The 121,896-nt window shown below is 41.8% G+C and overlaps 2 protein-coding genes across 2 annotated transcripts; both read right to left on the bottom strand.

Annotated features, from left to right (window-relative positions):
* Positions 1–1,555: 1,555 nt before the first annotated feature.
* ptgfrnb (prostaglandin F2 receptor inhibitor b) lies at positions 1,556–76,515 on the bottom strand. Its single transcript, XM_085397863.1, has 15 exons — positions 76,125–76,515; positions 69,614–69,726; positions 68,942–69,200; positions 59,483–59,890; positions 54,241–54,651; positions 39,807–39,953; positions 39,568–39,728; positions 39,251–39,371; positions 38,065–38,284; positions 37,789–37,976; positions 29,752–29,859; positions 6,339–6,525; positions 6,114–6,232; positions 5,937–5,987; positions 1,556–3,870 (listed from the first exon to the last, which is right to left on the bottom strand). The coding sequence occupies exons 1-15, from the start codon at positions 76,168–76,170 to the stop codon at positions 3,758–3,760; spliced, it is 2,652 nt and encodes an 883-aa protein (XP_085253989.1). The 5' UTR covers positions 76,171–76,515; the 3' UTR covers positions 1,556–3,757.
* An 8,777-nt stretch (positions 76,516–85,292) lies between these two features.
* On the bottom strand, positions 85,293–97,078 carry LOC146642703 (immunoglobulin superfamily member 8-like). Its single transcript, XM_085398883.1, has 8 exons — positions 96,964–97,078; positions 94,241–94,353; positions 93,544–93,802; positions 91,624–92,031; positions 91,210–91,263; positions 87,820–87,917; positions 87,164–87,205; positions 85,293–86,997 (listed from the first exon to the last, which is right to left on the bottom strand). The coding sequence occupies exons 1-8, from the start codon at positions 97,007–97,009 to the stop codon at positions 86,947–86,949; spliced, it is 1,071 nt and encodes a 356-aa protein (XP_085255009.1). The 5' UTR covers positions 97,010–97,078; the 3' UTR covers positions 85,293–86,946.
* Positions 97,079–121,896: the final 24,818 nt, after the last annotated feature.

The following is a 121,896-nucleotide window of genomic DNA, read 5'->3' as shown; positions in this document are numbered from 1 at the left end:
GAAGGGCACAAACCTTTTGCACAGTACCATATTTATGAATTAATAGCTTGTAATGGCAAACTCACTTCTTAGATGAATATTTAATTGAATGGTGGGAAACGGGGGACTGTAACTGACAACATGGTCGATTTTCCATTTGACAGACTGTGAGTCACTGTAGTGTCGTTTACAGGTGAGCCGCTCATGCTCTGCTTTTGTCTGAGTTTCAGACACACAGAAACAACCACATTTTGCCAGTATACACCCAACACTGCATCTGATTGGCAGTGACCCAGACTTTTTCTTTTTTTGTCTAGCCAGTGACAGAAAATGTATCCAATGCCGATGTGCCAAAATCGTAGGTTTAATGGCCACTTAAGACTGCTTCCAACAAATAGCTGATCGTCCAGACTCCCAGGTTAAAATGCCATTTTTCCAGCATTAAAAACCGTTTTGGCTCCAATGGATAGTTCCCCCCCTTCGTAAACAACTTTAGTTGGGGTTAAACCTTAAAATAGTCATGATAGTCATGTCTGTGCTCATAAAGAGCTGGAGTGAAGACAAGGGTAACCTAGGTGACAGATGGAACTGACCAATACCGAAATCATCCTCATGAAGCACCACACAATAAAATGAGACGATACAGAAACAACTGTCAGAATGAATACATCTTACAAATCTGTTTATTAAAAAACATCATGAGTCATCATACTAATTGCAATAAAATGACAAAATAAAAAGACACTGGGGAGGTCTTGCAGTGATGTAATCACATGATCAGGGATGTGTACTGATGCTACTTTTCTTGTTTAGGTCTTGTTCACTGGCACAGAGTGATATTGTTTACCTGTGAATGTGTAGGTGTGTGTATGTTAATGATAGTGGAAGAAATTGTTCTGAATACTGCACCAGTATAATCATGGAGAGGATTTAAGGAACCACACTGGAAGTTTCTGAAATAACCAGCCTCCTTAAGCCAAGCCAAAACACTCACCAGTGTTTTTCTAATTCCGGGAAGATGCATGTGGAAATGATGCAGACCACTGGTTTCGGTTTCAGTTAAAAGAAAAAATGTGATATGAAAACATTAACTCAGAAACACGGTGATGGGCATCTGTTTATTGTGACTGGATAATGGCTCCGCACTGGCTGCCTGAGTTAACAGTGTTTTAGTTCTGATTAAGAGTGAATAATAGAAGTTTAGCTTTCTGGGAGCTGTGACCCGACTACAGCCTCATATTGCTCGTAAAGTTGCTTAAAACTCTCTTTAAAACACATCAAACAAAGCCTGATTCAACCCCAGCCAGTTCAGGAGAAAACCGGCTGGCACATCATGCTAAAAACCCAACAGGCCCACTTGGATCCTGCTGAGTTTGGACACAAACTTCCTCATTTTCTGTGTGTGTGGTTGCTTCAAGTATGTGTGTGTTCCCACAGCAGTCGGCACGACACACCCGTCATTGCAAGTTCATTCACTTGCGATAAAAACTCCACAGAGACTAAACAGATGTCAGCTGATGCGAGTTGGACACAGCTAACTTTGCCAGTTGGCTGATTATTGCAGATTATTGCAGGTTTCTTTTTGTTGTTGTTTATAGAAATACATTTTAGAGTTTTATCAAGCAGGTGCAAGGAAAACAGCAGGACTGTTGAAAAATCAGAACCTAAACATATCAAAGGGAAAATAATGCACGCGTTGGTTGTTGACACGTCTTGAACAACTGGAAGTTTACTGGTCTGTTTTTTAGCTACACTGTAGCTTCTTCATGGTGTGTAAAGGAACCACAAACAGCATAAAACATGGATGTAGCTGTTAGCTGTCTGTTTGGAAAAAGTGCCTTAAACCGGCATTCTATCTGAAGGCCACCAGATGGCGATAGATGTAGCTGCAAAATTGATTAATTAAAATTTAAAAATTATATTTTGTAACTTCTGGTCATGCTGTGTTTCATGGAACATTATCTGTGGAATGAACCACACGTCTCTTAGCTAATAAGTTGCCACTCCCAAGTTGTTAGCCAATAACGGTACAGGTTCACAGTTGGCCCCACCCTTCTTTGTCTCAACTATTTCTTCTTTTTTTTTTTTTTGCAATGAACACAGCAACAGTAGAAATGCTCATCTCAAGGCTTCAAAATGGGATTCCAGAAACCAGTGGATGACATCATAGTAGCTACGTCCATATTTTATATTGTTTGTGAGGAGAACTGCTATCCTAGCTAAACCAAAAGTGACATAAAATGCTTAGCAACAATATCAGAGTCTCATTTATGTTGGTTATGCAAAATGGTTGGAAATGTTAAATATAGAGGGAAGAGTAAGTTCTTTCAGAGCAAACTGCTTCACTTCTGAACAAGCTAGGCTAGCATTTCCCCTCCTTTAGCCTTTATGCTAAGCTAACCAAGCTAAGCACGTTTCCCAAGTTATTCGACTATTCCTTTTATACCCAAAGCTAAGAAACATGCACCACTTTATTGAAAACTTCAAACCACGGAAGAAACCAAGTTCCTTACGTCACCCAAACTATTTTTGTCATTTTGTTCACAGTACGAACAAACTTGAGTCTGCCATAGCGAGGTGACAGCTAGCTTTTCAAATCTAGATGTAGGAAGCTTTGATGTGATCAAAATGTAACCGTGGGGGAGAAAAAAACCAAAAAAAACAAACAAACAAACGCCTTGTGTTGCTCATGAATGACATCATACTGTTATTACAAAACAGTACATGCAACTCTTTGTCTCACATACTGTAGCACAGCACTCACACAGTGTACGAAACACACACAAGACCCGGGCAAAAATAACAGCTGGATACATTTTTGAATATTTATAAAAGAAGAGTGCTTGCTGTTGCCGCTCTGAGCAGCAGTTCAAGTGTTGATGTGGCAATACGAACCAAGCACGCCTCCATTAGTTCAAAATATTGGCACCATGTACAGTATATCTCACACACAAACACACTGCATATCTCTGTGTAAAGCTTAAAAATGTCTCATTTCTTTTAAATCTCTGAATTTTCAAAAAACTAGAGTTGAGAATAAAGGTAAATATAGTCCAGGTGTTAAGGTGGGAATACTTTGGGGTGGTAGCGCAATGCCAGAACACCTTCAGCAGATGTTTCCCATGTGACTTAAGTAGGGATATATTATGTCTTTTAACCTTGTGCAGATTCATATTAAGTAATGGCACTCCCATGAATTTTACGTGCTTCCCCAAAAAGAGATTATAGTGGGATTCACTGGTACGTTGCTTACTGGTTGCCTTGGCATCAGGATAAGTAAAAAAAAAGAAAACCTAAAAAAGCATTTAGTCAGGCCTGAGCACTTCATTTGTTATCCCTAGTGGTTATAGAGGCAGCAGATCTGTTTACTGATCCCTTATTCCCAAGTGGCAGTGATGTCTCAGAAGTCTCCTGTTCCTCGGATATTAAGCTCTGGATCCCTCAGAGCTTCTTGTACGGCGGTGGTGTCGGCAGGGCACAAATTTATCTGCATAAAATTCTCTAGAAGTGCCACAAGATTTCTTCATAGAAACAGAAGTCTGAAAGGCTATTTTTTCCCCATTGGTGAGCGTGAAAGTCCCCTGCTCCTACACTGCAGAGTTGAAAAAAACAACAGTCCTGAGCACCTTTTAAAGCACTGCGAAAATGCGTTTTAATCCCAACGCCCGTCGCCCGGGAACAACTGGGTGTCCCAGAAATCGTCTATGGGCGTGTGTCTGTTATGCGTGTGGTGCTTCCTGTGAGCGCTGCAGTGTGAGGGCGCGGGGGAAAGTGTTTGTCAGTCCATCTCCAGGTCCATGAGTTTGTTGCGTGAGCGTGGAAGGTGTGCGGTGTTGCGGCAGCAGCACTGGGCGCAAACCAGACCCAGGACCAGAGAGAAGAGGCCGACACCTGGAAAAACCAGAACAGGCACCATGTTACCGACACCAATAAAACCATTCCAATCCAACGATTCTTAATGCTACCATTTCTATCGATGCATTTATTCATGAGTACCATTTTAACTAGTAATACAATAAAAGCGAATAACTTTAGCAACCTTCTAAAAACAGTGTCTTTAATGTTTTGGCCCTGTTCAGTGGCTAATATTAGTCTTCACACACTTCAAATTTACAGAAGAATAAGGTACTTTTGGTTGCTCCTTTATTTCACAAGGTACTGACTGATTTGCTACACATTTTATACCCTTTGTAAGTCCTTCCAGACACAGACTTCCCATTTTATCCAGGATTGAGTTTGGCCATTGAACAGGGACCTTTTGCATGCAAGCTGAATGCGTTAACCACTAAACCACAGCCCTGTACAAATCTGACAAAAGAATTTCTTGGCCAGTGCTGGGAAAAGGGACCGACTTCCGGAGGTAGAGAGCACATGACAGATAGCTTTAACTCTGATTAAGGTCTCATTACTCCAATCTTCTCTTGTCTGTTTAAGGCACTGGTTCAAGCGCCTAAAAGTTGACATGCAGGGATTCCCTCGTCTCCAGCTCATGTGGCACCGAGAAGACTACGGCTACGTCAGGACTATAATCACTTCTGTGGCAAAGCTGCTGCTAGCATTGCTGCAACAATCACTAATAAAAACACAGATTTTTATGTGAAGAGCAAACACAAAAGCCCATCCTTGCTTTCCAAAATCCCCATCAGTGCTAATTAAGGCAAATTAAATTGTACTCTACTGACTATTTTGATTAAACTCTTGTCCGCAGTGCACGGACAGCGCCAGCTATCTGAAATGTGTCCTAAATAGAGACGAACACCGTCAGCAAGCGAAGTGCAGTGCAGCACAAAAGAAAACACAAAAGAGTCTGTCGGCCAGCACTTTTAGCAAGGACGCCCTCGCTGACAGCAAGCATCAGTGAGCCGAGCTTTTCTCACTTTCCAGAGACATTTTTCTGCTGCGCTTGGCTACATTTAACATTTTCTTCATGCTAAGTCAACATTTTAGTTAGCCCTCTTTCAGAATCAGACAACAACAGCTTGTCATTCAGCACTGCAACAGCAACACAACACACTTTCATAAATGTCTACACACAATCCTATACACATAACACAAGAGGACGCTTTATAGAACAGTACAGGAGAACAAGGAAACCAGAAAGCTGTGATGTACTGTTTAGGTGCACAGCTAGTCAGCTGTCAAAGTCGAAGAAATACCGAATTGCACTCAGGAGTTGGTGATTTCTGCGTTTTTCCTCGTTTTCTGGCATAAACATACAGTCACAACAGTGGTTACTCATACTCAACACAAGCAAAGTGTAGAAGTAATTCCCATGGGCTAAAAGGCCAGGCTTTAGACTGGTCTAAACATTTTTTTCTACTTTTGGCTCTCAATGATATCATAGAGAGTGGCCTTCTGTTTGCAAAGGGTAGCCAATCAGAAGAAGGTTATCTTAAAAGAAGGCCAAATGTCACTAAAACACCTTGCTTTAGAGAGGATAGATTGAGGCGCTGCACCAGGGCTCGGTATAAAATACATAAGGATTATTTTCTACTGTGAATCAAAGCTTCTCTGCTTGAGTCACAAATTAAAAAAAAAAGTTTCCAGTGCTACCCCTCAGCTTTCTAGAAGATTTAGTGACCTCCCAGGTCTTGAGATCATCTTGAGGTCAAGGTCACTGGGACTCAAACTCGTCCGAGCCTTTTAAGAGATGCATCTATGGTATCAATTTGAATATCCTACGTCGCCTCATTATCGAATCGCAAAAACTTGGGTGTCCGCGTTGCCTGTGACCTGACAACAATACCCCATCAGCCTTTTGCGGCCGAGCGGTAAAAAGTACAAGTTCACTTAGAGGACTTGGAGATAATCAGGCATTACTGTGGAAAAATGAATCCATAATTAAATCTTAAATCCCTAAAAATATGTCATCTAGATGAAAGAAAAGGATATAGACAATTAAAGATTGCCTAAAGCAAAGTCTCTGAAGTACAACAAACATATAATGACTATATTACCCAGTGAGGCTGATGCACCATATAAGAGAGGTAACTTTAGGGAGTCCCAAACTGCAGAAGGAGAGAGGAAACAAGAGAATTGGTGTTACGTATAACAAAATAACGCACATATATCATAGACTTTTATGTTTCAATGTGTTCATGTTATAACGTAACTGCGTGTCTTTTGCACCACACCTGCAAATTTGACAGCGAGGAAGACTTTGGATGATGTCAGCTCTTGAGCTTCTGTCCAGGCTCCCGTTGAGGCCGACAGGTACCAGGGAGTGACGGAGCAGAAATACTCCCCACTGTCACTGGAAACCACAGAGGACACAGGCTGTTGTGATGACGGTCATGGTGCTGTGCAAGTCTCTCAGCCAAAAAGGGATTAAACAGACAAATCATTCGTTTGCACCTCACCTGTCCTGAGTGCCAAATATGTTGAGCAGGTAGGTGTGTGTGTCTTTGCGCTCTATTGTAACGTCGCTGGATGAATTACGGTTGATTTTTCTCACAACGCCAAAGCGGTCAACGCTGGCCACCTGGACCGACGCGGGTCCGCCGCGCAGCCGGGTGAAAAACCATTTCACCTCGTACGCCAGGTCGTCTGAGAGACACACAGAAACAAATTTAAGTGAAGCTGTGATGGACTTTTAAGATGTTTAGAGTGGTGATGATTTTAACTAATAGACATCAATATATACGTTTTTTAGTATCTAAATAGTCTTGATGCATTCTCAATCATCCAAGTAAATCCCAAAAGGTTGATTCTGTTCATCTGGACGCAGCGTTTTCAGAAAAAGCCGCGTCCAGATGAACAGAATCAACCTTTTGGGATTTTAAATAGTTGAAGATACAAAATACGAACTTAAGGATAAAACCAGGTTCAAAGATCTTCATTTTCTGGCATATTAGATCCAAAAGTTCTGTGCATTAGATTCAACCCCCCCGCCTGTGTGTAAATATATTCAAAATACAGACAGAAGAAAATATACAAATTAGATATTAACTAATCATTCATACATATATTAGGAATGTGCAGTGCAGTGTAGTTTCTGACATTCAGTAACTGCACTATTAGCTAAGTGTTGAACCTCTGAACACCTTTAAAACCATTTTTTTAAACCTATGCTGAAATTTGTGTAACTCGTTTGGTCTGTTTAGATGGGACACAGCTGGACTGCCAAACAAGGCTAAACCCACTATGGACACACTTTGTACAACCTGAACACAGATCAGTATTATACAGGTTTTCTTTGGTGGTAATGTTTCAGTGAGTACTTCCATTCAATACAAAACTGAGCGTTTATTTAACAATATCCGCACGTCGTGTTAACGTGCTTATACCAACCAATCCCATCGTCTCTCAAATACCTTCAACCTGAACCTTACAAACTACAAAAGAAAGCTCAAAGGCAAAATACTGTATGTGTCAGTTAATAAAGAACATTAGAAGTGCCATTAAAAGATAGCGTTACTGCAGCGATGTGACATATTTGAAGCCAGTAAGAGATCAAGCGCAAACCAACGAGCTGTTTAGGAGAACAAAGTCGCTTTATTTGACAGAAGAGTCAGAGAAGGCACGGCAGCTGAAGTGTGTGTTACTGCCGCTGATCATGACACCCCAGCTCAGTTTTAAGTATTTCTTTAAGCCTTTAAGTCACTAACACTGGCTAACATAGACCTTAACCAGCCTAACACTTACAGAGAAGCGCTACTGTACCGACTTCATTGTAGAAACTGAGTGTTTTCTGAGGTCCAGCACAGCCCTAATTTCACTACGATAACAAACAGAAGAGAGGAGGAAATCTAGAAAGCAGAATAAATCCATTATCACCACATTATAAACGCCGGCGTTCCTTTTCCCACATTAAGATAAAAAGACAGGGAGACGGACACGCATCATAAAAGGGCGACAGCGATGACAAAAGAAATAAAAACGGGGACGAGAGTTTGATAGAATTCGTGATAATAGATGCAATCTTTGGAAAAGGGGGCGAGCGAGCTAATTATTTCAGAGAGAGCGAGAGAGAGAGGGAGAGGGGGAGAGAAGGGGAGAGAGAGCGAGCGTGAGAGACAGAAGCACAAACTAGTCATTAGTCTGTCAGAGAGAGAGAGAGAGCGAGCGAGACTATTAGCACTCTACCTCCCACACACACACACACACACACACACACACACACACACACACACACTGAAGCACAATAAAAACCCCATGGAGTCTTAGTCATCCTCTGTCATTTAGGAGACAAATAGAGGATACAGATGAAAAAATAAAAGGAACATTTGCAGGGTAAAAAAAGAAAAAAGAAAGAATAAGATAAATGATGATGAAAAACAATTATGAAAAAAGAGTGAAAGAAACAGACATGGGGAGGAAGAAAGAGGTGGGGAGAATGGATGCAGCGAATATAATGAAGAGAAGGAAAAAAACTGAGAAGAGGAGTGAACTCAGCCAGAGCAGAGAAATGAATCACATCTCAATTTCTCTCTCCCTCTCTTCCCTAATGGCTTTAATATTCAAGTGCTACATCATTAAAAATCAGTAGTAGCGTGAGCAGCAGCGGCGATAGTAATAACACCGACCTTGGTATCAAGTTTAGCACCCCCAGGTCTCAATATTGGTCATCACCTGAAAACTGTTTGCCCTCCTGTGTGTGACACTAGGCTGAAATTTCATTAAGTTTTGCTGTAGATAGTCAAGGTTTTGTGTGACTGAACGCCACACCAGAAGATGACCAGAGGGCCCCCCAAAAAGTACAGTATGTACAGTACAGCAAGACCAGAACATTTCAAAAATAATCTCGATTTAGCAGGAAATCTCATCACCCCTTCCAATATCACACCATAAACCACTTTTTGAAATTAACCTCCTATTTTGGGTTATTTAGACCAAAATACTCAATTTGGTCTGATATCCACTTACGAGGACATTATACTGCTACTGTTCTATCAAAATTTTAAACGGATATCCTCATATGTGGCTCTGATTTTTCATAAAAACAAAAATAAGGTTAAAAAAAAATCTGGTAATTCTTTGTTTTTACATTTATCGGGCCCCAATGTGCCTAAATATCAAAGAGAAATTAAAAATGCATGCCGTGGAAGAGTTCGGGTCTTAGGAGGTTAAAGCAGCATTCAAAGACGAGCCCTAAAGCGTGTACCTTTTTCTTTTGAAGTTTTAGCTCCACTGACGGCAAAATGTCACCTTATCCCACACGTAGTCAGACTGATGTAAAGTTTTTGAGGCAAATGCTGCCGTTTATATTTTCATTAAAACATTTCTGACCATGTTCTGAAGAGTGGTCTGTGCGGAAGAGACTAAAACCTGGATTCTTACTAATAACCATCATCCCAGGAGCGGATGTCCTGCAAACTCCCATCAAGGTCAGACAGGGCAATGCACAGGGAAACATCTCAGACTCTCAGTATGTTAAATGGCAAAGTTGTTGACGATACAATTAGAAGAAAGCTGAAAAAGTATGTGTTTGCTAAAATGTAACAAAGCGTAGCAACCTACGGAAACCATTCTTTAGATAGAAAAGTGGAGATGCTTGGACATAATTCACAAACACCTCATACCAACTGCCGGGCACGGTGGTGGAGGCGCGATGGTTTGAGCTTGTTCTGCAGCCACAGGGCCTGCACGCCCTGCAGTCATTGTGTCGACCATGATTTCCTCTATATATCAAAGTAGTCTACAATCAAATGTGAGGCCACCTGTCTGACAACTAAAGCTTGGCTTAAACTGATCGTGCAGCAGGTAAATGATCCCAAGTCCAGCAACAAATCTACAACAGAATGGCTGAAAAAGTGCAGATCTGAACCCGATTACATGCTGTAATCTTTTAAAGCGGAGTGGATCAAAACTCCTTCACCATGATGTGACTGACAAAGTCACACAGGAAATAAACACTTCATGCTATTGCTGCTAAAGGTGGTTCTACAAACTACTGAATAATGAGGGGCTGGTTCTGTATTAAGGCTTAATTCTTATTAAATAAATAATAAAGTATAATATGTCATATGTTGTTGTTCATCTGAAGGTGAATTAACCTCATTTCACAGTCCGATTTATAAAACCTTAAAACCTGACAATGTGTACTTTCTTTTTAGCATGATTGTATCCGATCGTCCGATGGTCCAATTTAGAAATATTTTTAAGTGTAAGCTGCTTTTATTTGTCAAAACTATATTGATTTATCAACATAAACCCAATAAAAATTACCATTTGTAAGCGCGTGTTTTTACGCACCGCTGTACAGCTTGATGAGTATCATCATTTTTCTGCCTCCATATTCTCTGGATTTATTCTGCTTTTATGAACTTACAAATTCTACTTTAAACCTTCTTGAATGGTAACGCAACCACACTAAACATGCAGATTTTATTCATGAGAATTTAAATTTAATGCTGAAATAACAACAGCAGAACTTCAGCAAACTGCACTTTTATTCTGAGGTGCTGCTTTTCCAAGAGCACAAGATTAGAAGTCGCAGCGCGCTTCCTCCCCGGCCGTCCTCTCTCCAAAGTCTAAATCAATCACTTCCTGTTAGTGGAGAAGTGGACACACTGGACACTAGGATGTAATTTTGGCAAATCAACTCTACTGCTTCTCATTTAGAGGAGAGGAGCCGCTTTTGTCGTGTGCAGAGCCTGATTTCAGTGGAGTTAGCCACATTTGTACTGGTTAAATTATCGTTATTGTGTAATATGCAGTTGTTTTATGTAAACAATGTACAATAATGTGCAAATCATTTCTTTTCAACTTTCAATTATCAGAAGAATCTTTGATATCAAGGTAAAGAAATCAGTTAAGATTTGGTCATTTTTAAAGAGTTAATGCGACGCTCACATAAAGTCATAAAGCTTCCCTTCACACTGTTAAATCTGACTCAATTGATGGCGGTGATGATGAAGATGCACTGAGACAGCCTAGAGGGAGGGCACTGATATTTTTGCACAAAGACAAGTAGCCGAGCGCTCCATCCAACCAAAGAGGAGGAAACAGGAGGTGACACCGCGGGTCGACTGACCTCACACACATCAGACACACACACACACACACACACACACACACACACACCCTCCAGACTCACTGACCAGAATCGACCGAAGACTTCAAAGTTCTGACATGGAGACAGGGCCGAGTTACCCTGTAACATCCTCAAGAAAGCTACGTCTCCTCAAAGCTGCTACAGCGCAGATAAAAAATGCCAAAATTAAGGCTAAAATTATAATGTGACAATCTGGTCTGCTTGACTGTGAGAACTGGCTGCTGGTCCGTGTGTTTGTGATCTAGGATGGAGAAAAAAAAAAATTGTGCTGGTGTTTAACAGGATAAATGATTAATCAAGAAAATAATCAAGTCCTTCCTCACTTCTGCCTCTCCTAGTAAAAAAAGTTAATGACAAAGAGTTACAGCTAATCAAACTTTAAAGACAAGATCACATTTCTTCAAGTTTATTCCAGGACACTTCAGGATGGTCGTACCCGTTTTGCCCCGATAAAACTTTCACCACTAACAGAAGGGTTGTAAGTATTTACGAACAATCACCACCATCACATTAAGTGTTTCAAGCTGTTTTCCCCTCTCAAACCTAATGTACCTCGAGGCTTGCCTAAAAGTAAGCCAATACTCCTCTGAGACTCTGGAGCACAGGCGCGGTGAAATACACCGAGGCCTGCTCCTCCAAACCTGATCCCCACCAGCACACGCTTCAGTCAAAGAAAAACATGGAAAGAGTTCCTGTGCAAGATGAATGATGAGTATGATATGAATGATGGTCTCCTGGGCGGTGGACTCAAAGTGACCTGAAGAATCACGCCCTGCGCACAGAACTGGTTTAAATGAAGGAAAAGGAGGAGTGAAAGAAAAGTTCAAATTAAGTTTTCTAGTTGTTTAGAGAAAAAAAAAGTGGTCACTCATAATTTATAGAACAGAGGACCCATCATGCTATTTACTGTATAAATAGTGTTAGAGGCGGCGGACTCATCAGACACCTCTAAATGACTAGTTTCGAGCACTTTTCTCTAGTCTTGGATCTTTATGATGTCATCAAATGAGCTATAATAATCTCAGGCACAGGCATATTTCATACAGAGACTTCAGCTTAAAGAGATTAAGAAGGTTTATTTTGCTGTTCCTTTTATTTCATTATATCCTGCTACAATGGTAGGTGCTCCTATTAGAAATGTGTGGTTGGTTTTTTTAAATGTATCATTATTACTGCATGTCAGATACACCAACTTTTAGTTTAACTTTTCAAAAGTGGTAGAATTTGGTTGGGTTACCATTTGATTGCTAATGTTTGTGTAAATCGTGCCATTGTATTGATAAATCCCAGAAAGAAAGACTGCACACCCCAAGCAGCCACCTTGGTAATGGTATCTGGAAACTCCTATCTAAACACAACCACATAAAAACTACGAAGCATGGAGCCACCAGACAACTCTGATAACCAGAACACTGGTGACGCTGTAGCTCATCCAGCCCACGATCCACCGCAGTTCACAGGTTATTATAATGTGTGAAGCACAGAAAAAAAGGTGAGAAGTTTCCCTGTCACTGGTTTGGCTGTTTTGCATAAACTAATGAGAATTAAAATCCACAGAGAATGACAAATATGACCTTGACCACAATATAATCAAAATCCATTAGGTGATCCTTGCATTTCAATAAAAGCTGACCAACACTCCAGGAAGAGTAGTTATTCTTGTGAACAATGGACAGACAGGATGACAGACGCCTCCCTATAGCGTGACCACGTCAATCCTTTGACCGGATGATCTAAAAAGCTCAGAAACAGCCTGGGGACTTTAAAACAACCCCACCGCCTCAGCAAGTTCATACTCGCACTAGACATGTGCAAACACGATAATATAAGTTAACCCTTTAAGACCTACCATAGAACCAAGTCCGCCAGAGCTCATATTATATTTTTACATGCTGTGGAGCCATTTTTGGGAGCATTTCAAGTTGCTATACATCAATACAACCATTATAGCCCAAATTTTAATAATATGTCTGCATTAAGTGCAATAAACTACAAAAAAATTGAAAATCGTTTTTGTTTTTTTAACATATATTTCTAGTTAGAGAAATTTAAGAGGCTTATCCCTCAAAACTGTAAATACAAAAAAGTTGCACAAAATAGTTTCCCACCACAGGAAATTTATTTTGAGTGTTTTCATAGTTTTATTTTTGAAATACACCAATTTTTATATACTGCAGGAAAAATGAAAATAAATATTATACTGCAAATTTGCACAAAAACAGCATATGCATCAAAATAAACTATTTCCAGTGCAATATGACTTCTAAGCATCCCAGAAACGTGTTTCTGGAATATTATGTTTTTGTTGGTGCAAGTGCTTTTTATGCAGTTTTTGCAAAGCTATATGTGGAAGGAAACTGTGACCGAGGACAAGCTGATGGCATCAGATGTAAGTACAACTCCTCCGGTTTCATATGCAAAAAAAATTATTGTGCTAGCTTACGTGGTTGCAGTGCTACCGGGATTTAAAAATAGTTACGCAAAATGGAGCGTGCTGCTCTGACCGGCTTTAAAGGGTTAATTACCAACTCAACTCAAAGTGCTGATACATTTGACGTGTCTGTGTCAACCCAACAGAGCACTAAACAAATGCCATGATAGTCCACGATATAGCTTCAGTCACCCATTAAAGATTACATTTGCTTCATCTTTACTATGATATCATGTCTGCCTGTCGTGCAGCTCTGCTGTACCTGCGGACCAGGGAAACAGCTCAGGTTTGACTCTTTGGGCACAGTGACTGAGACAGCGACCATGGGTTTCTATTCTTTGAGTGCCACCTTTCTCTGGTATGTCCTGGTTATATGTTCAACAAAGTGATTCCATTCAATGTTACATTAATTTGTTGGCCAAACACACTTTTCCTGAATACCTGCGAGAGAAAAAAAAAAAAAAAAAAAAAAAGAGTAAAAATAGCACATTTCGGTATGTGAAAAGATTTTTAAAAAGACGTTAATCCACTGCATAATGACTACAGCTACACTCTTATATAATGACATCATTTAAAAAGTGGCTAGCTGACAGTCAGAAGATAGGCATTTCTCTGACGCTGTGATGGCACCAGGTTACAGTCTGACATTGCCGTGAGTGATCAAAGACGCGCTTTGCATAATTCTGATGCATGAACTCCGGTTGCTTGTTTCAGCGACGACACCGCTACTCGAGGAACGGAGCTATAATTAGAAAGCCTCCGCTTTCTCAGTTAGCCTCCTTCCTTTATTTCTTTGTTCTTGATGGTGGAGCGGACGGAGAACGAGGGGAAGGAAGGAGGGAAGGAGGTAGGAAGAGAGGGGATTTAAAATACTTAGTGACTGAGAAGATTATTTTGTTTATTACACAGCCATAAATAAACGGCAGAAAAAGGCACTCGGAAATGTGAACGCATCTCAAGCTGTGCCTTTGGAGAGGACGCGGTATCACCAGAGAGAGGCCTCCACCCGCCCCCTCCTCACGAGAGGGGCTCTAGGAGTAACTGATCCCCCACTAGCAGGGTGACGCACAACCTCTTGCCCACAGCTGTTCCTCCTCTGAATCTAGACCGCTGTCCAGACCTTCCTACCCCTCTTTTATGAACTCGTGAACTCTCTCAACAGTTACTTGACAAGCTTTAAACACTGCCTTTAAGCTTCCTGTGTACTACAAACAGAGCCAGCAGAAGAAACAGGGGAAAAAAAGAAGAAGAAGTGTGGATGTGCTGCTACATAAGCACGTGCACACAACTATTTCCATAATTTCACTGCATGTAAGCACGGCATCAAAAAAAAAAGAAGAAAAAAAGAAAGCCGCTCTAAGGGTGATCTAACAGACTGTAAAATAAGCTAGTTTGTGTTTTTAATAAACAAAGATTTGGTCAAACTGTTTGCAATTAGGTAATGATCATCTGCAGGAAAAAAGCAGTAAGTGGCCCACGATGTATCATCTCAAAAGGGCTGCACAAAAGACGCTTAAAAAAAACGAAAAGCAAAAAGTAAAGTCTTTCTGGATTGTCAAACAGAATTTCAGCATCTCCCTTATGTCCTCGTGTTTCTTTCTTCACACAACTACTTCAATCACGTTTCATGTACAGAAGGAGGGAAAAAGCCTTTGAGTCGAGCTGGGCCTGAAGTGTGTGGCGTTATCTCCATTTGTACAGTTGCACTGAGACACAGTGAGACGCAGCCTATGACGGCCGGCTTCTTGTGCCAGGTAGTCTGCTTTCAGACGTGGTCAGACGATCTGGCTTATTTCAGGCGTACTGAACTCTTAACCCTTTACTGGGCTTCCTGTGAAGCTGGCAGCAAAGCTCTGTGGTGTCTCTGCGTCATCTTAAGAATTGCAAAGGGATTAGAAACAAACTGTCTGATACCATTGCCATCTGGTTTGAGGACACTGTCCTACCTCAAAAGGAAAAAAAACAAAACAAATGGACATCTGGGTGACCGGGTGAATAAGCGCAAGTAAAACATGAGTTAAAGCCATGGACTGTAAAAGGGTATATTTGAACCCAAACCATGATCTATTATCGCAGCAGGCTGCTGCAGTTGTTCGTAGTTTGCATTGAAGATGTGAACCACAGATGGAAACATGTGAGTCTTTTCTAACATGTTGCTTATTGCTAAGGCAAATTACTGCTAGGCGAGTAGATGCAAGTGTTTGCAAGCAAGTAGGTATTTTCCATGCAAACTATGGGAAGCAGTGGCAACCTGCTAGTAACCAAAGTACTCACAAGTAGGTTTTAAATGCAATACCCACTTTGTGACTGACAGCTAGCAACCTCCAGCTACTACCTGTCAGCTGGTTGGGGAGTACACATTTTTCCACAACGACCAGAGGATGCAATGGCGATCATTGATCGTTTTCTTGGCCTGTTTAAATGAGGTCTCGGTGGCGAGACTTGGACTCCAGCCCCCTCGTCATTTGAGTGCAGTGCATAAAAATGGAAACTCATGTCAACTATGAGAAGAAAGAAAACAAATCAAACTCAAGTGATCATTTAATTGTAGCACTGAGTTATTTTGACGAATATTGTTCCCTAAAGCAGTGTGTCAACAACCTTAAGGGGGTAAAAATAAGCCATCTCTGAATTTCACTTATTAAATTTGAAGCGGGTTAACTTTGCTCGGGTCTAAGCTATAAATCCATGCACTTTAATCTCTCAGGCCTGTGAGGTGACAGATCGAGGTTTAAAAAGGAATCTATCGATTAATAACAAATGATTAGACCAACACCACTACTGGTCCCTCTTTGCATGTTTAGGCTGCTTAATAATCTGATTTCATGCATTCTTGTTGTCACGTGAAGCTGACATGGCTACACATTAGGCAGCTTTGGTATGCAGTGACTGGTATGGGGAAAATCACATCTGATAGAGTGGAAGCAACGCCACTGATATCCTGGTGTATCAGGAAGTGTGTGATAAAAATGGTATCCAAATCCCAGCCTGAGTTTTGGTGCTGCAGCAGCTTCATTAAGCAAAAAAGAGTCTTCTTCTCTGGTGATAGGATGGCAGAAACTAAATTACAGTGGATCTCTAATAGAATATCTGGCTCCTGTCTGAGCTAATAAAACTAAAATGGCTGTCGGTGGAAATGAAAACAGTCTGATTGGATTTCTCTGGGTTAATCCCTTGAGAAGAGTCCAAGGCGTAAACTGCCCAAAACACACACACACGAACACAAAAGACTGACGATTACCACCAGTGCATCTAATGAAACTGTGTGTGCGCTCTCTGCTCCATAAAGCAGGACAGCACTGGTAGAGTGGAATACTAAACACTATAAAAACACCATTTAGCTTCACAGAAACAAAGCCACCGGGAGGCTAAGTTTCCCTCGTTACTCGCTGCATGTTTAATAAGAACACCAGTAAATGAAGGCAAATTGTACTTCTTATCTGACACACTGACATACAGCTGCCTTAAAACGAATGACCACACTGATATGGACTTCATAGGAAATATATTTTTAGGTCTGTTATTGCTTTTAGATGTTTACACTACAACAGATAGATAAGCTGGGAAACCTACATTTATCCAGACTTCCATGAATTTACAGCACTATGCAAAAGCCATCCGTCATTTCCTTTTATTTGCTTCAAGGAGCCAGGCATGGTCTTTTTTTAAAATTGCTCTTGAACACTAGTTCTCCTGACTTTCTGAATGTTTTAACATTTTTTTGGACACGACTGCATTTTCCCCTCATTTTCAGTCCAGTCCTTGCACCTGACCAGTTTAACAGAAATGCTTTTTTTCTTAAGCCAGTTCGTACAGACCTATCAATCATTCAAGCATTAAAAAGGCACTGAAGGGATAAACCAGTAAAGTGTCTACCTACACAAAGCAAATAAATGTGAAGGTACAAGAGTGAGTGTCTACACGGTGGAGGCTCTGTTATGGTTTAGGCTAGATTTCAACCAGTGGTGTTGGAGACGTCAAAACTGATGGAATTATGAAAGCAGAAAACATATTTGATCCACCATACAGTAGCATATGGAAAGAACAAGACTGACAACAGCTTCATTTTCCAGCATGACAATGATACCAGTGGAAACACCATCAGTCATGGACTGGCCTCCCCAGAGGCTGGACCTCCACATTATTGAAGCATAGTGGGATCATGTCGACAGAACAGAACAAAAGGCCGAAACATCCAAAGAAGAGCTTTGGATGTCCTTCAAGAAGCCTGGAGAACTATTCCTGAAGACTGCTTAAAGAAATAATGAGAAAGATGCCTAAGAGGGTTCAGCCTGTGCTGAAGAATAAAGGTGGTCACACGAAATATTGACTTTCACTTTCGTTAGCACCTTAAATACTGTATCTCCATGTAAGATTGCACGTTTCATTAAACCACTGAAATGAATATTCACTTCCACCTGCATCTTTGGTCTCAGCAGAGCTGCTAAATATTTTCTGCAGACATGTGTTTTACCAGAAAGCGAATAGAATTTTTAAGAGTTAACTGTTTCACAAGACTGCCCCATAGATTTCTGCAAGCAATCAACCTGACTAATGATGCAATCACATCACACATTGGCATCCACGAAACACTGCCTTCTATAGTCGGAAACATTTTGACACTCTCTCTTGTTGACTGGCACGCAGTGTAAGCCCAAACAGAAGAATCCCCCTGCGTGCGGTCACGATGTTTTATCTTTGCATGTGCGACGCTTCTGCTTGAAAACTGCTGCCTTAGCAGTCTGATGACACTGTGATCTGCTGTTTCCAAGGATTTCTTCAAAGCTGCATCTCTGTTCCTACTCCGGTTTAACTGTGGGACGTAATGGAGTGAAAATTATGGCACAGTGCAACTCTGTGCAACATTTTCAATTTGTGTTCGACTGTCAAACCCGTCCCTTCCCTTTTCCTCTTCTAGCGCTCGGTTTCCCGCTTTTTGATTGGCAACCATTTGCTCTACTTTTTCAATAAAGTAAAAAAAGGCAGAACGGCACCGCATTTGATGTTTTCAGTCAGTCATCTTTCATTTGAGCTGAAAACCTGAAACAGGTAGTTCTGACTTTTAGCAGTCATCTAGGGGACACAGAAATGTATTTTTTTTTTTAAAGTCAAATGATTGCTGAATTTTTCTCAAGTTTTATGTACTTTAATTGTTGAAACAAGCTGCACTAAAATTTTTATTACAAGGCAATTTAAACATGATTCATGAGTCATTTGCTTGACTTTTGTTTAATATGCATGTGGATTAAGAGCCATTATTATGACCTGCTGTACTTCCTAAACGACGTCCAAAAGCCCTGCAGAAGGGGACCGACAAGCATAACAAGCTTTACCTGCACTGTGTGCAGAGGAAGCTGTGCAAGAACCACAAGAACAGCACAACCAGGTGGGCCACTCATCTGACTTTTTCCAGATGAGGTTTGGTTTATTAGACAAGAAATTAGACTTGCTCTACCTCAGACTGAGCACAACAGGAAATGAGGAACTGACTAACACCTGAGTCAAAAACAACTTGTAGGATTCAGGACTCTGTAATTCTGTTTTTTGCTTTAAAAAAAAGGTCAAATAAAGGTATCATCATATGGAAGCCCGTTTCCGCCACTAAAAAACAAACAAAAACAAGTATCCATAACTTGAAATTTCAAGTTATTTTCTTGAAATTTCGACTTATTAACTCAAAATTTGGAGTTAGCTCTGCCAATCAGTAAACTACGTGAATGAGGTCACTTTCTTGTTACCCAGAAGCATAAGGCGCAGAACGTGCACTCAAAAGCATTTCGAGAAAATAACTCGAAATTTCGAGTTATGGATCCTTTTTTTTTTCTTTTTGTGGCGGAAACGGGCTTCCATATCATCATGATGTGGATATAGTAAATATGAGTTAATAATTAAAAAAAAAAAAAAAAAAAAAAAGTTGTAGTTTACACCTTTGTCCATCGGATATAAAATGCCATCCCGCTATGATTTTGTGCTTTTATAATTAGAAATGTGTGAAATTTTGCCTCGATAAGCTTAAAACTCAACTAATCTGCTCTACGTTGGCTCACCATGACCTTGAATAGCAAAATCTAATCACTTTGTCCTTGACTGTGAATGTCAACAAATCCCCTCACAATGTTTCTCATATACCGTGTACCGGACAACCCAAGTAATGCCTCAGGCCACTGGGCCGAGGATAAAAATTCAAAAAGAGGAGGAAAAAAAAAATACAGACCTATGAATCTCAGGCATCTGTAGTGCGTCTGTACAGTTTGAAACCGGGACAGGTAGAGCTGACAAGCTAAACCTGGTGTCCTGTTGATTGTGGGGTGGGTGGGTGGGGCTGGACTCTTTGTCCAAGCGCACACAAAGATGGACTTAATGGGCAAATCTGTCATCCTCAAACTGAGGGTGTCTAATAACTATACATATAAACTACAACTAACCTCAACTAACAGTTGTTGAATGGACTGTGTGTTGGCTGTGTTTTCTTTGGGTTTTTTGTTTTTAGTAGTAAAAATTATTAGTTCACCAGAAACATTAAATGGAGAATCATTTGGTCTTTCTGTCAGATCACCACTTCCTACACTTCCCCGTCTATCCGCTCTTCATCCCTCTTTCTACTGAACTCTTTCTCTCGCCACTTTTAATTCCCTGCCTTCCTCTCGTCCTCATCTCTCTCTTTAGGAAACTTTGCATGGTGTTCTCCAACGACTCTCCCTCCATTTACTGCCTCCTCTATTCACTCTCTTCCACTCTCACTCACTTTAACAATCTGTTTAGCTCCCCACCACAACCCCCCCACCCTCAACCATTCACTCCCGCCATCTCTTCCCATCTCTCTCCAGCTCTGGGTCTATTCTTTCTCTACCTCGTTCTGTGTCCCCGGCCGGCTAACGGAGCGTGAGATTGGCTAATTAACGGCTGCCTGTCGGCCCTGCGAAGACAGCTGGGTTATTTGGTGAGAGTGGAGAGAAGAGAGGAGAGACTGAAGAGGAAATGAGGAGAGGAGCGAAAGAGAGTATCGTTGTGTATCTATCGCCCAACCTGATTTTAAAATAAAACTTCAAACTTGCAGTGCGCATTTTTTAGTTAGTTATCGTGTTCTACTATACACACACGAACTGGGTTAATTTGTTTAAACTATATCAATCAGTATTTTGTATCTCATGAGAAAGGCCACATGAGCAGTCTAACCAAATTAAGGCCAACGTCACATCTCCTTTTAGCGCCATTTTGGTTGCCACCACCTCCTCAGCAGTAATGTGGCACGAGCTTCCAGTGCACAGCGCTGCAGAGCATGGTTAAGTGAATATTTGTGCTTAATTTCATCTCTTGTTCCCATCACGGCAGCACTGACAAGTATAGCTGGTGTCAAGAAATGTAAACGCCACCCGACTAATGATTTAAAAAACTGTCAAAAACTAAAAAACTCAATTCTAACATAAACCACCGTCCTACACAGAGACACGCTGGAAACACTAGATGCATTTCTGTGTTGCTCATGTGCGGCGCTCACTCATACGCTGGCACCCTAAATTGGCACTCAGTCGACAAAACCTTTGGAACCCTTCATCAGCAGGCAGTCATTTGTCCATCATGTGTCTGTCTGTGGGTTGGTGATTTGCAGGTGTGCAGTACTCAGTTTGTCAGAGGTTCTTGTCTCCAAACTGCAGAGCTGGGCGATACTTCTATGCGGATTTGTCCATACAATCATTTCTACATCATATAAACTCCAATCCTGTCTTTCTCTGGCCAGGAGACACTTTTGCAAAGGGAGGAGGTTTGGAGCGACTTTGTGGCCGTTGCTGTGGCTCCTAAATTCTTCTACTTTGTTCCCTCCCAGATATTCCACAAATCTCACAAACTAAATGCAATGGTGAAGCCCTATTATAGCATCATGCTTGAATTCAGTGAGCTGTTTAGAACAATGCATTGCTTCACAAATGTTTGGAAAGGCAGACTGCACGGCTAGATGCTTGACTTTATACATCTGTGGTACTGGGACCTGCATGCAAAGATTTAGAGGTGTGACCCAATGCTTTTTCCCATACAGTGTATATTAAGTTGAAGTAAGCACCAACACCTGTATCGGCCAAACTACATAAATACATACACAAATAATCAGCTGCTGGCTACGGTAAATACCACCTATATTGATTAATTGATTGACCTACGGTCCGTACTTTCTATAAAATGTTTTGGCTGGGTCTTCTTCTAGTAAATTATACAAGCCAGTTATTAGCTTGGTAAACCTGCTATATGGTATATGCTAGAGGAGTTCATTTAAAGGAACAAACATAAATAAAAGAACTAAACACAATCAGATAATCAGGAAAAGACTGCCAGTACCGTGGTTTTATTCCAAACCGTGTTTTTAGGCCCTCGTTCTCTAAAAAAAACAAAAAAACAAAAAAAACAAACTGTGGACCTGGAGGGATTGCTGGCAGACAAATGTAGGCATGATCGCTGTGCCAACAGGATTCAATATCATTTGTTTTTCCTCAGAATTACCCAAGAATTTTCACCAAAACCTTCTTGGAATAATGCAATGTTTACTTTTTACTATAAATATCTTTGTGCACTTCTATGAGACACACTACAGTAAACAGCAGTGATACAAACTACTTAGAGGAAAGCTGTTTCAAATGCAAATTTATTTTCCCAAGCTCACTGGTTAAGTTTAGTACCTTTAACAACCATCTTGGTTGGCATTTGCTAATTGTAGCCATCTAGCTTTCTTTTTGCTTGCATGCCTGATGCCTCATTTGGAAGGGGAAAGAACAGTGTGTGTCTGTACTAGTGAATCACTGAGGAATAAAGCTTTATGCCTTCCCCAGCAGGTACAGAGTGATATGCTGTTACTTAAACAATAGAATTTCAGGCTGTTAAAAACAGTGGTATCTTGTGAAAAGTGTCACATTTTTAGAGGCACTGCTTCAAAACACAAAGAAAACTATCTCTAATGGTGATGTCATCTCCCCTCCACTGACATCTAGCATGCAACATCTGACAAGTGCAGACTTCCACGAGTGCAACAACATGCCATTCATTCCTCGGGTAATGAAGGCTGCATGTCCGCACGCAGCACGTCGAGTTAATGAAAAGCAAAACAACACAGGGTCAAAGACAGCGAGACAAACACACACATCAATCTTTGAGTTAGGGTAAGAAAAATCTTCCATAAACTTTAATTTACAAATGATTACACTGTCCAATTACTGTATGCCATGGAGGGTGGTACTCTTGCTTGATTAGTAAATTAGGTCTAAATTTAACTCTAAAAGAACAAAGGATCAAAGTAATCTCAGCGCGGGGTGGAAGAGAGCATCCGATCATTATGGAATAACATCCTGTAAACCTGACATATTTGTCCACAATTAATTCTCCCGTCATCACCGGGGTCGTGAAACTCCCCATGCAGAAGGTGATGAAAGCGGTGACGGTAATTGAAATGCGATTTGAACGCCAATAATCGTGTCTGAAGTTATCCCACGCACCATCAGATTTCTGAAAAATAATTACCTACAACTCCAGCGGCTGTGTGGAGGTATCGGTGTGTGGTACTGCTAAAAACTAATCAAACACGCACAAGTTAAAAACCAACTAAAAGCTGCCACTTTCACTGCATGCACACAAGTTCAACTTAGGACTTATTATGTATTCATGATGCTTTGAGCTAAATGCTAGAACCAACCATTGACCGATGCTGGCCATTTGCTAATGGCTGATAAATGAAAATAAAAATGTAAAGAAGAGACTGGAGCTTTAACACTTTTAACGCTTTAACCCTGTTATTAGTGTTGATATTGCATAGTTTGTCCATCAGAGGGCACTCTGCAACTTTTCTGCTGGTAACTGTTGTTTTTAAGCTTGTGAGCAAACCAAAATTATTTTTTAAACCACACAGCGAGATTATCTTAACACGAACTCCCAAATAACTACACGTAGCAAATGTTACAGAAACCTGTGGCTTCCTGTGTCTCTATCAAATATTTAAATCCCCAAATATTGATATCATATATCGGTTGGCCACTAATAAATGCTAACATGCACATTAGCGCTAAAGATGAAGCGCAAATACATTTTTGTAGGTTTGGGTTTAAGAACAATTTAAATACCTTTGACATTAAAGGATGTTTGAGTAAGCATTTTACAGCAGTTCATCAAACTGTAAGAGAATGATATAAACCAGACAGACTCCATGTTTGAGTCATGTGGCAAGATGGTTGAAAATGTACCACATGGTGCAGGAAACAGGAATTACAGCATGTCCATCATTATGATTAGAAGGCATCTTCTCATAGATCAGGGGTGTCCAACTCCAGGCCTCGAGGGCCTGCAGGTTTTAGATGTGTCCTTGATCCATCACAGCTGATTCAAATGACTAAATTAGCTCCTCAACATGTCCTGAAGTTCTCCAGAGGCCTGGTAATGAACTAATCATTTGATTCAGGTGTGCTGACCCAGGGTGAGATCTAAAACCTGCAGGACACCGGCCCTCGAGGCCTGGAGGTGGACACCCCTGTCATAGATGCTTTGATGATGGTAGAAGAGAAGGGCTTGTGAATGAGGAGCAGGTTAAAGAATCACCTTTAATGGGATCGTGACAGATGCATTTCTTTCTTTTGCCACCTGAATACAGTTATCCATGCGTCTAACAGGGCATCCAGTACACCTCATAGGAAGTGATTATTCATTACGCAATAATTTTGACTCATAAACAGAATTCCTACTTGGGGCGATCGTGGCGCAAGAGTTGGGAGTTCATCTTGTAATCGGAAGGTTGCCAGTTTGAGGCCCGGCTTGGACAGTCTCGGTCGTTGTGTCCCTGGGCAAGACACTTCACCCGTTGCCTACTGCTGGTGGTCAGAGGGCCCGGTGGCGCCAGTGTCCGGCAGCCTCGCCTCTGTCAGTGCGTCCCAGGGTGGCTGTGGCTACAATGTAGCTGCCATCACCAGTGTGTGAATGTGTGTGTGAATGGGTGGATGACAGGTTGTGTAAAGTGCTTTGGGGTCCTTAGGGACTAGAAAAGTGCTATACAACTACAGGCCATTTACCATTTTACTGATCAGAATTCGTCATGCACCAAAGATCAACAATCTGCAATTGGGAAGTTATCCTGTTTGAACACAAGGGTCTCCTTGGCTAGCAATTCTTACCCTAAGCTTCCAATTGGGATAAAATCTACTATTAATTAGTAGCACAATTACAGTCTACTGTGGATGACATGATAACCGATTTCAATCCTGCTCATTTGTAAAAAATATTAAAATATCTTAGACGACAGAGCGACATGATACAGGTTCCTTTGACTCATGTAACGTCGCTCCATAAATGTTGACGTAGCAACGCACTTACACGTATGGAGTCAGTAGTTTCACTAATAATGGGCTGAGTCAGCGTAACAGTGAATAGGAGCACTGAATGACTAAGCAGTGAGGAACAATGCGGGATGTTATGTACGCAATTGTGTTTCACCATGCCCGCTGTTAAAGCAAGCTCCGACAGGAGAGCCGTTTTTGGCCATCTCTAAGGAATGTACTGTTCTCTCTAACACGCACGCACACACAGACTGTTGCTCAACCTCTTCAGTAATTTCTTAGTTTCCTTCTTGTGTCACAACAATAAGCTTCAGAGTCAAGGCAGTAACAAATCACTTGTATTAGAACACACACAAACACGAGCTGTTATTATACAACTTGCTGTCGCACCCAAGAAAAAGCTTTGTGTGTTTGATGTAAGGACACCTGCATAAGCTGAGATTTGGCGGTTGTCCAAACTGGGGAAACCTACACGCCACACCTTTGCTGCTGCATGTCACTCGATTCCAGTTTCCTAATTGGTCCTTTAACTTGTGTGTAATCTGTTTGTTATGGATACTTGTCCCGCTTTCGACCACTTTCGCAGACTTAAACACACCTGCCTGTCACAGTCGTTTAACCCCTAAATATAAACAGTGTTTGTGGTTAGCTAGATCACAGAAGAACTCTGGTCACATGATCATCCGCAGCGATACGTACAATGATATAACTGCACGTGTTATTACCCAGAAAAATGCCTATTTATAGCAAGCGTTCAAAGATCAAACATGAACTGATACAGCTCGGTGTTTTGTCTGTGCATTTAAATCTGTCCAACTCTCTCTAACCTTCACAGAAACTAGTCTGAGAGGAAAACAAATCCAACCAGCATGGCCAAGCTGTCTCAAATATACATTTGTTATTGACAAATTGTGCAGAAGAGCATCTCTGAATGGACAGCGTGTCAAACCTGTAAGCAGATGGGCAAAATTGGAGATTGGAAAACTGGAAAAGCGCTGCCTGGTCTGATGAGCTCTAAACTCAACTAGATGTTAAGGTCAGAATTGTATACACAACATGAAATCATGATTCCAGCCGGATAATGTGTGATGTCCCAAAACGGGTTTCGTGGGTGTGACAATAACTCCACTGTACTCAGATGGCCTCCACAGTCACCAAATCTAAATCAAATAGAGCACCTTTGGGATGTGGTGAAACAGGAAATTCACATCGTGAATATGGACCAAACCTCCGTCACCTTCTTGAATCTGTGCCATGAAGAATTAAGACAGTTGTGAAGGTAGCTAGCTTAATTCTTCATGACAAAGTGTACTAAATAAAGTGACTGGTGGGTGTATACTTCCCCTGGATGTATATAACCTGTTAGTTCATTAATAAACATGTATTTCATATATGATAAAGAACCGCTCCAGCTGTGCTACGTTAATCCGCAGCCGTAAAACGCACTCCCCCCTTCACTCCTGTTTGAGTCACATCTGCTACAACCTGCCAGCTGTTTCACAAACCCACTGCGATCGTCAGAAAACAGAAATAAATAAAAGAGGGAACAAATGAAAGCTGATCAGGTGCTGAATGAGAGCGATTTTCAGACCAAATGTTACTTGCAGAGCAAAGTGTGACTCAAAGCGCCTTCATTCATGCACAAAGTGGAACCAGATGTTGCGCTGAGAGCATGATCACCGATACAGAAATGCCCAAGTAATTCAGCCGGTTCCTACTGCCGTAGCGTTGCACAGCACACACATGCTGAAGTGACAAATGATTTGCAATTAGCACTGAGCCCGTTAGTTACAGTTTAACTTAAACCCCGGCCACAGGAAGCACAAATCAGGAAACGTGCGCCATCGTGATGGCAGAAAAAAAGAAAAGAAAACGAGCTTAGAGACAGTTTTTTTTTATCTCTGAAACTTCTGCCTCTTACTCTACTGAGATACTCATGATAAAAGTAAAAAAACTGAACTATTTTTACTCTGTGAAATGACAGATTTTTGCTAACTGAAGCTATTAGCTAGCTAATTAGGCGTATGTTAGTTTGAAACGGTTGAAATGTCGTCACCAGCTGACTCCTTAGTGAATCCAGGTGACTTGCTTTAACGGAAAGAGACTTCTTGACTTGATGGCCACATACAGTATTTATTCTTAAACGTTAAAACTGCCTGTCTGAGGAAGGCTAACGGCCAACAGCAGAACATAAACCATTTTATGTGCACAACATGCTTTTCCTGACTCTCTCTCCTCCTACAATGAACACATCAATATCCACGTGTAGCATCTTTATCAGCTGTCATGGAGAGGAAGGCTCCGCTCCCTGGTGCAAACCCCCCACAATCCCTGCAGCTCTACACATCTGTGTTAATGCTTACACATATGCACACCTACAAGGACACAGGCGCAAAAATAATCATGTTTGGCTGTAAAAACTGGATTAAAAAAAAGAAAAGAAATTGTATTCATCTCTGTTTGTTAGCTCTGCTTGTTAAAACGCAGCATTAACTATCCATCTGTGCTTTATCAGCTCACTATGTGGATATAATATAGAAAACGCATGTTGGACGGGGCAGGAAGGACGCAAAGAGAAATCGGAGGGAAACAGTGACAGCTGGGCCGAGCGAGGTGGTGAGTTATGCGCACCGTCGTGTGATGTGTTCAAGTTAAAGAATACAGAGTGAAGAGGAAGAGGAGGGCGTAAGATGAATGGATGTTTAGAGTGATGGAGAAAGAGAGACGGAGGAGGGGGGGGGGGGGGGGGGCGAGGCAGACGGAGATATAGATGGACCGAGAGAAGAAAGAAGTAGTGTGTTATACTACAGATGGTTCCCACAGGAGGCATCCATTGGTGTGCTATGGGGACTTTCCAGTGTCACAGAACATTGTACATGTACAGTAATGGAAATAATAAATTCTATTTAACTTCTATTGCATATACTCATACGACCAGTTTACAGCTTAAAACATGCGACTAAAACATGTATAAATTAATAGTATGTTCAGTCTACTCTGCAGCTATCAAATGTATATTCTTAGAAATTTTAATAGTCTGCAAACAGCGTTTCAAAATAACTAAAGGGTTTGGTGTATTTACAGGCCACACAATAATCAGATTTAAAGAAAACACTTTTCTAAATGCAAAAATGAATAAATAAATAATGCACTAATCCACCCATCCATCCATTTTCATCCGCTTATCATTTTCAGAGTCGCTGGGGGGCTGGAGCCCATCCCAGATGTCACAGGGTGAGCGGCAGGGTACACCCTGGACAGGCTGCCAATGAAATGAAGTATACACACGAGCAAACTAAGGCATAAAATAGCCTTTAAGCTGTTTTCTTGGAAGGTTTTCTTACATGAGCAGGAGGCCAAAAAAAGACAGAAAAAAAACAAGACTTCTGACAGCACTTCCTGGATGAGGTAGATCTGATGTTCACGTGCAGGTGTCTTTGTGTGCGTGTGCTCAAGTGCAGTAGTGTATGAGTTAGTGTGTGTCTGTAAGCCTTTAAAGGAGCTGCACATCAACATTCTGCGGAAAAACAGACGTTATGATGGCGTCGAGTCTAATAATTAAGCTCACTGATTACTGGATTAATAATAAGACTACCAGCACTGTGTCAGTGGCTCAGAGTTTTATCATCCCAGGAATAATTTTACCGGTTCTCTCTCTCTCTCTCTCTCTCACACACACACACACACACACACACACACACACACACACACACACACACACACACACACACACACACACACACACACACACACACACACACACACACACACACACACACACACCAAGTGCATCATGTGGAATATTTGTATATTATTATATTATATTTATAATTGGGCAGCATTTTTCAACCAGTGGTAGCGCACCCTGCTGGGCAAAAGCAGTAGTAAAGGTGTCCTCTTTAAGTCGGGATTACACTTTCTGCGAGTCTGTTAGTGTGCACTAGGGTGCACTAGGGTCCACTAAGGACCCAATCATGGAAATTCCATCATCGGACAATAAGCCCGAGGGTTCTTGCGGATGTCCGTGTGACTGTTTGTCTGTGACCGTGTGGATTTTCTATGAGCGCACACCAGGGAGACTCAAAGTTGACCTCAAAGAAGTATAACAGACTTACTCCTTCTCTGTGTCATGGAGCAATGGAGTATAATCTAGGCCTTACGTTTCAGGCCATCGTGTCCATCTTTTATATACAGTGTATGCTTTGTGTATGGCAATTTAATTAACCACAGCCAATTTAAGATAAGGTGCAGCTGCCACAGTGGGTGGAAAGTCCTCACACTTGAAGAGACTGGAAGAAGAGAACATAACAGTGTGTTGAAGCTGTTATTGATTCATGTTCTGCTGATTAAATAATTAACCTGCCCACCAATAATTGAATTTGTATGCATGAACTCAATGACAGTCTGTGTCACAGGATTACAGATTTTGACCTGATGGTAGGAAGGCTGGGCTGTTCTTTGCAAATTCAACAAACTTGGCAAGGTTGCTGCTTTGAGTCACAGCACTGGTTAGACCACCTAACTGAAAGCAAACCCTTCATTCTGGCGTTCTGATGTGACACAATATTGTTTACCGTTTCCCCCTTTTTAACCTGTGGTTTCTCATATCAGAAGAAACTGAAACCTAACAGTACGGACCTCAAAGTCTATATGAGTGAAAGCAGCCTGGATAGAAATGTTAGTACAGTGCACCAAGTAACCAAGCCCCGAATATAAAACCACAAAGGAAAGAGAAAGAATGCAGAACTCTTAATCATCACATCATTCTTATTAAGGCTGCTGCTGACAGGTTGACAGGTGAAGAAGGCAAAGGAAACGTTTGTATGAATTTGCACATGTGGGAGCTGCAGCAGTGTCTCGATGCATGCGTGGAAAAAGATGAAAAGAGCTTGCAACAGTTGCAGATCGTGATTTATGAGTGCACGTGAGAAAACCTCACATACAGTACCTCCATATATGCTGTGTGTGTGTGTGTGTGTGTGTGTGTGTGTGTGTGTGTGTGTGTGTGTGTGTGTGTGTGTGTGTGTGCGCGCGCACTGTACCAGTCTTTGGCGAGGATCCGGAGACGCTGAGCGAGCACTCCATCTTTGCCGTTTCCCACGGATAAACGCTGCTATCGTCCGACTTGATGGCGATGGAGAAGGATGGGCCTGCAAACGCCAGCACATCGGTTCAAATGAGCTTTATTCAAGAGACATTTGACACAGACAACAAACATCAGAGAAACTCTGCTGAGATCAAAAGGGCTCGTTCAAACACAGGCTTGCTTTTAAACCTACATATACGATAATTCGGCATTCGGGTCCCTGAGGAAAGACAGTAGATGTGAGCTTGCGGGGAGAAAATATAGTTCAGCCCTCAGATGATAAATACTGCTTTAAAGTCACAGTCTGCGGGTTCTCTGATATGCTGAAATCAACAGCAGCACTGTAGCTAAAGCAGATGGTAGCTCAAAACCAGAGCTCGGCACCCGCTATAAATTTGTAAAAGGGAACCGCTGCTGCAAGGCTAACAAAGCCCTCAACTATAAAGATTTATAGCTACAATTTCAAGTGTGCCTTCAGTGTTGACACCTTAATGGCTTTATATTCTGCAACCCAATGAAGTTTTCAGGTTGGCTTTGGGCCGTTTCGTTAGAAAAAAGGAAAACGCTTGAGGCTCTTTCGGGTTATGTTTAAAATTAGTTTACTAACAAGTAATTTCTGCTTTTGCATGCTATGCGTCTAAGTGGAAGGAAGGAGTGAAAAGCCATTTTTTACATGTGAAACCTTTTGGAGCTGTAGATCAGGATCTCTCTCACATGGAGCAGAATGTAGTCTGCTTCAGAAACTGTGTCGAAGTGGAGACGGTGTTTTTCTGAAGCAGTTGGAGCATGAATGATGCACCACACACAGCACGATTTGCAAATCGGACCAATCTGGCATCACACTGACTTTGTAATAGGGAGCTGGCAGGTTAAAGACCGGCTAATGTCTTAATAGACTGCGCAAGACGTGGGAATTCTCACCTGCACCTCAGTCAGGTAAGTCTTTAAATACAGTTCAGAGTGGCAGCTAATCTGTGAGAAAAACTCTCAGTCAGGGATGAGATAAAGAAAAATATGTGTCTGGGTCTTGAACCAGGATCTAGTTTCAGATTTCGAACGTTCATCGAGTCTTGAAATCTACGAGTAGGTTCAGCAGGTCAAGGTCCACGCTAGGCCTCGATGGAAACCTCACACAGGAGCGCTTAACCTGACAGTCTGCCCGCCCCCTCACCGCTCCTCACTCTGTTCTGGATACTTTTAAAATATGTGCAGATGGTCTGCTGAATTATGAGGGTCCCTGCTGAGTTAATCCCCACAGACTCCCATGTTAAACTGCTTTGCAGCATTAAAAAGCAGTTTTAAAGCCAGGTACAAAAAATAAAAGTAAGAAAGTAAGAAAGCTACAGTCAATTTCCCCTTTTTCATGACAACTGTAAGATTTTACACAGCCTTAAGTTCTTCTTAGGCGTGTGTCCACTTTCAACGAAAGGTGGGTGCCAAGAAGAGTGTTACCTTTCTGTGCAGCTTCAAATCCAAGTTGCAATAATCTGACAAATAATACGAATTACTGTTTGGTTAATTGCCAATAAGAAGGTAAGTATATGTCCCAGAGATGCATTTACTAGCCTAGAGTGCGTTTAGCGACCATCTGCAACAATTGGTTTCAATAGCGAAACGTTTATTCCCTGACCAGCTGCCTGTACCCCACTGAGCTGTAATGAAACTTGGAAAAACAGCAAAGCAAACAGGAAACGTTGAACGCTCACCCTCAAAGTAAAAGCTGTGCCTTATTGCTGCTACCAATATTTTCCAAAAGGTAAAACTTTTATTTTGAAGGCAAAAAAAGTCTCTGCTTCCAGTTTTCATCATGCTTTTCACAGTTTAGCCACCACTCGACGAGCAGGACCTGGTGGTTACTGACCGGGCTCTATTCCTATGTGAACGGGGCTTTAGCAATCAATTTCATAGCAACCACTGGCAACCGGTCAGGAAATATAGATGTGTCCTTTGGGACCAGTTAACCCCAGATAGTTGGTAACCAGATCTAAGCCTGTGTGATTCTATGCCTGGAAACCAACACATGGAAGAATTGGGATCATCATAGAAAAAAAATAAGGATTCATTTGGATATTAGCAAACATGTAGATGGATAGAAATGATCCCTATCCTTGGACAACATAATTTGTGGTGAATTTGTGTCTTAAAGTGTAGTGCTGATTGGGTTGCAAAACAAGAAAAGTGACGTACAAATTAATTTGATCGTGTGGAGAAAAGGGAAAAAAAAAAAAAAACTGCCCGGGAATAACTACAGTCGTGAGACCTTGGAGCCATTTCTCGTAAAATCTAAAATGTTCTGACAGTTTTCCCTCAGAAGTCTGCACTCCCCATGCTGTCATGAGTAGCATACTGTATAATGCATGCACTCCAGCTGCATAAACATTATGAAAATACTAAGACATGTTTAAGTCTTGCCACTGGTGATCTATATGCAAGTCCAAAGAACGCCTGGCCTTAAAATTCCTTCACGTCGCTGATGTTTGTATTAGGAAGCACGTGCTCATCACTCTGTGCCATGGATGGTCTTGTCATGAGAGGACAAATGATATGTTGGATGACACGGATTTAACTTAAAACCTTCTAATAAACGATGAATGATTGAGTTTAGGAATGTGTCCCAGTAAAGGTGGACATTAAAGTTCTCCTTTTAGCTCATTCCTCTATCTCACTCTGGGATCAGAGCCAGACTCTACTAATGAAGACTTTCACAAAAGAAAAGGTCATGTCTGAAATGGGGACATTGTTTCTTATAGAGGCCTTACTCTTGGAAAAAGATACCACTTTTTTTTCGTATACTTATATACTTCTCACTTAATTTTAACGGTTAAAATCACTTAAAGGCTGAATTATTAAACAGTGACTGTGCTGTTGAGACGTTGCATTTCCATATACCTCCTCGCAGAAGATCCCCGTGCAAGGCAGAAATACCACAGCACGTCTGAAACATTGAAGATACAGCTGGAACAATGGGAGGCTTGCCAGTTTGTGGATGCACTCGACACACACACAACAACGACGAGTGCACAGCGCTTCCGTCCCCCAAGGCGAGTGTAAGGGGTTCTTGAAAACCACTCTGCTTGAAGCTTGATCGCTGTTAGTGTGGGAGTGTGTGCGTGTGTGTTGCTCTGTGTGGGGTCAACTCAAAATGTTCAACTCGGACACACGCGCTCGAACACTTGAAAGATTACACACGCACGCAAGCAGAGAGAGAAAAGGAAAGCAGTGGTGCAGATCTTTGCAGCTGGCTGATTGGCCAAAGGGCTTCACTTTGAAGTTGTCTCAGAGAGCGAGGGAGGGAGGGAGGGAGGGAGAGACAGCAGGGGTGAGAGAGGGAAGGGGTGGTGGAAGGAACGAAGAAGGTAAAAACAGTGTGATAGAAGAAAAAAAAAAGGGAAGTAAAGCTCAAGGGTTCCTGCCCTCCCCAGAGAAAGACAGAAGACGGTCTTCAGTTCATCTTCTCCTTTCCAATTTGCTGTCATCTTTCACTTCTTCGCTCCTGCAGCCTCAGAGCATCTCTGCTGTCACCAAACGTCTCTCGCACACGATTAAAAATGTTTCATCCAGTCTTTTAACAAAGATGTGCGACTTACTCCAGGTGGTGGCGTCTGCTTTCAAACTAAATATTATGTCCCCTGAGAAGACTTCCTAATCTTTTTGCCCACAAACAGTAACTTGAAGTTGTCATCTAAACTGTGCTTTGGATTTCCATGCTCTAATTTCCTCACGGTAGCTCATTCACTCATAAATGTAATGGTTCCTAATTTCATGGCAGCATCTTTTATCTGTATTTTTTGCATAAGCAGGTTCTACGTGTGGTTACTTATTAGCTGTATATAAAAGATGGAAGTAGCCACCATAATGTGACCTATATTTGACTTTAGCATCAAAGCTACGATCATATTTCATTTATTTATTTATTTTTTAGAGGAAAATGTTGCTGCATGAGATGTTGGAGGACTTCGTGATCAGCTAATGCTAACAAGCAAGGTTAGCATGGTGCATTAAATGATATATGGGTGGATGACACAGACTGCTAATTAGTGCTAAGTAACATACAAATGACATACTAAAGCTTCACTCACCAAAACCGGAGAACAGACTTCTTGGACCATCTGCACCACAGAGCATATAACCGTGTTATGATGCTCCAAAAGGCATCAAAACCACAAACGCAGGCTGAGTTTACTCAGGAGAAATAGTGATGATGCTAAAGCTACTACTTTATGTTGTATACATTTATGGTTTTATCTTAATATGGGCATTTTACTTAGGAACTATGGAGACAGGCTGAGTTTTGGAAACATCCTCTAAGTGGCCATTAGACAAACTGGTGTTTTTCACATTTTTCAGCTGCGATGGTTAGCTTTTACACAGGGTTATCAATTCATATATGGAACATTACATCGCTAGATAGATACTTTATTGATCCCACGTGGGAAATCTCTGTGTTACAGATACGAAGGTTTCCAAATGATTGCTAAATTATAGATGCAGACAGATTGCCGACATGTTGCCATCAATCTGAATGAGCGTATCAATAAGCAGAACTCGAGGGGACTTAACTCAGCTGCTTGTATTCTGGTTATATAATATATGTTTCAGTCACCATATCACAAATGTTAAACCTGAAGTGAGAAGTATTGTGATAATATCACATCGCGAGGTGTCTGGTGATTCCCACCTCTAGCAACTACGTCACCATTTGTAGGAGAGTTCCTGAATTTCTCTTTCAGATCTGTGAGGTTCTGACTGGATTCTCAGTGTAAGCAGCTAATTTCTGTTTAACATGTATGCAGATAGAAATAGATTAGCAACAGACAGCCACACGTTTGTGATTTTCACTGATTTAACACAGGTAATCACTTTATTATCATTGTCCTTTCTCTAAAATTCTCCACCTTTTGTTATTGTTGACTTTCATCTTCCCTTCATCCTCTTTTTGGCAACTTTCCTTCTTCTGGTGATGCATACCTCCACGCCAACCCCCCAGCCGGCCCTGATACTGCCTCAGCTGCTCTCCACATTGTTTCCATTTCTATTTCTCTGCCTCACCCATTGCACTTTCCTCCTCCTCAGTCCACTTTACCACCTCTCTCACATTGTCTTCCTTGTTGCCTCCCTCCTTCCCTTTCTGACGCTCCTGTTTCTCCTGTCTCCTACTTCCCAGATCAAAGAAAGTTAAGTAGGCCAGTGGCTGTGGTGGGCGTCAAAGGGCTTAAGGTGTGTATCTGTGTGTGTGAGAGAGTATCTTTATCACCGCACATTTTTAGGGAATTTATGTTGCTCATTATTAACACTGTGTGGGAGGAGGATGTGTATTTATTTTGTGTAGAGGGATGTACAGAACACGGATGCTTACACATTTCTATAAATAGACAGCTACTTTGAGATTTCCAGGATAATTGCAAGGCCTTAATATTAATTTATTCGCTGGTATTTGTTCCCACTGTTATGAAAGTGAATAAGTGATCGAAAGACTAGACAACGGCTCTATTATTGATGAATTTCACTACAGTGCTTGGAAAATATTTTATCACCATTTAGCATTAAATTATGCACTTTGCATAAAGGCTGCTTTTAGGAGGTTTCATTAAATGAGACGGTGTCTTACAAAACAAATACAGCCTTAGGAGCAACACAAGTGAGAAAAAACCCACCTACGAGTAAAAGGGCGCAATTAGGGTGGAGGTTTAACATGAACTCTGTCATCCTGTGCTAAACAGAGGAGCAGCTGCTGGTTCTTTAGTGTTTTTTCGACTCTAAATTCACATGTAAAGTTTATCTCAAAGCATAAACTCAGGCCTCCTCAGCAAACACACAGTGACGTCCTCCAGGGTGACTGAAATGAAACTCTGCTGCTAAGTTTTAACAGCCGCTTTGAGCCCCTTCAGTCACCGCAGTGGCAGACGTACGCTTGAAATCAAGAGTTTTCTGTACAGGCAGCAATCAGAGTTATGTCTCACCTGCCATCTGATTGCCTGTTGTAAATCGCTCTCTAAGGGTCCTGTTCTGACCTCTTGCATTTTTGCCATTTCATCAAACTTGAGCATGAACTCCTGTTTCAAAATGATTCAGCTTTCACAACGAGAATCAGCTCTGGTAATAAGAGGTGGGTCTTCAGAATTTGAGACCAAATAGCAGGCGTCAGAGCCTTCAGCGTCCAAGCCAGGAGCATGCTCTTTGGGTTTTCTTCATCCTTGTTTATATTCACAGGGCTGTCCACAGTGAATCCATCCCGCAGGACAGATTTAATGTAGATCCTCTGGAGCTCGTTCAGTGAGAGACTGAGATTACCGAAAAGCACCACTGAACGACACAGGAAATCATTCCTGCCTGTGGCCATCTCCCTGTACAACGCATCCACTTAACACACTGTTTGCTGCTACAACTACACATGTTTCTTTTCCAAATATTTATTTATAAGTGACTTATGTATGTATGTATGTATATATATGTATATATTGTACTATTCTTAGTTAGCGTATTGTCTGTCTTGTCTTAATGTTGGTTTAAAATGGAGCACTGTAACAAAAAATAATTTCCCCCAGGGATCAATAAAGTATTCTGATTCTGATTAATGTTCTGAAGTAACTGAGGAAGGACATTTGACTGAGATGGCCAGAACTGTAGCGTGTGTCGGCACACAGCCCACTGAAAACAAAGGGCTTATTTTGGCCACACTAACACAGTCTTCCTTAGGGACTGCAGTTTCACTTGAAAAAGAGAAACCTGGATCCTAGTATGTTTCATAATTATCTAACATTATTCTAAAATCTTGCAATCAGACTTTTACAAACATCATAGCACAGAAAGCACCCTCCTGAAGATAACGGATACCAGCCTGAATACAGATTCAGGCAAACTGAGTACCCTGGTAATGTTAGCATTCAATACTGTACATCCTAACACACCATCTGACAGGTTAGAAAATTTGATTGGGTCCTACAGGGCGATCGTGGCTCAAGAGTTGGGAGGCCGCCTTGTAATCGGAAGGTTGCCGGTTTGAGCCCCAGCTTGGACAGTCTCGGTCGTTGTGTCCTTGGGCGAGACACTTCACCCGTTGCCTACTGGTGGTGGTCAGAGGGCCCGGTGGCACCAGCGTCCGGCAGCCTCGCCTCTGTCAGTGCATCCCAGGGTGGCTGTGGCTACAATGTAGCTGCCATCACCAGTGTGTGAATGTGTGTGTGAATGGGTGGATGACTGGATATGTAAAGCGCTTTGGGGTCCTTAGGGACTAGTAAAGCGCTATATAAATACAGGCCATTTACCATTTACAGGGAGTGTTCATGCATGGTATACGATCATACTCTCAAGGTAGGGATTATTTATTCTGTCTCCATTGATGCTTATGAATCAGACAAAAACGTAACGCCATGTGGAGTCCAGCAGGGATCAATCCTTGGTCCCCTTTTGTTTGATCTTTTAGTGATACTTTCAGGTATACAAGGCAGGTTAACATATCTATGCAGATGATACCCTGATCTATCTGGCTCTCTACTAAATGATTCCTATTGATTCATTACATTTGTCTCTTGGGGCACTGAAGACTTCAACCTATGTGAAAAAACTTGGTATAATGATGGTTGACAACCTTAGTTTTGCTAACCATATTTTGGCTTTAGCTACATCTAGCTAAACTGATTAACTTAAGAAGTTATTATTTCATTTTTGTTCTTGGATTCGATCGTGTAAAGCTTGTTGACTGTAATGTTTAAAAACAGGCTATATAATTTATATAAACGCCTTTCATAGCCTAACCACATGGTCTACTCGCCAGATTTGGCTCCATATTACTTTAGCCTCTTCTCTAAAGAGAAAACAACTTTGGACATGCAGTGCGCATCGCAGACATACAGTACAAGGGTTAGAACAAGAGAAACCTACAACCAGCAGCCATTGTAAAAGTGTTGCAGGCTGCCCAATGACGCAACCTTGAAGGGGAGATCGTCAGAAAACCACTTCAGATAGAGGAGGGTGGAAATTTTGGAAAACTCACCATTTTCCAGGAAGTTTATCCTGATTTTATTTGATTCTGAGCTGCTGGCTTTAGTCCAAGCCTGTCCCGGCTGCTGTTTCGTCCATGCAGTGACGTCACACCAGTAGTAACCTCTGTCGGACAGCTGGACACCTGCCAGGCGAAACCGAAACTCTGCCGCACCCGACTTGGTCAGAACCAGATTGTCTCTGAGTAAGCAGTCAAAAGAAATTGTTTTATATGTCTCAATATAAAACAAGAAACTGCAGTTTGTTACTTAAATGTGTTCATGTGTACCTCCTGTTTGGGTCTGTGGCTCCTCCGTGCTGTACGACATTGTCCGGGCTGAGAGTCATGATGGTCCTCACGGTGCTGTCCAAGCTGTCCTGAGACTGGATGAGCACAGAGTACCCCGCATCACCAATGTTCTGAGTGGTGACACTGCAGCCCAATTCAAAGGTAGAGCCTCCTACTGATGCCTCACGGATGCGTTTAGCCACCACATTCACAATCGGACCTGGAAATAGAAGCGGCCGTTCAATCATTTAGTTCTAAGAAGAGCGTCATTCAAACCATCACAGACAGGGGGAAGTCCCCACCATTGACAGGGGTCAACGGGAAGTGATAAGTACTTAGACTATGAACTGTGACTCATTCAAAGCAGACCCATACACACATACACGCGCAGCACACTGCAATTACATCACAGCCCAATCAGCTAAATTATGGTCACCAAGTTCAACATGTAGATCTCAAATAGGGAGGAAGTGAATGTGTGTGTGTGTGTGTGTGTGTGTGTGTGTGTGTGTGTGTGTGTGTGTGTGTGTGTGTGTGTGTGTGTGTGTGTACTGTGACAGTGAAGCTGAGACAAAAGGAGGTCTGTTGTGGGATTCTTCTGTAAAGTCTATAAACGATATGGACACATTAACATTTATTCATGAAACTCAGCAGTGAAGCTACTGTGGCAGCCTGGCAGTGCATGAGTAGTTTTCTGAATCACGAATCTGAGTTTGGATTTTCTGTATTTCTTCCAAAAACACCTCATTAAGTATCTCACTGACCGGGCACATTTGTGCACGCACACAGGCAGGTATACTGTTAATTTTGCCAAAACACTGATACAAAGCTCAGTTTTTTTATCTTCATGTGACACAGAATCACATCCACAAAAGTGGAAGTCTCAGTTACAGAAAAGAAACTCGTTTCTGCTACTTTCATATGTTTTTGGTAAGTCACACTGAATTAAAAGGCAATTTGTTGTAATAATTTTGAGGCTGGTAAGCCTCGACTATATCACAACGGTTTATGATTCTTTTGTAATAGATGCGGCACAGCAATTTCTCCACATTCTTTTAATTAAAAGTAATAACATTAGCCCCACTGACCAGCAGATAAAAGCTAGAAAGAATAAAGATCTACATGCTTTTTCTGATTACTAATGCCAGTGAATCAAGAATCTAAGTCATAATAAAAGCTTTCTTACGCTTGGTGTCCCATCGCACAGTCAGCGGCGAGCTTCTGTTCTCAGAGGTCTTCACCATGTCTCCCTGGCTGTTGACGCTCCAAGCAGACACACTGCAAACATACTGGCCCATGTCGATCTCCTGCAGAGCGAAAATGAATGCCCATTAATGCCTCCGAGTTCCTTTATCGACACCTGACTGCCATTTACTCTTTCCATCACTTTATACTCATTTAACCACAATTTAGCCTCATAGCACTTCATCGTTTTCAGGATTCCAATAAGACTTTAAAATTATTGCAGGGCAACGTTTAGCTGCACAGCATGTAAAACTGTACCTGTGTGCGGAGGATTCGCAGCTTGAACGTGTTGGGCTGGACTCTGCTCAGCGTTAACGCACCGCTCTTCATCCTTTCCATATAAATCGACCCCGGAAGCAGGTTGCCATTAGCATCCAAGGAACCAATGGGATGTGAGGTCTGAGGATCGCCCCCTAACCCTGCCGGTATCAGAACAATTTAAAAATTGAGTGATTCTGTGGAAAAACTTCTCTAAAGTAAATCTGAATTAAACATACCAGGAAGCGATGTGTGCTCCCAGCTGACGCCCAGTCGGCCTCCAAGAGGTAAGTTGGCAATGTTGGTGACGCGACAGGCGAGTTCTGTTGGCTCAGCTGTCGTCTGGGGGTTGACTTCAGCCACGAGGGTCAGCGTGAAGTTCGGCTCTGTGGTGAAAAAGCGAGGCAGCATAAAATTAAACTGGGTGTCAGTACGGAATAGAAAACTTTAAATGAGGTTGGGTGGTCTGATAACTCTGGTCCTTTTGGGTTTTAAACTCATTTGCAGTACTTTTTACCCAATTAATTTTTATCAGTTTGAACTGCCATGCTTTCAATTTAACCTCAGGAAAGGCACAAGGAAAGAACCACAGCTTTATGGCAGCACACTATAAGATATAAGCAACTGCAAATGTGAAGTTCCATCCAAGCATCATTCAACCTGAACAAAAGCCTAGCCCATAAAGAAACAGATAAACCTGACTGGCCTGCACAGAGCTCTTGTGCTCATTTTAAAATATACACAAGCTTCTATGTCCATTACTTTAAAAAATATAGCTTCTTGAAATTGGATGATTCTTTTTGATGCACCCTGGTGAGATTGTGTTTTTAGTAGCATTTGCATGTTTATCATTCTGTCTGTAAACGGGATAGCTCGAGAAGGTTTTACTGAATTCTGATAAAACTTGGTGTAAAATGGGACCACGTTAATAATCCATTAAAATTTGGCATCCATCCACCAAGGTCTTAAAGGTCAACTTCATGATTTATTACCTGAAAACTGACAAAAAAAAAAAAGCCTCAAAACTTAGAGACGTGATGTGGTATACATCGTCAAAGTGATAACAGAGCTATTTAAAACTGAAAACACAATACTATTGCCTTTAAAGTAAACGCTGTTCGGACAGTGAGCTGACTTTGCAGAGGTTTGCGCTTCTTGTTATATAAAATATATCCTGTCCTTGTTTTAAACTCGATACATAAAGTATGGTCGACTGAAAAGAAGCCTCAAGCCCAGATGGTGCAACTGGCATAATTAAGTGGTCAGACTTAGAATGGCAATTAAGTTTACCGGCAAACAGCCTAGAAGGCGGCAGATTAATGGCCATGACCACATAACATACATCTAAGTGTACACATACAAAATCTACAGCAGGAGACGGGCTACGTGGAGTTTTTAATTATCCTCGTTGTCAGCAGGGTTGAAATGAGCACTTCTTTTAAGAAGAGAATCAGAACCCTGACGGCTGAACAGCTCCTCGATGATAATGCCAGAAATTGAGTTACTGTGCTGCCTCGAGAGACATTATTCCCAACCCAGCCGGGTATTGCTTTCATCAGTCAGTCCTAGGTCACATTAACAGTCTGACATCACCAGACACATGCAAAGTGAATCCTCCTTTTTTTTCTCTTTTAGGTGATTTCTTCCTTAAATAGAGTTAGGTGACTGAGCCAGATGACAGAAATAGAGCAGAAATAACACCGTTAACTGTGTGAGATGAGGTGGGTATCAAAGCATTAATAGTGTGTGTGTAGGTGGGGAGGCAGGTCCTCTCAGTCAGGCATCCAGATTGCACCTTTACGCGTCAGTGAACAGGAAACACACAACAAGATTTCCACCTGCTTAACCGTGAGAAATCACACACACACACACACACACACACACACACACACACACACACACACACACACACACACACACACACACACACAGTATATAAAAGTAGTTCCTGATACATCCCAAAGTGTGCCAGCATACCAATAGATGCCACTATACCACACACACAGACACACACACAGACACACAAACACGCAGCCAAAAATGTAAGAAATCAAGTGCATGGGCTTGGGTGTGTTTGGCAAAGGAGTTGGTTTGCATGATGTCAGCTGGACGTCATACGCACACACACACTGACTCATGCACTGTCACCATCTGGTGTGAAACACACACACACACACTTTGATCAATGAGAACGTGTGAAGCTCCTCTGCCAATTAGCCACGCTCCACGCTCTCTCCCACACCGAAATGTTGCCTCATTTAGTCGAGTAACATGACCACTCGTCGCCAGTTCAGGGGCTCCGATACTGTACAGCAGCTTGTGACACAAGGCTTTAAACGCAGTAGGTATACACTGAGCAGCCACAACATTAACACCACTGACAGATATAGTGGATGATATTGATCCACAGTGAAATGTTTGCTTGTGGCATTTCACTGGCCAGTACTCTGACAAAGCACCCCATCATGTGCCAAACACCTAAAAATAATAGCACACCTAGAACAATCACCCATGCCGATGGCACAGATACCAAGGAGAAAGCATGCCGCCACACTGCAAAGATGGCTCAGGACCACGACGGCAAGTTAGAAACCCGACCTCCAAACTTCAAACTCTTCAGTTTTTATTATCTAATGGATGCGCCTCAACACACCCAAACTGTAAAGTGGGAATATCAAACTTAAGGCCCAGGAGTCACAATCGGACTACAAAAGACACCAATCTGACCCGATGAACGCCTTTGGAGAATATGAAGGACATATTTTGGACTTGTAGCCTTATTTTCATTAGTTTTACAGCGTTTTCTGTTTAAGCCCACAGAGCCACGCTGACAGATTTCTTTCATTTACTGCAACAATTAAGATTTCCTCAGACTTCTAAAACATGGCTGAAACTCATGCTTCAGCTAAGGAAACATCCAGCCATCCATCTATTTTCTTACCCACTATTCAAACTTAGTTTCCCCTTGGAGGTACTGAAGCCTATCCAAAAGGCGGGGTTCACAAGTCCATCACAGGGCTGAGGGGATATCAGTTTCCTACTCCGCTGACTATATAAGTAATGCAAACTAATTTAATCAATAGTCTTAAAACACTGTGGTTAAACCACTAACTCTCCGTGTCATCTCACCCACATGACAAAAATTGCCCAACAACAGTTTTCCAACTATGAAAAAGCTTTAAATATGGAAAACCGATGCAGTGTGCATGAAACTGAGCATCAATTCACAGTCATCCTGCAGTTTGTTTCAATGCAAGAAGAGCAAAGAAAAAATAGATTTCATGTTAAAGAGGCTTTTCACACTTCTGACCTGAAGTCATGTCCTCAAAGCTGAGTCTGACTGGCAGCCTAAATTGCTCCTTTCTGTTATCCTGCGTTCTGCAGAGTTAAGCAGGGAAGAAAATTGTGTAAAACAAGCTTTAAGAAGAAGAAAATGGCTCCATTAGTGTGTGGATCTGGGAGGCAGAGCGAGGAAAAATAGGTCATTGTCAATAACACAACAAACTGCTTTCATCACACAGCATGTGTTCACATCGAGAAGTTACTCTTTGGATTTCAGTGAGAGCAACGGTGACAGATTCACAAACCACTAAGTGCTGTTTTTTTTTAATTTTACACATCAATTGTTATTTTTCAGCTCACATAAAACTAACAACTGATTTTAATATGAACAAATGGATTCATTTTTATTAGTAGAGCTATCAGCCATAACATTACTGACGGACAAAGTAAATTCACTGAGACCAGGAGCTGTGGGACAGCAGTATCCTTCAGTGGAACAAATGACCACCGTACTAAAAAACCTCCCCAGGAACAGATCAAGGAACATGACAGTCAAGCCCAGACACAGGTAACTGCTTGGGCCCTTTGCTCATAACGAGGCTCTTACTCAGGGGCTGTACATAGCTTTAGTTTTAGCCAGGTGACAGTAACTGAAAGGTCTGATTAGGTCTGTTACGGATGTTTTCGTGGTCCCCCCTTTGCAGTTGGCTTTGACTAACTTTGTGTCTTCACTCACAGTGAGGAGAATCCAGCAGAATCATCTCTAGAACTGACCGAACGATTTCCCAGGAAAGGATCAGACATTTCTCCTACCTGCCCTGAAATCTTCACATCCTGCTGCTTTCAGAAAGCAACAAACATCTTTAAGGACTCGCTCACTGCTCACCATCTTTTTGAACTTCTGCCGTTGGGCAGACGATACAGGACATTAAGAACGCACATGACTAGACTTCAGAACATTTTTTGTAATATTTACATGTTTTATCTACCTTCTTATAAATTTCTATTTTTATCTATACTATGAGGAGATCCTGTGTTGAGCAGCAGTTTCCTGTCTAATTTATTGTACAACACAAATAAAGGAGCCTTAGATCTTGATTTGCGACAGGAGAATGCAGAGACCAAAAACATGAGCACAAAAAAGACTTAAGAGATACAATATGCTGTAAACGTTGTTCTCACATCTTAAACTGTAATATGGCTTTAAGTCCCTCTCTTAAGGTGGCTCCTGCGTCTAAGTTTAGACTTAACGTTATATGTGTGATGTCGAGGAATCAGGTGGGAGCCAGCACAGAGATTCACCTCCAGTTAACGCACAAGCACACGCATATAGTGTTACAGGCTGTTACAAAGTTTTCAGTTTGTGAAAATGTATCCGAGAATCCATTAAAGTGAAGCTTTGCTCAAACAAGGAAGTGCAGCCATCAGCAGAGGTTTTATTGGAGCTCAGAAGTGCTGCGTGTTGTTCTTTCGATGAGCTGGGCTTTAACTGGAATGCGTCTGGTCACCGTTTCCTGCTTCAGCTCAGTTACAGGTGGGCCGTGAGCCACGATAAAGCCGCGGTGACTAGCGGAGGTTAGCTGGGGAAGTTTGGCGGTGACTGTGCCATTAAGCTGGGCAGCGGCGTTAAACTCTCAACCAGAGCAGATTCAGCAGTTTCACCGAACGGGAGTGTTTCTATGATGTCAAAACAACCAGAGGCATGTGAGTCGCCCTTGTTGCGCTGGAGCGTGCGCACAGTGTGTGTGTGTGTGTGTGTGTGTGTGTGTGTGTGTGTGTGTGTGAGAGAGAGAGAGATGGGAAAAGCAGATATGAACGGGGGGGGGGACCACTTGAGCCATTCCCTCCTTCTGTCAACACAGCGCACTTCTCCCAGGACGGAGGGAAAATGCGGGCTGACACTGAACAGATGTGCTTTTGATATCACGTTTACAGCTCAAACAACTACTAATCTAATGTCGGATAAGACACTCGTATTAAGACACTGAATCTCTAAGAGGGCTTACATTACTTTGGACAAATACACCTCAAACTGATGGCGAGGTGAAAATCATGCCAGGGCACAATAAACCTGCAGGGGTTCAGAGAATGAACATTCAAGCTCTGCAGCTAGAAAGACAGACACTTAACTCTATGGATGCTAAACATCACAAAACCACAGAGTGGAGCTTCTTGCAGCCCGTGGCCATGCACAACCTCCTTAATTTAGCTGCTTTTCATTTTACTGAAGGATAAATTTTCACTGAGTGTAGGAAACTGCCGGAAAGCAGCAGGAAGCATCTTAAACACTTTCCTTAGGGGAGAAAAAGTCATACAGTTAATCCTGTACGAAACAAAGTTTACCAAGCTTAACTCTCTTATTCACGCAACCCTTACACACAAAGTAGAGACTAATTACAGTTTTCAGATCCTTAAAATGAATCTGGAACATTACTCGTTTAAAATTACTTACTTTTTCTCCAATTTAAACATATGCTGGAAACAACTGGGGATTTAGTGTCTTGCTTATCAGCTTCAACATGTGGGCAGGAATTAAAACCACCATCCCCAAGAATGATAGCCAACCCTACTTCCCTAAGCTACGGACACCCACAACACAAACACTCGGCAGCATCAACACGGTTTGAGGAAACACAACGTCCTCTTTATTTGCATTTCTTTTTTCCAAATGAATCACATACATGTTTTAATTCCTGCAATTTTACAATAAAGTTAAACGTTAAAGGAAAATTTGAAAAAGATTGGCAGAGGACAGCCTGCTTTAAAACATCCATGGAAATTGACAGAACATCGACCAAGAGCTAATTATTTAATCAGGTTTCTGGCGTGATGTCAGGTGTCCAGCGTGTTGAATGTCATGCAACCTCTGGTCACGATGAAAAAAAAAAAAAAGGTGTGTATTCCCTGACTGGCTGGTGAGTTCGTTCCTGGAGTTTGTCGGCAGTCGCTAGGTAAAACTAATCGTAAAGAAGGCAGTGCACCAACAAAACTCATTGTGGTTTCTTTGGTTGCTAGGAAATTGCTGTAGTTTATGCAGACTTGTTTGAAAACACTATTTGCTATACTAGTAGTACAAGTTGGTCCAAGTGCTAACGCAAACACATCTGAAAATATTTCACTTTTTATCTTTAATCTGTTGCACTTTCAATAGCAACCAGCGTGTAACAAGTGAGAGTTTATAGACAAGTCCAGGCATGTAATTCCTTGCAAACTGTGGGCAGCTGTGGCAGACTGAAAGCAACAAAAGCAGTTGTAGGATTTCGGCCAGCTGATCGCAGATACACATAGGTGCCAGGGGTTCACTGACTAGTCTTGAGCCTTTTGTGACTGGGACACACCTAGTTGGGAGTGGCTGGAGCTTAAGTGGTATAAGGTTGGTGGTTCCTTTCATCGCCGCTCCAGTCCCCAGTTTAAATGCCTTGCATACCTAAATATCCGTGGGCAAGATACTGAACCGCAAGTATGAATGTGTGTGAATGTCAGATAGAAAGCAATGCCTGTGTGAGTGGGGCGTGTTATAAATGTTGTATAAAGTGCTTTTCATGCTCAAGTAGAGCACCAGTTCATCCATCAACTTCAGCAATCGACTATCCAGCAATTGCAATTAACCTGGCAAACACTCGCCAACCGGTCAGTGAATGCTCATTTTCCCCCTCACAACTGGTGGATGGCAGATGCTCCATGCACATGTGGTCTGGCCCTTTTTCACTTGACTCTGCCACCATGATTGTCACACAGCCAAGTGGCGGACAAGTTAACAGTCACGTGTCTGCAAAACCTCAAAATACACAACCTTGCAAATTAATGCACAGAATCAGTAGGTGAGGGAGATTTTAGAGCTTCTTTGAGAGCTAGTGAGGAGTCAGTTTGGTTGTTGTTGTTAGCAAAGGGTTAAACAACTCTTTCCAAATCTTACAAAAACGTTCATGACAACTATGGAAGGTAACTACTTTCAATAAAACTTTGTTATCAGATAGACAATTTATCATTGGCACATCTAAAGCACATCCATCTTTTATTGCAAGTAGATCCTATAGCACAGGCCTGATCTCTTGCAAATCTTATAAGAATGAAGCTGCCTTACACGGTAATTACAACAAATGAGGCTCCAGTATTTTACAAGCTAACAATGATGTATTAATGCAGCTTCACAGGAATCCCGTGTGCAAAGTATTGCCTGTTCCTACATTCAGCACACACAGAGAAAGATACTCGAATCCAGAATCCTCGTTTCCAGCAGTTTCTCTTTTAATCTGCGTTTTGTTGCTGGAAGAAGATCTGCCCCTTTAGCTGCTAAATGCTCCGGTATGTTTATCAGCTGGTTGATAACAGCTTGTTTGGTGCCAGTACAGTTGGATGATCAGAGCTTTTTCCATTGCAAATGACACCACCTGACATTCACATCTCAGCCGGAAGGCTGAGCCTCTCCATCCTGTCTGCAGAGAGGTCTCACTGTCTCCTCTCAGTCATACATCCAATTGAGTGGGTCTGTGACCTCCCCCAAGTGGTTCAACTACCTCCACTGACTCCTCTCAGTGTGGAGTGGCAGCTGAAACACACAGAGGTTCACACATAATACTGAATTCCTCATTGTGCCGTGGCACGAGGCCAGGCAGGCAGCAGAGAAATGAGATTTCAGCTGCTCATTTTCTGTCCTGTGCTCAGAGACTGACTGCAGAAGAAGAAAAAAAAAAGATCAAGTGGTTAACGAACAGCTCACATCTCTGTTCTCCAACACCAGAGATGTGTGAGTGCTAATCTTTATTTTGAGATCACAACCCAATAACACCCGATCATCCCTCATTAAATCGCAATGAACAAAGCTTTTTTTTCATGATGCAAGTGCGTGCAGGAAAACCACAACAGCTCGACTGTTTGGCTTATTGCAATAAAATGCTGGGAAAAGCATAGACATCTTCCATTTACCCTCTATGTGAGAAATCCACTGGCTCAAGCTCAAGATGGAGATAAAAATCAAAACTAGTGACAAGAATCAAAGCTCTGAGCTGCTCCTTTAGTTCAGCTTGAGATCAGATGCCTTTGACTCATATGCATATACTGGATTTTCCATGTATGCATGCAGCCAGTACATGTTGCTCTACCGGATTTTTGCTACAAATTGACAGCAAACAGCCACACACGACTAGAGCCACCTGTCTTTGCTCCTCCCAACAGTGTCATATGACACTGTATAAAGGGTGAACATGTTCCTTTAGCTATAGGATCCGTGAGGCGCACTGTAAGGGTTACATGAAGACTACTAAAACCCTTTTTGTAGCAGAAATTTACTGATAATGTTTTTTAGTCTACTCTTTCATCTTTATATTGATTCTTCCACTAAAAGAGGTGATATGAAGCAAAGAGGTCAAGCAGACACGTTACTGCACAGGACTGACCAAACTGTCTCAGTTTCATGGTGTATACGTGCCACAGCTGTGTGCACAAACCCTTTGAGTTTACCTTCAAATGAAGTGGTTTAGATAATCTGGAAACAGCAGCTTAGAGACCAAAATGATTCACAGATTCAAAGCGAATGTGCACAGGTCCGTATCTGCGTGGTACGCAGACATGACTGCTGCGCATATTCATAAAATACACAAAATTGAATACTTTGCATGAACTACAAGATGTCTTTTTTCCAGTAAAGTGGCTCTACTGACAGTAACTCCAGCTGACACGACAACGCGCGCACACATAGGGGAAGTGTAGCCAAGGGTGAGACAAATTACACCCTCTTTAACTCCGTGTGTATCTGTGTGTGTGTCTGTGCGTGTTCCTGCCGTGGGGAAACTCCTAAACAAGTTCTCCAACTCTGTTTTTTTTTTTTTTTTTTGCACTTCGTGGTAGGGTGAGCCTGTAGCAAAGCATCGTGGGAAGAAGGGGCAATCCTCAAGGCCGCACATCAGTTGAATAGGAGCTGACTGGCTGACAACACACAGAGAGACACACCAACGTGCACGCACAAAAAAAAACTTGAGAGGAACGGGTTTGGAATATATGAGCTTCTGTATAGTCAATTAGAAATGTTAGTGTGTGTGTTTCAGCAGACGCAGTATGAAGGAATGTTTACCCCCAGGCCAGCATGTAAGAGTTCCACCAGTGAGAACCGCCTCATACCCTCAGTATGTGGGACACACAAACACACTGAAGACAGTGTTTGAAGCGTGCGTGTGCATGTGGCACTTCTCCAGAGAGCGCCTTCAACAAACCTACTTTCATTCTCATACACTTGTAAACCACTCAGCAGACACACACATGCAGAGGAAGCATGCAGATAAATCTGAGTGCTATCACACACACGTAAACACAAACACATGCAAACGGTTAAGTTGGAAAGCGAGACGATGTCCTTGATGGTGCCGTTCGATACTGTGCCCTTATGCGGGCTGACTTTGATATGCGTGTGCCCGCAAAGCTTTGCTGATATTTGCAGATGTAACACGGATCCTCCGGGCTTGAGGAATCTTTTGAGTTTGGAAAAGAGATGGCTGTTGGTTTAACTAAAGGCTGCCTTTGACATACTTTACAGGATGTCCTGCAGCTAGCAGAGGCGCACTGTACCGTCCACTGAGACTGACCGGCTGTCGTTTAGATATATTGTAGTTTAATAGCTGGACCACACCATAAGACTGCTCACTATGTGTTTTACACTAAATACATATAAAGAAATCCTGCTAAACTGCTCCATGTGCATGTACATTAGACCTGCCTTCGTCTAAACAAAGCCATTAGCTGTTTTTTAACATGCTGGACGTCGCCAGCTCTGATCACTTGCTCGCACCGTCGACTCAGGCCAACCTTTGACAATAACTTCTCTTTAAAACAAAGATGTGCCCGGTGCTGAACATGTGTAGCTGGAACAAATCTGCCTGTTTGCTTTTTGTTTTCGTAACAGTACAATTTGTCTAAAGATTTTGAAGGAGGGCACTGCAATCGGGAGGGGGGGGTGCTCAGTGGTTCCAAAGCAAACAACAGGCACCCTGCGCCTTTATAATTCATGCGCGGCTAGAGTAAACAGGAACAACACACATTCAAAGTCACATTCTGAAGCCGGGCTGGTTGATATACTGTTAGATTTTACGCTAACAGTAATGACACCCTGTAGCTTTTATTATCCAGCTTCTGCACATTGTTAGCAAAGCTAAATGAACCTGCTTCTCCAGTTGTTTAAAGCACACCAGGATATGGATTCCACATTCTCTCTCTGATCCACACGCTGGATACGGGAAAGGAAAGCCCAGCTAAATTCTCCAAAGGCCGGCTATAAAACTGGGTGCAAACCAAGAAGTGATAAAGCAAAGGTGGCTGTTAACGCTGAGTCACCCATGGAGCACTAGCTGACTACTTCTTTTCACTCTCTTTGCATTCATTAGTAATTATTAATCTCTGGCTCTCTTTCACAGTGTGTCTTTTGTCACGTCTCCCTCCCGTCATCTCCAACCAGTCGCAGCAGATGGCCCCGCCCCTCCCTGAGCCTGGTTCTGCTGGACGTTTCTTCCTGTTAAAAGGGAGTTTTCCCTTCCCACTGTCACCAAGTGCTTGCTCATAGGGGGTCGTCTGATTGTTGGGGGTTTTCCCTCCATTATTGTAGGGCCTTTTCCTTACAGTATAAAGCACCTTGAGGGGACCGTTGTTCTGATTTGGAGCTGTGTCTACAAATCGGGCAAGTAGACTGAAGAATCCAGCAACAGCATGAACCTCTTGTGGCAAATCCATCGCAATGTTCAGGGATTTATGGGTTATTAACTTGTTAGTTGAACGTCCAGTAAATGCTGAAATGTTTCCGATTTCCTTTTGATGTAAGTATTTTCTGGCAACCACGTCCCCCAAACTCCGTAGAGGGATTATGGGACTACGAGGTGCTTTTGATCCTTGCTGACAATATTACAGCCAAGAAGCACCAAAGCAAACTGGACTCCATGAATATCATTAAGGGTTTTATGCTTTTATGCTCTCCGAAAACGAAATGGGGACAAAAAGACTAATTGCCTTATTCCTGAAATAAACCAACACTTGGGCTTTTCAAACTTTTAGCCAGTCGATCTGCCAAAGCACTTCCTGGGAATTCCCCAAACCATTAAATATAGTACAGTAGATGAAATAAGAGCGCTTATGTAACAAATTTTTATTTATTCATTATAGTCTGTTTCTTTCATTGAGATCTGGGATTTGGGGAATTTGTGAGAAATTCAGCTGTTCTTATGATCAGTTATAACAGGACTTTTACATCAGTATTGAATACCGGAGACGCCACAATAGAGCAGGATGGCTTGGTTAACAAACCAAAGATTTAGCCATTGGTGTAGATGTTAATACACTAAACTTTCTTTTGGCTGATCCCTCAGTTCCCAAGAGGCAAAGATTTTACATCTTCCTGACGCGCCCATTGCTTCTTACCCCCAAACCTTGAACCCTACTTGAGGTTGGTTGGTGTCTCCTACTGGAGTCAAACTGCGGATTTCTTAAACGCAAATGTTAACCACTACACAACAAAGCCCCTATTAGACAGTATTTAGAAAAAAAAAGTCAGCACCAAATATTATGGATGGGAAGTTAATTTTATTTAATTTTATTCTAAATTCTGTTGTTGGCTTTGATCCATTATCAAAACAGTAATTCTGTTTCCTGCATGACACTGTTGTTGTGTCTTGCTTTTATAAAATTCTGAGTGGTTGACCTTGCAGGAAAGACTATTTGGGTCAACAAGATCAATTTAGAAGAAGTACAACATGCATAAACCCTCATTCGCTTTTCCCATTGATTATGTAAAATTTTCCAGGTTGGTTCTGCCTGGACCACCCAAGTCTGCACCAAACAGACTTTTAGTGGTAAAACCTGCATCTGCCCTTGAAAGACGGCCTTTGCGGCTTTTAATTAAAAAAAAGAAAAAAAGAAAAAGAAAAAAGTCAAAAGTCACCTTCAATCCCTAGTTGATAAAGTCAAAAAAAGAAAAAACAATCTCAAACATGGTGTAGAATGTGCAGGCCCCCTGCTGTTTCAGTTCTGACTGACGATGTTCTGCTCTCAAGGTCCCTCCACCTTGAGAGCAGAACATCAGTGTCAGCGACCTATCAGTCTGGACATTGACTGGACCATTACAACACCTTCATTCTTTTGATTTTAAGCCATTCTGTTACAGGTTTTCTGCTGTGCTTTAGCTGTCAGACAGATGGCCTCACATTTGAACCTAGAATATTTTGGTATTCTAGCAGTTCATGGTCAAGTCGATGACTTCGAGGTGCACGGGTCCAGTGTGGACCTGTGTGCACCAAATGTGGTGCTGTGCATCATGGCCAAACACCTACACTTTGGTCTCGTCCATCCAAAGAACATTATTCCAAAATTCTTGTGGTTTGTTCAGATGCAGCTTTATAAACTGGTAGTAATGCTGTCATGTTCTTTTGAGAGAGAAGAAGCTGTGGAACTGTTTCCGTGAGTATTGCACGATCTTTGGGGCGAATTTGATGGGACGTCCACTCCCGGAAGCATCGACCAGTAGAAGGATGAACTTTGGATTGTTTGGAAATTTCCTTATAACCTTTTATTATGATGCTTCTCTAAGATCACTGATGACTTCTTTCCTTCTTGGCACTTTGTTAAAACAAACCTGAATTCTCCAGAGCTGCAAACTGTAGTAATGGTGTGCGTACTACAGTATATCCTTCTGCACTTTGGCTTCTGCATTTTGCTTCTGCATTTTGATTTGCTTCTACATTTTGATTTGCTTCTGCATTTTGGCTTAATTTTTGTTAAATAAATAAATAAAAGTGTCATATGTCATGTTTGTAGTTCCACTGAAGATTTATTCACCTCATTTTAAGAGCTTCTGAGCGTAAGATGAGTTTTTATTATTATTTACTGATATGTATATACACTTACCATGACTTCAGCTATGTATATTAAGGATGAAACAAAGAAACCAATTCCATGACTAACTGCATGACACAGATAACCTTCCCAGCATGCCAGCTATATCTAAATACAACATGAAGTGAAATTCAAACACAGCGAGAGCAGGATGGAAATAGAGAAGGGAAAGACGGATAGACAGAGAGACCACCCACCACGCCAGTAATTGATTGCTGTGTCAACTGTGTTTGACATCACTGCTCTTTAGAAGCAGGATCAGAGCATCGTGCACATGTACCCAGGCACACTAACAGAATACCCAGGGGTACACGGAGCAGGACAGGCATGACTAATCAATCCTCTTCGCAGCAGGAGTCGACAGGCTGATGAGGGGATTAAAGAGCTACCCCCCTTAAGACTCAAGATTCATCTCTAGCAGCACTGTTACACATCCACACCTCATGAAATCATACATGAGAAACGTGCACATGGCTTCTTACTGTTACTTCCCCCAACTACTCCTTTAAGAAAAATTAGCCAACCACAGCCAAGGAGATGCACACACACCTTCCCGAGAGTGCGTTTGTCGAGAGTAGGAACATTTAAAGTTTGCTGATAAGGTGAAAATTGAGAAAGAGACAGTCATTATTGGTTTTATGCAAAAATCAATAAGCCAACAGACAGAGCCCCACATCTGCTGTGTCACAATTTAAACTGTTTACTAAAAAAAACAAAGCATCATAGCTCAGAACACATCCAAAAGCAATTCAAATCCATCATAGGAACTGAAGCTGTAATTAAAAAAAACAGCCAACAAGATCACTCAACGAGAAGAGGATTTAGACAGTGAAACGTTTAAAATAACTAATAAATTGCTGATTGTTTTAGCAGCACATCAGGGTGGCATTTCCCAGCTTTACTCACAGCAGAGCAGAACGGGGCGTTTCACCTTTTTCTTCTCTAAACCAATGTGCTGGAAAGAAATCCTGATCCCAGGCGCACACAATGCTACAAGCAGAAAGAAGTCCCAGTCTTCCCAGTAAAGAGGCTGTTATTACAAATAAATTAAATTACTTGAGGAACTTAAATAAGACCTATGTTCATTTCAATATTTTTACCTTTCATCTCTAACAGTGTTTGCATGAGTTACACTAAAAAAATGATTTGTCTTTATTCGTCCCTCGCTCTCCTGCTTTTTGCAAACATTCTTCTGATTGGCTGACCTTGGCAAACAGAAGGTAGGTGGGGCTTCTCCACTCAAGGACAGACCCATGTGCTGGAGATGATACACACTCTCTGACATCACACAGAGCCGAGAATAGAAAAGCACTTGGTACCCGAGAGCTTTTTATGGACAAGCACAAACATTTCTGCAGTGTAACAATAATGGAAACCACAATAGGACCACTCTAAAAAGATTATTTAATGTTTTCTTCTCATTACTGATTTGGTCCTTTAAGCTCAACTCATTCATTTGAAACATTATACGAGATGAGACATAGTGTGGCAACAAAGAAGAAGAACACTGTGGAAAACACTCACGGATCTCAGAGACCTTCACAGTCACAGGGTTGGATGTCTTCTCCGCTGTCATGTACCACCTCCGTCCTTCTATATTGATGAACGCTCTGATGCGGCAGGTGTAGTTCCCTCCATTTTCAATGGTCACCCCCGTCACCCCCAACCTGTAGTCGCCGGTTTCTGTTCGCTCCAGGCTCGCCTCCCCCTTTTTTCCTTGCGCTCCGCTGGAGGATGTGTTTGAGATCACCACCCCGCTGCGATCCATGGTGATGATTTCACGGCCGTCGGCCAGCCAGGACACTTCCAGGGAGAGGGCGGGCAGGTTGTCGGCGGTGACGCCGCACATCAGGGTCAGCGAGTTGCCAGGAGAGAGGACGAGAGAGGTGGAGGAGGGAGAGGAGGAGGGTGAGGCCTTCACGTTGAGGGAACGACCTTGAGAGGACAGACATGGCATCAGTCAATGAATCCTAAGAAAACACTGCATGAAGACAATAAAATGCTTCAAGTCTCTGTCCTCGCACTGACCCAACCCACCAAAAAACACATCTCATGACTCTTTTTATGAATTGAGACTTCATGTACTGAAGCATAATGAGCATTTTCATGTTAACAATTAGTCAGAGAAAACAGGAAAAGGCACAGATTCTGTCAAATGAGGTGTTTCCTACATCCACACATCTACTCAGGTAGCCTTGTTTTTTCATAGATCAACGATGCGATTGATCGACTAGTTTTCCTCCAACAGCTGGATGACTAATTTGTGAAGATCGGCTTTCATGTGTCACTACACTGAGCTTGCCGATGCTGCAGGGCAGAACAACCGTCTGCAACTGCACGTCAAGGTGGTAATGTGAGCCGGGGCAACTCGCAGCAGAGGCAGCTAATTAATGCGCAGTTATTTCTTTAAAGAGTACGCATAGTATTATTCCTTTAAGTAAACAAGGTGCCCATGCCTGCATGCCCACCAATCAAACTGTGGGAAACACTTCCTTTATGTACACAAACCAGCTGGGCGGTGACAGCACACGTAAGCACAAAGTCCCATTCAAAGCCAAAAACACTACACCTGTGACTCATTTAGCACGACAGATATATGAATAAGCAAATTGGCCAACTGGCTGATTCTAATCTTACCGAAAGCGGGAAGTGCTATTATAGTTCGGGATAAAACGGGATGTAACAGCACAGTCTGTACATCCTCGTCATATCAGTCATGAGATAACAAAAAAACATTTAGAGCAGTGCATGGGTGTATGCGATTGCTCCTACAGCATTGTTACGCAGAGGTGCTCAAGAAACCTTCCTGCAGGTCTCTTTACTAATTTTAAAAAAAAAAAAAAAAAAAAAAGGGGGGGGGGGGGGGTTTAGCCAATTACAAATGGCTGTCAGCCTACTTCTCCTTTTTCTAAAAAAAATGTATCTTTAAACCCAAAGATTGGATCGGGCTTGTAAATATCATCTCCAGTGACAACATAAACAGCAGTATGGGGGAGAGAAAAAAGTCTGTATGGTGTCTGGAAACGGACAAAAGAGACAAAGCTCACTCTGTTTGACTTTTCTCATCCTCTTTACTCAAGTCAGTAAGTCAATATAAAGAGACTGGGACACAATGGACCTGAGACCGAGACCTGTTTGTGTGTCTGTGTGTGTGTGTGTGCACTGCTCATCACTGGTTTCATTACAAACCCCTTAAGAGGATATGGTAACCTGGAAAGATATAAGATATGGTGACCAGAGCAACCACACCGATGAGCGTGAGAGACAGACAGAGAAAGTGTGTGTGTCTGAGTGTGTGTCTGTGCACATAGGGGCCTCTATGGTCAGCCAATGAGGGTCGTGAACCTCCTGGGAGAGAGCGAGGCAGGCAGAGAGAATGAAAAGACGAGCGGTTCACAGAGGAGGAGATTCCTTTAAAATGAAGACAGCCACACAACAGAGGGAGAACTCTCCCATGTCCCCTCCCTCCCCGCCCCTCTCATCCTTGACTTTCTTCCAATTTCACTCCGGGCACTGTCGCAAGCTGCTTGCACACAGGGAATCGTGGGGATCCTCTCTACACTTTGCTGAGCATTGTGTCCCAAGACGACCGCTGCTGCGAACTGCCGTTAAACATCCAACAGCAGCTCACAGATCTGCACATTAAGTATGCATATACTAAATATCTTTTATCCCAAATCAGGAAGCAGATTTGAGGATTATGTACTGATCCCTCCCCTGCTGGGGATGTGCAGAGAACCTGTGCGCGCAGACTCACGTGGAAGCGGCGCACTGCACTGCTACTGGTGACCCTCGGCTTTTTTTCAAAGGATCTTTTGAAGCCTGAATAACCACCGGCCAGCTTCCTTTTCAATTATCCCAGAAAAGATATTTAAATTTTGTCCAAGGGAAGGACAAACGCACGAAGCTGAGGCCGGGCAGCAAATCACTAACCGCTGTGGCTGAAAAAAGGAGACAAAAAAAAAAAAGAAAGAAAGAGTTGAGTAAGTAATAAGTAAGCAGATTTAGTGTTAAGAATCATTCACTTCAATCATTTCACCTCAGAAACACCTCACAGGTGCGAGGACTGTTAAAAAAATTAGTTGCCCATAATTAGTTGATAAACCTGATCAGACTTCACACAGCTCAGTGTATAAAGCCCCATAATGTGTTTATATCACAGGCGTCAAACATAAGGCCCGGGGGCCAAAATTGGTCCCCGGAGCAAAGACTTCAATCCGGCCACTGGAGCACTTTGGATAAATTTCAGACTTTATCAACGGGAAAAGCAAGTTCCCATTTAAAGGTGTTCAGAGTTTAATGTTCGGTTCTTTAAAGACTGCATGAAGAAATCTGATAAACTGTTCACTTGTGTGGCCCTCTTTTAATTAACTGCTACTCTCCGACAGCTGTTCGCTATAAGGATATATATCGGATAACGATATAAAAACATCTATCGTTTCATTTTACGCTATCGCTTGTTTCGTGGTGTCGCAAAAATAAACTGTTTATAGCAACATTTTTTCATCGTTTTGATGGTCACTGTAGTGGCTATATTCATTCCTTAAAGTTCTCTTTCTCTTATATTTAATATAACCACACTACAGACGGACAAGCGCCTGTTTTTATGTGTTGTCGTTAGCAACAAGGACGGTAAAACCATTGCGTGTCCGCTTGTTTATTTCCCACATAAACCTTTCACAATAAAGCTCAAGATCCTGTTGAGACTTTTCAAAATAAACTGAATCACATGAAAGAGTATGCAGAGTATTTACGGATAAGAATTAAAAAAGAGCCGTCAGGTGCTAAAAAAAATAAACCTTAGACTCAAACGTTAGAACGGGCTTTTCCCCGCAGCACGCCGTGTAATAAATACTCAAAGAAAACGGCGGCTGTTACAACTTATGTCTAAAAATGTATCGTTTCATGCATCGGTTAAAACACTCGACTCCAGCTACATGACAAACACTTCACGCAAGACGAGCTGCCCGAGATTCACAGAACTTACAGAAAATGTTACATTTTTGTGATTTATATCGTTATTGGACGATAGAATTCTTATATTTTGGTCATATCGCACAGCCCTAGGCATGATTCTATAGTTTTTCGGTAATGTGAATTAAAGCAGACCACGCAGGTCAGAGTCACAAGTCTGTGTCAACAGCAATAAGCTCGAGCATTAGTGCGGTATGCCTGGGTCGCATACAAGCTGCCTGTGTGTGTGGACTGCTGGAGACAAAGAAATGCATGTTGTCCAGAAACATCTTATTTTGAAGTCTTTAAACATGTAGAAATATATGTTACTGTATCTCATTAGTTAATCCTCTTCTTGTTTTCACTGCTGCCACAGAAGATCATCTGCCTCCATCTCCAACTATCCCTGTGGTCCCATCCAAACTATTCAACCTGCCTCCTCCAGCTTCACCACCTGTCCTTTATTTCAGTTGCACCATCTCACCTGCATCTTTTAAACTCCTCAACATTATGCAATCCCAGTCGAGCCAACATTGTCACAGCCTGGCTCCAAAGTCAGAGAGATGCAGACTGAAGCCAGGAATGATTAAATGTGACAAAATTATGAAAGTAAGAAAAACAAAAAAGAGAAAACCACGAAGTGTGAACGTCGGTATTATTAGCAGTGAGGGTGTATGGATGGATGGATGCGTGAACAGTGTAGTGGGAAATACTGAGAGGCACACAGCAATGACGAAGCTGAAGACACGCTCTCAAAGGTCTGAGGAAGGGTGTGGTTTACATCTTAGAAGCACAGCCTGGCTTTTCTGTGACTTTTGGCCGGGTTAGGAGACAATCCACCAGAGCGAGGCTGCAGGCCCTGAATGCGTCAGCCCCGAGGTTCAGCTGTTAGCGATCCCGAGTCACATTTACAACCTCAGCCTGAAACAGGGGAACACATCGGTTTCATGGAAACCGTCCCGTCTGGTTCCTGTACCATCACAGCTTAACGGTTATTAACTAATTGCCTTCACATCACATGTGACGGAGGTGACGCAGAGACCAGTCTTGACCTGCTGCAGTTTGCATACAGACTGAATGTGAGACACTACATGCTGCAGAGAGCTGCACGGTGAGGATCGCCTCCTTTGATTCCTCGAGAGCGTTTAGAGAGAGAAGCTACAGGAAATGTCAGTAAACACACATCCACCATCTCCACAGTCCCGTGCATTACTCTGTGCAGCACTGGAGCTCCACAGGGAACTGTGCTGTCTCCCTTTGTGCCCACCTCACATGAGCCACCCACAAACACAATGCCGCGCACCATCTGATCAGCCAATCAGACTAAATGAAGTAATAAGGAAGGCCATCTCTGTCTGTGAGAGGAGGTCAGCGAACAATCGTGTAAAATCCTGACCGCCCTCTTCACCACTTACTGCACAGGCAGCAGAGTATCTTCTCTAACAGAGTGATTCAGCTCCACTGGCAGAAGGACAGATACAGGACATCTTTCATAACACATTTCAAAGTCTGTTTATTTATACAGCACCAAAGCACAACAACAGTCGCCTCAAGGCAGTTTATAATGTAAGAAAAAGACCAATAAGACAGAAAACACCAACTGTGAGCAAGCACTTGACAACAGTGAGAAGGAAAAACTCCCTTTTAACAGGAAGTGACCTCCTTCAGAACCAGGCTCAGCTAGGGGCAGCATGCATCCACTACAGTGAAATGCAATGCATCTGTCTGGCAAAAGCATGTTTTAGGGTTTTTTTCTATAGTTAGCTTAACCAAAACAAAGCATCAGCTGTGCAAGTAACAGTGAAACTCTTACCTGTAGGAGTAACTGCAACAGTTCCCATCTCTTTGGTACTCTCCACGATTTTTATCCAATTTCCTCCACTTTCGTGCGTCCACTCCGTCCCGTTGCATTCATAATTCCCTTCATCGGACGTCGTCATTCTGGAAATCACCAGTTCAAACACTCCGTTCCTGCCAGGGACCAATCGGATGCCTCCTTCTGCATAACGCCGGGCAAACCTGGACCCCGTGACCACATCCCCCTGAGGACCATACGTCAAAATCTCCTCTGACGTCGTCCCCTTCTTCACCGACCAGGTGACAGACAGGTAGGTGGGGTGGATGAGCTCCCGAGTGACGTTGCAGGAGAGAGTTAGGTCACTTCCCTCTGAGATGACTGGGAGTGGGGTCTTGGGGGAGACCTTGAGGGTGTTGGGAATGACTGACGGGAAAACAAACCAAAAGAAAATGTTTTGAGTGAATCAATCACACAGCAACAAACTGGGAGGTGCTGGAAATTATCCACACATGCTGCCCCCCCCAACACACACACACACACACACACACACACACACACTTATGTCATGCAACATTTATCACAAGGAAATATAGGATGTATATTTAGAATTAACTTTCTGTTAAATATTTTTCACCCACATCTATTTTATATTTCACACCTTCTGCTCTGGCTGCCAGGATACGTTCAAGAACCCTAACAGATGTTTTTTCCTTTTTCAAACCACAGTTGAGTGTTTCCAGATTACATTTAAGGAGCCCTATTTTCATCAATGCGCTCCCCGGTTTACCTGCAAGTGTCAAAAACCTGCTTGAACACAACAGCCCAATAAAACTTGGACTACAACCAGACAGAACAACCAGAAACCAGAAAGCTTTGTGCACCAATCATCTTTCCCTTTGCCTACAGATTCATAAGCAGATACGATTCCTCATACGGCAGCTAATCGGCAGCATATCTGCATTTTCCTTCACTTGTCTTCGTCGTCTATCACTTGAGGCCTATTTGTGTGTCGCTGTGAGCGAAAAGGTCTTGTTTACTTCGAGGATCTGTTTAAACTAATTCCCAGGTTTAAAAAGCAGCGTATTTGAGCTGGAAATTGTAGGTAAAACGATGACATAATAGCTCAAGGCAAGCAAAGGCTTTTCCCTGTTGTCTAATATTAGACAGTTTGCAGGTGCATATGATAAAAAATGAACAATTCGACATTTAGCATCTATTTATTGGGTGGAGTGACAGAATCTTAATCTTACTTCAGTGTCACACCTTTGTTTACCACACCTCAAAGCGGCCCGTCTGTCAGGTCATCCGGCTTAAACTAAAAGGCAAAAATCAGGGCTAGTGTAAACTCCTAGTGATTCATGTAATCCAACATAATATTTCGCATACACTCGTGCCAAGGTCATTGGTTGAAGGACAAACAAACAGACGCAGATAAAGCTGCAAAAAAAACCTCAACACGCCCAGAGGAGTGCTTCTGAAGGTCACCGTCTTAACCAAGTAAACTCTCAACACTCTCACGCAACCACTTTCACCTCCACTCTTTCATCTCAGGCTCGTTTACGTATTAAAAATGAAACTAAACGTATCATCCAGAAGGTCTTTACAGAGCAGATTTCACCGCTCATTCCTTTCTTGTTATGACACACGAAGGAGGATGATGAGTCACTGCTGGAGAGAAAAAAATAAAATAAAGTGAAAGGCCTATAACTCCTGGGTTTCCTGATGGGAGCATGGCTTTGCTTTTAAATGCATGCACGGCGAGAGCTATGAAAATAAGTTTTTACCTCTGCTTCTCGCAACGGGAAGAGTGCGGGGAAAAGACAGATGCTGAGATGCAGTGAAGACACGGGGGGTTAATAACAAAGCTGAGAGGCAATATCAGGGTGGGGTTGGCGTGTCTGCTAAGCAAAAATTACAGGCTCTGTTTTATCATCGCAATCAAGTCATTTGAATTTTGTATATTAAAAAAAGAAAAAAAAAAGAAAGAAATCTGTGCTCTGTGTATGTTTGTGTGCACACATTACCATTCCTCACACTTTAAAGCAACAGTAGCTCCAAACTCTGAGATTTATCACTGAAATGCTTTAGATAAATGATGAACTGTGTATTTTGGAAGGCAGCTCTAGTCGCGTTACAAATGAATCCAAGAAGCGGCAGATGGCCGGGAATGAGAAGTACGTGGCTATGCATTATGGGAATTAGAGAAATGCCACGTTTACATCCTGTGGGAAAGACTGCTTTGTAAGCAGTTAGGAATAAAAAGTTCGCCCCAACTTCAGACGCAAACTTAAAAACAACGGATCAACACGTCCGGGTGTAGACAACGATGCACAGCGCTGCTTCAACCGTCTATTGTCCTGCGAGTGAAAATGTCCCGGCTCTTTATTAAAATTCGATCGCTTTCCAATGAATAAATCATTAACATTAATTACTACTGTGCACTTACAAGTGTTGTGGCAGGTTTGACTGTCTTCGTGAATACTGTTCTGTGCGATTAACGCTGGCGTTGATATAAATTGACATGGCATTGCAATATTTTGCGTCGTGATATTGTTATCATCTATGTAAATTAAAATATTCTGGGAATACCGTGAAGAAGAGGGCTCCTCTCATGCACCAACATCCTGAGGTAACGTTAGCCGAGCAAACTTACATTAATGAAACCAAACTGACAGACCATCCAAGGCTGGAGGCTAATGGCTCAGTCACACGAGTAGAAATATGACAGCCAACTCCTTACAGCTACCAACAACTACAAAATAAATACTAGTCTGCCTGGTTATTTGATTTTTGTTCATCATTCTTGCAACTTGTGCTGACTAAATGGTTGTCCAAAGCTGGAGGTAAAAGGCAACCTTTCTGCAAACAGTTGCAGTCTGACTTGGACTGACTCCAATCAGTCTCAGAGAGATTGTTGAAGGTTTGTTTAAAAACAAAAAGTTGCCATCAGTGTTAATGGGGATTTCTGAATGAGCGCAACTCAAGGGGATTCAACTCAGCTGCCTGTATTCTGATTATATTCCTATAGAAGACCAGAAGGATGCGGAGCACAACTGTAATAGTCCAATGTGAATTTCTTTCCATGTAGACAGCAACAGCTATGTGATTTTTTACAGTTAATTTCTGCATTATCAGAAGCAGAGTGCTTTTAACTGCCAACTTGACTCCATTCAATCACAGACTGATATCAGACTGACTGTCTTATAGTAACATTTATAGCAGGTTTTAGTGACAGTGATCGTATGCTCAAAATTTCATTTTGCATCAAAAAGATAACTGATGTATCTGTTTTATCCAATAAAATTAAGTTATTGACTAAGTCTGAGGACTTAATCTGCAGTTGGAAAAAGGCAATTTTAGTCACAATATGTTACTGCAATACTGCAATATTGGGTCAGCCACTAATCAGAAGGTCGGTGGTTCGATCCCAGGCTGCATGCCAAATATCCTTGGGCAAGATACTAACCCCGTGTTTACCTACTGGTGGTGGTCAGAGGGCCCGGTGGCGCCAGTGTCCGGCAGCCTCGCCTCTGTCAGCGCGCCCCAGGGCAGCTGTGGCTACAATGTAGCTTGCTATCGCCAGTGTGTGAATGGGTGAATGACTGAATGTAGTGTAAAGCGCTTTGGGGTCCTATGGACTAGAAAAGCGCTATACAAATGCAGGCCATTTACCATTTACTCAAAGTATCACAAAATTTAAGAAAACCAATAAATTTATATTGTGATAATGTCGTATCACGAGGTTTCCCATCTCTAATAAACATGTTCACTGGAAAGTGTGAGCAAACACATGAAAATGGACAGAATCTGTTGAGAGGTAACAATATGATGTTATCCATGTTCAGAAGAATTTTTGTACCTTTTTTGTCTGATTTCAATTCCTGTCATGTATGAGTCTGTACACATTTTAAACTCAGGGCATACGTCCGCACAAGTATTGATGGAAGAGAGCAGGATATGAAGTGAATATTTAAGTGAAGGACATACCAACACCTGCATGTATAACATAAGTAAATCAAAATAGATCTATAGCAGAGGTTTGGGATTCTAGTCTCAATCATAATTATCACATTTCAGCTTGTATGTGCATGAAATACACTCAGATGATTGTTTCTAAAGGTTCATTCATTACATATTTCTTGACAGTGTCTAGAAAAGGTGTCCTGTAAGTTGTCCTCTCTCACAGTTGCACACAACGGGAGATTTTCTTGAGCAGCCATGCAGGAGACGGGACATAACTTCCACTCGTTCGGTGTGAATCCTTTGGACAGCTACCTGGTGTATATCCTCACACGGGCACGCTCGAACATCGCAGGACCCATTCCAGACGAGCTGGATAAAAGACTCAAAGTCTTTTCTGTGAACTGCTACATAGACATATGACCTCTGTAGTCTAAATGTCACTCTTTATCTATCGATCAGCTCAACACAAACCAGGCTGTCAAATTAAAACATGACGATCAGGCTACAACATGCTGCTGATAGCGACGAATACAGCAGATATGCATGGGTGTTGCTGGTGCTTTGTTGATTCGGCATCAACAGAACTCCTCCTCTCGGGCTTTGGTTCTTTGTATGATTTTGGGTGATTTGCATCATGATGTCTCTGTTCGTTTAACAACATTCTATCCATAGGAAAAACTGTGCTTATTGCAGGATTTAAAGCACTTATTTGAATCCTTGAGGCATTCTTAAACCGTGGACATAAACAGGACTGCAACAGACACCAGTCAGACCTGGCAGTGGAGGTCAGAGCAGCCTGCAGGCCTGCTGATGCTGCTGTGCTGCAGTGCCGTCTGTGGCAGATGACAAAGGCAGAGCAAATAATCTGCGTTTTGCTCTATCAATTAAAATTAGCCTGAAAGGAGTTCTCAAACCCTCAGCGACCTGTACTTCACTTGTTTCTTACATAACCAATCAGCCTCAGTGGGCTGAAAGAGGCAGCGCACGTTTGTGTGTGTGTGTGTGTGTGTGTAAGAAATGTGGCACACATATGACTCAAATGGTATAAATCTAGCTCATCATCTGCGTTAAAGACAGTCTCGGTCAGAAATATTTTGTCCTTTACATGCTGCAAAACGAAGCGCTCACTGATACATATGCTCTACATATACACGACAATCTCTCGCTCACAAACAGCGCTGCCTAGTTAATTCAGGTCTAAATTTAACAAGGTGTCTGGGGAGCCGTGCTGGGAAGCAGAGAGCAGCTGAACATGATGGTGCATTATGGAGCTAACTAACCTGCTGTCAGACATTGCTCTTTGTGAGTTCATTTCTTAAAACCTCCTCAGGTAAAATCTTACTCAAATTACCACTTATAAAAAAGAAATCCTTTCTGGAGGACAGAATTGTCCTGAGAAGGATGGGTTGGACACGGGTAAACACCAGATTAAACCAATGCGGAGAGTACAGCTTTAATTGCCAACTAGAAAAAGAGAAACCCAATTAAATTCAAAGGAAAATGCTGAATACATGTTTCTTTGTCAGGAAGTAGTTCAAATTAAATCTTCACACTGTGAATGTAGTAGATGATCTGAGTAATGGAAAGCGTATCTCTTTCAACAGTGTGTCTACAAAAGATCTAGGGGCCCATTAGCTCTTCAAAGGATAGAGTCGGTTTGAAATAGCCGGCTTTTAGATAAAATAACATCGGCAAAAACCTGGAACTTTTAAGCTGCAATTAAGCAAGCTTAACTGCATTTCCTTTAATGGCCACTTGTTCAAAAAAGTCTGTGCCTACACACTCTTGGTAAAAAGTTTAAAGTTAGAGCAAAAATCAACACGGTTCATATCTGATTTTCAGCTCTAAAGTTTATTTTTCTCTTCATAACAACTGTGCAAAGGATGATTTCTGAGGATGATGACTCATTTAAAATGCTTGGATGCTGACAATTATGCAGAGTCAGGCATGGAAAGGCTGCTCTTTGTGACAGGTGGGTGCTGTCATACATGGGTGTAGCTGCCAGCTGTCCTCGAGGCTTCACCTCTGCTAAACTTGTGTCTCTGAACTTGACCTCGTCTCATAAACTCTCCTGTGATATTTATTTTGCATCCTTGGTTATTCAAATGAATGATTAATATATTAATATAAATCTATACAGATTTGTCCACACTGGATATGACAGTAAGAGTTAGTAAAGCTCTGTTAACGTGTCCCTCTACAGCCTGTTGTTTCTTAGTTTCACCAGTGAAACTAATTAAAAACAAAACATAGATGACATATTGTCGCCTAGGCAACCACCAAGCTCCCAGTGCCTACAGGCATTCACTAAAACATGCTGGTCATTGGATCGTTTGAATAAATATCAATGTTTTCGACATGTCTTAGTTTACATTATTACACAGTTATTATGAGTGAGCATGTCTAATATTTTTCCACTAAACAGTCGTCTTCTCCTTTGGTTTGTTTGTAACAACCATTTATAAAAACTTGTGTTTTGCTTTTGTTTTATTTTTAACTGCAATTCTGGTCGAGTAGCTTTTATAGTGTTAATTCAACATATACTACAAAATAAAATGACTTTTTAAAAGTACATTTGTGGGCAGTTTATTTTCAAATTATCCAATCACAGAATCAAATGCACAAAGCCTGTGATGTCATCAAAGGCACAAAACTTGTGATGTCATCACATTCTGTCATTGGAAGGAGAAATTCAGTCAACTGTTGCAACTCTTTGGTGGCAGAACTACGAAACAACCTGTTTGTTAAAACCAAGATAAGGAAGACACAGAGACGCAGAAGCAGACGCAGACGCTGAAGCAGACGCATATAAAATGGCAGAAGCACAGATGGAAGTGGTCGTGAGCCCAAATATAACAGTTTTGCAAAGATCGGAAAATGACCTCAAAAAACCCCAAACACCAAATCCTGAAACACGTCCTCTGGCACAAGTTGAAACCGAAGTGGTCGTGAAAGGCAAGAAAAAAAGGGGGCAAAAACAGAAAAGAGTGGCTGAAGAACCCAGACGACCGATTACTCGGGCTCTTCTAGAAGCCCAAAACAACGTGGCTGATGGAAGCAACCCGAGAAATGAAGAAGTGTCAGGAAACCCTGAAGGAACCTCTGAAAGGGAAAACCCTGGATCCCTCCCTATGTCAGAACCAAAGGACGACGTGAATATGGAGACAGAGGCAAACACGAATAACGCCAGTGGACAAAACCCTGGTCCAAATGGAGGGACGTGGCAACATCAGCCAAATCCCAGATTTATACCCCATCATGGCAGAGTCCAGTATGATTCATGTTGTGAGATTGCTGCTCTCAGGCATCAACTACAAGCTTCCCAAAACCACCAGAATGAGCTTTACTGGAAACTGGTAGCTGCTAATAAGAGGGCTTCTTATTACCAGTCTAAGGTGACCAAACTTCATGCACAGATGATCGCCGACAAAAAACAGCACGAAGAAACAATTAAAGAGCTCATAGAGCAACTGGAGGAGGCTAATGATAATAATAAGCCTGATACGAGCAAAACAGAGGTTCAAGCAAAGGACAACCAAGCAGTTGTCATGCTGGATGACATGATTCGTGTCCTGCACGAAGACGTCAGCGACCCTACCACAGAGCAGTGTGTGGATTCTTCTACACAAACCACAGAGGCTTCACACACGGACTGTGTAGGTCTGAAGGAGGCTCAATTTGAAGCCCAATACAAGACTCAACAAGAGCAAATAGGAACACTCCAACAACAGCTCCTAGAAGCTCAACACCAACTCAAGGAACAGGAAGATAAACATAGGCAGGACCAGGAGACACTGAACATGGAAATCAGTGAGCTTAAATCCCAGCTCTGCTCCAACAAGGAGCTTCATGACATGAAAGCAGAGACTCTTTATCAAGAGTTGACAGAAGTCAAAGCGTCCTACATTAACATCACACAGGAGCAAAATGAACAAAATTCCAACACAGCAAATGGAAAATCTGAGCTTCTGGTGGAAAAAGACACCAAAGAACAGGACAAGGAAGAAGAAGGAGAAGACTCCCTGACATCAACTGAGATGTCTCTGCATGACTCTCTACAACAAACAGAAGACAGAGAGAAAACGATAACTACCAATCCAGCTGAACTCGAAACTGAAGCTAAGACTGTGCCAGAGAAAAAACCCAAGAAGAAGACGAAGAGGAACTGGCTGCGTCGGCTTTTCAGCTGTACCAGTCCACAGACAGACTGATTTACACAACTGTGGAAAAACTAAATAAATACAAAAAAAAAAAAAAAAAAAAAAAAAAAAAAAAAAGGAAAACATAGATGTGTCATTATTTCATATAGATTTCAAATAACATACCATTTGATGTCAACATGTTTTAGTTGCATTTGCAGTGCTCGTGCTGTTATATTCTTATGATTCTGTTCATTTTATGAGTGTATCCTTCAGCCTTGCTTCACATATTTACTGCTGCTTGATCAGCTTTAGTCCTGCTAGCATCAGCACAGGTAGAAACAGATCACACATCAGAGAATCGGCCGTGCATCTAAATGCAAATGGAAACTAAAAATGAAAACATAGATAACTTAGCTGAACTTCATAGATCTGAAAGTTGACCAATGCATACATAGTGCTAAAAATCAGGTATCGGGAAAACACATTATTTTATATTATGCTGAAGTCAATTGTTATCCTTTTTTAAAACTATATCATATAATAAAGTCTGTTTTGAAGTTTACTATGGTAAAAAAAATATTTTAAGGCTTTTCAGATATACTGTAACTTCATAGGTATGAACCATCAAAGCATTTTCATCATAAATATAAAACTTCATTAGGTAGATCTGTTCAAATACTCATTAATGCAAATATCTGATCAGCCAATCACATGGCAGCAACTCAATGCAGGTGTAAAAGGTGAGGTCTAAAAAAACCTTTAAGAAAATATGAATCCATCTTAATCAGTCTTTAATTATGAAGCAATCACCTAACTCCCTCTGACAAACAGACCTGTGGCCAAATTTATAAACCACTTTTGACTTTTTCCAAGGTGAATATTGTCTGACAGCAGGTGCCCTTCCCCTCCCAGAACACGTCAAGGACAATTACAGCAGCTATTACAAACATTATAAGCAGAATAAACCATGAAACTAAACATTTCTCCTCCTTGATATTCTTCATCCAAATCCGTGCCTCCCTGGTCCTCATTTGACATAAGCCAAGTACTCCCACCTGACATCTGCTCCCCACGCGTGTGACACTGTGTCGAGGTACGCGTCTATGCAAAAACCAAATTATACGCCAGTGATTGTCTGAAACCAGCAGGGGTGTTCATGTGCAAGAGGACACATCCATGGTCAGCAGAGCATTGGTAAGTTGTGGGGGATAGCTGTTAAATGGACCAGCATAACCAAATAGCCTCAAACACAAAGTAAAAACACAGCTACTCTGCATCAGAAGCTTTGTATCCTGAAAGGACAAAATTGGCAAATACACACACACAGACACACAAAGGCACACGTGAGCACGCACACACACTTTCATACCTGTGAGTTGGACCTGAGCCATATAATTTCCACTGATGACGTAGTCGGTGCTCGGTGTTTGACACTCGTAGAAGCCAGCATCCGTCAACTTCACCTCAGCAATCTTCAGCTCCACCTCGTTGTCTTGGAGACGCACCACTGAAATGTCGCCGGACGCCACGCGCTTGCTGTAAGTCTGGTCGGAGTAGCGAGAGTCGAAAGAGGAGATTATCTTTGTCTTCTGCCCTTTCGCGTCCTTTAACATATTCCATTCAAAATCCTGCAGAGGAGGGATACAAACAATCCGAGTGTTAAGTGGATGCACACACATAAATATAGGCGGAGTAAATTAGAAACACTGGGCCGGAGCAATGGGGTCACCAACCAAAATAATATTCAGCTTAATGGGAGTACAGTCATTAGTGGCTTGTGAGCCAATAATGTAAGAGACTCTGATTCCATTACAAAGTGCCTTAAAAGTATACTTCCATTCACTTTTTCCTGTATATGCAAGAAACCCAGAGGACAAAATCTGACCCTTCGTGACAGTGCTATTAGCAGCTGCAAATAAACAGAATATGCAGTTCAATTAATAATCTATTGGCCACAAGTAATACACTAAATATTCATACTCTCCAGAGGATCAACTCTTTCAATTCAAGGGTGTGTGTGTGTGTGTGTTGGGGAAATGACCTGCTCACTAGGTCCTGTGTATTCTTTGACATCACATCTGATGGAGACTGGCTGGCCCTCCACCCGGATTAATGGACCAGGAGGCACCGTCACCACACGGGCCGAGCACCCACCTTGAAGGACAGAGAAAACATTTTAAAAGATTAAAAGTCTATAACAGGAAACAATAATATTTGGAGGCTTAGTTGGAATCCAAAACCTCTAAGATGAAAGAAGATTCACCCTTATGTGAAGTAAAATAGAATTTACATGAAGAATAAGCCGTATTCGCATAAATTCAGCAAGAAAAATGTTTAAGAGGGAGCAAGCTACAAGTCTGACAACCAATTAACAAACTCTACTGAGTTAAAGAAGAAAGATTTTACCAATTGAAGTTGCCTTTTTAAAGACAAACAAAACAGAGACCAAGGCACAGACACAGGTCTTGTTGGAACTTGAGTGAAGTGCTGACGTTATTGACGATGACGGTGCTGAAACCTGAATTGCACTCTCTCCACACACACTTGTTTCTATACACGCTCACACCCACATCATTTTCTCTGGCATGAACACCAACCGCTGGTTATGACAGCCCTCCAGCAGCTTTCAGAGAAGGAAGAAAACAACAGCGAGAGGCTGAGACTTATATGCGCCTCTTTAATTTAGCTTCAATTGCGTACCAGATCATTAGTGCTGTTTGGTTACATTGTAAGACCTCTCGTATCAAATCAAACCATCTGCATTTCATTCCTCCTTCGGCAAAGTGTTCGACTCTTGAATTCCAGCTGGGTAAGAGCATGTAGCAACACAGCCGAACTGACGGAGACATGTACAGTTACGCGATACTGTGCTTTCTGGTCGGTGAGGCGCGGTCCACACCAATTAATGCCGGCATCATCAAGCTAGTTTTAATGAGCCACACCAAACTCATCCGCACATTATCTTCAATGTAGGGTAATAATAATATGGTAAAGTAAGTAGTTTTTGGTAAGTGACACCCAGATATGAAAGCTGATACTGAACATGCAGTCAGATTAGTCTATTTGTACTACAGTGTCAATTTAATGTCGACTCTCCTTTTGGAAATTCCATTTTTGCCTCGTGCCAGGTGTCAGACAAATACGACCAACACGACAACAATACAGACATCACAGTTACAGGCATTAAAGACGGCTCAAACACAACACCCACGTCTTATCATATTTCAACTTGGTTTGTTCAGAGTTATACTACAAGCTATAAAAGACCTCAGGGCACGAGATGTTCACAAAGGAGGTGTGCCTCCGTCCTGATGGTAGTAAAGTGTAATCACCATAAAGCAAGTGCGATACGTCACTGAGGATGTCTCGCCACCTTCACACCACTCATGTCTACTGAAGCTATCACATGTAGTGTCTGCCCCTGCTCACAATCCTATTGAGTGTTGTTCTTCTTCTCTACAGATGGTGAAAACACCATGAAAAACATCGTGTACCATACAGGTAAGAACATCCCAGGAAGTTAGTGCTGTTCATCAGAAGAGTCCAGACTGAAGAAGTCACTTTGATGACTGATGAAACATTTCTCCCACTAGAAACGCTTCATCCAGATGCAGAGAATCAATTTATGGGGACAATTAAAAATACCAATAAAATACAATTTATGAGGCCTTATGTAGGAAAAGTTCTTCAATCCCTGTTGCGCTCAGTTCAGCGCACTGAAACGCCCTTATCAGCTGTAATGAGTCCTGTAGGCATCATCAGTAGGCGCCCGCTTTCACTTACTACCAAGCTCAGTATTCAGTTATCCTCCATTGTAACCGCTGATAAACCAGAAGCTATCTAAATTACAAAGGAGACAGCTAGCCTTTCTGTGTGCTTTGTAAAACGTGATTTATAATCAGGATCTTTTCTTAATCTTAACCAAGCAGTTTTGACGCTTTCGTCTACTGAAACTAAAGTGAACAGGATGTGGAAAGCAAATCAAACAAAACCTAAAACATCAGACTCTTGTTTGGTTTAATCTGAAGAACTTAGCCTATTATCTCCATTCAGAAAGACACAATGACAACCAATGAGGAGTGTCTATACCTGCTGACTAAACAGTACAGGAAACATTGGACTGATAATGAGGAACGGCAATTCAATAGGCTAAGGTTTGCAACGGGTGTCTGTTTAACATCCTCCGTTTTATTCTTAAACTCAGGTTTGCTGAAGTCAGGTTCCAATTAACTGCTTTTACCATCCGTTTTGTCAGCAGCTGTACTATGAGAACAGCAGCACTGCAAAGTGTGTCTGTGCATTGAATATTCTTGAAGGCCAAGAAACTTAAGCAGTCATGTCATGGCCTTTCAATCGGAGCATTTCCACTCTGTTCGAAGCCAGATTAATAAAAATAAGGAGAACAACCACGCAGATCATCAAACAGTTTGGGAAATAATCTAATAATTAGTTCTGTATAGACTTCACAGAACAGGTCTCAGAAATTATTAAGTTTCAGCCGTCATCAGGACCTACCTGGTCAGACTGTTGTTTGGCAACATATATTGTAATTTCAAAAGCAACCCCAAGTTTAATTTGGTATTTTTAGGTCTATATATACCAATCAACACATCACCAAAACCTCTATACTGAGAGGTCTGCAAGCAAAGGAGGATTTTTACAGCAAAAGTCATGTCTTCTATCTTTAAACCCTTAAACCTATAAATGGATCAGGAAAAAAAAAACACAGTACTTCAAGAAAAAGCCCTGTGCTTGCATGAGCCATCAATATTTGTGAGAGGTTCAATTCTTATGTTTTGGCAGTTGGCCTGGCGGTGTGAGTGCATGTGTGAGCCTGCTGAGTGTGGGCTTTTTTCTGCTTTGCAAGTAACATAGAAGTAAGAAGCATATGAAACCTACTGTTCCAGTTCACTGTCTGTCTACAGTGGTCTACAGTTTAATCTGTCTCCATCTTCACATCAGACATGCATGGTTGACAGTTTGGTCTCAAATGACAATGTGATGCTAACAGTGAACATCCACTACAAGGAGCACCTGAGGCTCACTGAGGTTTTCTGCACCACCAAGGCGAAGCCAGCAGCAAGCAGATCTCCTCCACATGCCATTTAAATTACTTCCTTAGCTAATGCTAAGTTACGATCACGTGATGCAACCAAAAACTTTGCTTCCCTTTTAATTTTAAGGTACATTAACACAAAAGGGTCAAACAGCATGAGGGCCATTAATCACCAAGAGGAAAAACGTTGTTGAGATTTATGTTCAAACTTAGTTTCCAGCCTGTATGACTTTTGGTCTCTTGTGAAAATAAAAGATTGGAACCAGCGGAGCCCGAAAATTCCCACAAGATACGATTTTGTAAAAAAAGGGATGTCTGGATATTTTTACGTCACTGTGTTGGAATGAGCGAGCACGTCTGGATCACCATCTGGACGCTCAGTTGGCTTTTTATGTTGAGGTGATGCTGACTGTCAATCTTATCAGCAAAAACCCTGAAACCTGTTTCTTCTGTCTTATAGCTGAGGTTTTATTTCTGCTTCATTAGAGGCAGTTATGCTATTGCTAACAGACAGGTGGCAAGAGTCAGCAATTTTACAATTTAAGCTTGTACCCCTTTTTTGACCTCGTTTGATTTTTCTGCTTCCAGCTGAGTTTTCTTATCTGAAAAAGAAAAAAACCCTTCCTATATAAAATAAGGCATCAGACTGTGACACCAAGTCTCTAATTTCCTGTTTTCCTTGTAATTCATGACTATGTGTCGAAACATTGCAATGAGTCACCACAAACAGCACTGGTTTGGGGGCCCTGAGTCACGATCAGGTTCAACAGTTTCTTCCAATAAAAGATGATTGCAAAAGCTTTGATGGGATTATTTAACCTAGCTATATTAATAAGTACGATAGCTAATCTAAATCTATAGTTTGGGCAGTACTATAATAGATACTGTCTGGTATTATAGGTGTTCTTCTCATTTCAGACTTCTGATTCACCACAGCTTTCAGAAAATCCCATGATTTATATAGACGAACACTATAAAAAACAAACTGGTTGGTTTTCAGTGAGCTTCACCATAAACATTTCTGTTGGCCTGACCTGAGAGTCATTAAATAAGCATAAAGGTCACCAAACTGGGGCTGAAAATCTTCTGCATGATAAAAACAAAATACATAAAACATGATCAGTTATCTGGCAGAACTGCACAGTAACAACAGCATTTAGGGTACATTATACAATCATGAGAAAAAGCTTTTTCAAAGGGACTCTATGCTATGAACAAAATAAGATCCCATGAATTAGTAGCTTTTAGAAAATAATAACTTAAAGTACTGGTTTTCATTAAGGAGAAAGTTTGGCACAGTCTTTTTTTCTTTGTTTTCTTACAATGTTGCTTCAAGTCATTGCAGTTTTTTGGGTACTTCTTTATGCACAGCTCTCTAAGGTCCGTCATGGCATTTCAGTGTAGTTAGTCTGAAGTTTAACTGGGCCACTGCTTTTCCAGCCATTCTGTTGTAGATTTGCTGCTGTGCTCTGGATCATTTGCTGTTGACTGATGGTCTCAAATTTAAGTCTAGAAGACTTTGGTATATAGAGAAATCCATGGGCAACTCAATGACTGCAATGTGCCCGGGGCCATGGCTGCAAACAATCCCAAATCATCGTGCTGACAGTTGGTATGGGGTGTTTGGCTTTTCAACAAACGTGCTGTGTATTATGTTTGAGAAGTCTTGCAGTTCGCTCAGATTAAACTTTGCAAACCTAAGCTGTTCTGTTCTTTTACAGAGAAAAGGCTTTCTCCCACCAACTTTTCCAAACAAGCCATACTTGGCTACATAACATTCCCTAATTCTTTGGGAAGCAGTAAGGGTCTACTTAGTTTTGTGACATGTGACAACTCTCTTTTGCACATGTATGCAGTGCTTCTTTGATTTTAATGTGTGATCTCTGACTGAATGCTCTCTTAAAGTAATACATCATCTTAAAAAGAAAATAAAACTCTTTGAGGTTGAGTTTGCAAAGATCGAGGAGATTGAAGAACTCATCCCCAGCTCCAGGGTGAAACACTGGATCTGGATTCATCCAGTGTCAGGGTTAAGACTTTCTAAACTTTCATCGATGACTGTTAATTAAACACTAACAGATGGATCAGTTGTCCCGTTATCCTAGATTTAATTTTGATGGATTTGCACTTAAGAGGCTTCCTCCTCTTTATGGGTATAGCTGTACATGGGACATTTGGGAAACCTAAGATGGGACCAGGCTCTGTAGGGACTACCTGAGGTCACACAGCAAGTGATCTTTAAGCCCTGCAACCAGAAACAGATCAATAGTCGGTTATGTGATGTTGTGTTACCTGAAGCCTGACAGTATTTTGCATATTATAGTCGCTTTCTCCTTGTGTGGAGTCAGAATACACACAGCATGAGCGCTGGCAGCATCTGATCATCTTACACTGCACTAATTTAAGCCAAGTCCCCAACTCTCTCTCTCACACACACACATATACTGGAGAAACCCTGTGGCAGTCATGGTTATGCTCATAAACATATGGCAACTGCAGTATCCAGGTATGCCAGTGAACAGGCCCTGGTTTGTCCCTGTGGAGAAAACCAGCCTAACACCGGCTTGGTCTGGCTTGGCACTTTGGCTCAGACCAGTCTGATGTGATTATAATAATACAGCTCATCATTATGGCCGGGCCGTGACTTCTCAGCAGGCTAATGGGACCATGTCAACTCATGTTGGCTAATTGGTCTTAATGGGAGCACAGTTTGCTAGGCTAATGAGAAGCTGAACAGGAGAGAGAGACTGAGAGACAGAAGAACACCCGAAACTTGAATTTTTTCCTTTTTAGTCCCTTTTTTCTCCTAAGCCCTACCGTTAAATAGAATAAAGTATTTATAACACGTTTACATAATTTTATTTAAAAAAAATACACACCAAATAAATTATCACTGGTGGAAATGACTTCAAAACGTTCGCTTAACACACCTGTATGAGAAGGTCGACACTGAAAAAAAATTTTTTATGGAGGAAGTAGGTGCAAATTTTTACCGTGACGAGCTTCATTTAAAAACAATACATTTTTACGTAACTCTATCAGTCACACCCAGCCGCGTCTCAGATAACAACTCGGTCATTGATTTTCAATCTCTTGGATTGACTTTTCAATTCGGCCTAACCCAATACACCAACCGACACTTCTGTTTCACTGAAATTTCAAGTTTTTAAGGAGGCTAGCTTGCTGCCCTCGCAAACTTATTCCATCCAAATCCACAGCACTAGCAGCGGGAGCCAATTGCAAAGTTACAAATCCATTAAAAATAAGTGATAGTTGATGGGTTGGCTATATGCCGAATTATATAGGTGGTGTTAAATATGCGGAAAATGGTTTAAATGATGTTTTAAAATGGATGTTCGCTGATAGACAACCGAAACATATTAAATCGTCAGATTTCAAAACGGAGTACAACACTGGCTTCTCGCGACCAGAGAATGCCGACATCTATCGGAGTTAATTGACCATCAATATAGTCAAGCAAAGAAAGGTCTCTTACCGAGCATCAAAAGCCCGAAAGCGAATGCGAAAAGACACTTATCCATGTTCCCTCCTCTCTTATTCCACTCTTATCCTTTTTCCTTAATTTCCCCCCGCTTTCTTTGTCCCGCGTTGGGGGTAAGACCAGTCCTCTCCCGCCGCTGTCGGGCAATCCAATAAAACTCTCAGATGTGTGCAGTCAGTCCGCACCGCACACCGGGCGGAGCCGCTACGCAAAACGGATGCACACACCGCGGTTTCTGATCCAGCGAGCCGAAAGTCCGGGTCCGGGGGGAGAGCGTTTACATGGCACTTACACTGAACCGGTGTAATGTGTGTCTCTGTGTGTGGGAACTGGGACGAGCTACATAGAGAGGGGGGTGAGGCTGATAGAGGTGAGAGAGAGCGAGAGAGAGAGTGGCCGGAAGTTAGGTGACGGTCTGGAGGAGGGGTGGAGGGAAACAGGGAGGTCCCAGGTGGAGAGAGAGATTCCCACATCATTCTTGCTGTGCCACAAGTTTTAATAGCGAAGATCGCAGTCTGTGTTACACGTCGGGCACAGTCCAGTGATGATATGATGGATTTCTCCATCACAGAGCTTCAATTACAGCAGCTCAATCTCCAGCGATTATCCTTTAATATCGACCTACCAGCCCAGGCTAATACAGCAGCTCCTTGTGTATAATAATTGATACATTTGATTGATTTCTCTCTACAGTAATGTTGCTTTCATGATGTGTTGAAATTGATACTTTGATACCCAGGATGCTTTATGATAATAATAATAATAAAGCTTATTTGGAAAATAACTATAAACATTTGAAAATCGGCAGTGATAAAGGGCCAGTACACTAAATTAGGAGTACAGAGAAAGGTTGGGGTGGGGGGGCACCTAGGAATTTATGGCACAGGCCACAGGAGAAGTGTAAAAGGAAGGTGGGGGCTGAAACTTCTACTGTTAACATGATTCCTCAGGTCTTCCAAAGGCAATCTATTGTTATTTTTACTATTATATAAGCAATATGGTCATTATAGTCAGTTCCATGAACAAACCGCATATATTTGGAGGCTAAAAGAATCCGCAAAAATCTATGTACTTCCCTTCCAAAACGCCTGCCGCCTTGTTTGCATGCTAACATTTCTCCCATTTTCATTTTCCCTGTGGCCTGCCCTTTCACCAGCGCTGACACATCCCAGTTGTCAGTTACAGTCCTGTGGCCAAACCCATGCTGTCTGCTTACACAAAGCCACTGGGCAGGGCAAAGTTCACAGCACGGAGACAGAGAAAGAAGCAAGGGGCCAAGAGGAGGTGAGGACTTTGGTTTTGCAACCTTGGGGTCAAGGGTTAAGACTTCGTAGGTCATCTGCGTTGGTGCTTTCTAATTTTAAAGTGTGCGTGTGCAGCCTGGTACTGTATGTGGTCCAACACCAGAGACTCTGTTGTCGCACAACATCTGTTCAATCTGACACATACGCACACACGCAGGTTTATGTTATTGCACCACTACTCTATCAGTTATTAACTAGGTCATGGAGTCTTGGCACCACCTCTGGTTTCGCTGACTGTTATTCCGACCAGCAACCTCAGTTATGATTCGTTTTAGACCGTATGAAGTCACTTATTCAGAAAATATGGAGCTAGAACACCACCTTCTGGTCACGGAGAGGAACACTGATAGAAACACATAAAGAGAGACGAAAACAGGGAAACATAACTGGAAAATATAACCAAATCCAGGGACTGTAGATGATCTGAAGGTGAAGGTTTTACCCTGCTAGGATATTATCAGGTACCAGATTGATTCAGTTAATGACATCACAGCCTTACTGTTATGTGTTTCCCTGTGAAAGAATGTGTGCGTATTTCACTGAAACACACTCCTGTACACACCCACTGCCACATGACTTGCCTCAGAGCTGGTTATGGTGGACGCTTGCATGTCTGCGGGTAGATATTGTCTTAAGAATGCAGTGTGGACACTTTACAGGGTGGGGGAGAGGGTACACTGTTCCTCTTACCTATCACAGGGCTAACACAGAGTGAAAGACAGCCAGTCACACCCACATTCACACAGCTTTGAATCACCAACTGATACATGTGTTTGTATCTGTATAGAGGCCACCCAGGTGCAGGGAGACGGAAAGGCTCCAGCTGGCTCATGGATTCAAACCCAGGATCTTCTTGCTGTGAGGCGACGGTGCAAACCAGCAGAGCACCACGCCACCTGCACAAAGAGGTCAAATTCAAGTGTGGCATGAGAACTCATAGACGTGACAGCTGATCTCACTGGAACAAAGTCTCTCTTGTTTTTCTGTTGTTTTTCACTTTGAACAGTGTCTTCAGCGTGCGAGGCAGGCTGTGTACACAGCAGCTGATCCACTGTGCACTCGTTTGGTCTTACAGAGTATTACAGAACTCCAAATATATTCTGGGGTTTTTTCTGCTTACATTCTGTTACACACCAAAGCTCAGTGTGTACATGCTAACAAATGTCATGTGTAAGTCTTCTCCAACACTGGAGAGCACATTGTTTTTGATCCAGGATTGTTTACATGGATTTCTAGCAGCTAGCTGCCTTCATGCATGCTGCATCTAGCTGACTTTTTTTTTTTTTGCTTTTCATTGGAAGAGTGACAACGTGTCACCTGCATCCACTCACATGCATGTATCCTTGTCCACAAGAAGTATTACCAGAGGAATACATTAAGATATTGTATCAAATCCTGGACAGCACTACTTCTGCATGCAAGTCCCTCAGTAAAGCCACAGCATATAATTTCCCATCACTATCATATACATTGGATGGAGGTAATATTGCCCTAAAACAGAATAATCTCTTCAGGAATCAGGATGGAGATGTTTCATCAGGTCTAAGAAACCTCTTTTCTTATTGATTCACAGCGAGTTTTCCTTCTCCAGGGAACATTTTGGGAAGTGTAGCTTAATCCTTCCAGCAAAATAGACCCCAAAGAATAAAAGAGTATCTCCTAAATGTAGGGGTTAAGGCAGGGGTGTCAAACATTAGGCCCACGGGCCAGAATTGGCCTGGCAAAGACTCCAATCTGGCCACTGGATCACTTTTGAAAATGTGAAGGAGGGCAGAAATTTTGGACTTTTAACCATATTTTTTCATTTTACAAGTTTTCCTGCTAATATATCCCTCCACTGTGAACATTGAAACATCTAAATATTTAATTGTATTTATTTTATACAATCTAAGCCCCCAAACAAATTCAAATTTTATTTGTCACGTACACAGTCATACACAGTACGATATGCAGTGAAATGCTTAGACAACTGCTTGTGACCTAAAGAAAAAAGAAAAGGCTATGAATAAGATAGGAAATAAATATGAAAAATTAAAAAGGGTAAATTTAACTAGGAAGGAATGAAATAAAATAAAAATTAAAGTTAAAAATGAAATAACTGTACAACACAAATTTGAATGAAGGGTAAATTTAACTGGGAAAGAATAAGATAAAATATATAAATTAAAGTTGAAAATAAAATAACTGTACAACAAAATACACAATGTAGAACTATATACAGTGGGGCAAAAAAGTATTTAGTCAGCCACCGATTGTGCAAGTTCCCCCACCTAAAATGATGACAGAGGTCAGTAATTTGCACCAGAGGTACACTTCAACTGTGAGAGACAGAATGTGAAAAAAAAAAATCCATGAATCCACATGGTAGGATTTGTAAAGAATTTATTCGTAAATCAGGGTGGAAAATAAGTATTTGGTCAATAACAAAAATACAACTCAATACTTTGTAACATAACCTTTGTTGGCAATAACAGAGGTCAAACGTTTACTATAGGTCTTTACCAGGTTTGCACACACAGTAGCTGGTATTTTGGCCCATTCCTCCATGCAGATCTTCTCGAGAGCAGTGATGTTTTGGGGCTGTCACCGAGCAACACGGACTTTCAACTCCCGCCACAGATTTCCTATGGGGTTGAGGTCTGGAGACTGGCTAGGCCACTCCAGGACTTTCAAATGCTTCTTACGGAGCCACTCCTTTGTTGCCCGGGCGGTGTGTTTTGGATCATTGTCATGTTGGAAGACCCAGCCTCGTTTCATCTTCAAAGTTCTCATTGATGGAAGGAGGTTTTGGCTCAAAATCTCACGATACATGGCCCCATTCATTCTGTCCTTAACACGGATCAGTCGTCCTGTCCCCTTGGCAGAAAAACAGCCCCATAGCATGATGTTTCCACCCCCATGCTTCACAGTAGGTATGGTGTTCTTGGGATGCAACTCAGTATTCTTCGTCCTCCAAACACGACGAGTTGAGTTTATACCAAAAAGTTCTACTTTGGTTTCATCTGACCACATGACATTCTCCCAATCCTCTGCTGTATCATCCATGTGCTCTCTGGCAAACTTCAGACGGGCCTGGACATGCACTGGCTTCAGCAGCGGAACACGTCTGGCACTGCGGGATTTGATTCCCTGCCGTTGTAGTGTGTTACTGATGGTGACCTTTGTTACTTTGGTCCCAGCTCTCTGCAGGTCATTCACCAGGTCCCCCCGTGTGGTTCTGGGACCTTTGCTCACCGTTCTCATGATCATTTTGACCCCACGGGATGAGATCTTGCGTGGAGCCCCAGATCGAGGGAGATTATCAGTGGTCTTGTATGTCTTCCATTTTCTGATGATTGCTCCCACAGTTGATTTTTTCACACCAAGCTGCTTGCCTATTGTAGATTCACTCTTCCCAGTCTGGTGCAGGGCTACAATACTTTTCCTGGTGTCCTTCGAAAGCTCTTTGGTCTTGGCCATGGCGGCGTTTGGAGTCTGACTGTTTGAGGCTGTGGACAGGTGTCTTTTATACAGATGATGAGTTCAAACAGGTGCCATTCATACAGGTAACGAGTGGGGGACAGAAAAGCTTCTTGCAGAAGACGTTACAGGTCTGTGAGAGCCAGAGATTTTCCTTGTTTGAGGTGACCAAATACTTATTTTCCACCCTAATTTACGAATAAATTCTTTACAAATCCTACCATGTGAATTCATGGATTTTTTTTTCACATTCTGTCTCTCACAGTTGAAGTGTACCTCTGGTGCAAATTACTGACCTCTGTCATCATTTTAAGTGGGGGAACTTGCACAATCGGTGGCTGACTAAATACTTTTTTGCCCCACTGTAAGAATGTATGAAGAAATATTAAAAAATAAATAAATAAATAAATATATATATATATATATGTATATACACAATAACAGCAGCTGTACAAGTATTAAATGGAAATGAAGAAATATAATGTCCAGTGTTGTGCAATCCACATTATGTCTTGTGCAGTGCAAATATGCTTAAAGTGATTTAAGTGATGAAGTGAAACAATGTCCAGAATGTCCAGTGTGTGTGTAAGAACCATATGTGTGGGTCAGTACTGTGTGGTGGTGTGATTGAGAGACCGTATCGCCTGCAGGAAGAAGCTCCTCCTCAGTCTCTCTGTGTTGGTCTTCAGGGAGCGGAATCGCTTTCCTGACCTCAGCAGAGAGAACAGTCTGTTGTTGGGATGGCTGAGGTCCTTCACGATCTTCCTGGCCTTGGTCCAGCACCGCCTGCTGTAGATTGAGTGCAGGTCAGGGAGCTCGGAGCGGATGGTGCGCTCAGCTGATCGCACAACCCTCTGTAGAGCTCGTCTGTCCTGCATGGTGCTGTTCCCGAACCAGGTTAAGATGTTTCCCGTCAGGATGCTCTCTATGGTGCACGAGTAAAAGTTCCTGAGCACCTTGGAGGGCAGTTGGAAGTCTCTCAAGCGTCTGAGGTGGTAGAGACGCTGACGGGCCTTTTTCACCACGGTGTTGATGTGACAGGACCATGACAGGTCCTGCGTGATGTGAACTCCGAGGTATTTGAAGCTGTCCACTCTCTCCACTGGGCACTCGTTGATGACGGGGGTCTGGTAGTTCCTCTCCTGCTTAGTGCTGAAGTCCACTATCAGCTCCTTTGTCTTACTGACGTTTAGAAGGAGGTTGTTCCTCTGGCACCAGTTCTCCAGATTCCTAATCTCCTTCAGGTAGGCCGTCTCGTTGTTATCAGAGATCAGGCCCACCACGACGGTGTCGTCAGCAAACTTGATGATGGTAGTGGAGCTGGTAGTGGCCACACAGTCATATGTGTACAAAGAGTACAGCAGGGGGCTCAGAACACACCCCTGGGGGGCTCCAGTGCTGAGAGTGGTGGAGGCTGAGACATGTCCGCCCATCCTTACTGCCTGTGGTCTGCCAGTTAGGAAGTTGGAGATCCACTGACACATAGATGAGCTGAGTCCCAGGTGCTCCAGCTTGGTGGTGAGTGTGGAGGGAATTATGGTGTTAAATGCAGAGCTGTAGTCTATGAAGAGCATTTTAACATAATTCCCCCTTCTAGTGTCCAAGTGAGTGAGTGATGTGTGGAGGAGATGAGAGATGGCATCGTCTGTGGAACGATTTGGACGGTAAGCGAACTGTAGTGGGTCCAGTGTGTCTGGTAGTGAAGAAATGATGAAGTCTCTGACCAGGCGTTCAAAGCACTTCATCACTACTGAGGTGAGGGCTACAGGGCGATAGTCATTGAGAGAAGCAGGGTGGGGTTTCTTCGGGACAGGAACAATGATGGACTCTTTGAAGCATGTGGGGATCACCGACTGAGATAAAGAGATGTTGAATATCTCAGTGAACACAGGAGCTAGCTGGTATGCGCAGTCTCTGAGGATACGACCTGGGATGCCGTCTGGTCCTGCTGACACTTTTTTTTCATTTATTGCAACAACATTTCTTGCATGTGGAAAAAAGTAAGACGTACTTTTAAAACTGCACTTCTTTTTCTTAGATGAAATATCTCAGAGATTTAAATGTGCAGTTAAACTTGGTCCGACCCTCTTAAATGTTGTCATTAAAAAAAAAGAAGTTTATTAATGGTAATTAATGGTTTATTCCTTTATTCCTTGAACAAAATAAAAGAATAAACTATTAGCTGTTGATTATGAGCTACAGAAGAATCTAAATCATCCTCCCTCCCTCTGACAGGAAAAAATGGGCTACAATAGATCTAAATAATACCTACATGAATAACCTCTCTCTCTCTCTCACACACACACACACACACACACACACACACACACACACACACACACACACACACACACACACACACACACACACACACACACACACACACACTTTGTTTTTGAAGCTTTCTGTTCTGTGTATTTATTTGTTTAACATCAGCACTCGCTACAGACACATTTTGTTCTTCTTTCTTTCTTTTTTTTTGCCTGTCCCGTTTGGCTCTTTTGCCATCAGAATTGTTGTCTAAAGGCAAACAAAGATGCCCAACGGATTTACTTTACCAAATTGACCATCCCAGCCTTGCCGTAATGGTCCATTTGATTCACCTTTTATTGTTTATTTTATTTTCACTTGCTGAATACGGGACAGACTTGACTGGGGGAAAGAAGGGGAGAAAGAAAGAGGGAAAGAGAAACAGCTGAGAAGGGGGACGGGGGAGAAGGGCAAAAGACAAAAACCAACAGAATAAGCAGAGAAAAAAATGCATATATCAATCACCTGGATCACCTGTTGAGAAAGAAAAAAGAAAACAAGCAGAAGAAAACGAGAGTAATAGAATAAACAACATCACAATGATATATGGGAATATGACAGTAAATACTAAATGTTAAACATTATTGTGCAGCACATAAGATCAACAGAACACAGTGTGCTTTGAGGTAGGAGCCAAAAAGGGTGTAGTTTGTGGGTGTGATCACCCGTGTGTACACCTGTGAGCATGGACGCGCTTGTTTTTTTAAAAGGTTCCTTCATGTAATGATCTGCTAGAGGGTGTGGGGGGGCCACAGCCCCGTCCTCCAGGGCATGAAGCAGGTATGGAGGAGATCAAAACTCCAGACATCCAGAGGCCCCCAGAACACAAGAGACCAAGGAAGACCAACAGAGGGGCAGCCGCGCCACTGTCCCAGAAAGAGCTGAGGAGAGTCCCAGATGAGGGCTCACCCAGCAGCCGCGGAGCAGAAGCCAGGGGGGGTTGCAGTGACGCGCCCGTGAGCTCCGCCGGCAGCCAGCTGTGCCTGAGTGACTGAGCCCCAGGCCAAGAGGCCGGGGGCACCCCACCTCCGAAGTGGCCCGAGCGAGCCCCAGGCTCCAGGCCCCGATAAGCGGCCGCCAAGGAGTGAGCCGGTGTATACCTGGATGCCCATCCCCGGACACAAAGAACCACCAACGCACCGACGTCTGAGGGAGTCCGCCACTGGCAGGGGAAGTGGTGGTGGGGGGGGATAAACCTCCAAACCTTGGAGGGCCTAAGATGTCCCCAGAGAGGTGGCGTCTGATACCCAACCTGACATATAGACACAGACATACAGGCACACACAGACACAAACATCCATTCCCACCCTCATGCTCTCATATGCACTCACTCCACACTCAACCAACGTGGAGACAGACATAAAGAGACGCTGTACACACGATCACACTCCCCAAGCGTACTCTACAAACCGGGTCTAGGTGCCCCCGCCCCTGGAGGGGGGAACTGCACCCAGACCCAGGTGGTGTTACCCTTTTCCCTGCGGTGGGGGGAGGCAGACCGCCCCGACTCCGCAGCAGCAGGGAGGCCCCACACTCCAGACCGCAGTCGGACGGCCAACTCCTCCTCCTAGCCCCCCCCGCTCCAGCAGGCCGCAGAGAACGGGGGTGAGAGAAGACTCCAAACCTCCCTCCACCCGCTCATTGTAGTGTTGATGCATGTGTGTTCTAAGGTGCATTTAAAACCCAGGAGGGCATGGAGCTACCTGCCAGATTTTGTTCTTCTTCACGGTTTAAGCAGTTTTACATGTCAGTAACACGTTTTTACAAATACTGAATACCCAACCCCCCCCCCCCCCGATTGAGAAACAAACAAAATCATTCACTAATATGTGTTGTATTTAATCTCACAGATATAATAATTGTGATAAATCCTTTAATCTTTAATTACTTTAACTGTGGTTTTTAATTTTCTGTAACAGTTTTTAAATAATTTCACACCTTAAAAAATAATCTTTATTTCATTCTAAAGATAACCTTTTATTTCTTTTATTTAAAGACCATTAAAGAAATTCATTCAAAGGTAGATGCAGATATTCCTTTAAATCATTTAATCACGCAATTACGATTCACATATTCATATCTACCCTTCATATAATTCCTTATATCAAGATAAAATTGAGTAGCTTTCCCCCTGATGTATTTCACCTTAAATTCATTAGGTGGCAGAAATGTCCAAAATCTGCTTCTGTTTGCTGATCTGCAAAACTTCAAACCGAGTTTTACTGAGTTTTTTTAATCACAGATTTCATATCCGGAAACAAAACAACAACAACAACAACAACAAAGACTCAGTTTTACAGATAATAATAATGAAGCAAACATTCATACAGGAACAAATTAACTTGGATTAAAGCACCATCTAACATGACAGGTCAAAGAACTTTGAGAAGTGTAAACAAACAAATTATAAAACACAAGACCGACAATATAAAAACTTAAAGCTGCAGCATTTGTTTTCAAAATGTTAAAAGCTGCAAAGAGTTCATGCTCAAAATGTTGAATATGAAATAAATGAATCATTAAAAAATTAACAATTAAATGAAATGTAAGAAAAAAATAGTAAAAGAAACAACTTTTAAACTGTTTAAAGAGTTTTTAATCATTGCTAATATCCTTATTTTTACTTACATTTATAAAATGCGTATAGCATTTCAAAATTTGTTTATGTTTGTTATTTTGCCTCCAAAAGTTCCATAAAGTCATCAAATTTATTCACATGGCTGGCCGTGTTCATTTACTAAATCTTGCTCCTCTGCAGCTTTAAGAAATTTCACACAGATTTGAAAGCTGTTTCTCAAATTGGACAAGCTTTGGATATTAAATATTAAAAACACAGATAAAACTGCAGACTGTGTTGGGGCTGCATGTCTGCACTGCACTCAACAAAGTCAAAGTCAGCCCCTCTCAGCTGAATTCTACAAGTCAAATTCATTATTCATTGATTAGCTGACTAACTGCAGCTTTGATGAGTACACAAACTATTGATTAGAAATAAAATATATTTTTTAACATGTAATATTTATGTATAATTATTGTTGTTAATATTCTGGAATAGTTTCAGCTTCTCGTAAATGTTATATTTGACATGAAATACAGAAATCTTACTCATGTTATCATTGATATTTAAAGCCCTAAATCTACTTACAGATACATTCAATTATAAAGTATAAGATGACAGACGTGATTGGGAGAGGATAATTTAATATGTTATAGTAGGATCAATAAAGAATTTATCTATGAATCTATATGAATTAGGGTTACAGTCACTCCAATACTAACCTGTGGCTTCCGCGCTGAAAACAGATGTTGCATTATAGGGATCCTTTATGATAGTTCTGTTAATATGGTTTCTTATTGTGTAATCATCTGAGGGGCTTAAAATAAAAATCAGTTCTGTGTTTTTTTGTTTCTCTTTCAACCTTTGATAAACTGAGAGCTCCTTCAATTCTTCATCACAATCTTAACTAATCCACAGAGTTAATGTCTTTGACACAAAGACCCAAGGAACCAAAAAACCTTAAGAGAACCTGAAAACTGGTAAAAGTCGTCTTAATAATATTCTGCTGCAGGATGGTAAATCACAATAAAGTCGGTACTAAAACATAAAGCTCACTTCTTTGGAATAAAACAAAAAACAGAGCAACAAAGACACATAATTAAGAATTTTGTTGTGACATTTCATCCTGTTACTTCAATCACATTAGCTTGTACAAGAACAGCAAACCTACTCTTCTTCCTTTGTCTCATGGTCTTGTCTGCAGGGAGAAATTACCAGTATCCAGACCTTCCAGTTCCTGAACACAAGAACACATTTCAGTCTACACCATTATCCTCATTAACAGTTACTTACAGATTAGCTGTAGAGTACACATATTTACTCCGAAGACCTGTGAGCACAGGCAGTAACAAACAAGCTACAGCAAACACACAGATTACTGCTTGGGTTTCATTGTGACTTACACTGTTGACGTCCTGGTTTGTCTTTACTTTGGTGCTGAAGAACTACAGAAAAATGTGAAATACGTTTCGTCAAAAACAGTCTGCTGTTTACTGGAGTGTTACTGTGACCAACAACATCTCTCTGTCAATGCAAGTTTCAAGTCAAGTCAGCTCATAGGATTAAAAATAAAACCACACTGAACAAGTCAAAGCTAAAAGTCCCGATTCAGAGACAACTCAACGCTAAAAACAAGCAAAACCTGAATCAACCATTAAAAATATTGGGGTGGCACACCAACAGAATTTACAGCTTTAATATGCTGTCAGATACAGGTTGCTAGAAAAATATGGCAAAAGAGAGAAAAATAACATAAATAACAAGTTCATGCTTCGACTCATTGTAGGGAGTCTTCCTCTTTATTGTGCTCAAGTTTATTAGATTTATTACCAACGTAGTCTTGTCAGACTAATGGGGGACAACAAATTATGGGGGCTGCCCCCCCGGCCCCCATTGGTGCTGCATTACATTTATGATAAGAGGAAGTTAAATAAATATGTGGTAAAATGTTGCGTAGGTTTGGAAGTGATCAATAACACTCAGTCTGACTGTCTTTCCTCCTTTAAATACCAGAATTCACTCAGAATCCTTTCAGCACTAAAGGAGAAACAGGACCCACCTCCTCTCTGATGAACATACTGGTGATGATGAGACAATAAAGGCTGAGGAAGCTGCTCACGATGTAACACGGCGTGGAGTTGTGTAAAATTACAGGCTCTGTGGAGGTCAGAGTCAATGGTTAAACAAAGCGCAAGCATGAGCAAAATCTGAAGAAATGTTAAAAGGAGACTGGTGTAGATGTTTCTTTTTCCTGCTGTATTTACTGCTGAAATACATTAATTGGGTCTGGGGCATGACTGACCTTGTGACCATCTCAAATTGCAGGGAAAAGAAACAATAAACACAACAAAAATGCAAAATTCCAGGTCCAAGTGTCATACAAAAAATAAAGACTGAAGTGTTTCGAAACACTTTTTTAAATCTTTTTTTTTTTGTTTACCTGAAAAAATACTCGAGCTAGGTCCTTCAAACTTGTTACGATTATGCTAAAGAGCCTCTGAAGCCAGTAATGACAAAAAACAAAGCAAAACATGGAAGTAGGAGATAAATATCTGTGTGTGGTTTGTGCTTTGCTTTGCTCTGCAGGAGCTGATTGACGTGATAGACTGCATGAGCAACACTTGGGCCCAGTGAGCTATGAAAGCTCCGCCCCTGCAGCCTTAAAGTACGCATTTCAAGGCCGATTACGTCACAGCGGCGCGCCGAAGGCTGTCCCAATTCAAAGGCTGCTCAATGCGGCCCTGAAATGCGTCCTTCATTTCCCTGAATTTTAAGGACGTGGCAGTGTAGACTTCGTGGCCCAACATATCCCAGTATGCGATGGGTGTGGATAAATTTGCAGAAAAAAACGGCGGATGAGGGGCGGCCGAAGAGTAAACTTTAAGTACTGAATATTATGTCACTTATTTATGTGCAAATGTTTAATAACGAAGAACATTAAACATTACTGTTGGCCACATGTCGGCAAAGTTATGTGACATTAGTGACGTTTGTACTAACTTGCTTTTAAAGCCTTTACTTTAAAATATACTCCGTTCAATAGCTGAGCTTAATCTTACAGAGAATGATCAAAGCTCATGTAGAAAGAAAGAAAGAAATGAACAGAAGATTTTCTCCTTCATTTCTGTCAAACAAAGCTATGACACGTTTCCAGTGGTTAGTATCATGGTTGCTAGGCAACCTGGGCAGCGCAACAGAGGCTTTTTTTTTTTTAACTTTATTGACAAACAACAGTATCAGCGCAACGGAGGCTAGACCGTCCCATTACACAAGCCGCTGTTGTGTTGCTTTGAAAGTTTATTTTTGGGAGGTTAAGAAAATGTGGTTTATTTGTTTAATAAATAATTTTGACCAGTAAACTCTCCTCATAACTCAGACGCCCTCTACAGGAAAGGGCAGAGCAGGCTGTACCTGCTGCGGAGACTCAGGTCGTTTGGAGTGGAGGGCCCACTCCTGAAGACCTTCTATGACTCTGTGGTGGCTTCTGCTATCTTTTATGGCGTGGTCTGCTGGGGCGGCAGCATCGCTGCTGGGGACAGGAAGAGACTGAACAGGGTGATCCGAAGGGCCAGCTCTGTTCTAGGATGCCCTCTGGACCCAGTGGAGGTGGTGAGTGACAGGAGAACGGTGGCTAAGCTGTCATCCCTGATGGACAACATCTCCCACCCCATGCAGCAGACTGTGACAGCACTGAGCAGCTCCTTCAGTGAGAGACTGCGGCACCCACGGTGTGGGACGGAGAGATTTCGCAGGTCTTTCCTCTCCACTGCTGTCAGACTCCATAATAAAGACTTTAACTGATCAAGCACACACATCCATACATATGCAATAATACTAAGTGCAATAATCCTTTCTGTCATCGTTGTATTTTTACTCAGTTGTATATAGTATTTGTATTTGTATTCTATTTTTATCTTATTGTATATTTATTTTATTTTATTCTACTGTATATAGTATTTTATTTTATTCTATTCTGTACAGTTGTGTACTGTATTTATTCTTATTGTATTCTAATTTTTGCCTCATAACTTTTGCACTGTCCACTTCCTGCTGTGACAAAACAAATTTCCCACATGTGGGACTAATAAAGGTTATCTTATCTTATCTTATCTTGTTTAAACATGCGCCATGGTTTGGTCTTTCTTTGCTTGTGACTCCTTGATGTTGGTAAATACAATAATTGAAAAATACCACGTTACATATAATATACATATGATAATGTACAACACATTATGGAGTATGTTTCTGCTGTGAGCATATATATAATATTATATATTAGGGAAATTTTCCTAGACATATTTTTGACCTGGGGGTAGAATTGATTGTGAAATGGAAAGGGAAAATGCTTATGAACAAAAACATGATGCATTTAAAGTAGCTCTTTTTCATTTTTATTTAAGAAGAGAATTTTTTCCACTGTGCGATGGCCGAACCTGTTCCTTTCGTGGAGATCATTTCTCCTGCCTTAAGGCAAATCCCTTCACATGGCACAGAGGAGGCTGGAGTGCAGAGAAACTGGTAGAGATGCAGTTATACAGTCTACCTGAGCCCCACAAAATATCAGCTAAAGAGAATAAATAGATTAAATTGCTGCACATTTGGCAGACTAACATTTTCAGATTAATTAAACAATAAAATATATATTTTTATAACATTACATGTAAAGAGTCAAGTGGAAGTTTTTCTAAAGTTATTTAATGATATTTATATTATGGAAGCAGATTTTTTGACATTTTAAGTTTTTTCCCATTATAAGATAAAATAAACACGCACAAAACAAAAGCAAACGGCCAGAACACAAAGCTGGAAAACCCACCCAACTGACCAAAATCAACTCAAAATTCTCCCACACAACAGAACCTCCTCTATTCCTCGCTGGCTCCAAATCTCTCAGTGGAATGATCAGTGGTTCGCTATCTGTCACCATCAAAACGCTCCACAAATCCCGCGAATGATTCGCTTCCTTATAAACCAGGGAATCAGATACCGAAGCAGTTACGTTCTAAATGAAGCTTCGGACGTCACCGATCACGTGACTCTGGCCAAACGAATCAAGCTTTGGCACAGAGCTTCTGAAGCAGTGTGTTGATTTTTTTGACACACGCACCGGAGCTTCAGCTTCAAGCGGACCATCACTAGTATTTGCTGTTATATTCACATAGATCATCGCGATTATGTTGTTTATTATATTGCTCTCTTTTTCTTTGCTTGTTTTCTCTTTTTTCTTTCTCAACAAGTGATCCAGGTGATTGATATATGTATGTTTTGTCTGTTTGTTTTGTTGCTTTTTGGTTTTTGCCCCTTGTCACCGTCCCTCTTCCCCGCTTTTTTTTTTTTTTTTTGCCTGTCCCGTTTGGCTCTTTTGCCATCAGAATTGTTGTCTAAAGGCAAACAAAGATGCCCAACGGATTTACTTTACCAAATTGAACACCCCGCTCCTTTTCTTTACCTCTTTCTTTCTCCCGTTTCTTTTCCCCAGTCAAGTCTGTCCCATGTTCAGCAACTGAAAATAAAATAAACAATAAAAGCAAAGGTGAATCAAATAGACCAATACAGCAAGGCTGGGATGGTCCATTTGGTAAAGTAAATCCGTTGGGCAACTTTCTTTGCCTTTAGACAATAATTCTGACGGCAAAAGAACCAAACGGGACAGGCGAAAAAAAAACCCCCAAAACATTATCATAATTCATTCAAGCAGGTCATGTATAATTGTGATGAAGCTTATTTCCAATATATAGTAATTGTAATATTACCAGTATTCATATAATTTGGTAGAATTGGTCTGAAAAATGTAATTCAAACAGAAAAGCAGCAATGGTGCCTTTAATGGTGTAACCAGTGCTTCATACATGTGTCCTCTTACTTGTAGGAGTAACTGCAACGGTTCCCATCTCTTTGGTACTCTCCATGATTTTTATCCAATTTCTTCCTCTTTCATATGTCCACTCCATCCCGTTGCATTCATAATTTCCTTCATCGGACGTCGTCATTCTGGAAATCACCAGTTCAAACACTCCGTTCCTGCCAGGGACCAATCGGATGCCTCCTTCTGCATAACGCTGGGCAAACCTGGACCCCGTGACCACATCCCCCTGAGGACCAAACGTCAAAATCTCCTCTGACGTCGTCCCCTTCTTCACCGACCAGGTGACAGACAGGTAGGTGGGGTGGATGAGCTCCCGGGTGACGTTGCAGGAGAGAGTTAGGTCACTTCCCTCAACGATGACAGGGGGCGGGGTCTTAGGGGACACCTTGAGCGTGTTAGGAATGACTGACGGGAAAACAAAACAAAAAAAAATTTTCACACACAAACAATCTTATAAAAAGAAAAAAAAACTAGTAGTAAAAATGTTGACTTTATAAAGTAGCACGTGCCAAGCTAGCCTCTACAGCAGGGTTGGGCAATCAATTTTCCCAAGGGGCCTTGTGAAGGACCCTCTGAAGTCTAACATCCACAACTTTAGGATATCATTTTTTAATTTTGTGTTTCAAAAAAACCTTCCTGGAGGCGTTCCAGGCGATGGTGGAGGCATCCTGGTGGCTGGCTGAGGAATAGGTTTTCTGGCTGCTCCCGACGCCTGACGCACGCCAGATTGGCCCGGGTTCAGTAAATGGTAAATGGCCTGCATTTGTATAGCGCTTTTCTAGTCCCTAAGGACCCCAAAGCGCTTCACACTACATTCAGTCATTCACCCATTCACACACTGGCAAGCTACATTAGATTAATAGTAGATTAATAGGGCAGTGTGTCCGGGTGCATTGACGGCCGATAGGGACATGCGGGGTCTGCCCTGCGCTAAGCGGTGATACGGGGTCATCCGACATCGGCTCTGGGAAGGAGAAGGAGAAAGCCCTGGAATTCACTCCACAGAAGATTTTCTACTGGAGCTGTCTTGTGTTGACACCCTACACTCAGCCTTCAACCAGGTGAGAAGAATTGATGGTCAGATGGTGCACCCTGAAGCAGCGCTGACATTTCTGCATTTTGTATTGATTAGACACTCGCACAGAGGAGGAACACATCCAGTTGTCGGTGCCTTGAAGTCGCCGGGAAATGATTTTCCAGGTGGTTCATTACAACCCAGTGGCCAATCACATTGGGTATGACAAAACTCTAGATTGAATAATGGCTCAATTTTATTGGCCGGGCAGATGTGCACCAATAGCGCTTGCCCTGCCCAGAGTGTCAGCTGGTTAACCAGCCAGTCATACAAAAAGGGCCTTTGTGCCCTTTACCATTAATGGATGTCCCATTTGAGCACATGGGCCTGGACCTTATCGGGCCATTTCACTGGAGTGCACGTGGATATTGCTTTGTATTAGTTCTGGTGGATTATGGTGAGGGGAAACCCCCTTTGTGAGCATTAAGTCAGTTTCTATAGGGACAGCTCAAACGCTTGACAATGCTTTGATACTGTGTATAAACTGGAAGCTATCTCCTCAGTTTTAACTTGATTTTACAAGGTTTGAGTGTTACAAGGTAAAGTACATCATTGCACAGCAGAGCTTTGTACTATGGCTCAAAGAAACCCGTCAGTTCTTCAAATAATATTGGTATATGACACTTTACAGTAACATTTTTTGTTTTTTATTATTATGTGCAAATAGAAATAATTTATGGTTTCCAAAGAAAGCTAGTATGCTTAGATATGTACTGTATGAGTGCCTGGATTTAAAGGTTTTTATTTTTTTGATCAGACATTTGTTAAATTTAACATTTGTTCAGGATTTAAACCTCTGTATTAATAGGTCAGAATGGTTAAATATACACACACTTTCATACCTGTGAGTTGGACCTGAGCCATATAATTTCCACTGATGACGTAGTCGGTGCTCGGTGTTTGACACTCGTAGAAGCCAGCATCCGTCAACTTCACCTCAGCAATCTTCAGCTCCACCTCATTGTCTTGGAAACGCACCACCGATATGTCGCCAGACGCCACGCGCTTGCTGTAAGACTGGTCGGAGTAGCGAGAGTCGAAAGAGGAGATTATCTTTGTCTTCTGCCCTTTCGCATCCTTTAACATATTCCATTCAAAATCCTGCAGGAAAAGAGAGGAACAAAGACGATGTGAATGTTATATTACGGCAAACTTTTAACAACATTCAGACTTGAAGAAGAGGAGCATATGTTTTCTAAAAAAACCCAAAACAATAATAATAATAAAAATAATAAAAATTTATGTGAGGGACCAAAGTCTCACACATGACATTCTTGACTTCTATAACTGAAAATAAGCTCACAACAAATCCACTATTAGTTCATTTTTGAGGCACGTTCGACAATGTAGACGATGTTCAACAGTTTGAGGAAGAAACTAAAATAATAATAATTCACTAACTATATTTGTGACAGTAGAAACCACTGCACAGGGTGGCCATTTGCATCATTTCAAAGTGTAACCCATCTGTCAGACAGAACTTCAAGACTGATCTGTGTGTGTGTGTGTGCGTGTGTGTGTGTGTGTTGGGAAAATGACCTGCTCCCTAGGCCCTGTGTATTCTTTGACATCACATCTGATGGAGACTGGCTGGCCCTCCACCCGGATTAATGGACCAGGAGGCACCGTCACCACACGGGCCGAGCACCCACCTTGAAGGACAGAGAAAACATTTTAAAAGATTAAAAGTCTATAACAGAAAAAATTATGTGTGGAGGCTGAGTTGGACTCTGAAACCTCTAAGATGAAAGAAAATCCTTCTGTATATGAAGCAAAAATAGAATTTACATGAAGAATACGCTGTATTTATATACATTTGCCCCTCAGTACAACAGACCATTGAGGTCATATTGAAGTTTGCTGGGCCTGTAGCAGCTTGAATAAGGTAATGACATGTTTGACAATGACACTTCAATGTTTTAATCATGGACAGTCAGGTGAAAGCCACACTGGCTGACTTGCAACAAATCCTGGCTGAAGAACAGGAAGCCAAGCTTGGTCATTGTGTGACCACACCTGGCATCCAGACCAGCATGAGGAGGAGCAGCCAGGCTGTTGTGGCTGTGTGTGGTTCTTCCACATGTTTCCACAACAAAAGAGACACCAAACAAGGCTCAATAGCAGAAATAGCTGTTTTGGCACTGGCACTTTCCTTAGAAATGCGACATCACCGAAGGTGAAATAAACAGGCCTTTGTCTCATGTGCCACCTTGCTGAGGTAACACTTGAAACAGGTGAGGTGCTGGGTGAAATGCGTCCTCCAGGCTTTACTGTGGCAGTCAGACCTGTAGAGCTCCTCTAAGAAGAGGAGAGCACTGTGCTGATGACTTTCTGGGGTCATCCTGTGCAGGCAAATCTCCTCATCAGCCCGGGTTTTTAGTTTGGCAGATCCCCAGATGCATTTGTCGGTGGCGACGGTGTTCATGGAGTGCTTGATGTAGGAGACCTCAGATGGAGTGTACTCATCCAGGTTTCCCCAGAATAAAAAATACTCTTACATCTACAGACTTTATGTAACAGGTTTCAGAAATTGCAAACTTACTTTAATACAGATTTTACTTGCTGTCAAATCTTGTTATTGTTGTTGTTTTTTTTTCTCAAAATTATTTGTTGTTTGTGGTTGTATTTTGCTGTTTCTTATATTTTCATTTATTAGAATCTATTTTAATCGGATGTTTTAGTGACGTCTTTTTCTCTTTGTGTGTGACCTTGGGTTTTAGAAAGGTGCCCTCAAATAAAACGTATTATTATTATTAATGTTAGAAATTATTAAGCTTCAGCAGTCAGCAGAGGTCTACAAACGAGGAAGCATTTTTACAGAGCAAGAAGAAATCTTCTATTTTTAAACGTAAAACAGAAATCTGGCCACAACGTCAAGAAAAAGCACGATGTGCATGTATGAGTCAGCCTGCTGAGTGTTTTCTGTTTCATAAGTGACAAAACTTCATAAAAGCCACATTATGTTTCCCTTCACCGTCTGTCAGCAGTAGTCTACAGTTTAAGCTGTCTTTATCTTCACATTAGGGATGGATAGTTGACATGTTGGTCTCAAGAAAGCTAATATGCAACTAATGCAAGTTACTATCATGTGACCAACCACCAACATCTTTCTGATTTAATTCAAAGTATTTTAAAACAAAATTTGAAAGTGAAAAAAATTCACACATTTGTAATACCAGGTCAAAGAACTCAGATGCAGCTCCAACAGTCCACTCAGGGTTTCTGAACTTCACCTTCAAAAGATGTTTTAAGTGTCCACTTGTTTGTAATTGATGGATTTGCAACAACGAACAAACACAAATCCCAAAATTGCAGCACCTTTTTTTTTTTTTTAAAGAAATAAAACCACTAAAACATTTTGGTGGTGCACTCAAAAATATCAAAACAGAAACCATTAAAAAGGGAAAAAATGCAGATGCTTTATGGCTCGTTACAGGATAGGAAAATGAAAGTCTGGTGGTCACAGTAAAAGGGGAAGTACATTAAAGAGGCTTCCTCCTCTCCCAGAGTACTAATGTGATGTGTAATGGGACAGTTCCTGTAGGGCATATATTCAGGTATGCCAGTGAACAGGTGCTGGTTTGTCCTTGTGGAGAAAACCAGGGAAACCAGGGAACTGGCCGAGCCTGATCATAATAATACAGCTCATCTTTATGGCCGGGCCATCACTTCTCAGCAGGTTAATGGGACCATGTCAACTCATGTTGGCTAACTGGTCTTAGTGGGAGTACAGTTCGCTCGGGCTAATGAGAGGCTGAACTGGACAGAGACTGAGAGACATTTATTTTCAATCTCTTTGATTGACTTTTCAATTCGGCTTAATCCAACATACCAACCAAAACCTCTGTTTCACTCAAAAAGTTACAAATCAATTGGATGTTAAATGCACTATTTTTTGTTTAAATAATTATTTTTTTTTAAAAAGATAGTCCACCCTCAGACAAAAATGAAATATTAAATTGGCAGACTTCAAAACGGGGATTAATATTTGGCTTCGTGTCAAACGATCGCCTGCCCAACACTGTTGCAGTTATTTACCAAAAATGCCTGCGAGTACTTAAACTGTTTAGCACTTGTTTAGCTACAATGGCAAAATGAACTGATAAAGATGTATAAGACAGAGCAGGTAAATAATGCACAGTGATAACGATAGTTGCAAAAGTTTTTTTTTTATAAAACACACTTTTTCTTTTCTTCCTTTTTTTTAAATAAAAGGGCACCAGCAGAGTTAATTAGCCACCAAGCAAAGAAGTGTCTCTTACTGAGCATGAAAATCCCAAAAGTGAGTGCAGTGACATAGTTTTCCATTTTCCTTCCACTTTTTTCCTTGTCCCTCGATTTCCACGTGTTTTCTCTGGAGGTAAGACCGGTCCTCTCTCGCCACTGACACTTACCACTGTATGTGAGTGCAGGAAATGCGTGACAGCATGACAGAGGAGAGAGAGTCTGTGAGTGTGAGAGAGACAGTGGATTGTGGTCAACCACCACACAGATGCTTGGGGCCCAGACTAGTGCCAGCAGGTCTCTGACAGCAGAGACCTGGCCTCCCTGAAAGGACCCCACTCGTGCCTCTTACAGTTCAAGTGGCATTCATAGTTCTGTTTAAGTGAATGGCAGCTAGGAACAAGAATGAAAATTGAAAAGCAGAAAGAATGAAGAAAAAAGAGGAAGAGGAGAAAAACCTAAATGCTGCCAGTTTATTTTTAACTTTAGGTGGCAGACATTTCAGTGAGGAACCTTCCACCAGTTTAACACGAGCTAGTTTAACATTAAATAACTCAGAGCGGCCAGCTCTGTGTCCAGCTCTGGTGGCTGTAACATGAGCGAGAGGCGTGCACAGCTTCCTTGGTGGTGTCAGAATACTTATAAAATAACTGACCAATTCTCCCAGTCAACTGTTGCACAGGGTAGGTTTTTGGGGTGTGTATAGGAAGGGGTGAGGGGGTAATATGGTGAAATCCTGTCCTGGTACAATACCACCATACACCCACAGCTCGCCATGCGTGCCTGATACACAGGGGCGGATCTAGAAGGGTGGCATGGGGTGGCAAGTGCCACCCTAAAATGATCTCTTGCCACCCCAAGTGCCACCATAGTTTTGCATATGACAGTGTTGTTTGTTAAAATAACATAGCATTAGCACTTTGAGCGTAGTTACAGTTAACAGTGAATATAAATGCTAAAACTGAATATATCGCATAGTGTTCCCCCCCCCTCCATTAACAAATGGTTCAGCCCATATCACAGACAGTCTTCTTTTCTAGTTTTCAGTAGCAAGCGATGCTTATGATTGTGCCAGAGCACATTTTGAACAACACCATGGGAATTTCAGATTTCACACAGGTGGTTGGTCGTTGCACTCTGGAAATGGAATAAAGGTGAGTGCTATTAACCCTCTGGGGTCCACGGACTCGCTGCACCTCCAAATCACATGACTGATTTAAGCTGACATAGCAACCAGCTGCAGCCACGCTGAGTCTTTCAGCCCTTGTTGAAAGATTGGACTTCAACACAGATCTTTGTTCATGACAGTGCAGATTTCTGACATTTTGTGTAATTTAAGCATGTAACAATTTGATTTTTTTTCTAACAAAAAACAGTGTGAAACTTAAGTTAGATTTGTGTTTGTAAATGAACCGCCCCATGTTGTGTAGCTTTCTGGATTTTATACTTATTGGGCTACATATTTATTTATTATACAAGCCATACAGTACATAAAATCACATGTTTTATGTAACTAAAGTGTTTAATTATGTGGGCTACAGAAAATAATTAAGTTATAGATGATATTTATATGAAAAACGTGTATACTTATTGCATTTGAATGTGTGTTTGTGAAAAAGAAGGGGGGATTCCCATGATGCATTCAGTATTTCCTTTTCAGCCACCTTTCTCACCCAACATGTGTTAATAGACCTCTCTGCACTGAATCACACTTTTTATTCACCTCTGTCTCTCTTCCACAGCATGTCTTTTGTCCTGTCTTCCTTCTCTCACCCCAACCGGTCGCAGCAGATGGCCCCGCCCCTCCCTGAACCTGGTTCTGCCGGAGGTTTCTTCCTGTTAAAAGGGAGTTTTTCCTTCCCACTGTCGCCAAAGTGCTTGCTCATAGGGGGTCATATGATTGTTGGGTTTTTCTCAACAATTGAATCTTTCAAAATCTTTCAAAAATGTTTGATAATTTGCATCTCTGTTTGGGACAACGTACTACTTTGAACAGTTCTCTTCAAAACTGACTCTTGTAAAGAGTCGCTTCTGCTCAAGACTAACTGACTCAAACTTGGAAAAGCAGCTTCGAGCAGGATCATCATCATCATCATCATCATCATCATCATCATCACAGCCAGCTGACATCAGACACCTCGCCAAAAAGAAACAGTTCCCGCCATCTCATTAGGTGAATCTGACTAGCAGAAATGCAGTCATGAGGCTTAATAACACAGTAGTTACAGACTTTTCTTTTTTTTGCATTCCTAGGTATGTGTTAATAATAGAATGGCCCCCAGAGAACTATATAAAACTTTAAATCGCCCTCCATATGAAAAAGGTCCCCCATCCCTGGTATACATCAACATAATCATCATCACCACCTTTATTTATAAAGCACTTTAAAATAATCACAGCTGGCACAAAGTGCTGTACATTGGAACCATATAATAAAATTACATAAGATATGAATAAAAACCAAATAAAAGAAAAAGTAAAATAATTAATTAAATAACTAATTTCAGTACAAGAGAAAACTAAGTCTCGTGAGGTTAAAAGCCAAAGGAGCGGGTTTTAAGATGCGATTTAAAAGTGGACAGTGAAGTGGCCTCTCTAACGTGCAAGGGCAAATTATTCCATAATTTAGGACCCACGATAGAAAAGGCCCTGTCCCCTCTGAGCTTCCTCCTGTCACGGGGTGCCGAGGCAGGCCGTGTGTGGATTAGTAACGGACCCAAGATGCAGACTGCGTAGTAGTGAGTGAGCTTTATTTACAAAAGGGGTGAAGTTCAACACAAAAGAAAGGGTGGCGAGAGGCAGAACTGAAAACACTCTAAACTGGGAAAACTAGAACTTAACACAAAACCAGAACACGAACGAGGGTACCTTGCAGGGAGATCAACGCGGGGAGAATGCACAGGAAGACCGAGGGGAAAAACACAGACAAACCAGCAACGAGGACGAGGTAACACACACTATAAATACACACGCCAGGAATCAGGGGATGGGAAGCAGGAGGGGAACACACCTGGAAGACATCACAACTGACGAGGCAGGGGAAACGTAAATAGAACACACTGACATAAGACAGAGACCTTCAAAGTAAAACAGGAAACACATACACGTAATGACACAGACTCAGAGACGCGGACTAAACACAGAGACCTACTACACTAAGGGAATGCACAAGCAGGGAAGACACCAAACAGAGGGAACACCACTAAACCCTAGAAAATACAAAACTATCAAAAGTAAAAGTACATAACCAAAAACACTGGGTCACCGACCCAGGACCATGACACCTCCTGGATCTTGGTACTTCTAGGAGCAGCTGGTCAGCTGACCTGAGAGACCGACAGGGTGTGTGGGGATGAAGAAGCTCAGAGAGGTGAAGCGGGGCAAGACCGTGAAAGCATTTAAAGACAAACATAAGAATTTTAAAATGAACTCTAAAAGACACAGGCAGCCAGTGCAGTGAGGCCAGCACAGGGGTTATATGCTCTGTTTTACAAGTTCCTGTTAGGAGTCGTGCAGCAGCATTTTGAACCAGCTGCTCACGTCAGAGTAACAACTGACTCACCCCCACATAAAGTGCGTTACAGTAGTCCACAGGTGAAGAAATAAAAGCATGGATCACGGTTTCAAAGTGCTGCCTAGAAAGAAAAGATTTCACTCTTGCCAGTCGCCTTGAATGATAAAAACTGGACTGGTCCAACTTAAAACCAAGGGCAGTAACAACAGGTTTAAAATAAACTTCCAGGGGTTCCAAATCAAAAGAGGAGGACTCACAGGGGCCACTGGGTCCAAACACCAACAAATCTGTTTTCTTATCATTCAAATTTAAAAATTTCAGAGCCAACCAAGCTTTAATGTCATCTAGGCATGTCAAGAGAGGTTTTATTCAGATGCCATCCTTCTGCTTCAGTGGCAAATAAATTTGGCAGTCATTGGCATAGCAATGAAAAGAGATCCCATACCTTCTGAGGATGGAACCCAGAGGAAATAAATACAGTAAAAACAGCAGTGGCCCTAAAATTAAGCCCTGTAGGACGCCGCATGACAGAGGAGCAGAAGATGATTCGGAACCGAGAAGGCTGACAGATTAAGTTCTATCTGACAAATAAGACTTAAACCAATTGAGTGCAGTGCTACCAATACCCACTACATCACTTAATCGAGAAATTATAATATTGTGGTCTACGGTGTCAAAGGCAGCAGTTAGTTCAAGCAAGACCATAACAACATGGTTACCAGAATCACATGCCAGAAGGATGTCATTAAAAACTCTTAATAATGCAGATTCTGTGCTATGAAGGGTTTTAAAACCTGATTGAAAAACCTCAAGAATGCCATTATCATCTAGGAAATATTTCAGTTGACTAAAAACAATTTTCTCTAAAACCTTGGAAAGTAAAGGCAGCTTGGAAATAGGCCTATAATTAGCTAAAACTGTGTGATCAAGGCCAGGTTTCTTAAGCAGTGGCTGCACTACTGCATGTCTGCCTGACGTTCATGGCAAATTAAAATAGCAACAATCCATTGGTAAAAGTTTAGATAGAGCACTGGACTCACCAACACTCAGCCACAGCTCAGTCACACACAGAAAATCCAGATCACGGGAACTGAAAAAGTCCCGAAGAATAAAAGTTTTGTTTAAAAGTGATCTGGCATTCACCAGGGCAATCCTGGCAGGAGCTGGAGCTGGAGCACCCGTTTCAGTAAGTTGAGAAACCCGACACAGCGATCTCAGGTTTCAATCATGTTGACGGCGGAGGTTTAGCCTGGAAATGCTGAGACACAAAAAATCTTGGAAATAATCCATGCACTGGTCAGAAAACAGCAGAACAATTCCTTAGATAAACCTTTAGCTTCACCAGCCGGCCACTTTGTTTACCCCGGCAACGGTGACGCCTTCGCCGGGAAGGTAGCATGGGAACCCTGTACAGGTAACCCGGGATTGCCGATAAAACTGGGGGCAGGGGTTTGTTGGGTCTGTGTTTCCACATGCCCCGCTAGTTTAGAGACTTATTCCTTATGAAGAACGCAAGACATAACAGAACTTCTTCAACCGGTTATTTAACTCGCTAACGAGGGAGAGGCTTTGGTCAAGAACCAGCTCTTGAAGCCTAAATCCCTCAAAAAGCAGCTGTCCTCGTAGCCTTTTTATTGACATGACAGTTACAGTACACATCACAGCACAAGCACCTCCCTCCGTAAAACCCCCCCAATGGTTCTAAGACAAGGCACTATGTATGTGTATGTGTATGTGTAAGCACCTGTATGCATGAGCAAGAACGTGTGTGTGTGTGTGTGTGTTTGAGTGAGTGTGTGAGAATGTGTGTCTCTCTGTGTGCGTGACTTCCAACTGTTTCTAACAACATCCTTAGTCATAAAATGGTAATCTCCCCCACACCAGTTCATGGTGTTGGTTCACCATGAACAACACAGTGAAGCCACAAAAGGGCCGGAAGCTTACCACACAAGAATCAGATCTTCCAGATAAAATGTATATGCAATAAAACCTCCCCCAGCACAAAGTGGCTGGAGAGGTGGTCAGAGACAAAGGAATGTCTTGATCCTATAGATTGAACTAAGACCTTACAAATTTAAGAAACACAATGACAACATTCAACAATTAGACTTAACAGGTTTCTGCCCACTAGCTCCAAATGACACAATATTATGGACCACAGGCTGGAGGTCCAGTAGTGTCTGGCAATCATACCTCAGCAGAGACTTTGTTTCATGGATGACACAAGTTAGAAATAATATAAACAGGAACAAACTTGGCAATGACAGACGAGCAGCCTCACACACCGGCACCATCTTGTCTCAATCTTTTCTCTAATTGGGAAAAAGTGACATGAACCTGTCGTGTCAAACTGCTCCACCTAGCAAATTGTTAACCAGGACATAAAGAGCGTAAGCACGTGTTGTCTTATTAATATCACTAGATGTGTCGATGTGCAGAATATTGGCAGGTTGAATGTATTCATGAGGCATGAGGATGTCGAGTGAATGGATAGTGTGTTAACCAGAGTTCTTTAGAGCACGGACAGCCTGCAGAGTGCAGCCGCACTGAACTCTTACGCCTGTGTTTGTGTGTTTGTAGCGCTAAGGAGCAACTAAAGTAAGTTATTTCAAACTTATGCACAACTCAACGTGCCTTTGTGTCCAAGTGAAATGTTGGTGGCATTTCTGAGGTGATTCATGTAGTGGGCAACATGGCTAAAACAGAGAAGTGTTAACTTTGATGGACATACAGGGGAGCACGCGGCTCGGGGGCATGACCACAGCGTGTACAATAGACCAATCTCAAAGCTTGTGGAGTTTCTATGGACACCGACTCAGAGGTGTTGAAGCCAAAATTCCAGGTGGAATTGTCACAGCATGCCAATCATTAACCAAACAAATTACAGAATCCATGGAAAATTTTGCTAATGATAAAGTCCATTATTTAAGGAAAATGTTCAACTGTGGACCCAACAATAGGTAGCACTGATGAGGCTGCTGGGGTGCAGGGTGAAATTAGCAGGGTGTGTCAAAGAGTGAACAGAACATTGCTAAGTCAGCTGACAGTTCCATAAAATGTGTTTCCTACAGCAGCAAACAGGCTTCAAGAAGTGACAGTAAGGAGAGGTTTCAAGATCTGTGGGCCAGTCGGCCTCTTGTGTAAAGGACACAGTGGTGCTGAAGTCATAGAGGCTGTGGTCAGTACAGTCAGCCCAGATTTCAGTATTCGTGACATGCCTGAGATAAAATGTGACCTCACTCCCCCTTAGTTAAAGGAAATAATGAAAACGCATCAAAAATCTCCTGACTTAACTCTTTGTGCTTGCATTGAGATGGCTCTCAGGAAGGGATCAGTGCAGCACTGTACCAGTGACAGTGAGGAAAGCTGCTCATCACTGGTTATGGGTCAAAATCTGCTCCAAAATCTAATTACCACCCCCGTTCCTTAAAAGTAGGCAAGGCAAAGTGGAACAAATTTCAAGGAAGAGAAAATATCTTGTGACCCTCCAGGTAACTGCACACAGATAGACTGAGACATATGTGAAGCATACAGTGGGTCTGTGTAATGTTTATTGGGTAGAAACTAGAGCTGGGCGATAGAACGATAACTTTTAAAATAACTTTTTCTCGATAGAAAAATTAAACTATTGCGATAGGCCTCACCGCTCTTGTCCTCTTAAAAAAAAAAAGAACAGCCAATCCAAATTAAGTAGTGCAGAGCCGAACCAATCACAGCCGCAGCGTCACGTCACGTGACTTGTTACTTACAGCACAAGTGCCAAGCCGCACGTGTGTTTGTTTGGGAAGCAGCCAGCCGCCGTGCCGCCTGGGTTATGGAGGAAATGAGTGCGCCGACTAGAGAAAAATCAACCGAGAGCGTGACCGAAGATTACCGAAGAGAAAACAGATGATGGTTCCAATGCCGGAGAGATTGTCGAACGGAAGAGCCATAGAAGTTCCGTAGTGTGAAGGTATTTCGGCTATTTCAAGTCTGACAAAAAACAGAGTAGCGCGCACTGTAAATTGTGCCGAAAGCAAGTCTGGAAATACAATAAACCGGTGCATGCTCAGTCTCTGACTGGAAGCGCTAATTCGTCATTCGGCTTTTGTCAGACTAAAGTAACTGTTAAAACTGTTTGAAAAGCTCAGCTATACAACAAGGAGAGATTGAGAATTTCCTTTTAGTTCTCAGTTTATTTGATATTGACAAAAGTTAGTCAGTTTTGTCTGTTCTTCTGTAAAACAAACTAAGATTTATTTTTAGAATTAATATTTTGTTTCTAAGTGGAATTGACAATTTAGTCTGTTTCGTTTGTTCTATTTTGAAACTTAAATGCTTTAGCGGCTGCCTTTTCTGTAGTTTGCAATATTTTCCTTTATTTATCTGAAAAAGTCTCATGTTCCTTAAGTACATCTACCCTGTTGAACTTATTATGGGAAATAAATATTTAAATCAAAACAAGCTGCTGATTATTTCACATTTTACTTGTGAGCAACGGCACATTTAAATCTTACAAATAGTTATTTGGCTTATATCGTGATATATATCGTTATCGCCTGAAACGAAAAAAATCTTATATCGCCCAGCTCTAGTAGAAACAGGCTCTAAACCAGGGCTGTTTTATACAATTATATTTGACCCTCGAGATAATTTCATATATCAATTATTAATGGTTCGTGGTATGTGGGAGCCAAATCCTCAGCCCTGCTGAGAATCTGCGCAGTGTTGGAGTTTATTTCGATGGGCACACCATGCAGCCAATCACATGCAAAGACAGATAGGGACTATATCATGCAGAGGGACGGGGGAGCTGGATTTAAAAGCTAGTGTGTTGGGAAAAAGTGACGAAGCAAGCGAAAACGTAAAGTGAGCAGCATCTGACTTCATTTCAATGATAGATGGCAAAGCTGAGTGCAGAACTAATCAAAGGAGCTGGATAAAGTGTTACCCGTTTGTATTTTCTGCCATTTTCCATTTTCAGACCTCATGTGTTCTCCCTAGTCGTAGTTAATGCATAAAAATAATGCTTTTAAGAAAACACTGAATAAAATATTGCTTTGTTGAAAAAGAAAATGTACATTTGAAATTGACATAAAATTGACATAAAATGCTCAATACAAATACACCGCCAGTAAGGATCTCAGTCACAAAGAGAAAACCTCAACACATAATATACGCAAATCCCAGCTGTCATAATGTGCACCAAATTAATCCTGTTTTTTCTCAGTCCTTACAGCGCTTTCTGTCACCTAGAGCCAGTTAATGTCTCCAGACCAGCCCTAAAGAAGTGCTCCCTGATCTTTGAAAATGAATCCACTGTGAGTGTGTGAACAAATGTCATTGTTTTAAGCCCCACAGATACAATCATAGTCTAACTGTACAATGCAATGTAGTCCAAATAATCCAGCACATATACAGCAGAAAAGAGACAGAGGGGTCCGTGAGCAGGGACCTTTCAAAATGCTACATTTTAGTTTTTATCTTTCGCCAGAATCACACTCTTACTTTTCTGTGTTCATGTATTTTAAGTGAAATTAAAGCTAATTATAGCTTAATGGCAAGAAAGCGAAAGTGGAAACTACTAAAAAAGAAAGAGAATTATCCTTTTAAGTGAATCTAAATATTTCCCTTCCTCTGTCTAAAAAAAGCATCATCTCCTCTCTCTGTTTATACCAACTCTATTGTCTGACTGGCTTTTGGAGACTCAGATTTGAAGTTTGCCGAACAGAAAAATCGATATTGTTCACTGAATGTTTTCTAACAGTAAATATTTTTCAAACATTTGTTCCCAGTTTCTGTCTTTCCATGTGTTGTCCCTTAATCTGAACTGGAACACAATGAAGCAGAGTGTAATCACCTCCTACGAGCCATCCTGTCACAGTGAGTGGAAGCTACAGTATCATATACTGGCTCATTGTGATTTACAATGTGAGCTATTCATGGTGGCCTAAAACAAACTGTGTGCATGCTCTTGTTGTTAAAGGGAATCACCCTGCGAAGCCACAAGTCAGCGTCACCTCTGTTTCCTGCTTGTCCGAAGTGAACAGTCATGAAAAGATCAATTCATACAGAAGTGAATTGTAGTGGAAGCAGCAGGATCAGTCATGGACGCACAAGTTTTTTTGCAGTCCATTTTGTGGCACCACAAGGGAGCCTGTAGTGACTGGAGCCCCACTGGATCATCACCAGTAGGAAAAAAAAATCGTTGCAAATTTTCCAACACACACTGGATGTGATCTGGGAATGTAGTTTCTTGCAACATGTACTCATATATTTATGCAATACTTATGCTGTTTGTTTACTTCAGCTCAGCATTCAGTACAGTTATTCCCTCCAAGCTGATCACCAAACTTGTGGCTTTTAGACTCAGCAACTCCATCTGTATCTGGATCATGGACTTTCTGACCAACAGACCCCAGCATGTTAGGTCAGGCCATAACTGCTCTACCACCATCACACTCAACACTGGCACTTCACAGGGCTGTGTGCTGAGCCCGTTCCTCTATGACTGCAGACCTGAGTATGGATCCAACTCCATCATCAAGTCTGCAGATGACACCACGGTGACTGTCTCATCAGTGACAACGATGAGACTGGCTACAGGGAAGAGGTAAAGCACCTCGCTGTGTGGTCTGACAATAACCTGCTCCTGAGTACCAGCAAAACCAAAGAGCTCATTGTGGACTTCAGGAGGGAGAAGACAGACACCCATGTCCCCATCTACATAAATGGCACAGCTGTTGAACGGGTCTCCAGCTTCAAGTTCTAGGGGACCCACATCTCTGAGAATCTGTCCTGGTCAACTAACACCTCCAGCCTGGTCAAGAAGGCCCATCAGCGCCTTTTTTTCTACTACAGGAGCCTTCAGACTAAAATCAGCAGGTTTAGGAACAGCTTCTTCCCCACAGCTGTCACCCTACACTGTTCACTATTGTAGTCTGTTCAGAGAGCTACGCTTCCACTGCTGCAGATATATTCATAGCACTCTGTAGATCTGTTTACCTCACACCGATACATCTGTATGTAGTACATCTGTATATTTGCTCTTATTGCACTTACTGATAAGATGCAAACTGTATTTTGTTACCCTGTATTTAGACATGTGTAATGACAGTAAAGTTGAATTCTAAATGCTATCCTAAACATTTAAACAAAAGCAGCTACACAGCTACAGGAGAAGTTTTTAGAAGTGATTTTTAGAAGGCCAGTAAAGAGAGCATGGAGACAGATGGAGGATGCCAAATCCACTGAATCTACACGCTTCCTGTTTCCACCTCATCCTTCCAGTGCTCTACTATACTCCCTGCTCTCCCTACCACAACTGTCTTAGAACTTGCCTGGGCCAGGTCTGAGTCCAGCTTTGCAACTCCAGCCAGGTCACATGACACAGTGGTTTGCTCTGATGTCAGCAGGCAGGTCAGTGGAGCCCTCTGGTGATGGATTTATGTCAGTGAAACAGGAGGAGGCCTGAAAACAGACAGAAGGCTTAACTAGCAGGACAAAGTAGCATGTAGTACTTGAAGGAGTCATCACAGCCAATCAGTTCTCAGGAAAATGGAACATCACATACATTTTCTCTTCTTTCATTTTCATCAATGTATTTCCTTTGAAATTTAAAAAATTATTATTATTTTTCATTTTGAAATATTTCCTTCTGTCAATATCTCTGCCTGATTAGAAGCTCATAGGCAGTTCCTGTCACTCTACAATAAAATAATGTAAAGGCTGCCCTCTCTGCCATCCCACTAGCTGACCTAACTGACACAAGTAAACTGTGTTAAGGTACCCTACATGGACTAAGGTTCTTGGCCACATACATATAGATTTGTGTGGTTGTAGAAATCATGCCATGAAGCTCCCAGCGCACATTTTTGATGCTTCTGTCTGTGGCAGAGGTGGTTTGGAGCTCGGCAGAGCCTTGGTGGCTTTTACTGACTATACACCCCTACCCATTTATTATGAACAAACAGCACAACTATTTGTGTTTTTTTTTTTCTATGTTACACTTGCATGATTTAGATTTATACTTATGTGGCAGCTATTCACTGGCCTGACAAAGCTATTTTAAATGATATCATGTCATGAATAACACAAGTTATTTTCCATGAAATCAAAAAGTGGTGAAATTCTCAAAAAATGAATGAGACGTGCATGTAATTTGACATATTTTGTTGTTTTGTGTGTGTGTTTGTCTGTATGAAATTTTGACGTGTATCTGACAAACACAATTTTGAAAACACTGGAAAGACCTCAAGACATTTTTTCTTTTGCTTACTATGTAAACAAAAATTCCCACCAATGCTTTTCAGTGTGAAATTTAGTGTGTAGAGAAAATACCTGTGCCAAGTTGTCTCCATCTAGTGGTGAATAACGCATTACCACTACATCAGGTGAGTTTTTCTCTGTGCACAGTGACACAAAACTCATTTAACAACATAAACTATTTAAAAAATGATGTAGGCAGATCAAGGCAATGTTACAGATTCAGTAAGAACAGAAGTTTATTGCAATCCTTCAAATATGCAGGGCGTCACACTAACACAGTTGCTTATGTCCAGCATAGCTCTGTTATTATCAATTTGATTCGAAACGTGTCCAGTTTATTGTCTTAAACTTGCATTAAAGTTTCAATGAACTAAAGTGGTCCCTCTGAGTCAGCACCCAGAAAGCTCGTCTCTTTTAAAAATGTGGCCATAAATACGAGCGCTGCTAGGATCTTAAAACACTGGGGCTAAATCCAGACCTGAAATCTTTGGAAGTTTCACTCAGTAACAGCACCTTTTTAATATTATTGACTATATTTTATAGTCACATTTATATAAAATGTCAAACATTATACGTTAGCTAAAGGTTGAAGTCACAGAGCTATACTGAACAACAATGCAATTTGAGTTTTTCTTGTTTGTACTATATATTTGATTTATTGTAAGCAGCGGGAGTAAAACCTAAAGAAAAAAACAGTAAAAACATGAATGAATCTCTGCTCTTACAGCTTGTGCTTTTATTGTGCCATGATGTCTCCTTTGAAACTGTCCTCTTGCTCGTGTTTTGGATGCTCACCTCTTCTTCACCTTTCCTGTTCCTTTCACTAAACTGCTGCACTCTTGTTCTCTGCTCTCGCCTCCTGTTCTGGTTACAATTAGAATGCAGTCAGCATGTGCCAAATAAACTTGCTCCAAATCGATCATGTTTGATATGATGATGAAGTTTTTAACATCTTATTTATCAACTTATTTGATGCACTGTATCAATCAGTTATTAAACAAATATCAGACTGTAGAAAAGCCAATAATAATGCACGGAGCAAGTTCATGCCATAAGAGCTAAATGGCCATAAAAGAAAATCCTGAATGCCTAATACAGGACAGGCCAACACTGAATGCAGCCACAGATCGACATCAGTCAGCTTTCTGTACTTTCCACCTGATCACATCTGTCCTCAAAGTCATGTCATTTTCCTCTGTGGTTCATTTATGTTTACTTTTACATTTGCAGTGACAATAAATTTAGTGACATAGTGCACACATTATTTCCTATGGACTGCTGGGTTATCTTGTTTTATTTAAGTTAGTATTTTTAAAGGTGCAGTCAGTCATTTTTTAGGTTATTTGATAGAAAAAAAAGGATCTTGTACTCATAAATAAACATAGAATAGTGGATAAATATGACACACTGTTAAATGTGTCATTGCTCACTGCTTAATTTCCTCATTGTTTAAGCATTACTCATCCTTAGTATGTCATTTATAAATACAGATATACGTTCTTAGAAAGAACCACTTCTGAACCTGATCTCCTTACTCCAAGGAGCTTTTGTGAGTTATCATTGTGCCAGAGGAGGAGGGCATCCAATACTTCTTTCATTTCACCTGAGTTCGCCTGTGGGAAAGCACAGCGCCGAATACCCTGACTATTTCTTTGAATTCAGGAGTACTAGTGAACTAATCTTGAGTGATTACTGAATTATCTGAATAAAGCTAATGAACCAGAGAAATTCTAAACTCTTAAACATCCCAGAGATATCTGAATTTATGTCTGCACCTTCACACTCCAGATATGATGGATCATACCTGTTTTACCTCCGGTGTTGTGCCAAAAAGTGATCGTCTGACGAAAAACTGATTTCCAATGTCTGTATCCAACACAAAAACTGCAGTCGTGGTGCTTTTGATTGTACTCAGAACTCGGAAATTCTGCCTTCTGAATAGGAAGATGTAGGTAACACCAGACTGCAGATGAGCTGCATACAGGGCTGGACTGAGACAGAAAATTGGCCCGGACATTTTGACTAGAGACCGGCCCACCATTATAGGAAAAATCATAAAGCCTTTGAATGAAAATAAACACTGTTGTGACAGTGATGTTCACTGTTTTGATGGTATATATGCATCAATCTATCAATCGTTTGTTGTAAGATTCAGATAATTACAGTATTTTTTAAAAGCTAGACATTTTAAATGAGAATAAGAAAGAAAAGTATTTCCTTGTGCCCACCTTTCCCTGTTAAAGCCCTACCTGGCCCCCTGGCAAAACTTTGCTAGATCCGCACCTGCACAGTTACCAGCTGTCAGCTACCTAAAAAAGGATCCTGGTGTTTTTTGTCTCTCAGAAACAGTTCATAACTTCCCTTCAACTCATTCATGTCACCTAAAAGGTAAACCTGTTTCTCCATCACAGCTCTGATGATTCAGTAAGGACATCTCCTGGTTTCATCTTCATGTTTCCCTCTCACCAGATATACCAACCGATATCATGACCAGCAGCTTTTTTGCAGCTATGGCTCCAGCAAACATCAGCTGATAGTAGAAAGTAATATTAAATAAATTCTAACAACAGCTGATCAAGCTTAAACGTACTGCTGTTGTTTAGCGCGACATCCGCTGGTTTCCTGTTTCGGCGCAAAGTGGGCGATAAACAAACAAGAGAGCCGATCAGCTGATCATTGATCAGTTTCATGACTGAAGTAGAAACGGGAGAGGGAGGGTGGAGAATGAGAGAAGAATAGGCAGCTGTGCAGCAAAGACACAGAATAACTCCAGCTTTGTGCCTTTTTCATTGTAGCTGAATTACGGGACAAACTGTTCCCTTTCACCTAAATAAGAAACGCATAATATTTTCTCTGAATACCAGACGGGACGGTTGACAACTCTAATAACTTATGAACAAAATAAAGTTCAACATCATTAACTTCATAGCACCACCCAGCTGTATAGAAACTCCATCATGCTAGCTAGTACGCAGTACGGAAAAAGTCAGAAAAACGAAAATAAACTCCACCTAAACTTGGTTCATATCTGACCCAGAGAGACTGCAGGTCATAACTTCTTACCTGAAGTTCAGTTCACACTTGGACCGGCGGCCGCCTCGGGTCTCTTTTCCTTCTGCGTCCCCTTTCCTTCATCCACCTGCTGGCTTCCACCACTTGCTAATGTTACTGAATCTGTGGAAGCTCCGCGATGGCCACCACACGAAGTAACGACCCTATCTAAATCCCAGTAACGACTAACGCGTTCCTGATTTTGTCATAACAACTAGTTACCATGCTCGTTACCACAATAATAACGTAGTTACTGTAACGCGTTACCTAATAACGCATTAGTCCCAACACTGCTTAGGATGTAACTACAGCCCATTCCATGCAGCAGTGTATGAATGACTAACCTCGTATTGTGGATGGATTATCTCAGTTGTTCTCCTGGCTGAAGTTTGGTCCTTTTACAGCATCCTGCCATGCGATTACATTTGTTCCTGACCACCGAGAACACTCACATTAACTTTTATCGAGTGGAAAAAAAGTTAGCTTGTTTATATTATGCTAACATAGCTGTGTCGCTAGCGGTCACGTAGCACATCATTATATACCAGCTAGCCCAACTTCAGTAACCCTACAAACGTCACTACTGTTTACTTTTCTGTCTTCATTTATGTTGGAAGTGATAACGAGCTGTACGTTTGAATTTGTTTCCAAAACCCCGCAGTCAGGACATGCTATATTGTATTTAGATAGAAGCTAGCGAGCTAACTCCCTGCTAACTTCTAACTCCGTTAAATGTCATAAATTCCGTTTTCATGGATGCCTGGATGTTAAACTCAATTGTTACACCTGGTAGAGCAGAACGCTGATCATTTTATTAAAGATGAAAGACTTTAGACAGTTTTTCAACTCTCAGTAATGCCATAGTGATCGTTTGATATATGGGCCTGCAGCGGAGTTTAGGCCCAGACACGGCTAGTGACTTCAGACTGAACAACCGGATAGCAACTCTTTGGTGGCAGAACTACAAAACAACCTGTTTGTTAAAATCAAGATAAGGAAGACACAGAGAGACGCAGACGCTGAAGCAGACACATATAAAATGGCAGAAGCACAGATGGAAGTGGTCGTGAGCCCAGAAATAACAGTTTTGCAAAGATCGGAAAATGACCTCAAAAAACCCCAAACACCAAATCCTGAAACACGTCCTCTGGCACAAGTTCAAACCGAAGTGGTCGTGAAAGGCAAGAAAAAAAGGGGGCAAAAACAGAAAAGAGTGGCTGAAGAACCCAGACGACCGATTACTCGGGCGTATGCTCGGGCTCTTCTAGAAGCCCAAAACAACGTGGCTGATGGAAGCAACCTGAGAAATGAAGAAGTGTCAGGAAACCCTGAAGGAACCTCTGAAAGGGAAAACCCTGGATCCCTCCCTATGTCAGAACCAAAGGACGACGTGAATATGGAGACAGAGGCAAACACGAATAACGCCAGTGGACAAAACCCTGGGCCAAATGGAGGGACGTGGCAACATCAGCCAAATCCCAGATTTATACCCCATGATGGCAGAGTCCAGTATGATTCATGTTGTGAGATTGCTGCTCTCAGGCATCAACTACAAGCTTCCCAAAACCACCAGAACGAGCTTTACTGGAAACTGGTAGCTGCTAATAAGAGGGCTTCTTATTACCAGTCTAAAGTGACCAAACTTCATGCACAGATGATCGCCGACAAAAAACAGCACGAAGAAACAATTAAAGAGCTCATAGAGCAACTGGAGGAGGCTAATGATAATAATAAGCCTGATACGAGCAAAACAGAGGTTCAAGCAAAGGACAACCAAGCAGTTGTCATGCTGGATGACATGATTCGTGTCCTGCACGAAGACGTCAGCGACCCTACCACAGAGCAGTGTGTGGATTCTTCTACACAAACCACAGAGGCTTCACACACGGACTGTGTAGGTCTGAAGGAGGCTCAATTTGAAGCCCAATACAAGACTCAACAAGAGCAAATAGGAACACTCCAAGAAGCTCAACACCAACTCAAGGAACAGGAAGATAAACATAGGCAGGACCAGGAGACACTGAACATGGAAATCAGTGAGCTTAAATCCCAGCTCTGCTCCAACAAGGAGCTTCATGACATGAAAGCAGAGACTCTTTATCAAGAGTTGAAAGAAGTCAAAGCGTCCTACATTAACATCACACAGGAGCAAAATGAACAAAATTCCAACACAGCAAATGGAAAATCTGAGCTTCTGGTGGAAAAAGACACCAAAGAACAGGACAAGGAAGAAGAAGGAGAAGACTCCCTGACATCAACTGAGATGTCTCTGCATGACTCTCTACAACAAACAGAAGACAGAGAGAAAACGATAACTACCAATCCAGCTGAACTCGAAACTGAAGCTAAGACTGTGCCAGAGAAAAAACCCAAGAAGAAGACGAAGAGGAACTGGCTGCGTCGGCTTTTCAGCTGTACCAGTCCACAGACAGACTGATTTACACAACTGTGGAAAAACTAAATAAATACAAAAAAAAAAATAATAATTGGAAAACATAGATGTGTCATTATTTCATATAGATTTCAAATAACATACCATTTGATGTCAACATGTTTTAGTTGCATTTGCAGTGCTCGTGCTGTTATATTCTTATGATTCTGTTCATTTTATGAGTGTATCCTTCAGCCTTGCTTCACATATTTACTGCTGCTTGATCAGCTTTAGTCCTGCTAGCATCAGCACAGGTAGAAACAGATCACACATCAGAGAATCGGCCGTGCATCTAAATGCAAATGGAAACTAAAAATGAAAACATAGATAACTTAGCTGAACTTCATAGATCTGAAAGTTGACCAATGCATACATAGTGCTAAAAATCAGGTATCGGGAAAACACATTATTTTATAATATGTTGAAGTCAATTGTTATCCTTTTTTAAAACTATATCATATAATAAAGTCTGTTTTGAAGTTTACTATGGTAAAAAAAATATTTTAAGGCTTTTCAGATATACTGTAACTTCATAGGTATGAACCATCAAAGCATTTTCATCATAAATATAAAACTTCATTAGGTAGATCTGTTCAAATACTCATTAATGCAAATATCTGATCAGCCAATCACATGGCAGCAACTCAATGCAGGTGTAAAAGGTGAGGTCTAAAAAGAATAGGGATGGGTACCGGCATCCAGTGCCATGATGGCACCGGTTCTGACATAAACGGTAGTAACCAGACCGAAAAGCAGCGCACATTTCGGTGTTTTATTTCGGTGCTTTTTTTTCCTGAGCTGTGATACACTTTAGATTCTAGCCAATCATTTTACGTTTCCGAGGATAGTAGGCGGGTCCTGGTACGTACGTTCTTTTAGAGCAGAGCTACAGATTAAAAATGCCCAAGGCGAAGCGGTCAAAAGGTGAGGTCTAAAAAAAAACCTTTAAGAAAATATGAATCCATCTTAATCAGTCTTTAATTATGAAGCAATCACCTAACTCCCTCTGACAAACAGACCTGTGGAAAAATTTATAAACCACTTTTAACTTTTTCCAAGGTGAATATTGTCTGGCAGCAGGTGCCCTTCCCCTCCCAGATCACGTCAAGGACAATTACAGCAGCTATTACAAACATTATAAGCAGAATAAACCATGAAACTAAACATTTCTCCTCCTTGATATTCTTCATCCAAATCCGTGCCTCCCTGGTCCTCATTTGACATAAGCCAAGTATTCCCACCTGACATCTGCTCCCCACGCGTGTGACACTGTGTCGAGGTACGCGTGTCTATGCAAAAACCAAATTATACGCCAGTGATTGTCTGAAACCAGCAGGGGTGTTCATGTGCAAGAGGACACATCCATGGTCAGCAGAGCATTAGTAAGTTGTGGGGGATAGCTGTTAAATGGACCAGCATAACCAAATAGCCTCAAACACAAAGTAAAAACACAGCTACTCTGCATCAGAAGCTTTTTAATAATCTACTGGCCACAAGTAATACACTAAATACTCATACTCTCCAGAGGATCAACTCTTTCAATTTACATGAAGAATACGCTGTATTTATATACATTTGCCCCTCAGTACAACAGACCATTGAGGTCATATTGAAGTTTGCTGGGCCTGTAGCAGCTTGAATAAGGTAATGACATGTTTGACAATGACACTGATGTTCAATGTTTTAATCATGGACAGTCAGGTGAAAGCCACACTGGCTGACTTGCAACAAATCCTGGCTGAAGAACAGGAAGCCAAGCTTGGTCAGTGTGTGACCACACCTGGCATCCAGACCAGCATGAGGAGGAGCAGCCAGGCTGTTGTGGCTGTGTGTGGTTCTTCCACATTTTTCCACAACAACAGGACAGAGACTGAGAGACATTTATTTTCAATCTCTTTGATTGACTTTTCAATTCGGCTTAGTCCAACATACCAACCAAAACCTCTGTTTCACTCAAAAAGTTACAAATCAATTGGATGTTAAATGCACTATTTTTTGTTTAAATAATAATTAAAAAAAAAAAAAGATAGTCCACCCACAGACAAAAATGAAATATTAAATTGGCAGACTTCAAAATGGGGATTAATATTTGGCTTCGTGTCAAACGATCGCCTGCCCAACACTGTTGCAGTGATTTACCAAAAATGCCTGCGAGTACTTAAACTGTTTAGCACTTGTTTAGCTACAATGGCAAAATGAACTGATAAAGATGTATGAGACAGAGCAGGTAAATAATGCACAGTGATAACGATAGTTGCAAAAGTTTTTTTTATAAAACATCTTCCTAAATCCTGTTGACTATAAACATAACATAAAAAATATTTTAAAAATACATCACTTTTTCTTTTCTTCCTTTTTTTAAATAAAAGGGCACCAGCAGAGTTAATTAGCCACCAATCAAAGAAGTGTCTCTTACTGAGCATGAAAATCCCAAAAGTGAGTGCAGTGACATAGTTTTCCATTTTCCTTCCACTTTTTTCCTTGTCCCTCGATTTCCACGTGTTTTCTCTGGAGGTAAGACCGGTCCTCTCTCGCCACTGACACTTACCACTGTATGTGAGTGCAGGAAATGTGTGACAGCATGACAGAGGAGAGAGAGTCTGTGAGTGTGAGAGAGACAGTGGATTGTGGTCAACCACCACACAGATGCTTGGGGCCCAGACTAGTGCCAGCAGGTCTCTGACAGCAGAGACCTGGCCTCCCTGAAAGGACCCCACTCGTGCCTCTTACAGTTCAAGTGGCATTCATAGTTCTGTTTAAGTGAATGGCAGCTAGGGACAAGAATGAAAATTGAAAAGCAGAAAGAATGAAGAAAAAAGAGGAAGAGGAGAAAAACCTAAATGCTGCCAGTTTATTTTTAACTTTAGGTGGCAGACATTTCAGTGAGGAACCTTCCACCAGTTTAACACGAGCTAGTTTAACATTAAATAACTCAGAGCGGCCAGCTCTGTGTCCAGCTCTGGTGGCTGTAACATGAGCGAGAGGCGTGCACAGCTTCCTTGGTGGTGTCAGAATACTTATAAAATAACTGACCAATTCTCCCAGTCAACTGTTGCACAGGGTAGGTTTTTGGAGTGTGTATAGGAAGGGGTGAGGGGGTAATATGGTGAAATCCTGTCCTGGTACAATACCACCATACACCCACAGCTCGCCATGCGTGCCTGATACACAGGGGTGGATCTAGAAGGGTGGCATGGGGTGGCAAGTGCCACCCTAAAATGATCTCTTGCCACAGTGCCACCATAGTTTTGCATATGACAGTGTTGTTTGTTAAAATAACATAGCATTAGCACTTTGAGCGTAGTTACAGTTAACAGTGAATATAAATGCTAAAACTGAATATATCGCATAGTGTTCCTCCCCCCTCCATTAACAAATGGTTCAGCCCATATCACAGACAGTCTTCTTTTCTAGTTTTCAGTAGCAAGCGATGCTTATGATTGTGCCAGAGCACATTTTGAACAACACCATGGGAATTTCAGATTTCACACAGGTGGTTGGTCGTTGCACTGTGGAAATGGAATGAAGGTGAGTGTTATTAACCCTCTGGGGTCCACGGACTCGCTGCACCTCCAAATCACATGACTGATTTAAGCTGACATAGCAACAAGTCTTTCAGCCCTTGTTGAAAGATTGGACTTCAACACAGATCTTTGTTCATGACAGTGCAGATTTCTGACATTTTGTGTAATTTAAGCATGTAACAATTAGATTTTTTTTTCTAACAAAAAACAGTGTGAAACTTAAATTAGATTTGTGTTTGTAAATGAACCGCCCCATGTTGTGTAGCTTTCTGGATTTTATACTTATTGGGCTACATATTTATTTATTATACAAGCCATACAGTACATAAAATCACATGTTTTATGTAACTAAAGTGTTTAATTATGTGGGCTTCAGAAAATAATTAAGTTATAGATGATATTTACATGACAAACGTGTATACTTATTGCATTTGAATGTGTGTTTGTGAAAAAAAAGGCTTTGATTTTGCCACCCCATGTGATTTCTTTGCCACCCTAAGAAAATTTCTCTAGATCCGCCGCTGCTGATACACCAGCTTAGCCCTGTCATGATTGCAAGCCCTTCATGCATACAGGGCAGCACATCCAGACACTGTCCCCTGGCACAAAGACCGGTCTTGGTACCTACTGGCTACTTTATTCTTTCATTACCCTACTGCTGGTGTTCTGTCTGGTACCAGTCTTTGAGTTTCAGCATCCTTTTTTGACCTATAACAGACCTTTTAGCCATTTTTAGCAAATTATGACACACATACTGTGTCACTTCACACCACATTTTCTCCTGTTTCCATCACATTCACCAAAATTTACAGTGTAACTTTGACTCTGTGCCTTTTTGGTAGCTTGTGACTTTCACTGTACACAGCATTGGACACAGCCATAGCCAGTCAAAATGTGGGACATTGTCTCAAGATGTGGGACAGAAAAAATCCTGTGTAGTCCTACTTAAAGAGGGACATCTGATCTCCAGCTGCAGGGTTAACATACAGAGCCAGACAACCATCCACACTCACATTCACAACTATGGCCAATTTAGAATTGTAAGTTAACTTAATGCATGCGTCTGGAGAAGATCGGTGTACACACACAGGCACAGGTCACATGGTAACTTCACAAACTGAGGAAAGGGCCTAGCCAACCCACAGGTTCAAACCCACAGCCCTCTTGCTGTGAGGGGAGAGGGCTAACCGCTCAGGAGATCCAGTTCAAGTTCAGCAGATCATGAACAACGTCTGCGAAATTAGTTCCATGTATTTTCTCAAAAACATCAGAGAGCAGAATGTTTTTGATCCAGTGTTGTTTACACTCATTTACACAAGCTCCATGTCCACGTTCATACATGTTAAAGTCTCCATCCTGTGACCTTCACTTATTTTTATCCAAGGTGTGAATTGTTGAGCTTGCATGTTGCACCTGGTGGTTTTCACTTGAAGAATGACAAACTATTTGTGGGAATGAGTCACATGCAAGAAGTCACTTGTTTACCTTTGTTTACAAAAAGTGTAACTAGGGGAACTCCATAGGTATTATTTTACACAACATTGAGATATCAGGCCATCGGGTCCTACACATTGCTTGTGAATGAAACTGCAACCCTCTACATAAGAGGTAGGGAACGTTAGTCCTGGAGAGCTGGTGTCCTGCAGGTTTTAGATCTCACCCTGGGTCACCACACCTGAATCAAATGGTTAGTTCATTACCAGGAATCTGGAGAACTTCAAGACATGTTGAGGAGCTAATTTAGCCATTTAAATCAGCTGTTGGATCAAGGACATCTAAAACCTGCAGGACACCAGCTCTCGAGGCCTGGAGTTGCCCACCCCTGCTCTATATGATTTCTTCTACACAGCTTTTTTTCTTTTTAAACTGCATACATGAACATGACAACACCCAGAAAGAAAGCAAAAGCAAGTGCTTAATCTTAAACATCTTATTCCTCTCACACGACTAGAAAGCTTAAAGAGCTCAGTGAAACAGGCGTAGGCTAAGAAGGAAAGAGCAAACTGATATTTCCATCCAGAACTGCTAGCTCATTTAAAAGTGAGGAACAATCCTCTGAACATTTCGGTTAAACGATGGGCGGCGAAGACAGAACGCAAGATGCCAAAGATGAAGAAGGCGATGAAAGGAAGTGAGAAAAAGGAAGAGGGGTGGGTTAAGAAAGGAAACCAAAATAGTGAATTGCAATTGTGTAATCTGTCAAAGTGCTGCTTGTTATGTTAACTTCACAATCTTTCTGCTGTGTAAATGCAAGACACACACATGACACACACTCTCACACACCGTGCTCTGGGTTTCATGTTTATTACTTTTCAATGTACAATGTAAATTTCCCAGGCATTGCTCCAGCAGCGTGCCAGCTGCTCACAATATTGCTCCTCTTTGGTCCCGACACCTCTCCAGCTTCTCCTGGTGCTGCCCCTTCAACCATCCACGTCACCTCTCCCTCTGCAGCTGAGCCACAACACACACCTCCCTGCCACACTGCCAAACCTCGACAGTGACTCCAAAAGTGGCACGAAGGGATGAACAACCACTCTTCTATAAAATATTCAATCATTTGGTGTTTTGGAGACGATGACGGACAGTGCTGGGTAAGATCTGAGATCCATGAAAGCCAGACAACACAACACATCAGTAAATTCTGCAGTAATGTCCTATAGTCTGTCATCTTGAGTGAGACCAGTCCCAGAACCTTACCAAACTTGTAGCAGATGGCTGCCCCTCCCTCAGGTTTCATCCTGTTAAAAGGGAGTTTTTCCTTCCCACTCTAGTGGGGATCGTCTGGTTCTCTTTACCTTGCAATATAAAGCACCTGCAGGCAACTGTTGTTTTTATTTGAGAATATATAAATAAAACGGAAATGAATCAAAGATGATCACTTATCACTGTATTTAAACCATGCGAGTAAAACAAAGCTCACAAAAAATAGACGATCTCCTTCACTGTTGGGTTCAGTTTTTATTGTGTTACTGATCTATTCATTTTCATCACCATCATAACCCAGTCAGTCCATGCTGCTGATGCTTTTCAGTCAGAGAAACACAAACAATATCACCACACCATAGATTAATAACAGCGATGCATATCTTACTAATATAGCCACTGTGATATCAGTTTGCTGCAAACTAATGTGGTTTTGACAACACCGGGCCAGAGCTGCACGGAGCCACTCTGGCATCAACAAGGAATTTTCATCCTTATGAATTGCAGCTCACTGTATATTTTCTCCTTTTCAGTCTTTTCTGTGTAAACCTTAGAGATGGCTGTGTGGAAAAATCTCAGCAGATCAGCAGATTCTGAAATAGTCAGACCAGCTCATCTGCCGCCAACAACCATGGCATGTTCAAAGTCACTTAAATGTCCTTTCTGATGCTCAGTTTGAACCTCAGCAGGTTTGTCTCATTGAGCTGGTGCCATATGATTAACAGACTGGATATCGGTGTTAATGAGCAGCTGAAGGGATGTGTCTAGGAATTTGGCCTGTTTGCGTTAACAAATAATACTGAACTAAAACTTGGATCTTTTGAACATAGACTGTATAATTATTATCAAAATGCAAAGCTATCAAAATGGTTCCTCTTTTCAGTTTTGCACCACATAGATCACACCACAGTGCAGCAGGCCCTGCATTTTTCACAGCAGCTCTAGATGTCTCTAGATATGACACGAGGAAAATATGTAAAGATGCACTGGAAGGTGTGAAAATAAGCGAACAGCAGCATTGTGTGGGCGTGCCCATCATTCAGTCATTGTTGTTCACACACAATGAAGCCTGATAAGGCAGACAATAAACTAAAACATTTACAGTAACATAATATCACTTTAGTGAAGAAAGAACAGAATCTGACACTAAATGTGGCAATTTTCTGTTGCTATAAACCGACAAGTACAGGAAATCATCCACACACACACACACACACACACACACACACACACACACACACACACACACACACACACACACACACACACACACACTAAGCCTGCATGTAGAAAGCCACAAACACATTTTCAGCAAAAAGACAGGATATATGAATCACACACAACAACCGTCTGCTTGCATCGCTCTGTGCACTCAGAAAAGTGCAGAGGTGAAAATGACGCAGTTTGAAACATTCACTCCCAAACTTATACTGCAAATCATAACGACACCATTTATTTAAAAAGACCACTGTGCACAGTTTATACTGACACATACACA

Source organism: Rhamphochromis longiceps, linkage group LG23, assembly GCF_057381845.1.
Source record: "Rhamphochromis longiceps isolate RC_006_pf linkage group LG23, R_longiceps_female_GT1.1, whole genome shotgun sequence".
Classification (NCBI taxonomy): Eukaryota; Metazoa; Chordata; class Actinopteri; order Cichliformes; family Cichlidae; genus Rhamphochromis; species Rhamphochromis longiceps.
The sequence above is the reverse complement of the archived record's forward strand: the minus strand, read 5'-3'. Positions and strand labels throughout refer to the sequence as shown.

What these genes read in the sequence shown, in the direction of transcription:
- ptgfrnb (XM_085397863.1), bottom strand. Translation starts at nt 76,170, where the DNA reads ATGGATAAGTGTCTTTTCGCATTCGCTTTCGGGCTTTTGATGCTCG. An exon ending in TGTGAAGGTCTCTGAGATCC is followed by an intron (nt 39,954 to 54,240) that starts GTGAGTGTTTTC and finishes TTTTCACCACAG; the next exon opens with AGCCGAACTTCACGCTGACC. An exon ending in GCCACAGACCCAAACAGGAG is followed by an intron (nt 37,977 to 38,064) that starts GTACACATGAAC and finishes CTGCTTACTCAG; the next exon opens with AGACAATCTGGTTCTGACCA.
- LOC146642703 (XM_085398883.1), bottom strand. Translation starts at nt 97,009, where the DNA reads ATGGAAAACTATGTCACTGCACTCACTTTTGGGATTTTCATGCTCA. An exon ending in GGCTCAGGTCCAACTCACAG is followed by an intron (nt 92,032 to 93,543) that starts GTATGAAAGTGT and finishes TTTTCCCGTCAG; the next exon opens with TCATTCCTAACACGCTCAAG. An exon ending in GAAACGGGAGAAAGAAAGAG is followed by an intron (nt 87,918 to 91,209) that starts GTAAAGAAAAGG and finishes TGACCTCCACAG; the next exon opens with AGCCTGTAATTTTACACAAC.